Genomic DNA, 103,610 nt, shown 5'->3' on the forward strand with positions numbered 1-103,610 from the left:
AGGCTAAGAGGACTGGGTTCTAAGAGTCTGGTGTTTATATCTGCTACTTTTCTCCTCTACTATGCCACAGCTCTGCCTGTTTCCCGTCTGGCCCCCATCTCAGCACCAAGGATGGGAAAATCCTTCTGACTCTCCCTCCTTGGGATGATTCTTCATCTCTTCCCTCCATTTCTGGGGAGTTGAATTGTCCCACAGCCCTCTGCAATTCATTCAAGGGGATCTCTCCATAAATACATCTCAGGTTGTTCAGAGAAGCTGTGGCTGCCCCATCCCTGGAATGTCCAGGGCCAGGTTGGACAGGGCTTGGAGCAACCTGGGCTAGTGGAAGATGTGAAATGAGATGAGATTTAAAGTTCTGTCCAACCTAAAGCAGTCTGGGATGCTGTGTTCCACATCTGGAGCCTTGCCATCACAGGGCAAGCGTGGCAGGGCAGGGTGGGATCAGTGCTGGCAGTCCTGGCAGCTCAGGCACAGGAGGGGACACTGCCTGTGTGTGCCCTGAAATGGAGGAAGCCATGAGAGGAAAGGCTGGGCTGAGTTCTCAGCATCAGCTGTGCTCTTCCCAGAGCTGAAAGAACAAGAAAAAGGAATTGTGTGTTGCAAAACCATTGGAGTTTGCAAGGACACAGCCGACTGACCCAGCCTGGCCAGGCTTTGCCCAGGGGGAGCCCCGTGACCAAGCAGAACCCAAACCCCTGGGTTCTCAGATGTCAGCTTTCCACAACCTTTCTTCCATGGAAAACATGAGATTTTTGACAGAGAGGAGCCCAAAGGAACCAGATCTCAGGCAGACAATCCCTGGTTCCTGGGCCAGTGAAACAATGGGAGCTCTTCAGGAAGCAGAGCCGAGCCTGTGCTGATGTTTTTGGGCTGCCAGTGTTTCAAAGAGGGGTTTGGGACCCTGGTCCTTGGCCAGCAGGGAGGTGGCATCTGTGGCTCAGAGAAGAAGCCAAACCCTGATGAATGCTGCTGTTCAGTGGTGGATGTGATTAGGTGACCCTCCCGTGCAGTGATCCAGCCAAGGCTGGCAGCCCCACCTGGGGCAGGTGCAGGCTCAGCCCAAACCCAGGCTGGGCATGTTTTGGAGAGGGAACAGTCCAGGATCCCCTCAGCCTCTCCAAACCCAGCTGCACCAGCAGCAGCTTGACCCCCACACCACTCACAGGGGTTACAAAGATGAGCCCAAAAGAAAACCTGAAGCACAGATCCCACTTTTTAATGGACAAGGGGGCTCAGGGATGCCAGAGAAGACCATGCCCCACTCTGACCCCTCACCCTTGTGCCATCTTTTCCTTGATGTCACTCAGTTCCCTGTCTCATCTTCCCTGATGCTTCAAATTTTGTAATTCATGGCTAAAATCCCAGCATGTGCCAACACCAGGGTCATTGGAGCAGCAGGTCATGTCTGTAGGAGAAAGCAACATCTTTTATTAATATTTCTAACCAAAACATCACATCTCCTCCTCAGCCTCATCTTGCTAAAGGCATGCACAAAAATTCTCCTAAGTCTTCCCAGCTGAGTTTCTAGGGAAGCTTCTGGCACACTTATAGTAATTTCTTTGATTGGTTAATTATTTTGATATTCAAGCTGCCTTTGGCATGGTCAGAACTGATCATGGGTCTTCAAAGGCTGGGCTGGGCTGCAGAGCATCTCCTACACCCTGAGCTGCAGAAATGTGCACATGTGAAGTCTTGGCTGGGGTATTAGACAGAAAATATTGTTGGAATATCAGCTAGAAACTAGTGGGGTTTGCCACTGCACCCTGGGGCAAGGTGGTCAAGAAGATAAGGTCACACACAGGGGATGCTCATTTACAAAAAGTGATCAAAGGAGGATTTTTGGGTAATCAAGTGCAACTTTTATCTCTGTGAAGGAAAACTTGAGCCCACGTGTACCCTCTGGAGCAGAATTTCAAGGAAGAGAAACTCCCTGCATACTTTTGGATGCCTCATTTACTGAGAGAGGGCTGAATCACAGCTTTTGACTAATCCCAGTGAGGAATCCAGCTTTCTCCAGAAAAACTCACCATGGCACAGCTTGTGCTACTTCCCCTCCTCTGGACCAAGCCACAGTCGATGTTTCCCCGGAGATCTGAAAACTGAGACACTTTCCTAAAACCCTTGCCTGGTGGATATCATCCAAGTTTCAGTTTCCAAGGCCTCAAAAATATGTGCTCAGGAAGCAACACAGCCCCATGCCAGTGGTGCAAACATAACCAAAGGCAACCTAAGGCAAGGTGTCCAGTAATTCCCCAGGTTCTTTTCTGCTGACAGGGGTGAGTGGCAAAAGAAAACAACTTACATTTGAGAAGTGGATTATTTACAGGGTCCTTTCACCCTCCTGGCTTTCAGCTCAGGACCTGGAATGGCTTTCAGGGCTTTCCACTTCCCAGGTATGACCCAGGTTGAGCCTCAGCACAGTTGCCACCAAGTTGCTTTCTAAGCCAGGGAAAAAACCAATCCCTTCAGAGCTGCTTGTGGTAACTTCTGACTTCCTCTTCTTTTGTCTCCTCACTCCCTGGGTTGCTGCCTTCTATTTTTCTTTAATATAAAATATTGTTAAGGATGTTAAAGCAGAGCAGCCCAGCCCAGGGAGTGGAGCAGCCTGTGCCAGGGGTGGGTGCCCTGTGCCACAGGACAGGGGTGATTTCCCTGCAGGAAGGGTTGACTGCCTCCAGCTGCTTGGGAAGCACGAGCCCTGCAGCAGAGCAGACAGGATTTCCAGCCTGGAGAACAATTGCCACCAGGATGTGTTGCTAAGGTCACAAGTGGAAGCAGCAATGATTTCCATGCCAAGACTCTCCAGAGAGCTTTATCCAGGCTCCAAAGATAAATGAGGCTTTGCAAGACAGACAGAAGGAAGCTGGACCTAGACCATTCCTGCAAGCAGAAACAATGGATGCTCAGCATTCCCCAGACCAGTGAGCACCACAGGAACCACTCTGGATACCTGTGGATTCGGGGAGGAAGGATCAGTCCATAGGAGCCACAGGGTGTTGTTCCCACAACATATTCACAGCACCTCTTTCCCTCATGAGGAAAGCAGCAGAGCTGGGTTGACCAAAGCCAAAGGTGACGTGGGCATGGCTTCCAAGGAGCATCCTGAAATGTTCCCTTGAGGCAGGACAGTAATGTCCAAAGCTGGCAATCCAGACAGGGGTGAGCAGCTTCTTTAATGACATAGACTGAAGGGAGGGACAGATCCACACCTCTCCCTAGGCCTTGAGACAAGGATGAGGGGAGAGCAGCTGTCACCCAGCAGATCCAACTCCCCATGGCAGTGGTCCCAGCCAGCCCTGTGGGACTAGGAGGGCAGGCCAGATGTTTCCAGAGCACACACAGCCCCTCAGCATGAGTGGGGAAGGGAATCCAGCAGCGATTCCCAGCAAGCTGGACACCCAGGGTGGCGTTTTCCTGCAGCAGTGGTGGTGCCCAGCCAGGCAGAGCGGGCTGTGAGTCAGCTCAGCAGCAGCGTCCCTTGGCACTGCACCTTGTCCTTCTCCAGCTCCTCCTCCTCCCCGCTGTGGTTTCAGCCTGATGTTTTCCTGCTAAGCCCACGTGTGTGGAGACTTGCCCATCCTTCCCCAAAGCCCCCTGAGCCATGGCATTGACGTCAGCAGGGCTGCAGCTGTCAGACAATGGGGATTGAGGCTTGGCAGGCGGCGCCCAGCGCCCGTGCCTCCCCGGCAGGTGAGCAACATTCCCTGCCCAGCAGGAACAGGCACATTGCAGCAACCAGCTGCTGCACCTGGACACCCTGATGGCCAGTCTGATCCCTGCCAGGGGATGGGCCGTGCCCCAGGGTGGCACCAGCAGGGTGCACCAGGGCCAGTCCCAACCCACAGCAGGAGCCTGGGCAACAGGGAATGTCTAGGGCATGGCCAGGCTGGCACCAGCTTGAGGGAGCAGCTGGAAAGACTCCTGGAAAACAGGAAGGGAGCTGCTGCTAGTCATCATGCTTGACCACCCCATCACCCTGGCTGTGCATGCCAGCCTTCCATTCCCGCTGCAGGCACTGCCAGCAGGGCTGCCAGGACCTGTCTGCTGCCAAATTAAAGAACTGGAAACACCACGGTCACCCAGCACTGCCAGTGTAAGCCAGCTCCCAGACTGGGCTCAACAAAGCCAGAGAAGAGACAGAAACATCCTTGTGAGCAGAGCAGAGCCTGAGCCACCAGCAGGGCACCAGTCTCTCTGCCAGCTTCACTCCTCACCAAAGCAGCAGAGCCAGGAGGGCACCTGAGGTCAGAGAAACACCATCTACAACACCCAGAGACAGGAACCCACAAGGATGTGACAGCCCCAGCACAAGCCACAAACCCTGTGGGGCTCATGCCCTGCTTTCTGGGAAGATCTCCCAGCTTGGTGTGCCCCTGCTCCAGCTGCAGGATCCTGCAAACACGGCTCACCCAGGGGGGACAGACAGCACTGCCTGGGACAGCACACCCATGGACATGGCCAGTGCCCAGGTCCTCTCCACACCAGGCTGGGAATGCCAGACCCCAGGCACCAGGCTCCTGGAACTCAGCCTGCCCTGTTGGTGAGGTCCTGCCTCTGTCCAGGACATCAGGAGATGCTCCCTCTCCCAGGCTCCAAGGACCAGGTCAGGCTCAGTCCTGTGTTTGCTGGAGTCCCAGCTCTACAGCCCAGCCAGGCTTCAGAGCAGAAGAGAGCACAGATTTCTCCTCCTGAGTGGTCCCTGCTGTGGTGGGATTCAAGGGTCCCTGTGTGCTGCCCCCTCTCATGCCCTTCCCACCAGCCCTCCTGGCAAAGCTCACCTTCCACCCACCCCTACTGAGGGCCTGTGGCCGGATGGGAGGGGAACAGATGGCCTGCTTGAGTCCTTCCCATTTGTTCTCCCTCAAGACACTCTCAAAGGAAAACCCTGGGAGTCTTTGTTCTATTCTGGTCCAATGAGGACATCCAGCACGGCTCACTAAGGGGGGGATGTGCTGGAGGAAAAGGCTCCAGGAGAAAGATCTGACCAGAGGGGCCCAGGGCTGACAAGAAACTTTAAAACTTTAAATATTCACATCACCTCCACAAAGAAGATTCCCTCCAGGAGCTGGGATGGCAAGAGGGATGAACAGTGCCATGATTTAACATTAGCCATGATTCTCTTTCTGCAGAAACAGCACCAGGCTGCTGGACACCACTGACTGGAGGGGACAAGAGCAGAGGAACAGAGCACTGGGAAGAGCAGCAGCTCCCACCAACAGGCTGAGAGAGATGGGAGTGTTCACCTGGAGAAGGAAAGGTTTGGGGAGACCTTACTGCAGCCTTTTGGTTCTTACAGGGACTTAGAGAATGAATTTTTACACAAGAAAATAGTGATAAAGGGAAAGGGTTTTAAACTGTAAAAGAGGAGAGATTTAGATTGGATAGTGGAGAAAAATTGTTCCCTGTGAGTGAGGTGAGAGCCTGGCACAGGATGTCCAGAGGAGCTGTGTCTGCCCCATCCCTGGGAGTGTCCAAGGCCAACCTGGGGCAGTGTAAGGTGTCCCTGCCCCTGGCAGGGGCTGGAATGAGGTGGGCTTAAGGGTCCCAACCCAAAGCTAACAATTCTGAGCTTCTACAAAAAGCCCAGGGTGAGATTTTTCACAGAAAGCTGCACTGAACACCTCACCCTACAAGGCACCCTGCAAATAACAGCCACAGTACCCACAGAGCCACGGTGTGACACCAGCTCTGCCCTTCTGGCTGGGCTCTGGGTCCCTCACAAGATCCTCCCAGACCATTTTCCAGCAGCACCTCTGCTGCTGAGGCCCTTTTCCTGCCCCCATGGCTCCCTGGATGGAGATCCCTCACTGTGAGGGCACAGTCCAGGCAGGAACACTGACCCATCCTGCCCCAGCAAACAGCTGCCTCCAGCCCAGGGCGTGGTGGGGACAGGTGGCAGGCAGCCACCCCACCCTGGCACTGTGGCACTCAGCTCTGACATTTGCTGCTCCTCAGCTCTCCCTGCATATCCTCAGTGGGATCTGAATTTCTCCCAGGTCCAACTCCCTGCTCACACTAGGAGGATTGGTCTGGATGAACTTTACAACCCAAAGCATTCCATAATTCCCTCGTGTGTTCCTCACTGGATTTGTGATCTTCAAAATATTCAAGTGTTTTGGTCTCATCCAAGTTTTCCTCCATCTTCCAGGCTGAAGTTTTCCTCCACCAAATTTTCCTCCATCTTCCAGGCTGAATTTTACTCCATCAAGTTTTCCTCCATCTTTCAGTCTGAAGTTTTCCTCCATCAAGTTTTCCTCCATCTTCCAGACTGCAGTTATTCTCCAGCTGAAGTTTTTCTCCACCAAGTTTTCCTCCACCTAATTTTCCTCCCTCTTCCAGGCTGAATTTTTCCTCCCTCAAGTTTTCATCTATCTTCCAGGCTGGAGTTTTTCTCCAGCTAAAGTTTTCCTCCACCAAGTTTTCCTCTCTTTCCAGGTTGAAGTTTTCCTCCACCAACTTTTCCTACATCTTCCAGGCTGAAGTTTTCCTCCACCAAGATTTCCTCCATCTTCCAAGCTGAAGTTTTCCTCCACCAAGATTTCCTCCATCTTCCAAGCTGAAGTTTTCCTCCAGCTGAAGTTTTCCTCCACCAAGATTTCCTCCATCTTCCAGCTGAAGTTTTCCTCCACCAAGATTTCCTCCATCTTCCAGCTGAAGTTTTCCTCCACCAAGTTTTCCTCCCTCTTCCAGGCTGCAGCTTTCCTGCTGGCCCCAGGAGATGGCTGTTTCAGCCCTGCTCAGTGCATCCCACCACCACCTCCCCTGCAGCACCTGCACAGAGCCCCAAGTCTTTTCCGGGCACTCCTCCTCTTCCACGGCAGAGCTTTCCAGGAAAAAGCTTAACTGAAAATCTGCAGCAGCATGGACTTTGGCCAGAAAGAAAGCAACAAACAAACATAAAAATACCACCCAGGCCCATCAGCACTTCCACTAAATGCCAGGGCTGGAGGGAAGAGGAAGGACTGGGGTTTGTTTTCGTTCTCACGGGGTTGTGCAAGCGCCGCTGCCCCACGTGCGGCCGAGCCCACGCCAGCCTCTATCTCTGTCAGCAAACAAAGCAGCAGCACACTCCATGGGGAGGATGCTGCACAGCCTGGCCTCATCCTGGAGCACACAGAGCCACCCTGCTGACGTGGGCCCAGCCTGGAGCCAGGGCTGCCAGCAGGGCACGGCCTCTCGCGGCTCTGTGGCACCCGGGAGGAGCCCAGCTCCCACCTTTGTGCAGGTGACACCTGCCTGCTCTTCCCAGCCCTTTGTGACTGTCCTTTGTGCTGCTGGGCTGGAGGAGCCCTCTGCACGATGGGGGAGCATCCTTACTGCCTGCTCCCAACAGGCATGGGATCCTCTTTGATCCCAAGCCCAACCATCAGCCAGCACCAGAGAGCTCACCACTAACCCACGGCCTCAAATGCCACATCCACACGTTTTGGGAACACTTCCACCACTTCCCTGGGCAGCCCTTTCTGTGAAGAAATATTTAATAATATCTACTCTGCTATCTCCTTATGGAACAGCCCTGGACACAGCAGCAAGGGCAGGTGACACAGTACTGTGCTGGAATCCTGGGGGACATTCAGGAAGCAAAGCCAGCTCCCTCCTGGGGATTCCACACCTTGCTGGGTCACAGGGTAATGCAGACATGTTTTGCTTTGGGTTCTGACATTTCTGAGAGCTTAGAAAAGGTGCCTTAGAAACCTGCCAGCTCTCTTGACCCTTGTTGCCACTGTTGGCTCAGGTGCTGCTGTGCAGGTGCTGCTTTGTTTGCCCAGGGAATGTGGAGGAGCCTGAATGTCCCCCAGGATTCCAGCACAGCACTGGGACACTTTCCCTTTTCCATAAGAAGATAGTAGAGTAGATATTGTGAAATATTTCTTCACAGAAAGGGCTGCCCAGGGAAATGGTGGAGTCCCCATCCCTGGAAGTGTTCCCAAAATGTGTGGATGTGGCACTTGAGGCCGTGGGTTAGTGCTGGCTGATGGCTGGGCTTGGGACATTCAGGCTGAGCTGGGAGCATTGCTCCTGCTTCCCTGCCCGAGCCCATCAGCCACCTGCCTTTGTTTGGACAAGCCAAGGAATGAGGCTCTCAGGCTGGAGTGTGCCACCCATAGGGACAGCTTGGCACAAGCTGCCACGGGGAAGCACGTTTTGAACACGTCAGGCAAGTCATGAGCCTTTGGTGGCATCAAACCCTCTGCAGTGGAACCAGGATGGAACCCAGCAGTGCAAAACTACCCAAGGACTTGAGCATTCCCTCCCCAATGTGCTGCCAAAGGGCTAGGGAAATTTTGGATCTCTTTGGAGCAGGAGAGCCCACACACACAAATTGGGTTACAGCTCATTTGACAACTTTGCATGACTCAATTACAGTGGAATTTACCCTAAAGATCCATGGAGAAGGAAATCCTGGGGTGGGTGGGATGGCCACAGCCACATTTACAGAGGATTCATGGGGGCAGAGGGAAGAGAGGCTGCTTTGCACCACATCCCAGCAGGACTCACCCATGGGGGCTGCACATTCCAGGTCCTCCTGTGCCCTGTGCTGGGAGGAAGGGAGTCCCTGCCAGCCTTTTTAGTATCATTTACCTTTAGGGACCACCTGGAGCAGCCCCTGCCAGCAGTGCCAGGGCACGTGGGCTTTACTCTCCAAGAGCATTCTGTGCTCACCTCACTGCAGGTAGAGGCAGAACAAGCCTGAAGCATCCTAGGGATGGAATTTCCCAAAAGAGGAGCTCCATGTAGGTCCTGACAGCAGAACTCCCCTGGAGGGAGAGCCCCAGGACCAGCCAGCCCCTCCCAGGACACATTCTCCTTATCCTTACAACTACCATCCAAGCAAAGAGACTTGGGGAAGCTTCTGTGATTTCTGAGCTGCCCTTTGCAGCTCCTGGGAAGGTTGTGGAGGCCTGCAACAAGAGACACAGCAGCTGAGCAAAGTGAGTGACTTGTCTTAATGTCATGGAATGGTTTGGGTTGGAAAGGACCTTACAGCCCATCCAGTCCCACCCCTGCCATGGCAGGGACACCTTCCACTAGCCCAGGTTGCTCTAAGATCTGTTCAACCTGGCCTTGGACATTCCAGGGATCCAGGGGCACCCACAGCTTCTCTGGGAACCCAGGGCCTCACTTCCCTCTCAGGTATCTTTCTAACATTTAATCTAAATCTCTTTCAGTTTGAAGCCTTGCCCTGTTGCTCTATCCCTTGCCCAAAATTCTTCTCTGGCTTTCAGATACTGAAAGACCACAATCACCTTCTCCACTCCAGGCTGAACAATCCCAGCTCTCCCAGCCTTTCCTCCCAGCAGAGCTGCTCCATCCTCTGCTCATCCTGGTGCCTCCTCTGGCTCCACATCCTTCCTGTGCTGGGCCCCAGGGCTGGGGCAGCTCTGCAGGTGGGGTCTCACCTGAGTGGGGCAGAATCCCAATCCCTTTCCTGATGCCCACACTGGGACCAGCCCAGCTCAGGGGGGGTTCTGGGCTGCACAGGGAAAGAATGAAAACTTGAGACTGGGAAATTAAAAACAAACTCTGAGTAATTAATTGACACTTAGAGCTGCTTCCTCCACCAAATGGCCTCCCAGATTACTGTATTTTTGCAGTCAAACACAAACAATTTCCTTCTTTCCTGTGCTGGGGGTGTCCAAGCTCCGGGTGATGCTCAAGGGTTGATGTTACTGGCATCTGCACCATGCATGAAGGAAAACAGTTTTCCTCCAACATGGAAAAACCCCCAAAACTGATTAAATCTTTTTTATACAATGACATTCATTAAGGTATTTTCCCTATTAGAGCCCATTTGTTTTCCAGGCTTTGGTTCTTCAGGGCTGGGAACTTGCTGCAGCACCTCAATGACCTGTTTACATAAGGGTGGGACTTCAGACCCTGACATTTTTAAGGGAGCAAATTAAAGCAATGCTAAAAAAGGCCCATTTGGCAGTTTCCTGCTGTTTTCTGTGGCTCTGACATCCAAACTTTGGTGGCTGCCAGAGGCAGCAGCAGCAGCTCACCAAACCTGGGCTCTGGCCCTGCAGCCACCTCACCCCACAGGGACAGGAAAACCAGAAACCCTCAGGTTTTCAATCCCAAGGACCTGCCCAGCATGAGTATCAGGTGAAAGAAGCCCAAATGAACTTTGGAAGTGGTACAAAATGTTGCTCCTGGCTGAGGAATGTACATGGGAGGGACAACAAGCTCCACATGGGGGTCTGACCACCAAGGTCCTTGGAACCACGACTTTGCCGCCAGCAGCGAAGGGAAGGAGAGTTTCTGCTCCAGGGAACTGGAGGAAAACACAAACCTGTCGCCAATTACTGTCAGATGAACTCTGTCAGGACACAGGAAGGAGATAAAAAGAAGTGGCAGCACTCAAGCTTCCTGCAAATCCAGAGCATCTCATCAAGGACTTGCTAGGAGGAAATATATTCGTGGGAGTGGCGGCTGCTTAGTGTGCTCTCCCACCCACCTCTCCTTCCTATGGCTCCCAATTTCCCCCCTGGGATTTGACATCTATTGAGCAGACACGTTGAGAAATAGGATATTAATTCCCAAAACACCAGAGTTTCAAACTGCTCTGGTCCAAATCAGGCAGATTTTGGGAGGGGATAATGGTGAGAGATTCCTGTGTTGCAGTGATCATGGATCCAGGCAGTCTGGTCCCACACTCAGAAGCACCGCCCGACAATACATGTAAAAACTGCTTTAATTAACTTAATTTTTTCCTTAAAGCTCATAGATTTCAAGATTAGAGACACACACCCAGCATGGCTCAGGCTACCCAAAGGAACAAAGGAGCTTTGAGAGAATTATGTGTTTCTGTAGACTCAGAGACAATATCCACAAGTCCCTTCTTGCAGCCAAACCCTGTGTGTACATCTTAGGGCATTAGGCTTTTCATATTAAAGTCTTTTTTCCTTTGTTTGGGAGTCATGCTGAAGCTTTCCAGTATGGATAATTGTCCACAGTGTGGGGCACTCCTCATTACACATGGGAAAAGGACAAACCTAACATCTGGGTCAGGAGCTGCATTAACTTTAATTTATCCCTAAAGACTTACTGGAATTCCAATGCTCCATGACAACATCACTTGCTCCTCAGCTAGGAACTAAATGTGAGATGCTGTGTGGAATGGATCAGAGAGGGGAAAAGAGGACAAATTTCATTGCAGTGATAGGTAAAATCCAGAGTTTACCCACACCAGGAATTGTTTGTGGCCCCTTGGCCCTTTCTGGAAGAAATGTTTTCCTAATATCCAACCTAAACATCCCCCAGTGCAACCTGAGGCCATTTCCACTTGTTCCCTGGAGCAGAGACCAAACTGCCCCAGCCCCACTCTCCAATGAGGGAGTTGGGACAGAGTAAGAAGGTCTCCCCTGAGCCTTCTTTTCTCCAGGCTGAGCCCCTCCAGCTGCTCCTCATCAGGCTTTTGCTCCAAAAATTACTTGGATTCTAAATTTTACCATCCAAGGGAACGGGATTGTATCTGGTAAGGTCAGAACAAGGAGCAGAACACTGGGGTTCAGGAGGAGAAGTGGCCCCAGCCCTGGTGACCACACATCTTCACCCTGCAAGGGTGGTTGGGTCTGTCCCAGGAAGTCCTCCTGTTTCTTGGAAGCAGCATTCCTGTTGCTCCCAGGTACAGCTTTCTGGCTGAGAGTCTTTGGAGGATGCATCCCAAAAGCCAAGACTCAGACATTCCTCAGTGCTGGCACCACAGCAGGACTGGGGAGCAGCCAACACCATCCCAGGGCACCGGCACCGAGGATCCAGCCGGGATCCCCCGGGGCACAACAACTCCTGCAGACACCCAAACCCAGCTCTGACGTGGGATCCTGTTTACACAAAAGCTGAGCAGAGCTGGAACTCAGAGCTCTTCCCAGAATCCACGTCCTTTGTTCTATCCCAACGGTGCCAAAACAAAGCTCGGAATGGTCTCTGCAGGTAGGATGTGACGTGGGAGAAGGAAGGACTGACACTGCATCACCTGAAGCTTCACTTGTCTTCCAAAAGCATTTCTGGGATTTCTGCTGGATGCTGGCACTGAAAACACCTTTTTTATGGAGATGGCTCTGACTCCCACAGGAATTGATGGAATCACCCAGGCTACAATGGGCATTTGGGCTCCACAGCTCAGCTGCCAGCACCATCCTGCAAACTTTTCAGTGGGTTTTCACCATCCCTTCATGGTTTTGTAAGTGCTCAAGGCCAGTGGTCTCCTCAGCCCCCAGTAAACCACTCCTTTGCTTCAGAAGTAAAATCTGGTAGTTAATCTAATGGCACCCTATGGAAGGGGCCCCTGGAGATGCAGCACAGGTTTTCCACTCTTCAGAGAAGCTGCCAGCAACTCCCTCTTCCCATGTTTCATTTCCCCTGTGCTATTTCCAGTTAACTGACAGTGGAAAAGCCCTCCAGGATCATTGAGTCCAACCCCACTCAAGCACTGCCAAGGCCACCTCTAATGATGTCCCCAAGTGCCACATCCACACAGCTTTTAAATCCCTCCAGGGACAAGAATTCCACTACTACCCTGAGTAGCCTGTTCTAATGTCTCACCACCTTTTTGGTGAAGAAATTTTCCCTAGTATCCAATCTAAACCTCCCTTGGCCTTGCTTCCCCACCATTTCTTGATAAAGAAATCCTTCAGCAAGGTAGCCTCAGCCACCATTTTTTTCAAGATTAAATACTAATTTAGTTGTGGGATTTTTTGTGTGTTTTTGTTCTTCACTGGGGTTTTTTCCTGTATTTCAACCCCTTTGTTCTTTTCCTTTCCTATCAGCAGGACTGCAGATCCAGCTCCAGTTTGGTCACTGGTACAGAGCAGCTCTCCACTAATTCCATGCCTGGTCCTGTGCATCAGCCAGGGTTCTTTCTGAGGTGTGTCCCATCCAGCTGCTCCATGAAACACTGTTTATATACAAAAGGAGATGCTCCAAACATGACAGTTACCCAACACAGAGCCTGAAGCCTCCTGCCAAGCCACCATAGCTGCTCTCCCCTGGTATTTGACCCTCTCCCTGCTTGGCTCATGCTTTTGTCATACCTATAGTATCAATATCCTCATTCCACAGCAGCTTCTTGTCTCCCCACCTCCTAAGACTTTGACATGTCTGCAAAGACAAGTTTAGTTGCTCCACTTCCCTATTCCTTCAAGCCTCTTCCATCAAACCCTATTTCCACTGTCCTTCAGCACTTCCTAGAGAGCTGTTCCCAACCTCTGTCCCATTTGATCACCCAGATAGGCAATGCATTTACTTTTCCTTGTGGAGCATGAATCACCCCCAGCATGGCACTTTCCCTCCATGGAATCCCAGAATGTCACGAGCTGGATGGGACATTAAAGCTCACCCTGTTCCAGTCCCTGCTATAGGCAGGGACACCTTCCACTATCCTAGGGTGCTCCAAGCTCTGTCCAACTGGACTGGAACATTTCCAGGGATGGGGCAGCCACAGCTTCTCTGGGCAACTGTCCCAGGCCCAACCAGAGTGGGCAAGGGGCTTCACAGCAGTGTGCGAGGTGAGTGAATGCCTGGAATGAGGTGGGACACAAAGGGCCTGGGCTGAGCAGCCTCAGCTCCAGGTAAGCTTGAAAACAGCTTTTCTGTGTTGGCTGCAGCACTTGATTTGCATCCTGCACAGGCTATCACATTTCAGGCACATCCAGAAGAGATTCTGACTGGCTCTCATCCCAGTTTTGCAGCAGAAATGCACTCAACACTCACAGCTTCAGCTTCCAGCCTTCTCCAAGCCTATTCCAGAGGCTGAAGCATCACAAATATATTGGAGCCACCTCCCCTAACTTCCATCCTTAGAGCACTTGGCTTTCACAGGGCAGAGACCTGCACAGAACTGGGATTTCAAACCCATTCCAACAGTGAAAATGCCTCGTTTGAAGGTTTGGACAGCTCCAAGATCAAGCCTCAAGTGCCAGCCTCTGCTCTGGGTCTCTCCCACATCAGGACATGTCCCAGACATCTTGTCATCTCCAGGGTGACGTGAGCAGAACCACACTGATCCTTCTCTCACCAGCTGGTTCCAGTCTGATCCCATGAGCCAAATTCCTTGGGCTGGGGGACTCCTTGGAGCCCAGCCAGTGCCAGGGTTTCTAGTTGCTTGCTCTGTGTTTTGGCTCCACAATGGATGCAAGGCAAGGGTTCCTGGATCCCAGAGGGTTTCTCCCAGCCATAAGCCAGCTCACCAGGTCCAAAGCTATGGGATGTTTCCTAAACATCCTATTTAAGAAACCCAGGTGGAAGCTGAGAGTATGGTGCTGCAGAAAGGAGGCAGAGGAGGAGACAGGTTGATGATCCAGCCTGACACTAGAAATGCACAGAAGCTGTATATAGATCAAAAACACACTTGGGGATGTTATTTTGTTTGTCTAATTCTTGGATTTCTTGGTGGAAGAATGTTTTCATTGGAAGCTTCTGGAAAGCCACCATGTCTGACAGTAGGACATCAAGCTCAGCATGTGAGAACATGCTAAGCTCTGTTGAATCCAACACTCAGTGCCAAACCAGGCCAAAAATGGACCCAAAACACTCCCCAAATGTTCCAGCCAAACTTGCCTCCTGCTCAGAGCTGCTGCACAGCAACACAAGCCCCTTCTCAGCAGCACTTAGATGTTGCTCCAAGCAAGACCCAGCCTGAGGTCAGGACAGGCACAGCACACTCCCTGCAGGAACTGGGTGAGCCATCAGGAATAAAGCACATTCCCTCCACCCCAAAATACTCCCTCTCTGCAATGCCACTTCCATCTGATATTTGCAAGGCACTCCCAGAGCAAAGATAGGTTCTCCACATCCTCACCCAGGAGGAAGCAGCAATTACCAGGAGCATCACTGCCTGGAGCCCACAGATGGCTGCAGGAATGTCCTTATCTGGCTGGAAGAACCTGGATGTGCCAGGGCATTAAGTGCCTCACTCCCCCAGCAGCAGCTCCACAGATTCCAGCTGCCAGGCTGGCTCCTTATCAGCATTCTGTGGCCCCAGTGGAGCGACCTGGATCCCTCACACCAGTTCTCAGAGCTGTTTTGTGTATATTAAACACATTTCTTTGATTTCTTTCAATGGCTCCTCACTAGAAGTCCTGTGCTGAGATCAAATGGCATCTTGTGATAATACAATGGCACCAGCAGGAATTCAACTGAGAGACAGGGATTTCTCAAGCTGACTTACCACAGCCTGGAGCACTCAAAATCCATGGGTCATTTGCACGTGCTGTGCTGAAAAAACACCTGATGTGAGGCACAAAACACTCCAAGGCTGGGGCTTCCCAATGGATTGCATGGATGTGCCAGGTGAGAGTTTTAACACTGGCATTTGGATTGGTCACCTTTTCTCCTTATTTTAATCTTCCTTTTCTTCGAGATGATTCCCATCCATCAGCTACCACAAAAAAATGTTTAAACTCAATGCCCTGACAGGAATTCCACCATTTTGGCAGTACTTCCATTTGCCTCTGACAAGCACCAGCTGATCTTTCCACAGTGTAGTTTAGAGCACACAACACAGACAGAATAGCCTAAAGGTTTCTCAGATCCCGGCACAAAGGCTGTTGAACACTCTGGAGTGCTGATTCCAAGTGTTAAACTCCAGGGAAGAAAATAATTAAATAAAACAAGGTCACTTCCTCATCCCCACCTTTTTTTTTGCCATGTCAACCTCCCCCCTTTGCTGCAAATCTGACACAGCTACAGTGGGAAACAAAGGACTTTAGGCTGAACAAGGAAAGTGTTTTGATCCTCCAAGGTGTCTTGAGTTACATGGAAAAACCACAGAGCAGCCATTCTCAGTGCTGTTTTCCAGGTGCTCTTTATCTCCCTGAACACTTCCACAGCTCTCAACCCATCACTCATGAAGCCCTGTCTGCTCTTAGCCTTCTCCTCTCTCCATGGTGTGATCCTTCTCATCACTCCCCCACATGAATCCACCCAAGAACTCTGCCCTCTGTCCTCAAAGGGAATCCCATCCTACCCTGTCCTTCAGCTGGCTTACCACCTAAACCACCAACTTAATGCTCAACACCTTCCTTTTACTCCTTCATGCCTCATTTTTACTTCTGGTATTACCTTCCCATGAAAAAAACAAACCTGGGAGACAAAAATCTTCCTCATTTCCTCTTTCCTGTAACCACAGCTTTTTGTTCTTCATCTCCCCAGGGTCACACTGAGAGACTTCATGTACTTTAAGACTAAAAGTTACCAACAATTTTCTCGTTCCAGGAAGTCTGTCTTTCCAATCAACAAATTCCTGCAAGGAATCTACTCAAGGTAGCTCTGCTATCAGCAGAATGTCTGTCATAGAATCACTGAACCATTATGGGGGAAAAGACCTCCAAGATCATTGAGTCCAACCTTTGACCACAGCCCACCATGCCCAACAAACTGTATCATGAAGCACCACATCCACTTGTTTTCTTAACACTCCACCACTGCCCTGGGTGGAGCAGGTGGCAGCCTCATCTCTGTAGATGAACCCTGATTAAACAACAGCAAATTTCCAAAATGAAGAGTTGTATCTGTACCCTAACCTAGGCTGAACCACTTCCCTGTCTCTGTGGATGAAGCAGGGGAGAAGCAGCCCAAGGAAGGGAAAGCTGACACATTTCCCACTCCCACAGCCTGGAGTGGAGCAGGCTCAGCTGCAGCACATCCCTGAGCCACATCAGCCCACCGTGATGACATGTCACCTGTGACACCCCTGGGGTGTGAGCAGACCTTGCACAATGCACATCCTGTGTGACTGTGACTCTGCCCTAGGCACACACAACAGGTGGATCATTTTCACCCTGGGCTGTTCTCCAACCTCACTTTTAAAGCTGTGATCTCCACAGATCCCGCTGGAACACCAACCTGGATGTCAGGAACTGCCACTGCTGACTTCAACACCCACGTCACCATCAAGTCCTGCCACTGGGACCAGTTCCCCAAGTCAGAATGGAGAGACCACACACCCAAGGCCCTGCTGCTGTCCCCACACTCAGCCACTCCAAACTCAACCAAACAAAACCAGTTCCAATTCTGTCAGGCAAGCACAGCCCATCACAACACGCCCAAACTTGAGCCAGCAGGAAAATTTCCTTCCAGGATAAAGCAAGGCTTGGGTCAGTGGCCACAGGGAACAAACCTTGGAGTACAGACAGGAAAGCTCTGCTGTTTTGAGGGACACAGATCACAAAAAGGCTTTGTCTCATGTGACACTAATTACAAAGGGTTAACTTTCTTTAGCAAGGTTCACAACTCTGGAAAGAACAGAAGGTGCACATCTGGATGACCCAGCCAAATCCAGCTGCTTGTACTTGCACAGCAGTCTCCTAAAAGGCTCCAATGGCTCCAGAGCCTGTCAGGGCAATGTCCAATCCCTGCAGTTGCACAAACACTCCTGGCAGATGGTGAAAGACAAAAAACTTCTCATGTCCCACGTTGCGCTGAAGCACAGCTCTCCTAGTGGGGCCACCAGGCAGAGAGTGCAGCTTACAGCTCACCAGAAGAACTGGGAGCTATGCTGCAATTAACTTTGTTACATATAGAAAAAGCCTGAATAGATCACACATTTTGCTGAAAAAACAGGTTCAGTCCTCTCAAGCAATGTTGAACTCAAAACAACCAGGGGTGGAATGGATCTCTGGGTTAAGGAAAGCAGTAGGATAATACCTGAAGTCTCAGGGACCAGTTCCACAAAGAGGCAGGTAATCCACCTTCCCTTCCTGCCAACTCCAACCTAACCACCACCAACCTGCACAATCCACACACAGGGCAAGGTGAGGGACCAAGCTTTCACATTAGGTGTAATAGAAAAACATTCTTTACTCTGCAAGTGTCTTTACAAATATATATTTATATATTTAAGCCCATTTCAGGCCATAATAGCCCATAAAAAACAACCAGTACCTTTTTGAACAAGAGAACCTGCAGGGCAGAAGCCTGAGGCGACAGACTCCCACACAGAGGCTGCTCTGGTGCTTCTCTGAAGGCCTTTAGTTAGCACATAAAACCATCTCAAAAATCCTTTGATGTGAAAGGAGGGGCACCATTCTTACCCCACCTTCACCACTCTCTGTATGAGGTAAACTGGGATCACTTTTACATCATCGCTTTAGAAAGGTGATGTTGTATCCTGAAGACCAGCTTTTCCAAAGAACATTTTTGAATGGGTTAAAAAGGCAAGATGTGTGGATCCAACCATAATGTGCTGTTGTCTCAAAATAGAAGAAGTTGATACTAAAAAGCTATTCCAGATACATACAAGTACAAACACTAGAGCTGGTCAGAAAGATTCAGTTTCAACATTTTTTTAAAAAGCAGGGAAACTTTTCTGCAGTGTGGCTTTTCATTTCCCCTCTCCTCACTTTTCTACCAGTTCCACAAACCCTTCTGAAAAAAACCATATGTCTGTTGTCAGAGTGCAAAGTCCATCCAAATCTCGTGTTTCAGTTCACTATCTCTACACTTCACAAATCCTGATGGCAAACCAAAAGGTCTCAATTTAACTTAGCAAAAGTGATATCTAGAAAATATTCAACACCAAGAGGTCTTACAAAAAAACTTGAGACTACTAAGGCATTCTAAGGCACAGTGTTTTGGAAGAAGTGCTTTCTCCCTGTAGTGTTGCTTTATACACATCACGTGTGCGAGTCCGAGGGATGCATGGAGCTCCTGATTCTGGGATGCCATGGCTTCTCCCAGGCAGGGAATTCCAGCTGCTGCTGCTGTTCAGACATAGGCTCCCAATGCTGCGTGAAATTCAGTGAGACATTGCACCAGCTGCTGAAACTTGGGTCTCTCCTCAGGATCTAGGGCCCAACAGCAGGCCATCACAGCAAACCTGAAACACAGAGGCACAGGGAGCACAGGGGAATGTCAGCCAGGAAACCACAGCCCCAGCCTGAAAGGCAGAACAACATTTGTCACTGGGAAACTGCCTGAGCAACCAGAGACAGACAAGGAGCTCTGCATCTTATGGCTCATAATGCTGAACAGCTCCTTCCAAGGATGGACACCTGGAATGATGAGCAAAGGGGCTGTCACCTGAAGTCCTGGCTTGATTTAGGATATAATCCATGGCAATCCAGGAACGGGCTGTTATTACCTAGTTCAACAGAAATTGTTCAACTGCTATAAAAGCACGGAATGCTTTGGGAGGGACCTTGAAGATTATCCAGTCCCACTCCCTGCCAGAGGCAGGGACACTTTCTACTAGCCCAGGCTGCTCCAAGGCCTGTCCAGTCTGTCCTTGGACAGGGCAGCCACAGCTTCTCTGCCTCACCACCCTCACAGGGAGGAATTCCGTCCCAATATCCCATGTGACCCTGCTCTCTGGCAGTGGGAAGCCATTCCCCCTTGTCCTGTCACTATACCCCTTCACCCAAGTCCCTCCCAGCTCTCTTGGAGCCTGTTTAGGCACTGGAAGAGGCTATAAAGTCTCCCTGGAGCCTTCTCTGGTCCAGGCTGAACACTCCCAGACTGCCTCCAGAGCAGAAGGGTTCCAGCCATCAGAATATCTCCATGACCTTCTCCGGACTTGCTCCATCAGCTCCACATCCCTCTGGTGCTGGGGACCCCCGATTCAGAGGCAGTGCTCCATGAGCAATGTTTACCCCAGGGTTTGTCTGCCAGGCACAACAAACAGGCAGGGAAAGGCACCCCTGGCTCTCTCTTTGGGCAGCCTGGCTTACCACACCACCCACAAGGCAGCAGCTCTGTCCCTCCCCAGCAGAGGCACTCACAGTTCGTCGGGGCAGTTGATGGGCTGAGCTATTCGATAGCCATCCTTTAAATAAGCTGCCATCTCAAAGGGGTCGATGTCCACGTAGGGGGTCTGGCCCAGGGTCATCAGCTCCCACAGTGTCACCCCAAAGGCCCACTGCAAAGGAACAGTGCAGCATTAACATCACATGCTGAGCACCCAGAGCTCCTCCAGCCAGGGCACAAAATCAGCTCTGAGGCATGTTACACACAGTAAGAAAGCTTTACATAAGTGCTTTATATAACCACATTCAACATGTTGTGAACAGGCTAATTAAAAATCACAGAACTGGTGGTAAATTGCCCAGAGCAGCTGTGGCTGCCCCATCCCTTGCAAATGTCCATGGTCCAGGGGCTTGGAGCAGCCAGTGGGAGGTGTCCCTGCCCATGGCAGTGAGTAGGATCCAGATGGTCTTAAGGTGCCTCCCAACCCAAACCAACCTGTGACTCTCTGAAGCTTAAAATATTACTGGACTAAGACATCAGTGCTAAAAATCATGCATTTTTTAACATAACACTTAAATCTAACCAATACTGAACACTGAATTATTGTCTACTATAAAACTGTTACTTAGGTTATTTTACACTTTACTACTTCAAAATGCCTCAAAAAAGTCTGTGAAATTCAAAGGATCAGAAAGGCAAACTGAATGAAATTATAACTTTTTGATTCCAAATCATCTGTATATTTGGAGAGTATGCTCAGGAACAGGACTCACAAAAAAAAAGAGATTTCATCTCAGTAAACCTGACAGCTGGATCAGCATTCAACACATGCAGTCGGTAACCTTTGCCAGAAGGAGCTTAAAGTGATGAAAAATCCATCAATTAATCCATGCACAAACTGAGTACAAGGAAAATGATTTATCTGCTATCCAGAGACCCGGGAGACCAGAGATGGGGCTGATACTGCACGTTCATGACTCACTACTCAAGTTATACATCATCATTCATTAAGAAGGGGCAGAATCCTGCAAGGCTCACACAATTCTTGTTTTAATCAAAAGAAATCCCACCACTGCCTTGACCCAAGCCTTAGAAAGAGATATTTTCAGGTGGGAAGGGCAGAGGTGCAGATGTGGCCCTGCCCCAAACGGCCACCAAAGGAAATAAAGCCCCTTTTTACCTGCAATGGAGAGGAGTGCTGAGGGATAAGGGATGGTCATAAAGATGAGAATGATTCAAGCACAAACACTCTGGGAATACAGCTATTCTAATTCTATAGGTAGCTGCACAAAAATGGCACGAAGAGATGCAGAGCTTCATGTTCAGCAGCAGGGAAACCACAGGATTAAGATTCAGAGGAATGGTGGTTTGTTTGCCTGCACTCTGGCTGACTGATAGAGCTGTTGGCAGGGGAGCAACACTTTATTGGGAAAGTTTCAAGCCAGCGAACACATCTGAAAGAGAGTCATCCAAAAAGCAAGCCTGGAACATGTCCCATGGCATCTCTGCAGACACACTGTTTGTACCACACTTCATCACCCCTTCCCTGTTACATGCAATGGATCACTGGGCTTGTTCCTACCAAACCCACAAAAACATCTGACATCAGCTTTTTTGTGAAAGGAGTCCAGGTAGATGCAAAGCTGATATTTAGGGTACATGGTGTTTTCTACACCCAGAAGAACAGTTCACTTTTGAACTCTACAAAAATCAGATGGCCATGTGGCTGCAGTTAGAACTGGGTGTTAGAAGGTGGGTGGCATTTATCCCTAAGCAATGAAAAAAGGACTTCTGGGTTAAAATGAGTTGAAAGTGATGCTGAATTGCACTGGAGTTTTCAAATAATGGTTACAATACTGCTATTTACTCATCCCAATAAAATTCTGCATCTCACTGCCACTGTTACATAAGCTTTGATTTCTCAGTCCTCATAAGCAGCAAATGCTTTCACGTTCCAGATTTCTTTAAAAAAGTAAAAATAAAAAAACCCACCATTTGATTGAGTTAATTTAGCTCTCTAAAAACATGCTTTTACAGGCAACTTCCCTTTCCTCTTCTGTCTTCAAGTTTGGTACAACACAAACCTCCATGTGTTTTTTAATGAATACACAGGTGGAGTAAAACTGGCACCTTCCCTTCCTTCTTTTTCTTGTTGTTTACATGGCTGCAGCACTAGCACAGAGACCATGAAGGGAAAAAAACAACCAGAACTTCTCAAAAGTTTCCCACACTGGCACAGGCCACTGTCCTGGATAGGATGCATCTGAGGGAACAAGCTGAGGTCACTGTAACACTGCTGTGATCTCTGAAAGGTCACCACAATTGGGAGAGGTTCCTGACCACTGGAATGAAGGAATCCTCTGGAAGAGCTGGGCCAGAGAGTCAAACACCAGCTCCTGCTAATGTTAGGGAGCTTGTTATCCTGGAACTCACTCCCATCTGGATGGAGCACAGGGATGTCTGGGGACAGCCAGAGTTGATTTATGAAGGGAAGCTGTGCCTGACCAGATCTTTGCTGAGCACACAGAGCACAGGGTGAGTAATGTATGTCCACCTTGACTTCCAGAGCGTGTTCAGGAACTGCCCAGGCTCCCCGGGGAATGGGCACGGCCCCAGGGCTGCCAGAGCTCCAGGAACATTTGGACAGAATGGGATTGTTGGGGTATCCTGTGCAGGGCCAGGAGTTGGACTGCATGATCCTTGTGGGTCCCTTCCAACCTGGGATACTTTATGAAAAGCAGACTAGTCCCAGTGCAGCTCTCTGAATGTGACTGTGTTCCCTGTCAGCACTACCACGGGAACAGGGAGCAAGGGGCACTTTTGCTGTGCATGAAGAGTCTGACTGACCCCTGAACCATCTGCCATGAGCAGCTGATACAGGAGTGGGAGATGCTGCTCTGAACGAGTCACTGTTACCCATCCAGTGCCATGATCCCCTGCCTCCAGCTCTGGGGTGCCCAGCATCAGAAGGATGTTGGAGCTGCTGGACTGAGTCCAGAAGAGGCCACAGAAATGCTCCAAGGGCTGCAGCCCCTCTGCTCTGGAGCCCAGCTGGGAGTGCTCACCTGGAGAAGAGAAGGCTCCAGGGAGACACCACAGCTCCTTCCAGTGCCTAAAGGGGCTCCAGGAGAGCTGGAGAGGGACTATGGACAAGGGATGCAAGGACAGGGCAAGGAGGAATGGTTTCCCACTGCCAGAGGGCAGCTTAGAAGGGATGTTGGGAAGAAATTGCTCCCTCTGAGGTGGTGAAGCCCTGGCACAGTGTGTCCAGCAGCAGCTGTGGCTGCCCCATTCCTAGAAGTGTTCCAGGCCAGGTTGCACAGGGCTTGGAGCAACCTGGGACAGTGGAAGGTGTCCCTGTTCACAGCAGGGGGTGAAATGAAATGGGCTTTAATGTCCCTCCCAACCCAAACCATTCTCGGATTCTGTGACTCTCCAACAGCTGAAAAAAGAAAAATATCAACAAAACACATTTCCAAAACATAAGGAGGGAGGGAAAAACAAGCCTCACCACATCACTAGCACTGGAGAAGTCATTGTTGACCAGGCTCTCCAGGGCCATCCAGCGCACGGGCCGGTTCTCGTTGTCCCCCAGGCAGTGGTAGTCCATGGGGAACAGGTCCCGCGACAGCGCGTTGTCCGTGATCTTCACCTGCAGCGCCTCGTCGATGCTGCGCACAGACACGGGGTGCTCACAGCCAGCACACAGCTCTGCCCAGCCCACATCACACCCAACTAACCCACAGCCCAAACACTGGCACTCTCCTGCATCAAGACACACTCACTCTGTCATTAGCAAATATGGGGAACAGGTCCCGTGACAGTGCGCTGCCCGTGATCTTCACCTGCAGCGCCTCGTCGATGCTGCACAGACACAGCACCGCTCACAGCCAGCACACAGCTCTGCCCAGCCCACATCACACCCAACTAACCCACAGCTCAAGCACTGGCACTCTCCTGCATCAAGACACACTCACTGTGTCATTAGCAAATATGGGGAACAGGTCCCGTGACAGTGCGCTGCCCGTGATCTTCACCTGCAGCGCCTCGTCGATGCTGCACAGACACAGCGCCGCTCACAACCAACAGCCAGCAAACAGCAACAGCTCTGCTCAGCCCACATCACACCCAACTAACCCACAGCTCAAGCACTGGCACTCTCCTGCATCAAGACACACTCACTCTGTCATTAGCAAATATTATCACAGCACCAATTTATACTGTGCCAGCTGATAACGGCACTAGAAAAAATCAGCAGGCTTGATTAAATAAAACCAAACATTTACAGGTGTAAAAAAATACTGTTAAAGCAAACAAGTAACTGTCTCAAGTTACTCCTGCTCTTTTGGAGATCCCCTATCAGAGCAATTAGACACCTTGCAGCTCTGAGGCAATGATGAGGCAACAATCTAAGCAAAGAAAGAGCCAGTAATATCTTTAAGCACCAGTAGTCTTTGTGGTCCAAAAGTGTGTGTCCAATCAAGCCATCTGCTGCAAAACTGTTTATTCCCTCCAAAAGAGATATTGATGCTTGTCAAAATAGGGTACTAAGGGAAAGTTACTTTAATCAAGAAAAGATGACTCAAAACAGTACAGAGAAACTGCCCCTCTGGGATGTGATTCAAACTCTTTGAACTTAAAACTGTGTGTAATAAAATTTAGTGTTCTGATAAACAGCTGACTTCAGAATATGGCAAAGATGTTGGCTTCAACATTGTATGACAAAAATAGAGAAGGAACATTGAGTTGAGAATATGGTAACAAATTGTCTTTTGTAGTCATCTCATCTTGCCAATTATTTCTTTATTTTGATGAGAAAAATGAAATATAAATGCTCTGTGTGTTTCCCTCTTTACTATCTCAGATACCTTTTTATTTATTTTATTTCTATGCCCTTTCAGGCCAGTTCATTATCCTCAAAATTTACACGCCAGGAAATTTCCTATCTAGTAAATTTTAAGAGTTCAGAGAAATTCCTAGAAAACCCATTTGAAACCAAATTCAATCCAAAGGGCAATTCCCCAGTGATTAGAGAGCCCTGACTTGTGTAATGCTCACGTCCATTGTAATTGACCATGGGCACATGAGACCAAAAGCATTTCCTCCCTTAAACCTGCCAAGATCACTGGAATCCTGGCTCCCTTCCCAAAATTAGGACATGGGTCTAATGCACTTCCCAGCCTTTCACCACCCAGAGCAAACCTGGGGAACAAAGAGGGAACAAAGTTCTTCAGGGGATCTTGGTACTAGAACCTCTTTCTCTTTCCAAACATAAAGCTCCAGGTGATGTCCCTGATGTTTGTGATCTCTGTCTCCTCTGGTTTCACTTCCTCCTCAGTGTGCTCACCAGTGACAGAAATTAGGAATCTGTCAGGAACCCCATCACACTGAGCATCCTTACAGGCACAAGAGCAGAGATGGTGGTCACTGAGTGACTGGGTTCCCAGGAGACCACCAAACACCTCCATCTCTACATTTAGGAGTGTATTCCAGCCTGAAGATGGTCTCAAACCCCTCTCTGGCATTCCTGCCATTCCAGAGCACATTTGTATCTATCCATCACTTGCCAACTAAGAAATCTACCAATGAACAAAGTCTTTAACTCCATTTTTAAGGAGAAAAAAAATGAAGAAAACTAACTTCAAACAAAAATCTATCCATCGAAAAACTGTCAAAGACATTCCAGGTTTTTATTAAAGTTGAAGGGAAGCTTTAATTCTTTTCAAGCCTTTGAAAAAGTGTTAGGCAAACCCAGCTGAGGCATTTCCAGAGAGAATGTTTTGCATCCTTTAGAACTATGATTGCTGGTAAACCTTACTTTAGAGAAAAACAACTTCACTGACTACACCAGTGACCCCAAACCTGCATTTTGAAGGGGAGCTCAGGCTGAGAGCAGGGAGCTGCAGCTGCAGAGGGGGCAGTACTTACACACAGTTCCTGGCAGCCAGGTCTTTGTGGATGACCTCCCTTCTGGCCAGGTAGCTCATCCCACAGGCGATCTGGATGGCCATATGCACCAGATCCTGCTGGGAAATCGCCTGCAAGAGCCCAGAGCAGCAGCCATCAGCTCCTGCAGGGTCACTGGGTTTGCTGTGTCCTGTCCTTCCCTTCCCTTCCCTTCCCTTCCCTTCCCTTCCCTTCCCTTCCCTTCCCTTCCCTTCCCTTCCCTTCCCTTCCCTTCCCTTCCCTTCCCTTCCCTTCCCTTCCCTTCCCTTCCCTTCCCTTCCCTTCCCTTCCCTTCCCTTCCCTTCCCTTCCCTTCCCCCTTCCCCCTTCCCCCTTCCCCCTTCCCCCTTCCCCCTTCCCCCTTTTCCCTTTTCCCTTTTCCCTTTTCCCTTTTCCCTTTTCCCTTTTCCCTTTTCCCTTTTCCCTTTTCCCTTTTCCCTTTTCCCTTTTCCCTTCCCACACCTTCCCACACCCTCCCACATCTTCCCCACCCATGGACACTCATGATGGTGCCTTACTCTAAATTTTCACTTCTTTTTTTGAAATGCCAAGGGAAAATACTTTCATCTTGCAAGTGCCTCACTCTTTGTACCTACTTTTTCTTTGATTGGAAGTGGACATAGGCAAAAATGGTCCATTTCACCCCTCTTCCCACACCTTTTTCAATTTGTTTCCCTGGAAACCAGCTCATTTCCAGGCAGCAGCACAGTCAAAATCCTTGCTGCCCTCCATAATCAGTATCAAAGGCTGTTGCTTCAGCTCCTTTTGCAACCTCACAGTCCCACTATAATTAAAATCTTGCATGTATTTATAGCTTGTAATACTAAAAGTAGTATCAGTAAATCTGAAATTTCTAGATACATAACTTTCCTTAACTTAATCCACAATTTTCTCTATTTGTTGATATAATTTTAGGATGCATTGATTGAGCTCCTACCCTAAAGAGAGCTGACTCAGCTTCCTGCCCTCTGAACACCAGGAATGCTTTCCTGGTGGGAATCAAGGCAAACACTTGCTGGGGAGCCACCTCTGCAGTTCTCCTGCCATCACACTGAACAGAAGAATGCCACAACCATTCCTCTGGTGGCACAAACTCAGGTGCCAGAGCAAATGGGGATTTAATGGGCACAAAATCCCATTAAACATGCCCAAGGGTACCTGAGGATTGTTGGCCTCCACCAGTTTGCACTGTCTCAGGAAGAGTTTCAGGTTCCCCCAGTTCATGTAGGGCAGCAGCACCATTGGTTTCTCTCCCTCCTCTATACAGACATGAGTGATAGGCAGCAGATTCCTGGAAGACAAAGAAATTCCTAATGTTATGGCACTGAAATTTGATAAAAATACTTTTGATACTTACTCCTGAAAAGTATTCCTGTGGCTGCCCCCTCCCTGGAAATGTCCCAGGCCAGGCTGGATGGGGCTTGAAGCACCCTGGGATAGTGGAAGGTGTGCCTGCCCAGGGCAGAGATGAGCTCTAAGGTCCCTTCCCACCCAAACCACCCTGGCATTCCATGATTCTACAGAAGTGTTGCTGAATTCCCAAACACAGAGCTCCCTCTCCCCAGGGAGCTTTAGCCCAGGTACTTCCACCTCACAGTGACATGGATTTGTCACCAGCCCTGCCTGCCCTACCTGTGGTGAAGCCCTCTGAGTTTACAGCTTTCTGTCAGCATCATTGTCACCTGCACCTCCGAGGCTTGATCTGGAGGGAAAAGAAACCACACATCAACTTTGGAAACAAATCAACATATTAATTAAAATTCAGTCCAGCTTTTCAAGTCACTTGAGGTCATTTCAGCACGAACAGAACTTGTTTGCCTCCTTTCTTAAAATGGCACTTAGAAAAAGCCCTGAAGTTCAAGGCCAAGTTCTGAGGCTCATTTCTGCTTAAAGGAGTGGGGTAAAGCCCAGAAAGGAAATCAAGCACATTCCAGGTGCTGACAGGCTATGGTTCTGCACTTCCTGGCAGCTTCTGGGCAGGCACAAGCTGGCTGCACAGGGCAGTGTGGTCCCATCCTGCACAGGACTGGTGCCCATGGAAGCAGTGGGATGTGCCAAGTGCTTCCCAAGCACGAATGCACTCCAAGGACACTGCTTTGCTGCTAAGTTTCCACTCCAGGTACAGCTGTGTTTACTGCCACATGGCTGGAGACTGTTTATGCCTAGATTTACTTATTTCCTTGCTCTCTGCTTGACACACTTGACTCTTGGTAACCTTAGAACTGTTTGCTGTTCTCTCCCCCACCTTTAGAAATGAATAAATAAATGAAACCACCGCTGTCAGCTGAAATTCAGGCACCTGTGATAACTCCAGTAACCCACAGCAATCAAAGCATCTGCTGGGCAGAAGCACAAGTGGTGCCTGGAACCCCTTTCCCACCACTATTTTTTGTGTATTTGAGTTTCTTTCCCCCTTTGGTGGCAAGAGCCTCCAGGGAAGCTTAAGGAGACGTCAATGAGAGCTCTCCCAATTTCACCCTCCTCACACCTGGGAGCATTTTCTGTGTCTCCCTCATGCTGGGACTAGTTCTGCAAGGAGCTGGCACAGGAGAGACCAGCACAGCCCAAGGAGCTCTCCTTGCTGCATTAGGGGGAATTTACATGTTGTGGATGAGTCAAAGCCAAGGTTTTATTGCCCTGGGAGGAAGGACAGGCAAAAAAATCATCTGCTCTCTTCCCTCTTCCAAGCTCTGATCCTGCTCCCTGACACCCTTTCCTAAGTGAGCCTGAGCCCGGCAAAAGAAAATGTGACTCTGGCTGAGTGAAGAGTGGAGAAGCTCAGAAGTGCCACTAAATTAGTGACAATTATGGCTATATTATGGGATGCATCAGCCAGCTTTTGGGTCCATCACTACAAGGACATTGAGGGGCTGGAGCTTGTCCAGGGAAGAGAATGGAGCTGGGGAAGGGGCTGGAGCACCAGGAGAGGCTGAGGGAGCTGGAAAGGGGCTCAGCCTGGAGAAAAGGAGGCTCAGGGGGAACCTTGTGGCTCTGCACAACTCCCTGACAGGAGGGGACAGCTGGGGGGGTCAGGCTCTGCTCCAGGGAACAGGGACAGGATGAGAGGAAACAGCTTTGAGTTGCATCAGGCGAGGTTTAAGCTGGATATTGGGGAATATTTATTGACAGAAAGGATGGTCACTGGAACAGGCTGCCTGGGGCAGTGATAGAAGATTAAAATCTGTGTGAATGTGGCACTTGAGGACATAGGTCAGTGGTGGCCTGGGCAGTGCTGGGGGAATGGCTGGACTCAATGGTCTTGGAGGGTTTTTCCAACACGAACAAATCTATGATTCCCTCCTATTTGATAACAAATCTGTGTGTGGGGATGGTATGAACATGGTCTTAAGAGTGCAGAGACACTGAAGCCATGGCCAGCTGAAGTCTCTGGTCTGCACTCCAACAGAAGCATGAGAAAGAGAAAATCCTACCCCTCTGGGCTGGACACTTGATGAATTTGATTATCTTTTAGACAGTTGCAAAAGGCTTGGAAAGAGTAAAGGAAAACCAAGATCCTATGTTAAAACGAAGTTACACAGCCCTGAATGACTGAATCAGACAGTTCTAAAAGCCAGCATAAAAAATGGAGGTGGTAAAGCAGATTCTGAGAAGTCAGAGGAGCAGGTTACCTGTACAGAGCTTCAGGTGTAAAAGCAGTAATTACAGGGTCCAAAGACCTCAACCTCTTCTCAACCCAGCAAATGATGAAGGCAGGAAAGAGATTCCTGGGTGTGAGTTTAAGCTGATTAATTCCTCACACATTCTCTGGCCCTGTGCTTGCTGAACTGGTTTGCTTTTAATTATAAGAGCCACCAAGCAATAATTTGAAGCTTTAAATCAGAGACTGTTTAAAAGTGGATTTAAAATCAACAGAACAAGTCAGGCTGGTTTGGCCAATGCACCCATTCATCTCCTCTTGGTGACTCTTCTGCTGATGCCTTTCCCTTTCCAGCACTCAGGGAAGTTTCCAGCAGGTCACTGTGAGGTTCTGTTGTTTTTCTCTGCACGTTACAGTGGTTGAGCACCCAAAAGGATGATTGACTCCAAGGCAAGTATATACGGAAACTGAAATCTTATCTTGTGGAACAGTCCCACCATCTATATTGTGTTTGCTTATCAATATTATTTCCTTGTTTTCTGCCTGGAAAAAAACTTACCCAGCACCAACAAATTCAACAGACTCAGAACAAACAATAGTGTTCAAGGCTAATCCTCCCCTAGTTGAGATCAGTGCCAATTTGGAACCCCCACACAATTTGATTATTGTGGGTTTGCACTAGATATAATTCAAAACACAATATCAATCACCACTTGTCGGAGTGATTCTTGTCAAAAGGGGGAAAAGAACACCAAAATACTGCCACTGCAACAGTCCCCACTGCAATCAGGCTTCCTTTTAAGGCCATTTTCATCAGTTACAAAGGAAAAAGTTCAGTTAAACAAACTATCACATTCAGTAGACTATAACCACTTTTGGGCAACCAACATGCACATCCTAGAGATTTCATCCTGGGCCAATGTACAATCCCAAATTCCCCAAACTGTGTCAATCCCTGAGTGCTACACATAAGCACACACACTTTGTTTTCTTCTCAGAGCTGTTTGTGCAGCCACTCAAACCAGGGGAAGGATCCTGTCAAACCCAGGGGATGCCCAGGGGGTTTTGCAGCTCCTTTTGTCTGCCCTGCATCCATGAAGATGTTGGATACCAGCACAGCCACACACACAGCTACAGAGGGGAGAGCGGGGGAAAGCCTCCCACAAAGCCAGAAACCTCTGAAATTACAACAGCTACTTGGAGACACAACTGAGGAGGTCACATCTCCCATTTATTAAATTTGGGCACCAGGAACAGCCTGAATTTGAGTGCTCCAGGGCAAGGCAACAAGAGCTCAACTTCCTTAAAGCCCTGAAAGAAGCTAAACTGAGATATCTGTGATTAAGAACATGTCAGTGCTCAGCCATGAATGGAGTTGCAGTTGGATAGTCATGAGGAGCAGCCGGGTTTCCATAAGGTGATCATGCACCAACAGCTGAGAAACCAAAGAGCAGCAACTTCAGGTGAGTTCAGAGGAAGATTTAACACTCAGAAATATTCCAGGTGCTCAGTGAGATACAACTTTCAGAAGGTGCTTAAAACCAAGACTGAGATAGATGTAAATGCATTTCAGAAAGGAAGATGCTCTCCAAGCCCTGGTTTTACCCAAAAGCCTGGCTGTGAAAGCCTGCCCTGAGGCCCAGGACAAGAATAAGGCAGGATTCCAAGCTCTGATGCAGGTTTATCTCCTGATATCACAGGATTTGTATGCAGCCAGGCACAATGGGGCTCCAGGCACTGTTGATTTTACAGAAGAGGCTGATCCCTCTGTGCTGGAATGTGCTGGGACCCTGCCTTGTTCATGGGGAGAAAAAAACACCTATTCCATTTTTACCAACTTCTCAAAATCCAGCTGCAAAAATGTATTTTAAAATCTTTTTTCATTATCATTCATGGATCACATGAATCATCAGGTGAAAAGATCTTGGGGAAGTTCTGTGATGACACTAAATTGAAGGAAATTGCCTGCTCTGAGACCAGACACTCATCAGCTGCAGGGCACCAGGCTCTGCTTCACCAGGAGAAGTCACTCCATACCCCAAAGGACATAGCAGAGATGAAAAGCAGCAATTATCTGGATATTGCAGTGAGGAACTGATTAGCTGAATGCTTCCATGAGTCACTTTTTAAGTCAGACCTCCCAGAACCTCAAAACAGCAAAGCACAGCTTAAGAAGGATCACAGAATCCTTTAGATTTGAAAAGCCCTCCAAGATCATAAAGCCCAGTTGCTGCCAAAGCCACTCCTCACCCATGTCCCCAAGTGCCACATCCACACTGGGGACTCCACCACTGCCCTGGGCAGATGTGCCAGGGCTGGACAGCCCTTTCTGGGAAGAAATTTTCCCTGATATCCAACCTAAACTTCCCCTGGGGCAACTTGAGGCAATTTCTTCTTGTCCTGTCCCTTGTTCTCTGGGAGAACAGACTGACACTCAACTCCCTCTCAGACAGCACCACAATTTAAAACACTTCTGATTGCAGAATAGTCATTGAAATCTCTTCAGAAGACAAAGCAGATCCATGTAACCACAAGTTTCAAAACTGAACTGAGTCACATTTGAAGCCTCTCACAGCCTGCTGCAGGCAGTAACAGCAGAGTCTCTCAGCACTCCTTCAGAAGCAGCTCTGCAAATGCTACATTCAGGAGGTCCAAGGCTTCTAATGAATATTTCCAACAGCAATATTTAAGATTATTTACCTTTTCTCATCTTTGGACCATCTGCAATGGCTTGTTCCCCTGTGAATTTCCTCCTGTTTCATACTGCAAGGTAATACTCCCCCACATCACAACACTTGCACAGCCCATTTTCTACACACCTGCCTGTTTTCATAGGCTTCAACTATCCTTATTATTTTTCAGCCCTGTGGGCTTTGCCAAATATCCAGCTCCAGTTACTGAAGGGTGACAGGCACACAGGCAGGCACAGTGGTCACAGAGGGTGGCCACAGGAATTGAGAGTGCAGGACTAGAGCAGCTCCAGGTGATAAATGCTCCCAGTATCAACACATCCTTGTTAATTGCTGCTGCTGCTTCTGCAAGGCAATTAATTAGGTAAAACTGCTCCCAAGGCAGAATTCCACCCCAGTTCAAAGAGAATGCATGCCTGAGTATTGCTTTAACCCTTCTACACAAGTCTTTGGAAGAAATTCAAGCCTGTGCTCACATCTGTTGCACAGGACATTTTTAATGCTCCTAGCAGGTAACTTTCACAACTTTCCTTCACCAGAAGGATGCTAAAGGAATGCAAGGAGTCATGATCCAACCTGCTTTTTCATAAGCAGGAAGGAAAGTACATATAAAAAAAAATATTTCAGCTTTAAAATTTCCAGAGGCCCCAGGAGTCAGGTAGGGCCAAGTGGAGCATCTGATGCTTCCTCCTGCCACAGACTGAGCACAGGACACCTTGCTCCTGGGCGGTGTTCAGGTCATCACTTCCACACATCAACATCTCCTGCTTTCCAAGGCAGCCCTGCATCCTACAGAATTCCAGTCTCCTGTGCAGGTAAGACATGCACTCCACAGCAGGAGGAAGTTACAGCACAGGACACCACACTTACCACACTCTGCTAGCATTTCCAGAGAGCAGGATTTCTCTTCCAATCCTGGTATCCAGGCATCAAGTATCAACCACATGAGTTTATTTTGCAAAGCAAGGCAGCTCACACTGACAAATCCAAGCTTAATTTTAATAAATCCTGGGAGTGAGCTGACATGACACTGCTAAAATAGGGAATGCTATTCTGGTTTTCCTACATTACAAATACACATGACAGCTTTAAACCACAGAAAAGGGCAGAGAAAAGCAGGATTTGGGGACAGTCTGATTTCCCTGTGTAACAATAACACCAGAATCCAAGAAGCAGCAGCAAAGAGGAGGAAGTAAAAGACTTTTGGCTCAATAATCCATTTAACTCAAAATGAACCTGAAAGTGTTAAGTAAGTGCAAAGTGAAACTGGGAAAGTGAGACATGACTGATGTCATGGTCCAAAGGTCAAGGAGCAGCACATAATAAAACTGATGTACAAGTAGACATTTTAACTGTATGTAAATTAAAGTGTCCTGCAGGTGACTATTTTTTTCAGCACATGGAATAATAAATCTTAAAATGATGCAATACAATACTTTGGAAATTATCCCCTCAGTATTTTCTGCAGCATATTGTACTGCTTTATGTATCTCATGGTATTTTTTTAAAGAGCTGGGATTAAATGACAAATTGAGTGCATTTTCAGGCTGATATTCAGAAATTTGCTACTTATCCCCAATTCTTTAAATTCAAGTATCTTCCTTTATAAAGATACTGAAGAATTCAGCTCAGATGAGCAGTAACTCTTGATTTTTTTTCCTTTGGGATAAACTATATTCTTCAGAAACAGGATCCTGCACTCTTATTTTGGGAGGTGAAATACTTTGAACAGTTAATTCAAATACTGTATGTTTAAGGTATGAACTTAAACTTAGAACTATTTTCACAAGACTCTGCTTTTAAGAATGAACTGCCCAGAATAGCAAATTCCATCAATTTAAACGTGACCCCTTCAGAACAACTGTGGATGTTCCAAGTTCTGGCATCTGTTTAGTGTGAACAAGAAACCTTTACCTTGGTTAACACAGAGCTGCTTGTCCACACTTAAATCCCCTAGCTGTGCATACTGCTTTCTCCTGCTTGGCATGGCCTGAATTCTAAGGATTTCTATTCCTACACTTCCCAATTGCATGATGTCCTAAAGGATCACCAATCTTACAATCATGAATGGTTTGGGTTGGGAGGGATATTAAAATCCATCTTGCTCCACCTCCTGCCATGGGTAGGGACACTTTCCACTAGATCATGATGCTCCAAGCCCTGTCCAACATTTCCAGGGATGAGGCATCTCTTCTTAAACAGATTAGCAATAAATTTATCTTAATAGTAAAATGTCAGAGATAGCCAAGAATGCTGAAAGTCTTTTAGTGACCTAAGATGACAGAACTCAAAGGTTTATTAAAAGTTGGTAGAACAATGAAGTTTAAAGAGCTGACCTTTGTCAACACTAGCCTTGTTTCCAGTGCTTTCCACGGGTACTTTGTTTCCAAACACTCCTTCCTTGTACATCAGAAAAATGTTAAGTGGTTAGAACATGAAATGGGAGCAGCAGGGTTATCTTGAACAGCACACTGGGTTGTTTTTACTGAAAGTGTACCTTGGCCAGAACATCCTAAATGAGTCAGGGCCCTGCACAGCTCACCCTCACTTCATATGTTCCTGGAATAACACAATTCTATTTGTTTCGTTAAGAATTTTCTCCTTCACAGGAAAAGCACCATTAAACAATGTGTTCTTTAAATCAACGGTGAAACCTGTGTGTTTTCTTCCTCCTCTGACATCAGATGATTTAAAAGATTCCCCAGAAAGGCTGAAGGGATCTGTTAAACCCCAACAAGAGATGCAATGCCAGCTTGGGGAAACATGCCATCAGAGACACTTCCAAAACTGAGAGGGATTGGAAGCCTCTGACTGGAAAGTGAAGCATTTCACCCTCATAAGCACAATTTATCTGTAAAACAAAAAACACAACAAAGAAAGCAAATGCCAGCTAAAAGTCTCTCATCTTTCTAACAATGAACTTATTCAGGTTGTGTTGATCCAAAGATTCCAAAGTCCCAAATATTCTAGATAACACATCCTTGTTCTTACTGGCAATGACACACATCCTCAAACTTCACCAGTGTCTGTTTGAAGACAGAACAAAAGTGAATTCTCCACTGAAATGTCTAAGTATGAAAATAACTGACTTTGAGCACCTTGCCCAGCAAATGAACACAGTGGAAGTGTGAAGTGCAAAGACAACACAACCACTGTATGACCAACATGAAGGATATAGGACAGTCTGAACAACCTTTTCCCCAGAGCTTGGGATCTTGGTAGTCTGAAGTTATTAGAGCTTCCAGAAAGCCAAGAGGGATCCATTTTCCTTTTAAGCTCTCCTTGGCACAAGGCACTGCACGTATCAGAAGGCTCAGACACCCAGACACAGATGATACAGCATTAAAAAAAATCTTATAAACTCATTTATTTCATGAACCTGCATGTAGAAACTTTGTCACTGCCACAGGCATGTTACAACTTTTTCCCTGGAGTGAACTGAAGCTTCATGAAAGAAAAAACTCTTTTAAGGATCAGAAGTGAAAGCCAAAGATGAATCCTCCTTCAGCCAGTCTTTTTAAGAGATGTGACATTGAGACTTCAAGAGAAGCATCAATTTAAGAGCTAAGTAATCACTGAATCACTTCAAAAGTACTTCAGTAACTTCATGAAGTGTTCAAATGAAAGACCCCAAATTCTGTAGCGGATGAGAAACCAGTCAGATCATGCTGAACAAGCACACTCCAACCTATACAGCCCCTGCACTGATACTGCTTAATCAGGCTCAAACTTGCTGTTTGACAGTCTGACCTAATAGTTCTACCCCAGCTTGAGCCAACAGGGAATACAGAATATTCCAGGAAACACTCTGGATGGGCTCTTCCACCTCTCAGGCAGGTCCAGGCTATCTCAGCTTTCATGTGTTACTGACTCCTTTAGGAGCAGATCAATTCAGAAGGGGAAAAGCACAAAGTTCAGAGAAATCCAGAGATCCTGTTTTCACTGAGCACTCTCCTGGTTTACAGCAATGCTCTGCATCCCCTAAAACATTGGGGAAGGAAAGTGGGAAGGGCTGCTGCAGATACTGCAGTCAACTACCAGTGCTTTTGATCCTTTAGGGGCAACTATCAACCATGAGGAAAGAACATGGGGAATTCTGGGATTCTAGGACTCTTTTGAAAGTCCAGGTTTAAAGCCATAACAACTCCCCTAATGTCAGAATAGTATCTTCAGTTTCTCAAGCTTTGATCCTGCTGAGAAAAAAAGAGATGTTTTTTCTCTCAAGGAGTTTATTCTTCCTCATGGCACCGACTAAAAGAATCTCAGTTCACATTTTCCAAAGATCTGGGATACTCCACTCACCTTCCCCATTGTTTCCTGGCATTTGGGGCATCACTGCCTTTATTTTATCACTTTCAGAGTGCACCTCTGGGTAAAACAAAACAGTTCTGGAGTAGCTCATACTTTTGGGAAGGGATAATTTAACTCCACAGACAAAGCCTTTATTCCTTGTCTATTTTCCATGACCTCAGGCTTTACTGCCTTCAGCAAAGAGATACTTAAGTCATTTTAATGGTTCTCATACCCATCAAGCTTTTATGGTCCTGCCCTGCTCCTGCTTGTGCCAGGAAACAGCAGTGTGTGTGGCCACAGAATGACTGAGATCAGGGAAAAACTCTGGTTACATGAGAATTTTTGCAGTTTTTTCTTCCAACCAAATCAAATTCCCAAGTTATTACATGTCCCAGTTGCACACATAGCAATCACAGCCAGGGTGTGAAAATGAAGCTGTGTAATATCAGCACTGCTGCTGTGAGGAGAGGGGATATTATAGGTTTTTTTATCTTGAAAACTTCTGCTGCCCAAGCTCAAGTATCAGCAAAACCTACTCTCCACTTTTTAGATACAGATCCTTTTTAATGCTGGGAAATTCCCTACAGTGATCCTATGAATGCCATGCTCCAGTTCACTGCAGCGAATCCTTCCTGCAAAGGGAGAATTGTGGATTTAGGAGTGCATTGTAAGTCCCATTTTGGGAAAGCAATTCAATAAGAGGTCATGGGAGGCAGCTAAATTAAGATCACTTTTGATAAATGTTGTTGTGTTGTTTAATCCAATGCTATAAAAAGTAGCTCGCGTGCCAAGGGCTAGGTTTTTGAGAACTATATTAAATAAGAGCCAAGAAAAAAAAAAAAGACAGAACTGTTTGGCAGGGAAAGGGAGCAGAAGAAGGCAGAACTCAGAAAACATTCCCAAAATACTGGAAAGGATATTTTTTGGTTTTTAAATAAGAGAAGCCAGGCTGGGAAAGCTAGGGATGTTCCCCTGGACTAGAGAAGCCTCCAGGGGAACTCAGAGCCCCTTCCAGTGCCTAAAGAAGCTCTAGGAGAACTGGAGAGGGACTTGGGACACGGGATGGAGGGACAGGGCAAGCTTTAAGCTGCCAGAGGGCAGGGTTAGATAGGACATTGGGAAAAAATTCTTCCCTGTGAGGGTGGAGAGGCCCTGGCACAGGTTGCCCAGAGAAGCTGTGGCTGCTCCATCCTTGGAAGTGTTCCAGGCCAGGCTGGACAGAGAGTGGAGCAACCTGGAACAGTAGAAAATGTCCCTGCCCCTGGCAGGGAGTGAAGCTTTGAGGTTCTCCCCCAACCCAAACCATTCCACGATTTGTTCTATGATTCTATGTCATGTGAGAGAAAAGAGCACCACAAGCATCTGATTGTGTCAGACACAGACCAAGGTGGCTGCCTCCTTTAAACAACATGTTTTTCTTAAAGGTGGCAGAGAATAAATGGGTAGCAGAAAGATTCTGCAGCAGAATTCAGCAGCTTCACTATTTCCCAACCAGTATTTTCAAAAATTAATAGCCAGGCAAAAAAACAAACAAACAAAAAAAGACAGAATGAGTTGAAATTCTTATAGACACTTATTTTTTTGCAAGAAAGAATTAAAGAAATTGTCAAATGAAAAACCAAAGGCAGCAAGACACCCAACTGAAATGACAAAAAGTGATAAAACAACCACTATACTGGGAATTTGGCAAAATTCTTGTGAGCTACCAGAGAATTTGTGATGATTGCAGAGGAAGGGATAGAGGTAGGATACATGTAACATAGGGATACATGTAGGATACTTGTAATATACACAGAGGATACATGTGACAGACCTGTAGGACATTTGCAATATTCTCATCTACACCTACCTTGTTCCTTAAGTCTACCTATCCCCATTTTAATCAATCCAACTAGATATTTCCTGAACACAGGTGCTGTACTTGGATAAATTCAGTTTGAAATAACAACTCTCATGTTTCAGTTGCAAAGCTTAAGGAGGGCAGAAACCATGCCTTGTCTTTTGGACAGCCATTCATTTGTAAAAGATTTTTAAGATGCATTTCAGGTGTTTTTCAGCAATTTGCAGGGGACGAGGCTGTGACTGGGGAGACAATGACATGCTGGGGAAAAAAACAGTGTAGTTTTTACTCAGAAGAATAATAAACAGAAGTATTCAAGGGTGATGACTGAAGGCACTGGTGGAGAACACATTTTTCTTCCATATAAGAGTGCTGTTCTCTGTGGCTGAAGGAAGCATCCAAATTGCTTTTGCTTGTCATCCTTTGTGTATTTTGGGGAGAAGGGGGTTGTTGTAAAACCAGGTCTGGCACCCTCTGGCCTGCAACACAGTTCAAACACCTGCACACAAACCTGCTCCTTTATGCAAACATACCTTTAACAGTTTTGACAAAAACTTGTTTCTCTTTACTGGGGTCTTTTTCTTCTATTAGAATTCCGTGGAAAATGCGCCCAAACGTGCCTAGGAACAGAACATCCAATCAGTAATGTGTGGTTAAGAAACACTGATAACATTAGGGGTATCTTAAGCAAACAGTACCTTTCACAGCAGAAAGTGAGGAATGCCTGCAGTTAGAGGGTCTCTAAACCCTAAAAAGTCACCAAGAGAGAACCCAGGGGGATTCACAACTACAGCAAGTAAATGCTGAAGTTTTACATAAATAAAACTTAAGGGGACAAGCATGAGAGTGAACTAGTGATAGCAGAAGAGCCCAGTGAAATTAAATAGCAATATGATGAAGGTTTATTTGTGGCACTTCAGTCAACTCCCTTTTTTTTTTTTTTTTTTTTTTAATATTCACAAGGAAACTGCAGTTCTGGCCAGCCAGCACACGTGGAACACTGAAATAGCCAGCATCACACTATTCACAAGTTTCACCTCACTGGAAGGTGCTGGGTTTGTCTGGAGGTCTTTCAGCCTCTCCAGAATTATTGCATTCACAAGATGTCACTGATGTGACTCCAGGAAGAGGAGCTACTCTGAGGAGCTGGGCTCAGAACAACTGGTAACACACAAAAAATTAATTGGTTTTTACTGCTCAGCATGGCAACATTTTTCTGCAAGGTCTGCATCAGATTCACACAGTCCATTCCAGCATTACAGCCTCTTCCCAGGGACTTCTCCTGCCTGACTAGGCTGAAAGATCTTCAACAGTATGAAATACAGATCTTGTTTGTTTCTAAACACCTCAAACAGCGGCAGTGCAACATTTCTGTCACCCACTCTGGGGCAGCAAGGAAACCCTGCAGGACAAGGAGTCTTCAAACTGCAATCTCACTAAGCAGCAGCTGAACTCAGGAGACTCTCAGGCAACCACAACACCATGAATTACTTAACAGCAACTAAAATCCTCTTGTCTTGGTTCTTGAAGACTTCCAGAAAGCGCCTAAATATGTATTTCTAAAATGATAAAGCAGGTGAAGCTATGGAAACTACATGAAGTTTATCATTAATGTGTGGCCAAGATCTGTCAAAAAGTTCCATAAATGAATTTACTTTATCCCCTTCTTCCCCTCTGAAGCTCTTTTGTTCAATGGCAGAAACACCACTATAATCCTGAACTAAAACTGGCCAGGTCCTTAAAGTCCTTTGACATGTGGATGTGGCACTTGGGGACATGGGTGACACTGACAGTGCTGGGGGAGTGTTTGGACTCGATGACCTTAAAGGGCTTCTCTAACCTTAATGACTTTGCGATTAACTTTGGAAGGTTCTGACTCAAATTAACAGCTGGAGGCTAAGGTCTCAGGATTAACTGGGTCCAAACTGCATTCAACAGCTCTTTATGCCTCATCTGGCAGAGCAGGGCAGCTCTGTCACCAAACATCTGAAGCATTGCTGGGGCACTGAATCACTTTTAGTCATAGATGACACCCAACATCCCAGCTCCAGGCAGCCCAGAGGAACACAAAGCACATCCCACATGCCAAGGAAGGTTTTTGCAGAGCCACACTGGAAGGGAGCACAGAGATGCCTCCTCAGAGGTTCAAAAAGCACACATTGAATGAGAATGGGAACATTCTCCACTGCTGCTCAGACTAACACCAAGTATTCTGCATCCAAAGGATCATTATCTCCAATCTCCAGCTTTGGGAAGTTTGATTTCTCAGGGAACAGAGACTTGAAATCGCAGCAGTAAAGGTGAATCACAAAGAAAACTAAATATTTAAGCCTATTTTTCAAATTCAGTATCAACAAGAATCAATTCATGTTGTGCATGAACACTTTCAAAGTGCACATTAAACAAAGAGAGAACAATTCAGGATATGGGTGAACCTTGTGGGTCCTTCCAAATCAGGATATTCCATGAAAACAACCAGGTAATCTCTGAATCTTTTAGATCAGGGCTGTAAATGTTGCATCTGCAGATTAGATTTCCAAATCAAAGTTATCAAACTGAGACACCAAATTCAGACAACTGAAGTTTTTCTGGGCTTTGGGTTGGTTTTGCTTTGATTTTAATGTGGCTAAGAGCAGCTCTCCTGTAGGAACTCCCAAAAGTGAGTTATCTCAGCACTGAGAGCCCTGACTGATTACCTCTCCTCAGCCACTCTTCATTTCAGGGAGCAGGTTATTAAGCCAGACAAGCTGAATAATTTACTGAGCATGCCTGGTTGCTCCTCCAGCCTAATGAATTCTGGAAGCTTTCCCCACCCCCCACACCCCAAAAGCAAACATAACTCATCATTCCTCCCCTCCACTGAAGCTGTGAAGATCAGAAACGTCATCTGTGAATGATTTCATAAAAACCTGTAAATAAATATCTCTCTATTTGTATTTATGTATCTACACCATGTTGGAGGAATGAAGTGTCTGAGTACTGTAAATACCTTCCTGGAGCACGTCTTTGAGGGTGATCCTCTCCCTGGAGATGGCTATGTCCTTCACTTTAGCTTTGGCCTCCATGAGAGTGACACTTTTCAGATCATTCTTCTCTATCCTTAATGTGGGATAACCTGAGGAGCCAGCAGAGCCAAACAATCCAACATAAATACCCTTGGAATGAGAACAGGCACAGGGCTTCAGCTCTGACCACCTACAGTCCCACACACAAGGGAGCAGCATGATCTCAAATATATTATATATTCATTTTAAAAAGAAGATAGTATTTAGCAATGAAAAAACCAAGAATTATCATCTGCAGGGAAAGAAATCACACAGGAGTTCTCTGTAGTGTCACACAAACAACTTTTATTATTAACTCCAAGTGAAGGAAACTCCTGTACTGAAGGTGATCAACACTGCACTGCCCTCAGGAGGAGGAAACAGACTGTTGGAAAACTTGGAGCTGGGAAGGTGCCTTACCCCAGCAGGACATTAACAAACTACCAGTGCCCTCTTCTGGCACTTCCAGACATTGGGATACACAAGCAGAGTCAGAAAGACTGGAATACTTTTGTACATATATTATTAGAGAAATCTTGATAATTACTCTGATAATACTTTCTTCAAAATTTAAACATTACTGAAAACAAAATCATGCAACTGTGGAATTACAAAGGTCACTCTTGCTTTTTTTACACTTTTTCTCTTCTCCTAATTTTCACCATTTCCAGTACTACTGGGGGTGTCCCAAAGTAGGTAAGAGGCTGTGAAGCAAGGGCTCCCTCCAGCAAACAGGTGCCACTTGGGCTCAGTGGCCACCACACTGGGCAGGTGAGGGTTGAACCATCACCCTGGGACAACATTCCAGCAACTGGAATTCAGCCAGATTAACCCCAGTCATTTGGAAAGCCAAACAAAAAACCTGAGGTTGACAGGACATCAACAGCTCAACCTGAGCTGGGATAAGACACTGAGGGGCTGGAGCATGTCCAGAGAAGGGGAAGGGGCTGGAGCACCAGCAGAGGCTGAGGGAGCTGGAAAGGGGCTCAGCCTGGAGAAAAGGAGGCTCAGGGGAACCTTGTGGCTCTGCACAACTCCCTGACAGGAGGGGACAGCTGGGGGGTTGAGCTCTGCTCCCAGGGAACGGGGAAGGATGAGGGGAAACAGCCTCAAGTTGTGCTGGGAGGGTTTAGATTGGGCATGAAGGAAAATTCCATTTTCCAAAGTGTTGTCCAGCCCTGGCACAGCTGCCCAGCTGGTGGAGTCCCCACCCCTGGAGGGAGTTAAAACCTGTGTGGCACTTGGGGACATGGCCTTGGCAGTGCTGGGGAACAGCTGATCTTGATCACCTGGAAGGGTTTTTCCAACCTAAATGATTCTGTGATTATAAGAGACAGAAAATAAAAAGGCTGGGGAGGGACTCAGGTGACAAGAGAGAAACCAGCTCTAGAATCATTTGCAGGATAAGGTCTCTTTCAAACTCTGTGAAAATGATTTTTTTTTTTAATATTCCGTATGTTAATTTTTTACAAGCCTGTTTATAAATACTTAATACCTAATATATTTTAAAAGCAGCTCTTTGCAAGGAAAAGATGAACTCAGATGACAAGTTTTCTGTTTTTTTTTTTTTTTTTTTTTTTTTTTTTAGGGAGATACAGTGCAATTTAGAATTGAACCAAATCTCTCCCAGAGGTGCAGCTCAACCTGAGGTAAACATCTGCTTCCACACATGGGGAGGAAAACAGGGAGAACACAGGAGGGCTGAGAGTAATAAAGACCTTTCTGCTGTGCTCCCTCATGATGGGACAGTCACTATCACCAAGTGCCATCAGAGGACAATGGGAGTGACTTTGGGGGTCTTCCTAGTTGCTTTAAAAAACTCCATGTGTGTCCCTGTGCTGGCCACCTTCCCTCCAGGTGGAACAGTCCCTTCCCTGGAGCAGTGCTGGATGGGATAGCCCTCCACCAGACAACAATTCGAGGATTAAAAATTCCACAGGCAATGAATATATTCATTAACTACAGAATTAACTCAGAACACAGCTGAGAGCACTTGGTCTGCTCAACCTGGAGGAGACTCAGAGAGCTGATCCCAGTCTGCAGCTGTTCCCAAGGGGAGCAGCTCTGATCTCTGTGCTCTGTGACCTGGGACAGGACCCCAAGGAATGGCTGGAGCTGTGTCAGGGGAGTTTAGGTTTGATATCAGGGAAAAGTTCTCCCCCCAGAGGCTGCTGGGGCACTGCCCAGGCTCCCCCCAGGGAATGGTCTCAGCCCCAGGGCTGCCAGAGCTCCAGGACAGTTTGGACAACACTCTCAGGGATGCACAGGGTGGGATTGTTGGGGTGTCTGTGCAGGACCAGGGGTTGGACTGGATGATCCCTGTGGGTCCCTCCCAGCTGGGATATTCTGTGATTCTGTGGTATCAGTTACCAGATCAGTATCTAAACTGCTGCCACCCTTCCTTTCCACTCACTGCTCTCTTCAGCTATTTTACATGCTTTCAAGCAAAGCTGTAAGCAACAGGAGATGACAAGAATAACACAACCACCAAGATTCATGCAAATGGCATCACCTGCTTTGGTAACTGATCCCAGGGCTGGGTGGATACATCCTGTTCTCTCTCCTCTGCTTGGACTGCACAAGGCAGGCTCTACAGTGTTAAAACACAGATTCTTCACAGCTATTGTGAAGTCTGGCTGGCTGACTGCTCTGGGTGCAGGGAGAACAACCCAAGGGACAAACACAGTCTCATGCTCATATGACCATCACATGTTCCCAAACTGACTCCTGACTATGGCATGGATAAAACACACATTGTGTGAATTCAAGAGGCATAGTGCCAGAGCCAGAGAGTTATTCCTGTTGTTGTCTTGCACTTGCACGAAGCATGGCAGGAGGGTCTGTGCTTAGATTAACACTTACTGGTTACTGGAGTGGCATTGTTGGGCGTGTCAGCTCGCAGGTACTGCGTGGTCTGCGTGGAGGGCTGCGACAGCCCCTGAGAGCTGCTGCTGTCACTGATGCTGTGGGGAAACAAAAACACAGCTCAACACCACTGCTTGCCACTCCAACACATTCCAAATCAATGTGTACAGGTCAAAAACAGGAGATTTTCCAGGCAAGACTTTAAAAGAGCTGAGTTTTTGAACTCTCTCACACATGAAAATGTATTTCAAGTAACTCAAAAGTCTTGGCTCTAAGCAAGTTTGTTTTCCAGAACCTGTTCTATTTTCTAGTACTTCTTCCCACTTTTGAATATTCCAAGTGACAAAATATTCCTTGCCAGAATCACCCTGTCATACTAAAAACAACCACTATACTCCAGAGAAGATTTGCACACATTTCTCTCATGGCACTTATGTCCCAACTCAGACAAGGGCTGTATTTTACAGCCCAAACTGCTCTACCCTACTTTGTCACTCCCCTCTCTAAGGGTACCTATTGCCCCTTCCAGCACCACCTAAAATGTGCTTTTTGAGATGCTTTCTTTGGGCAGAAGAACCAGGGGTCCACAGAGTATCCATGAAACAGGTAAACCACAGCCTAAACCAAAGCAGGCTGATTTCTGTCTTATTTTCAGTCAAAACCCAACAAAAAACAGGCTGTTGCAGCTGTAACGGACCAAAAATCTGTTAGCAAGGCCAAAAGCTTTGCTGATGTTTTCCCCCTCCAAACACACACAAATATCTCCCACTTTCATCCAGCTTCAAAGCCTCTCCACTGCTGACTGTATTGGAAAGACAAAGAGGAAACTGGTTTGGGACACAGCCTCTGTTCTGCCAAACAATCAACATTTAAGGTTTCTTGGGCTGCAGCTGAGCACTGACCAAGCAGTGCCAGCCACCCACTATCAGACATGGTTGGTGATGTCCTCCTTTGAAGCCAGGCTTCCTTTCAAAAGGAAAGAAATCCAAGTCCACTCTTCCTCATCACACGACTAGCATGGATACACCCACTGAACTTTTTCTTTGGAACAGAATCTACTGAATCTCACAATATGAACTTACTCATTTATAGCTGGCCTCAATCTCTCCCTGGAACCTTTTTTTTTTTTTTTCTTACAGCTATTCCCACATTCCCTGTCTTCCAGGTGCAGGGTTCCAGCACAGCATTTAGCATGAGCCTAAAAGCCACAGATGCTGGTCTAGCTCCTCCCCTTTAACTTCCTTCAGAGTTTTTGAATGAATATTCTTTGGTGCTGGCAACTTATTGCTTATTTGAACTGTTCCCACTATTGCATCCACGAGCTGCTTCAGTATGATCCACTCTGCAGCGAGCTCTCCAGGAAGGAGAGTCTTGGCATGGTCACCACATCAAACACCAAGGCATAACTTGCATTTCCTTTTCTTGCTCTGGCTGGAAACTCCTTTTGTAACCTGATCACCCACTAGGCCTGGATTCCTTTGGCTGGAGGCAAGTGTGAGGAAGGAATCATTCTTTTAATGCCTTATTGCAAGTTTGAAAAACTCCTTTTTGGGTTGGCTTCATTCTGGTTTTTAGGTTTAACTCTCTTCCTTGAGCTTCCTCACTTGCATATTCTGTCAGCTATTTGAATGATGCCCTCTTGCTTTAATGACTCCCATTATCCTGCTGTTAAACCATGCCAGCTTTCCTTGGCACTTTTCCAGTGCCTTTGCTCCAAGGTTTCCAGCATTTGCTGTGGACTTCCAATACAATGTTCCTAAATAATCCATGTGCAGCCTGTAAACTTGGCTGCCTGGCTTGAGTTTCCAGTTAACAACCCTCCTCAGTTTTATTTAGTTCTGGGGGTTGAAATTAAGAGCACCAGTGGGTTTTCCAGGCTCTGTTGCTCCTGGGAGGTCGTTAACCCTAATGATACTGTCATTCCATTCAGGAACCTTTTACAGAAATAGTCTGAGATTATTATCCACAACCAAATCAGAAATTCTTGCTTCCCTCAGTGAGTTTCTTAAAAACAAACCCCACAGCTCCTGATTTTCAGGCTTCTGTTGCACCTTTGCTCTGGTACTGCCTGAGCAACAGCTTTTACACAGAAGCACAGCTACAGCTCTGCCAGGTCAGGCACCTTCAGGCTCAAAAAACAAGTCATCACATGATGCTTGAAGAGCTAAACCCCAGGAGCTGCACAAACTTCATAATATCACACAATGGTCTGGGTTGGAAGAGCTCCTGAAGATTATCTCATTTCAATCCTCTTCCATGGACAGGGAAACTCCCCTGAATTTATCAGTAGTATATATGGTGATTCAGAGAAAATTATTAACACCTGCAAACCACAGAGGACTAACATTAGATGGATTTTAGCTTCATCTCCACAGAAAGTCAGTTGATTTTTTTTGATTTTTACTTTGTATCTCCATAGAAATTCAGAGCAATGGAGTAGATGGAAAAATATCTGATCACACTGCTGGGCTGGACACCTATAAACCTCACAGATGACACTATCCCACACTATAAATGTAATGTTTTTCCTTTCTGAATTAAAGCAAGTTTCACATCCTTTATCACCTTCAGCTGATTAAAACCCCTCCATCAGATAACCAGGCATAAAGGAAGTGAGAGAGGCTGACAATTTAGCTGGTTACAATCAATTGAGAAATTACAACTGCTCAAGACATAGTGGCATCACTAAAGCCACATGGGCTGGGGACACCAGGGGAGGGAATGGCAGGGAGAAAATGGAAAGGAACAGATGAATGGATGAAGAGCAGGATGAAAAGATAAAGCTACTCCATGAGGCTGCAGGCAGCACAGAAGCAGTTCAAGACATCCTTTAGTTCAAGATATCCTTTCACAGGGGTGGCCACCCACAGGCCGACTGTTTTCCAAAGGATCCAGTTTCACACTGCCTGCTCCTGAACAGTTGCATCTGATGCAGGCTCAGTCCACCTGCTTTTCCAGCCTCCCTTCTCCTCAGTGTTTAATCCCCACTCCAATGCCCTTGGACTCATGTTACAAGTGCCTTTTCCATGCGTGTGCTATGGTTTTTCTGGATTGGAAATATGTTTGGGAGAGCCCAACACTGCCAGTTTTATGACCAAGTAATGCTCAGACTGTACCCTGAGGCCAAACTGAATACTGGAAAATCAATCAAAGTAGGGAAAACTGAAATTCAGTTTCCTGCAGGTGTCAGTAAAACCCAAATGTTTCCATCCAATCATGTATCATGGAACAGTCTGGGTAGGAAGAGACATTAAAGCCCATCCAGTCCCACGCCCTGCCATGGGCAGGGACACCTTCCTCTATCCCAGATTGCTCCAAGCCCTGTCCAACCTGGCCTGGAACAGGGATGGGGCAGCCACAGCTTCTCTGAGAACCCTGTGCCAGGGCCTCCCCATCCTCCCAGGGAAGAATTTCTTCTCAATATCCTATCTAAGGTAAAATAAAGGTAAAAACTCTCTGGTCAGTGGGAAGCCATTCCCTCTTGCCTTGGCATCCCAGGTCCTTGTCCAGGAGCCCCTTCAGACACTGAAAGGGGCTCTAAGGTCTCCCAGGAGCCTTCTCTTCTCCAGTATGAACACCCCAGCTCTCCCAGCTTGCCTTTCCAGTGCACCCAAGTCAATTTTTCCTTCGATCCTGACAATCCCTGCAGATCTGATTCTGTCTGAATCTTCCCACTCCACACAAATATTCTGGCAAAACCTGAACAACCCTGCCACTTCATAAACAGCAGAGTACCTGCAACTGCTGCCTTTCTGCAGCCCAGCTCTCACCACAGCCCCCACACAGGCAGTATCTGCTACAGCTTGCCATCGAGAGTAGAAACTGCAAACTACCACAGAGTGCTCATTTTGAGACTAAACTCCCACAAATCTGAGTAAATATGTCCCAAAACCACACTGGAAAAGCTTGAACACATACCTGTCATCCAACTCTATCCTCTTCATGCTGTGGAGGTGCAAGACAGCCAGGATTATTGCCACCAGGAATATCACAGCACAGCACACTCCCACACTGATATAGAACACCCGGGTCGAAGTGGTGGGAGCTGCATTTACAGGGTCAACTGCAAGAGATGTGGAAAGTTACTAAACCCTTCTCAAAAAGGAGAAAAACCAACAAAAAACCTCAAACAATACCCCCAAGAAATAACATTTTGTTAGTTTGTTATGACAATACAAGCAGAGGGGCTGGAGGCAGGGAGAGGCAGCAGCCTCAGCCATCCCAAATGCTCAAAAAGTCATCCTGGAGAACAACCACTCTGGAACAAACAGTGAGCACTGAGCACTCTCTCCCACTGCTTTCCAACAGCATTTTGGCAAAAAAACACTCCCATTTTGGGTAATATGGAACCACAGTCAGCCAATGACATTTCCATCCAGAAGGGGAGGAAACTACCTCATTCTATTCCTTCAGTAGTGATAAATTAAAACAGCCAACCTGGCAGGTCTTAAGAAAATAGATCAGAGTCATGTAGAGAAACCAGAGCCCCTAAGATGTAATACAAAATTTCTTACAAGACTTGGAATAGGGTTTTTTCCTCCTCACCAGGTAGAACAATTAATTACCAAAAAAACACTGCAATAATATAGGACAGACTACGTAGGGACTCTTTTCACAGAGAAAGCTGTGGAATCAAAGTACATATGAAGTTTTGCAGGTTTTACACCCCAAATTGTACATTCAGGATTACTTACAGATAGCCTTGCTGCTGTTTTTATCAGCTGTTGGAGATTTGAGTTCTGGTTCAAGCTCTAAAGAGATGAGAGAAAGCCATTAAATTTGGAGTGTATTTATTATTGCATCCCTTCACATCATCTCAGGTATGGAAAAATAGATCTGCTTTTCCAAAGAGAAGCACTGACTCAAGGAACACATTAATCCCTCCATTTCCATTTAAATACCTAACCAGAGCTAAAATCACACTGAAACACCCAGGTCAGGTAGTTCACCACTGACACACATGTCCAGGGAGGCAAAGCTTGAGCCCACTGAATCCATGTAAAACTCTGCAGCTTGTCAAAGGTCCAAAACAGCAGAAAGAAGAGGTGCAGAGAATGTCTTTGCTAAGGTACTTAACAAACTCCTCACAGAATCAGTTCCCATAGGAGAGAAAATCATTGCTGGGATGCTCAGTCAAGACTACCCTGATCTTTTGGAGGAAATCCTGGCTCCAGTCTAATGTTGCTCATTCTAGGAAGGGGTCAGAGATGCAAACACAGGCACTGTGCCTTCTCAGCTGATGCCAGTCAGAAGTCAAAGAGTTAAAAGAGAAGGATGGAAGAGGTGATGTCTATTTAAGTCCTTATAAATATGCAGGTGCAGGCAGGAGGACAATACTCAGCTCATGAGTGGTAGCAGTCCTTTAGAATGGGGGTGAATCTTCAGTAAGCTTACTCTGAGTCTGGTTATTAAGAGGAGCAGTGCAAGCCTGGGGAATGCAGGAGATGCCTCCAGATGAACCCCTCTGAGGATCTGCAGGCAGCTGAGGGAATCCCATGGACTTCTGCACTGTCCCACTTGCACATCCCCCTTCCTGCTCTCAGTTGTGTCCAACCCAGCACAGCCCCTTCCCACTCCTTGGTAAACCAGTGCAGCTCAGGAAAAAGTAATCCAAGGAAGGGAAAAATCAAAGAGTTTTTCTTTTTTTATCCCTTTTCTGAACTTGAGGAGGAATTACCAGGAATATAGTGAGCAAAACCACTAGCAAGCTCCTCTGTATTCCTAACTCACATATTAAATTCAATCAGAAACCACTGTATGGTCTACACTAATCAACACACACCAAACAAAACCAGTTTTTCATTTTTATGAACCTGCAGAAACAAGATATTTGTAAGGAGCACTTCTGATGGTTCAGGCAGTGGCTCTGTCTCACCCTCAGAGAACTGTGTGGTGCTTATTGAAAGCTCCATCACACACCTACAGCTCAGTAAACTGTGAATGGATCAGCAGGGCTGGCTTCCCTACCTGGAGTATTTGAAAAAACACCCAAGAAAACATGAAATAAAGTAAAAATATCAACATTATCAACCAGATCTCCATTAACTAGAAGATACACACTTTGAATTAAGAATGGTCTTCCTGAAGCCTCAATGCAAGGAACATGAATATCCCAACAAGACATGGTTGGCTTTTCCACCCACACCTTTCCTAGGCTCATCCTTAGATATTTATATTCAAGAAAAGTGATAAACTCATTTTGGAAAGATAGCTACTGTCCTCAAAGGCTTCAGGTAAGAGCAGAGGCAGGAGGAGCATGCAAAGAGAGGGAAGTGTCCATCCCCAAATACTGCCTAGGAGTGGGACACCACAGGTATTTTTAAGGAGGGCACAGCTCTTGGGATTCTCCAAAATATTTTTCTTCTGATGCCTATGAAAATACTAGAAAATCCTAGAAAGCAACAACAGTAAACAGGAACAATCCAAGAATAAATTATGCTTGCAGATTCCCAAGTGGTAACACAGAAGAGTCAATTTAGAATTTCCAGAATCTGGATTATCTCCCAAGATCATTTTGTACTTCACATCTAACAGACTATTACCTCCTACACTCACTAAGTAACCAGTTTTATCACCATTCATAAAGTAGATTTTCTTGGTAATTCTTAGAACAATTTGAATTCTCAGAATGTTGCAGTTTTTTCTTTCCAAACAGAGAGAAAATGCTTTTTGTTGTGTATGTATAAAAAGGTCAGTCAGTGCAACAGAACTCTTGGGGAAATTGTTCACTCACAAGCTTCTGCTTTAACCAAAAATCCCCATTCCTGTCTGAAAGGAAGAATTTTACCTGTTTCCTCTGATCCTCCCCAAAATTCATTCTGTTACTCCTGTCCTGGTTCATCCACCATCCCACTCCCTTTTCCTATCACACTTCAACAGTAAACACTTCTCAATATCTGAAACTGAATCTCTTACTTTTGTAGCACATTTTCCTCCGTTTGAAATTTAAAACTGTGATGTTTTTTGAGGAATTGATAGTTAAGTTGAGCTGCATCAATATTGTGACGTCGGAGTCGAGTCTGCCGGTGCAGGAGAGTTCGACACGGAACACTGTGAATACAACACAGGAGTTACAGTGGCACATTCTCAGATTCTCAGATTAATCAGTAAGATTATGTTTATGAAGTACATTATAAACATCATAAATGATCACATTATAAAGAACCTGATACCAAGAAATGCTATTTTAGTCTTCAGGCCTCATCGCTTCAGCTATTAGATCATATGGATTTTAAATTAATTTCTGTCAATTTTATTAAGTGTTCACAGACTTCTAAAACTGCATTTGTGGCTAAATGACCATTATTTATCCATGAGCTGGATGGGGGTGGGGAGTTTACCTGAGAGGGTGCGAGGAACTTCTCCTTGTAGAGAAATGTTGGCCTGGGGCACAGCCATAGCCATGGGATCATGGACCTGAAATCCCAGTTTATACTCAACCTGTAACAAAAGTTGGGAGAGAGAAAACACATCAAAAATCTGTCTAGGAGTATAAAGAAAGGCAACATCCCTTTTCATAATTCTTCTTGAAAATAAAAACCCATACATTATTTGGTAATTTTAGATGTCCATATTCCAAGTTTCTTATTTGACATTTTAATATCACGACTTTTGTGACAGTTCAAATTAAGAAAGCCAAAACAGAAGCTACTCTTGAAATCATGCCTTAAAATCTGGAGCAGAATTCAGACTGCTTGTATCAAAAAAAAATTCCCCCACAGACCTCACTCAATGATACTTTTAAACTTATTTGTTCAAAAGTCAGTTTGTTAAAGCTGCTAGTATTCAAAAAATTCCCCCTCCCACAGTCAGTTTTCCAAACAAAATTGCTTAGAAATAGTTTATTCAACTATAGTCAAGATTTTGTTTCCACTTAAGAAGCTGACTCTGCAAACATGCATTCAAAAAAAGTACAGGACCTACTCTAAGTCATAATCTCCTCTTGGAAATTCATCCTACCCCTACACTTAATTTGTTTGACCTTGTCCCAGTAGTTAGCCTTTTTCTCCCTTTCTAAAACATAATATGGTTCATTTCTGTTATCAATTTATTTTTCAGTCAAGATGCCAAGGGAAAAGACATAACCCTGTTTCTTAGCTCCTCTAAGCTGCACTACACCAAGTTAGAATGGAAGATGCTGAGGGATGGAATCACAGGGATGGGAAGCAGGGCTACACAAACTCCAAAATTCCTCAGAATTCACACTCAGGCCCCAGGAAACACAGGGCAGGGCCAGCAATGCAGGGAGCCTCAGCTGAAGCTGTGAGAAGGGAGCTCCTACTCAAATGACAAGTGACTGAGCTGTGACTGTGCATGTGGAATATGGGAGCAGAGCTGGCTGGCTCAACCCAACTTCACTGCACTCAAGTCACTCCTCACTGAAGTCACTCCTCTTAACAAGTTACACCTCAAAGGGAAGAACAATTTCAGGAGGAATTCTCAGGATCTGCACTGGTGAAGTTGTTTAATGCTACTGCTCCTACTGCAGCCTTTCCTACTTAAGGGCAGAAGAACAACCATCACTCAAGTTTAAAAAAAACAGAATGAACATCTGGCAGAGACTAAACAGATCATTTCATATATGAAAATAAATTGTTAAGTAACTGGAAATGCTTCAGAATGTAAGAGCATACACAATCTCTCTGACAGCTGCTGCTGCATGCTCCAGGCACGGTGATTAAGTGACATAAAAACCCTTCCCATTTAATCAGAGCTCAGTAATAACATACTGGATGCTGCTTTTATAGGCTCTCCCTGTCTCCAAGCATATGTTTCTAGAAATCTCTACAACAATTGCTCTACATATGATTTCCAGAGGCTTCAGTCCATGGCTGCCCTTTTGTGTGTCCAATGCACCAAGGAAAGAGATTCCACAGCTAGAGGCTTGTATGCATACACAGACTTTGCCAGGAGCAAGAAGTATAAAATACTTTGAAATAAATGCTTCAACTTTCTAAAATAAGGAACAGCTTGGATGTGTGCCATCTTAACTTACTGCCTGCAGCCATAAAAATATGTATTTTGCACCTTGCATATGCTAATTTTTGTGAAGAAAAAAGCCATTAAATGATTGCAGTGAGTATTCACCAAGCAGAAGAGCTCATGTCTCAAGTACCCAGAGCAGAAGTCATGCCTGCTCACCTTGGATTTGGCATGCCAGGTGAAGTGGAGATTGTTGGTCTCGCTGGGTATCAGGAGATTGAAGGACAAGGCATAGTGATTAACCACATCATTCCTCACATAAGACAACTCTGCATCCAGACCTGTAAGAAAAGAAAGAAGAGTAAGAGAGGGAAAAGCAGGACCAAACAACTTTCAGGACCACCAGCTCCACTTATATCTGCATGTTTCATCAAACACTTCCCCCATCCATAAATTCTGAGGCAGGTTTGGAGACCAAGGCTCACAGCTGTCAGCTCTGACAGAGTGCTCCAAAGCCTTACAGAGCAACCACTTCAGAGAGCTGCCATAGCCTAAGGAACAGGTAAAAGCTGGAATATCATGGAAGGAAACATGACTTTTCATAGACACATCCAGGAAAGTCATTACAGGCTCTCCTGAACATCCCTTATTCTGCTTCTGGGAATCACAGCTCATTTTATTTACAACTGTGCTCACTCAAACCAAACTGCTCTGGATTATCAGTTGGTTATCACAGGCAATTCCTTCTGGAACAGTTCATTTCCTGAGCCTAGGCACCTAGGCAGTATGGAATTAGCTTCAAGGTAATCAGATCACAGAATGGTTTAGGTGGGAAGGGACCTTAAAGCCCATTAGTACCACCCCTGCCATGGGCAGGGACACCTTCCCCTATCCCAGGGTGCTCCAAACCCCATCCAACCTGGCTTTGGACACTTGCAGGGATGGGACAGCCACAGCTTCTCTGGGCACCCTGTGCCAGGCCTAACCACCCTCACAGGAACACTTTCTTCCTAGTATCTAATACAAATATCTCTTCTATAGTTTAAAGCCTTTCCCTCTTGTCCTATCACTGTCTGCACGAGTAAAAAATGACTCTCCCTCATAGAGAGTGAGAGGTGACATCTGTACACCAGCAAAAAACCAAAAATTTTGTATCTACCCTTTGCTCTCTGAACATTTAGATATACCTAAAGACCTGAAAGCCCCACAGAACAGTTCATTTCAGGGCACTGAGGTGCATTTCCCTACATAAGACACAGCCTCTGATACTATGAACACTGCAGCTGCTGTTATTTTTTGTGGCACGTGATCCAAGGTCATGCTGAACACAGGATGGGGCACTGCAGCTTGCCCTGGGTGTCAATAGCAATTAGTGGTAGGGTAGGCACTGCTTCCCTGCAGGGGTAAAATTAATCCCAGCTCCATATCCTCAGGGCAAAACCACCCTGGATTTGCAGTCAGTACCACCTGGCCTTGTCCCATAACAGCTCCTCCTCCAGTGCTCCCAATTAAATTCTATCAAGGCTCTTGGACATGGCAGGAGAGCAATGGGGTAAATTAGATACTGAATATTCCACACTGAGAGAACAGAATTCTAATCAGTCACAGTACAAATGGGAAGGGAGATAGAGGATTCTCAGATGCCTCCTCATGGCCTTCCAGGACCTTAAAGGGGCTTTTAAAAAACAGGAAGACATTTTTCAAAGTGAGACAGTGACAAGACAAGGGGAGTGGTTCTAAACTAAAAGAGGAGAGACTTAGAGGAGATATTAGGAAGAAACTCTTCCCTGAGAGGATGGTGGGGCTCTGGCACAGTTGCCCAGAGAAGCTGTGGCTGTCCCTGAATCCCTGTAAGTGTCCAAGGCCAGGCTGGACAGGGTTTGGAGCAGCCTGGGACAGTAAGGTGTCCCTGCCCCTGGCAGGGGTGGAACTGGATGGGTTTTATCCAACCTAAACTATTCTGTGATTCCATGAATTATTTTTTGTTTTATGGCTAGAAAGTCAAGAATGTTGGAGAGGTTTTGACTTCAAGATGACAGCATTTAAGGCATCCTGAAATCATTTCAAGAATCCAGGAAAACATGAAAGGCTGGGTTTGTTAAGAAATTAAGGAAAAAATAAATCCATGCTAACCATTGAACTGTGCAGATAAGCTGCACTTGAAGAAAGGGAACATCAGCTCAAGAGAAGTAATTCCTCCTGTTTAGTGCAAAAACTGGGTACAGATCAGTACAAAGTGACATTTTCTCTTATTTCAGAACTTGATTTAATCCATCTTGTTTCTACAAGATACAAAAATACAGTCAAGATGTTCCTCTTCATTCCTGTTGCTGTTAACCACTTTTATTCCCTGCTGGCTCATCAGGGTCCCAAAACTTAACCCAAACCCCACAGTTTAATCACAGATACTGGGAGTGGCAAGGGGGAGAACACTAAAGACAGGATGCATGAAAGGAATCAAGATAATGGAGTAATCCCAGGGAGAAATGATCTCACAAGAGATGTTGAGCAGAAAGAGATGCAGGTGCTGCTCTAAGTGCTGAATGTAAACAGCCTGAGACAGTATCTAAAAGAGAAGTTCAATACTCTTTGTACACACAGTCCTTATTTCCACTTAAAAATAAATGGGAAATGCAAAAACATATCCACAAGCAAAACAAGGAGGAGGGGGAAGCCCACACAGCCCCAGTAGCAAAATAAAATTTTGAGAACAGATAAAAGCAACAGCAAACTTCAAAAATCCATGTCCAGATCATTTTTACATGTGTACATGTTTATACATGAAACCCAAATTGGAGTTAGCAAACACAGGAGGAGTGTGGAGAAGAGCTCACAACTATCAGACACTTGGCATTAGATCCAATCAAGATGGGAAAGTCTGAAGGCAGAATCTTCATTCAAACGAATTCCATTAAGTACAAATAATTTTAAAATTAGGGAAACAAAAGGATTAACAATGTGAAACAATGCAATTGGAACATGGAAGCTGCCTCTGGAATAAAGAAAAACTTCTCTTGTTGATAAATGGTCCCAGCAAGCAGAAGTTCACAGAAACAGTTCAGAATTTCAGAATGATGATCCTTGATTTAATAGAAACTTTGTAGAGAAACTGGTCATTGTAATCAAATGGGTACACAGCAATAAAATTGCCTGTTGCAAAAGCCCAGCTTCATAAAGGTTATAAAAAATGCAATCCTGACTGAAGCTGTCAGAAGTATCTTGATGTGCAATTATCACCTAAAGGTGTACAAGACCAAATTATCCTACAGAAGATCACACCCCTAAGCTTTCACTGTGGTACAGTGAGTAATTTCATTTTATAGGACACTAATGTTTTGTGCCTCTACTGCCAGAAAAAGCTCCACACTAATAAGAGACACTAATTATGAATGTCACAAGCAAAATATAAGAGCTGTATGATAATCAATGTTGTGTTGTGTCACTTCAAAATATTATGCTTCAAGACCTGCATAGAAAAATGATTTCAGAGGTTTTGTACTACAGCTCTGAATTCCTAAAAAAGACAGAAGGTTGTCCAAAGCAGCTGTGGCTGCCCCATCTCTGGAAGTGTCTAAGGCCAGGTTGGATGGGGCTTGGAGCACCCTGGGTTAGTGGAACTTGTCCCAGCCCCTGGCAGAGGGTAGGACTGGATGGGCTTTAAGGGCCCTTCCAACCCAAACCTTTCCATGATTCTGTGACTAAACTCACAGGCAGTATCTCTCAATTCTTCCCACTAGATATTTTGTCTCCTAGGAATCTGGGTCAATGTTTTCTCCAAGCCTGGAAACATTTTAAGCTTATCAACAATTAAAACATTTCCTCTTCAGCACATCTTTTCCCATCAGTGAACTACAGATAAAATTCCATTTCCCATGCACAGCTACAAACCAGAGTCCTTCCCAGACAAGCAAGCTCCCATCTCCCCACCTCCAATCCAGGACAGATCTGCTTCCAGACCATCCTTCCATTCCTAATTTTTCATCCCCTTACTCAATCCTGAATTCCCCAAGCACTCTGTATAATTTATCTCAATCAGGCCAGCAAAACACACACAAAACTTTGCAGCTGAACCTGTGAGAAAAAGCCCAGCCTGTGTTGCAGGCAGGCAGGCAAGTGTATTCTGTGGCCACAGGGGAGCTGATCCCAATCCCAGGGGCTGCACCACATTCCAGCCCTAAGGGAAGGCACAGCCAGCTCAGGAATCACCCAGGGCACTGCAGAGAACAGTCTTCTTCCTTCTTCATGGTTCCAAGTAGTAATTTTTTGTTAGATATTTAGTACTGCACTACAAGTCACAGAAGTTTAGTTATAGGTCAAAAGTATAAATAATATAGGTGTTAGTTCTTTATTAGATTGTTTAGCTTTAAAAAACCTTCTAACTAGCTAAATTCAGCTAGTAGCTAAAAGTGTTGCAAAACACTCTGCCCTAGAGATAAAATGTAATAAACAACCAAGTCCAAATGAGAAAATTTGTCTCCTTCGTGTTTTTAATCCTAACTCTAAATAAAAACAAAAGCAAAAAATAAAAAAACAAGCTAGTACAGTTAACCCATTTCCAAGAGTGCAGCAGCACTTGGATGGAGCTTACACTAAAACAGTCCTGTGACTTCATCAGATACTGTAAGGTTTTCCCAAAGCAAGCTTTGGACATAGAAAAATGGCATCAAATGAAACAGGTCACTGCCAACATACAGCCTCAACTTTTCACTTTCTTAGTATAAATCTCTTTCACAAGATGCACCAGCTGAGGTAGCAGGTCGCAGAGGAAAAGAGAAACAAGTTCTAGTTTCTCAGTTGTTTCAGATTTCAAGAATGCTCAGTCAACTACCAAACCTAGGAAAATGTCATTCTGCAAGATGCCAGGCTCCTCTGAAGGTGCTCAATTCTTCCTTTGCACTAAGTAGGCAAATCCAAGATGGAGTTAAAGTTTTGTATCCTAAATGGAATAAGGAGAAAACAGGTGGCTCTAGGAGGAAAACACAGCTGCAATACAAACAGCTACAGGAAATGGGAAGCTCCTCCATCATTTTCTAGGCAAAGTGGCAAAACATAAAGAAAGGGGTGGAGAGCCTTACAAAGAAATAGCAGAAAATGCAGAGAAGGAAAAGCAGCTCCTGTTGGTTTAAGCAGGATATTGGTGATCAGTGCTGACCAGTTTGAAAAGCTGGGCTGCAGCTTTGCTTTGGCAAAGCTCCCTAAACAAGTCCATATGCAGACAAGGCACAGCACAGGAGGATCTGGTTTCTCCTTACTTGGACTTAACCTACTCCAAGACACATGAAATCAGTTCAGAGCAATGCTCTGCTGGATATTGAGGCAAAACCACCACCCCTTACCCAGACAACCTCTAAATCTCATTACTAACTTCCCCATCTTTGTACCTTGGGCACAGACTTGAAAGAATAAATTAAAGTTGAAGGCAAACAAAAAGGTAAATTTAAGCAGCAGCACAGGGAAAGTCTGTCATTCTTTGCACTGTTTAACATAACAAAGCATCTGAAGAAGCTCAGAAAGGAAGGGGAGAGGCCAACTTTCATTCCCAGATGCCAAGGATGCTGGGCAGCCCTTGTGTTCTTGACAAAATTGAATCATGTCAGTCTAGCAGCCTAACAAAACACTTCTTTTCAAATGTCTTAGTGCAAATGAAGTCTAGCTTCAACTCTTTTTCTTTTTTTTTTTTTATTTTAAGCACAATATACAAAAGAACCATGGGAAAACTGAATTTTATTTTTATGAAGCAATCTACCCTGCAACATGCACCAGTATGTTCTTCTTAAAGATGACAGCAGTGTTTAGGAGTCTCTTACCTAGGTTACACTTCATTACTGAATCACTTCAAATCTCCATAACATAACTCTGGCAGCTTTTGTCTTAAATGGGGAGATCCAAAATGAGTGTGCAATGCCAGAGTTTCCTGTTAGACTAAGGCTAGAATATTGCAAAAAGCAGCATTTCATTAAAAGCAGTCTGGTAACAATAGCTGACAATTTTCTGTCCAGTGGCTCCCCAGCAGAGAAATGACTGAAATTGGGGGTTGTTTTCTAAATGCTCTAGCCTGTAATTTAGAAGAGTTTCTTCATCCAGCAGCTGAGAAATCTCTGCAGTGTGACATCAAACCACCACAGCCCACCTAGTGCAGAGCCACTCCTGATCCTGACTCACAGCCACTGAAGCCAACTAATAGGGAAGATTTACTCAGTTCAGTGAGTTATGGTCTTTATATAAATATTTTATTTGTTCTATTATGTACTCCAGAGAATGAGGCCTCTGCTCCTGAGCAGTTCATCTGGGTTAGTCCTCTGGCCAGACCAGAAGTTTCCAAGCCAAGATGAACACTCATGTGAGAGAGTACAAATCTCAGGGCTCAACACCCCTCCAACATCACCTCCCTCCAAAGCCTGCTCATCCCATCCCATAAACACTCTGGATTCTCCCACCATTGGACAATTTACCTTGCTGAAGAAATACAGCTTCTTTTCACTTCCATTTTTCTTTCATGTAAAGTGCACCCTAAGTCTGAGACACTGACTTGAAATGCTAAATTTTGCTTTTTTTGCAGCAGCAGGTTCTACAAATGTCTATTGGAAAATATAGCCCAAACACAAGGAAATCTGACTGCAGAATTAAAAATCAGCTTTTGACTACTGAGTTTGAATGTACTTAATTAATTCAACAATCAGTTTGCCCAGGGCTGAAACTACAGCTGGGAGTTCAAAGATACAAGGAAAAAAAATGCAAACTGATCCACATGGATCGATTTAGTTTAGAAAATAGCAAACTGTTGGGAATGCAATACTAAACCTCTGAAACTACAGACACACAAAAATTTACTTACATCATATTTGTGCATATCCAGTGTATACAACAACCAAGTGAACTTTGCTTTAATAAAACAAGTAACTGACCACAGTCTTCCACCTGCATTTTTACTAAAGCCTTCCTTCTGTCTGCCAGTTACAAGTAGTTGCTCAGGATATTGGGCTAAAATACTTGTTTTTAAACACCTTACACGTTGGGAGTCTGTGGAAAAGATGATTGATGAAAAATAAAACAGAGCAAAACCAAGTGAAACCTTCAGCAATGTGGAGACAATGAAGAAGCAGCTTTTCTAACAGAGGCACCAGGGACTGCCAAGGGCAGCACAAACCCAGCAATACTCACAGCTCTGCAAGCTCACCCAACCCCAAGCAGCAGCAGCAGCAGAGGTGCATGGGCTGTGGATGTTTGTTACCTGTGCAGAGTTAACTTCTCATGAGCTGGAGGGGGAATACAACGTGCAAGGTATTCAATTTGAGGAAATACCCAACATAACTTCAAGGCAATTAATGCACCCTTGAAAACCGACCAAGACTCCCTGGCAGGAAATCTTAGCAGGAAGCTTCCCAACATCCAGCAAACAGGAGAAAAACTCTTAGCTGAGAGCTCTTATTAAGTCCTTGTGAATCTTCACAGGCAGTTCACCCTCAATTCACCTCATTGATACTGTTAAATACAATTAGCAAATTCAACACCCCAGGCAAATGGGGTTTTTTCCACTGAAATGCCTTTCAGAAAGTCAGAGGGAAGACTTCACTCCCAAAGGAAGAAGCTCCCCCAGGAGATGCCACCTGCTGAAGTACAATCAATATTTAACTCATTCATACTAAACAGAAGATATTTATTGTTCCTAGGACCCACCTGCTTACCCTTTATTTGTTTCTGAATAGCAACAACTACATTTCAACCACATGCTTGTTTTTCTCTCCTTCACCTACAGAAAAAAAATCTCCACTTTTCTGCTAGGTAGGATATAAAGATTCCTGTAAAAAACAGTTAATTATTCTTAATGGGGGGGAAAGAACCCAAACCAAAACTGTATATCTCACCTCAGAGTTAAATGCAAGTGAACTCTGCTCCTGAGAGCACCTTTCTAAATGAAATTTGGCCATTTCAAGAAAATAAGAAAACCTAGAAAACTCACCAAAACCAGCAGCCACGTTGCTGTTAATAGGCAGGCAGGATGGTGCACATGAGTCATCTGAAGTGCTGATTCCAAAGGAAAAATGCAGTACAGATGTACAAAATGGATACTTAAAGGCAGAGGAAAATTAGTGACAAGGACCTACACAGAGGGCAAGGAGAAATGGGACAAGTGGGAATAGGAATGGCACAGGTACAGGGTTGGAAGCAACTGAAAGGAAACTCTGTAATACAAAGAAATAAATCTAACTTTAGGGAAAAATACAAAAAGTTTATTCTTAGGCGTACTTATGAAATAAAAAATTAACTTGATAGCTATGGCAAATCTCATCATTACTGTGACTTGAAGTTTGATGCTCCTTTTGAATTAAAATGAGCAAACACTGAGTATAGAAAACCAAAAAGCTCCCTCCTCATGAACTGCAGCTGCTAAGAGCACAGCCCTCAAAATAAAACAGCCTCTGATCAAATGCTCAGTAGTGCCCCAAAGCTTTGGAAGGGAGCTGCTGCCATCTTCCCTGCTAAAACACCACCACCTCACACAGGTATGTCAGGTGTCATTGGGGCTCGTGAATAAAGTGTGGCTGTGGTGTTCCAGTGTCACCTACCCAGAGAAGTTGTGCCAGTTTATTTTTATTTCATTTAGTTACAGCAGTGCACCCACATATTGATTTAGTTATCCCTGTAGACAACACCCTAAGTCACATCCAGAACTGAGCCAGTGCCATGGCTATTCCAGTAAAGAGCACCCGACAGAGTATGAATAAATTTAATATTAATTAGGAAGAATAGACACACCCCTCCCCCTCAGTGCTTCAGATCTCTCAGCCTTGAAGTCCATACTTGTGGTTCTGTGCCCAACAGGATTGCTGAAGAGATAATGGCCTGTCCACATCTTTTGAGATGCTTTGAACACTTTCATCAGAGTAACACATGGTTAACACAAAATCAAGCTCTAAACAAAGCCACAGGTATTACTGTGGCCATCTCTAAACCTACAGAGCTTAGTATTTCTTTTCTTTTCTTAGGAATTACTCTGCAAGGCCATCAATTAATTTCAGAAAAGGCCCAAAGAGACTGGAGAGAATAACCATCATTAGTTTACCAGCCTGCTCCAGCTTTCCAAGCCTCCCAAGCAGCAGCAGCTCCCATGCCTGTGTTCCTACTCTGCTCTTTCCCAAGCAGCGTGCTGAAATCAATATACTGGTTAATTTAATTACAGCTATTCAACACCCAGTAAGTGGCAGGGAAATTCTAAAGCACCACATTAGTTTCATGCTGTTGCTTCTGCTCCCAGCTCTCGGGAGCAGTCAGTGCAAATATGTGAGTTATCCGCTTGAGAGAAGGACAAAGGCAGCGGTGGAAGAGGAATAATGTGTTTGAAGCCTCTGCCATCGCGCCCTTTGTGCCACCACAAGGCGTTTGCAGAGAGTGTTAGCATTCATCCCCACATGGGAGCTGCTGGTGCTGCTGCCATTCTGGGGAAAAAAGGGAAAAGAGCTCAATTCACAAGGCACAGCTCATTAAATGCACTTCAGCCTGTACTCCCTGCTCTCATGGCTGAGACCTCGAGTATGATTCAATTTTGCACGCTGAAGCAGAGAGGAGTAACTCTGACTTAACACCCAGCCACTGCAAGGAAAGCAGGAGCCTCCGTGCTATTCCAGTCTGGATAGTTTCAGGTAGGAATGAGTCATCATTCATTTCACTAGGGCTCAGCACAACCCTGAATCAACACATTTGGAATCTGGCTCATTAATTCAGCTTTCCCAGTATCCAAACACAACCCTGAATAGCAGAAGGGGAGGAGAAAAACTTCATCCTTTAAAATACCCAGAGTGTACAGTACAGCTGCCTCCACAGCTCCCACTCCCAGGAAAGCACCACCCTGGGATTTTTCATGCCTGTGAACATGATCCCTATCTCCTGATTTCCTTCCCTCTGCGCAGGTGGTGTTTAGGAGCAGTTTCGGTCCCTGCCTTCCTCCCAGTATCCTGAGCCTTTCTTGCTGGCTTTTCTCATAAATTCAGGGAGCTGTGACTCCATTTCCTCTCTTTTGCCCCCATTCTGTCTGTGCACTGGAGGGAGAAAGAGGCCAAACAATCAGCAGTGATAAATAGGACGCTGCCAAACCGAATGCAGGTGTAAAGTCACAGGACTGCGGAATGCAGCTTTGGGAATTTTCCCCCTCACCACCACCAGGACAACCTTCAATCTCAGAGGTCAGGTTTCTTCCAAGTCCCTGACACACAAATGCTACAAGAGCCACAAACATTCATCACTAGACAGACCTTGGCCTCTGGGGAGCTGGAATGGCTGTTTCCTCCCAGGCCTGAGCACAGACAGAGCTCTGCCCGTCCAGTCCCACCCGAACACCAATTTGCAGAAGGAAAGAGCCTTCTCCAGGCAGGATTCACAGACAGAGCCCCCAGCAGTGTAAATCCCAGCACATCAGCTAAAAAGGTAAAGCAGGATTCAGAAATCAACCACCCACCTCAGCAATGCTGAGCAGATCAACACATGCAAGGACATCACAGAATACGGTTTCAAAGCATTCCTAATCCAGGCCAGAGGCTGCCTCCTCTAGGAGGAAGGTCTTCCACTGGCTATTTCAAGCTTCTAGAAGCTTATTCTTCTGTATGGTCTGCAACCATTATGTTGCAGTGGATGATACCATTTTGCACATCTCCAAAGAAATGGCAGTGTACTGCTATTAGAACTGTGGAGGTTGTAAAGCTAAAGGGGAGGGAGCAGAATGGAAAGGGACAGAGGAACCCCAGCTGCAGCTTGCTCACAGAAGCCTTAATATGGATGCAAACCATGGCACTGGGTCAATCAGATCAACAGGCACCCAGGCACAATGGGAGGCTCCAGAAGGAGCCTGCTGCAGGGAACTTGTCACAACTTGCTGCTCCTGCACAGCCCCAAACACCTGCCTGTTCCCAGCCCCAGTGCTCCAGAGCAGGCTGGGTAACACCCACCCACAATCCCAAACCCACCTGCACACCCATCATGGACTGTCAGTGGGCTAAAAGGCTTTACAGAGCCAGGTAACAGAATTATTATCCTAAAAACAGCACTTGCACTTCACTGGATAAATCAGAACATTGTCAGCAGTTCAGTTTTGTTTCAGAGTGTGGTGTCTGTCAGGATTGAAAGCACACTTTCCACCCAGGTGTGAACCTATGTAAATCTTCCCTTTCTACTCATGCATGAAGTGGGGTTTTGTACTCCTGCAAAGACAGGCATGTGGACCACAGCAAAAATACAGCATTGCTAAAAGCTTCAGAGCCAAGCACTTAAAAGCTATGAAATGAAGATTTCAGAACACATATACAAGAGATCATGACCATGAACTGTAACTCATGTACCACACACATCTGCTTCTATCCCTGGGGTACTCAAACAACTGCTCCTTGGGGGACATCTCTTTCACCCTCCTGCATCCTTAGAGGTTCTCTGCTGCAATTTTTCCAGTACCTGTGAGTTTCCCAGCTCTTGGGTGCTGCTAACAACCCCCACTCAGACCACAGCACTGGCTAGCTCATGGTGCTCCAGGCTGTGATGCTGTCCAAGACAGGCTGAGTGGGATTTTAACAAAGCCCTGAAGCTTTTCAAGAATCACAAATACACACTTTCAGCTCCCTTTCACAACAACCAGGCAACAAAGGAACAAGAGGATTTCCAGCCACTACAGACACAGTGCAAGTACCATAAAGCACTTCTGATGGGAGCTCCTGTGGCCAACTCCCCAAAACAGTGACATCAACAAAGCTGTTTCACAGTATAAAATGAAAACAATTAAGATCATCTGATGCAATAGCATGATGTTAAAACTCCACTTCTAGCATACAAAGTTGCATTTGGCCTGTAACTTCCCAGGACACTACTCAGCCCTGGTGAAGGCACACCTGGAGCACTGGGCTTCCCAAGAGAAGAGCCACAGAACTACAAGAGAGGGCTCAGTGAAGGACCAAAAGAGGATTAAAGGAACTGCAACACCTCTAGCACTGAGAAGACACTGAGAAAGCTGGAGCTGTTCAGCCTGGAGAAGAGCTGGCTCAAGGGGAATATTTATATATATTGATGAGATCCAAGATGTGTGCAGAGAGGATGGAAGCAGGTCCTTCCCACCAGTGCCCAGTGACTAGATCCAAAAAACAGGCACAAGCTGAAACACATGAATGTCTGCTTGAACAGCAAAAAGATTTCATACAGTGAGGGTGACTGAGCACTGGCTGCCCACACAGGTGGTGAAGTCTCCATCCCCTGAGAGGTTCAAAAGCTCCTGGATGTGGTGCTGGACAAGCAGCTCTGGGTGGCCCAGCTTGAGCAGGGGGTGGGACCAGATGACCTCCAGAGGTCCCTGCCAACCTCAACCACCCTGTGAGTCAGCAGCACAATTTAAAAACCAAACAAACAACCCTCTGCTGTCATAGATTTTGCATCGATGTTGCATCTTCCAGCCAGACAACTCATTTTAGTAAATTGCAGAATGGCTTTTAATGAAATTCAAGAACACGTAAGTACAAGTCACATAAGTGAAATTAATTTAACTCTGTAACTGAGTGAGTGCAAATATAAAACTAACAACAGACAGCATTCAGTGATTGCTCAGAATAAACTAGGCCAGAGAACACTAAATTTGGAAACTCAATGTAAACATTGTAGGACTTCTGACTTTAAAATTCCCCTACAAGTCTAATTTAGCCCCCGTATAGATGCATTATGATAGCCCTTAGTTACACAATAATGTGGTGGAATTTTCCCCCCATGGGACCAAAATCTCAGTTAACATCCAGACCAGACTCCTAAAAAGACCCAGAGCCATGTGACAGGAGTTCTATCCACAAGACCAATTTCACAGCTGAAAGGCACGTAGTGTCCAAAAAAACCCCTGCAGGGACAGAAAGGGTTGTCCTCACTGCTTAAGCACCTCATTGCCTTCAATGCCAGGAGAACTGCAAAAGCCAAGTTTTCACAGGCAGCTATTGATTCTGGTGCTCAGAATCAGAGGGTAGAACCTGAGGTTCCTGTAAGGCTGAGCTCAGAACTGCTGGGAGCTCACAATCAAGGGATACACCAGGAATGCACAAAGTGCCAAATAACACCCTGTATTCAAACAGACTAGATCTGATCCTTAATTATTAAAGTGAGCTATCTAATAATAATAAATATTTTCCACCTTATTCTCTAAACCTTAGATTGCTACCTGCAAAACAGGGATATAGCAGCCTTCACATCCCAGGATCCTTTGAAAAGCAGAACAATGGAGCATTTCAACATGAGGCAAACACCACATTCTGATTTCATGAGAAAACTGGAATGAAAGTCACTAAATCAAGCAGAGACCTCACTAACTTCACACCACCTGTGTGTTCAGCAACACAAGGCAGTCACTGGAAAAAGTGATAGGATCAGGTGTTCTCACACCTGTACAGTCACCACGTAAGACTAACAGAACTTTCTTCAGGTCTAAGCACAGGCCCAAAAACATTCTCCAGATGAGCCAGCTCCAAAAAGCTACAGATCCTGGTGTCCAGAGAGTTCACAGACACCCCTAAAATGGTTGTGGTGCTCTGGATGTCTCTCCCCAAAAAGCAGCACTTCCCTTCCTCCTCCCCAGCTCCTCACCACTGCTCTCACCCTGACACCCCTGGCTCCTGCTGCCATCACTGGAGCCACCTCAGGCAAGTCCCCCCAGCTAACTCCTTCCTACTCCATCCCCTCTATTGCTGAATCCTGCCTGGTGCAAGCGGAATCCAACACATTCAATCTATGTGAAAGCCACAGATTATTCTTCCCAAAGGTTTGTAGTCTGGATAGCTGGGAATATTTTCCATGGGAATGGCAATACTACTGACAGAGACACCATATGCCTGCCATACAGCAAGTCCTGCTTTCAGACCCTGAGAACTCTGCAGTGCTTCGAAATAAAAATCCACCTCACACAACAAGACAAGCCAGTTTCCTCTAGTTTTCTTCTACATAAAAGTCCTGAAGACGACAGAACAATTCCTCCAAAGGCAGACACATGGTCAGAATTGCACAGCCCGACAGTGGAAATCTGGCATGAGCATACAGGAAAGGAGCAGGCAGTTTTCACTGTAAATCACCCTATCTGTCCTTCCTCCATGCCACAAAGAACAGCAGCCACAAATAATCTGCAACAAGTTCCTATTTCACTTACAAGAGCCACAACTTGATTAAAACACAGCCCATGGTTCTGCAAGACATCAAACCCTGGGTTTGGGGAAAGCAGCAGCAGCAGCCACTCCACTGAACCGTGTCAGCCTGGCTGATGGAGAGACCATGTGGGGATACAGCCCCACAGAGCTCCCACCACACCCTGGGGATGCTCCAGCTCTGCATCGCTGCCTGTGACTGATTCAGCTGCCACGTGTGTGCTCACATTTATTCCTAATCAAATTTGTCAACTGAAGATGTATAGAGGTGATATTTAGAAGCATGAAAACAGCACGGGCTGTAGTAACTCCTGCAATACTTGGGTTTATGAGCACTTCAGAAAGTCAGAGAGTTTCTGTTCGAGACAAGAGTTTGTTTAGAGACAAAAGGTGAAAGAATCCAGTTTCTATTAGCAGCTTCACTGAACTTAACACTTCACTTCACAACAACCTCTTTTTCCTATCCCCCCCTCGTGACTGACTATCCCAGCATCTGCAGAACCACAGCTTTTCTCAGGGAAATTCCAGAAGCTGAACCCCCTCGCTGCTCTTTGCAAGTTCCCACATCAGCATGAATCCTTAAACCATGAACTTGTAAACCCCAATCAGACACTACAAAATGGAACATATGACAAACTGGGTTTGTTTTCAGAATTGTGAAGACCTGGAACAAAACTGTCTGTCCCTCTGGATTCTCTTCTGCCAGAAGAATACATGAAGTTATTGGTAAATTGGCCTGTGCCTAAATGCCTCCTTAAACTACACCTCACCTACAGCAAAAAGCTCGTGTAAAATCTGCCCAATTTAGACCTTGGAAGTTTAGTTTGCAACAGATTTCCAGTGATCTGAACTCCACTAACTGAAGCAAGTCCCAGTTTACCTCCACATTAGATTCCAATTTATCCAAGTCTCTGGGGTCACAGAGGCAGAAGAGATTATTCATGTCAGATACTTAAAGTGATATAAACCAGCTACAGACAGCTGAGTAGTAAGTGCCTTTGGCCATGTAGTAATAGACACCCATAAGTGAGGCTACAGGAAGAAAATTCAGCTCAAAAAATAATAACAGCACATCTTGCCTCCTCAGTTTCTACTTCATGATGAATAATTATGCCAGTGGGTCACAGAAGCCTGAACTAATCCAACTAACAGAGATTTCAGGGACTAGCCAGGGGAGGGCTCAAACCTTACCATTCAGTACTCCCAAGATTAACCACTTACTTAGAATCCCAGCTCACCAGCAAGCCAGACATTTTCACCCTCTATCTGTACTGGAGCATCTGGCAGTAAGCACGTGCCACACACAAATGACAACAGCAGAAGAACACTGATCACCAGGGCAAACCATGAGGGAAAAATGTTTACAGTGTTGTTCAGTCCCCAGATCCCCTGACTTGGGTCAGCTGGGTGCTCACAGAGTGCAAATTAACTGGAGATATTTTTATTTTGTCCATTTGACGTAAATAAAGTCTTGCACTGCCAGTTTTCCAGCTTGCAGAGATACAGGGCACTTGGGAAAAACAAATCACTGGGGACACCAACAGATGTGTTTTGAGACTCCAGCCACCAACTCTAAACAAGAGCCTATGTAAGCCAAAGCCTACAGAAAACAAATCTTTGTTTAAGTCAGCCTCTCCAAGCACAGAACTCCTGTGAAAGCCTTCCACAGCGGGCCAGATGGGGGACTTCAGGAACTGCCTCCAAGTCCTTGCGCAGCAATTGTCAGCCTGCCTAGAAATTAAGATTCCTTTCACACACACACACCCAATTATTGCCAGGTCTCCTCTCTGCCCTCGGCATGTCGCTTGCCTGGCTAATTAAATCATGGGCCTGAGCTCACCTCTTGCAGGGCATACCCTGCTCCCACAGGACACTATCCCCGGTTGTTCCAATCTGGGGAGCCCCTCCCCATAAGGGTGAAGCTCTGTGCTCTTTTCTTCCCCTAACCACACACACACAATGCAGCAGAGAGCCCTTTGATTCATCCATTCTCACCGTGACCCCAGTCCTACAAAACCCACCCATCCCCATCCCCTCCTGAGCTCCAGGTCCTTCATCCCTTTCCATCCTCCTCTGCACCCCCAAATCTGCGTCCTTTGCACAGTCTCCTGGACCCCACAGCAGTCCCCTGGTGCTGCTGGCACCCACCATCCCCACCCCAGTGCCTCATCCCCAATCTCCCGAGCCCCAGGTCCTTCATCCCTGCTCACAACCGCTCCCACAGAACCCACACAAATCTCCGGACTCACCCATTCCCAACCCAGATCCACAGACCCCTATCTTCTCATGAACTGGACGTGCTTCATCTCCACTCTCAGCCCTCTCCACACTCCCCTGCACCCGAGATCTGCTTCCCTCCCAACATTCCCACAGAAACCCTCAATTCCCTCCTGGACCCCACCGCCATCTCCGGTCCTGCTGACGCCCACCACTCCCAGCTCCGTCCCACAGCCCCCCAAACTTCCACCCCGGCCCACAGGACTCCTCTCAGCGGCTCCGGACTGCCCCCACCTCAGCCGCACCACCTCAGCCTCGCACAGCGCCGGGCCCCGTGTCGCCGCCGGGCACACTCACCGATCAGCTGCCGCACCTCCTCCTCGCTCAGGTAGATGCTGAGGCTGGGCCCGGGGCCGCCGGGGGGCCAGTCCGGGACGTGCGGGCCGGGGCCGGGCTGGCCCTGCACGCCGGCGGGCAGCAGCACCAGCAGCAGCGGCAGCAGCAGGAGGAGATGGCGGCGCGGGCCCCGCACCCGCCGGCCCCGCCGCGGCCCCGCGCCCGCCTCCCCCGCCGCCTCCCGGGGCCGGCCCCGCCGCCCCCCGCCGGGCTGCCGGCGCCGCGGCACCATCGCTCCGCGGGGACGGAGGGACGGACGCAGGGCCGGGGGGAAGCGGGCGGGACCCCCCGCCCCGCCGGACCCTCGCACGGCGCGGCCGCCGCCAGGCCCCGCCCCGCGCACGCGCCGCTCCCGCCGCCGCGGGCGCCCCCTGAGCGCGGGCGGCAGGGGCGGGATCCCCCTCACGGCTCTTCCCGCCTCTTCCCGCATCCCGCCCGCCGCCGGGAGGAAGAGGAGGAGGGAGAGCATCCCCGCTGCCTGCCTAGGGCCCGTCACGGAATGACAAAATCACTGAGGTCGCAGAAACTTCCAAGACCGTCATGTCCAACCTGTGCCCGATCCCCACCTTGTCACCAGCCCGGAGCTCTGAGTGACACGTCCAGGCCTTCCTTGGACACCTCCGGGGATAGGGACTCCAGACCTCCCTGGGCAGCCCCTTCCAGTGCCTGGCCACCCTTTCCATGGAGAAATCCCACCTGATGTCCAATCTCAACCTCCCCTGGCACAGCCTGAGGCCGTTCCCTTTCATCCTGTCCCGTTTCCCTGGGAGCAGAACCCAATCTCTTGGCTGTCCCCTCCTGTCCCTGTGCAGAGTCGGAAGGTTCCTCCTGAGCCTCCTTTTCTCCAGGCTGAGCCCCTTTCCAGCTCCCTCAGCCTCTCCTGGTGCTCCAGCCCCTTTTCCAGCTCTGTTCCCTTTTCTGGACGTGCTCCAGCCCCTCAATGTCCTTCCCGTGAGGGCCAGAACTGGACACAGCACTGGAGGGCTGCACAGTGCCCAGTCACTGCCCTGGTCCTGCTGGGCACATTGGCCTCTTGCCCACACCTGGGCTCATGCCTAGCCACTGTTGACCAGCATCTCCAAAGCCTTGTCCAGGTCGTTTATGGCATCTGACCCATCCTGGAGGTAACCCACTGAATCACCTCATGCTCACCCTGAGCCCCTGCACATCCCCATGCTCCTGCTTAGCTGTCATTGCCTCCATCCCCAAACCCAGCCATCCATCCAGGATGGGCCAGGGTCACGGCTGGAGATGCTCTGCCAAAATATCCCCAAAAAAAGATAACCCCAGAATGACAGAGGAGAGAAAATACAGTGCTCCTAAGCTGAGATAAAAACAGGGAAAGACTACTCAGCAATTACTGTCATGGGCAAAACAGACTCAGTTTGAGGAAATGTATGGAATTTGTCAGATCAGTAGGATAATGAGAAGTCTGTTTTGGAGCCAGCCAGCATCAGCTCTGTTAGACACAGGGGAAGCTTCTGGCAGCTTCTCAAATAAACCACTCCTATAGCTCCCCCACTACCCAAAACCCAGCACACTGCTCAGAAGCTTTCCCAACTGGAAATACTGCTGGAATACCAGTGTTTTGGTTTAAGAGAATTTCCTTTTTTGGTAATTTTTTTTAAACAAAAAAATAAGGTTTTTTAAAATGCACTGTTTATAAGTATATAAAACATACTGCTCTTATATTTAATGTTTTAATCTGCTTTTTTATCTTACAGTCTTTTCAGAGCTGAGAAGCAGCAGCATTTCGTTTCACTGTAACAAAGGGCCTTTGGCCCACAGAGCATGAGGATTTCAGCTCCAGCCAAGCCATTGCTGCCTGTAACAATCCTGAAGCAAAATCCAAACTGTAAACACATCTCCTGTTCTGTTACAGTATGGAATGCCAGCAGCAGGGCTGCTTGACAGCCGATATATTTTAAAAGAATGCAGTAATAATCAAGTCCAACGATGCAAACAACATTAAATTCCAGTGTGAGGCTTTGAATCTCCTATACAAACATTCCTGACCTTTTCCCAAAATCCTCTGCTGTGCAGAATTTCAAAAGTAAGGATTTCTGTGGCAGTCTGGTGCAAAACCCTTTTTCAAGGTGTCCACCTTTCCCCTGAAACACAAAACCTCTGTTCCAATTGGCTTAGGAAACGGATTGTGTTTTTTTGAGCTGGCTACTGACCTAAGCACACCTCGTTCCTCACTCATCTGGGCTGAAGAGCCACCTGCATTGTCACCTTCCTACCTGCTGTCACAGCTGGCTGCTCTCCAGCTCCTCTGGAATCCTCAGGGCAGTGACAGCTTTGCTCTTAGCAAATCCATCACTGGGAGCTGCCTGCTTGGTAGAGATTTTCAGCAGAAGCATCACAATATTCACTTAGGACCATTAAAGCCCTTCATGTCTTTGAATTCTGCGCTCCCTCCTGACCTGCTGGGAGGAATTTTTTCCTGTGGGACACCATGACAGGAGGATACTGCAGGCTAATTGGTCACAGTGGGGTTTAATCACTGAGTCTTTCAGCTCATAATCATAAAGTGTGTAGGAAGTTCTGCTCTTCTAATCACTGAGGTGAAAGAGAAATTGTTTGCACTTCTCCCCACGATATCCATCACTAACTTAAACAGCGTGGGGCTTAAAAAAGTAAAATATCAAACTGGAATGGAGCTGGAAATCACATGCAGGTCTGTAGTTGGGGGATGTGGCCCAGGCTGCACAGTGCTGGTTGCTGAGAGAGCCCTCCACACCACAGCCTCTCCACAGGCCATTTCCTCAGCCTGGAAAGCCGGCGCCTCGCCATGTGTGTTTATTTGCCCTGCAGATGTAGCCTGAATCCCAGACTCCGCGTGGCTTCTGATGCACCTCGCTCAGGGACAGACAGACAGACAATGTGTGGGTGTCTGATGTGATCAAAACCAAGACTGAGGCTCACCAGCCAGAGACCAAGCAAGATTTTGATGCCCTTTTCTGGTGACACTAGCAGGCAGATTGTGTGGGAAGACACTGCCAAAGCCACCCGAGTGCTGGCATGAATTCATCACTTAGAGAGACCCCTGCATCACTCACAACAAGCGTGAAGGAGCAGCAGAAATTGCTGCTGCTCTCTGAAGGCTGGATGAGCCCAGAGAGGTAAAAAATATGGTGTAGGCACCAGACAACTCTTTTTATCCAAGAGTTTGTCAAGGAGTTGGGAGAAGAGACAAAAAGCCACAGACACTCCTCAGCTGTAACACCCTGTGTAACACCCACAGGAGCCCCAACATGGGAGTCCATTTTTCATTTTCCACTGCACCCCATTTCCCCCAAACTTATTTCTGGGCTGTTCTCCTTCACGAGGACTAAGGGGACAATATTCACACAGCCACCATGGATAACAAACATGACTTTAACCTTAACCTCAGCCACCCCTGCCTTGGGCACAAGGACACAATATTCAGCACAAATGTGACGTTCAGCAGAAGGGCCCGTACGGGGTTATTTCCCTGCATTGCTTTTCAGTGAGTATGTAACTGTGCCTCCTGGAAGCCACTGGCTGATTTTAACAAAAGGTCACCAAAACCACATAAACCAAACACAAATAAACACATTCTTGGGCTGCAGCTGCCAGCCTGTGCACGGCTGCTCACGGGGCTGCAGGCCTGGCTGGGCCCCTCTTGCCCATGAAGCCAATTGCTTGCTGGGCTCTGATGTTGTAATTAAAATGCAGGCTGCAAGGATAATTGGGGGTATTATAAGCCAAATGAAGGTTTCACGGATGTCAAGAAACATCTCATTGGAAAAAGGTGAAAAATGCAACTCACAGGCCAGCTCAAACACTGAAGATCTTGTGTTGATTTTTTTTGGCTGCACAGACTATTTTTGGCAGGATCGAGTTCACGGTCTTTCAAAACCATTCTGGGGCAGATTGTATTGCAAGAGGATACACAAAGTCTGTCCGTGGCAAGCTGCTAGCAATAGCTGTGAACTCACAGCACTCAGATGGAACAGTTTTGCTTGGATAGACACTGGGATGCCTCACTGCGTGTGCTCCCAGCCCGACTGTATCAGCCCTTCCCACCGCCTGGCCCCGAGAGGCACGGAAGAGCTGGGATTCATTTCTGCATGTAAAACAAACCTGGGAAAGCAAATAGCTGACAATTAATGGCACTGATAGGAATTTGATACGTGAGGGCCTCATGGAAGACACACAATACAGAGGTGCTGGAAGATGGGAGACAGGGCTTTGGGAATGACTGCTCCGTGTCCAGACTCGCTCACACACGCTGCTGTGATGGGGGTGGCTTTTCCCACCTCCTCTTTATGACTGCAAGTGACTGTGCAGCATTCCCTGGAGAGGAGAGCTGGCCCCTTCACACAGACTCAGGAATGAAGTCCTGCTGCCTCTTCCAATCAGTCTTCCAACATTTTTCCCTTCAAACAGCTTCTCTCCTTTATGAGTACCAGGTGACTTCAGTGCTTGGATGGCTTCCAACACAACTGCACCTTGGTTCCATGGCCCGGGAATCTTCAGCTCATCGTTTGCACAAGGACCTCTGCCCACAGAAATGCTCTGGGGCTTTTGCTCATGGGTGGGCATTAGAAATGGGCAAAAGGGCCTTCAGATTTAGGAAAAGATGGCACAGCTGAGCTTGTGAAGCAGCAGGCTTCCCAAGCTATTTAGTATTGATTGACCTCTTTATTATTTACTATTTCCCTTTATTTAGTATTTATTTACTCCTTTCCATGGGCAAGGATTCATCCATACACCTCTGAGTAGGGATAAACCCAGTCATTTGCTCTGCTTCACTTCCTGCTATTTCCTGAGGGGTTTCCCACTTCTGTCTTTCACAGAGCACAGTGCCCCAGGATTTCCAGTTCTCCTTGCTCATCAGGGTGGAACAAACAGGCAGCCTGCTGCTCGTTTTCTCCCACATCTCTGAATTTGCCATGCCTTTACCCAAAGCATGAGGAGAACTGAGAATGAGGGAATGGACAACATATTGAGTAATATATAAATAGACAGATGGCTTCACTCAAATCAGCACTGACCCGTGGAGTCTTCCAGGGGAGGGAAGAGCTGAAATTTTTTTTAAAGTTTAAAATGTACAAACCTTCTCACAAACTCTTTCTGTCCCATTACATCAACTATAAACAGGCATCACAGGGAAAGCTGTTTCTGGAATAGCATTGAGGCAAGGATAAAATCCTTCAGACTTCCAACCTGCTCCCCTTTGGCCCAGACTTCTATTTTTCCTTTATTTATTTCCTAATTGTGCACGCAGGTCCATAAAGCTGCCCTGGAGAAGGAAGGGCTGGCTGCTCCATTGCTGCAGTCAGACTGCTCAGGCTGGGATATACAGAGAGGAAGTCACTCACACAGCAGCAGAGGGAAATGTGTGTACAAGTTCCTGGAAATGAAGCATTTAATGGAAAAAACATCCTGGGAACATGAAGCTGCCTGGAGCTGCTGTGGCATTAAGCAAGGGAGGCTGGGGGAGAGCAGGGCCTCGGAATATGGTTTCAGCATGTGGTTGGGAAGGCACATGCCATTCCTGTGTTTGCCTTATAAGGGGAGTGTGCGTGCCATGATATTGCTAAATATGAAATGAATCGTGTTTGGGGGCTGGCTGTCTCACCTCTCCCCTCCCCAGGACACCAGGGGCTTGCTGGCTGACGTGTGTGTCATTGGGAGGGTCTTCCTTGCCAGTGGATGCCAAGATTTGGGGCCATGGATGTTGCACAACAAGGATTACAATGCTGTTGCAATGTGTTCTGCACTCAATCAGAGCTTGATGCACAGGTGAGAGTTGGTATCAGGATAGAAAATTACAAATCAAACCATTTTCAATGGAAAAAATGAGGGAAAATTGGGTGAGTATCTGTCAGAGGGAGAAGAGAAGGAAAGCAAGCACCTAAACCTGCAAATGATCCTTCAAAATTTGTCTCCAGTGGTTTTATTATGTCTCTGCTCAAACAACAGACCTTTCATTGTGGTTCAGCACTTGACTCCAAACACAGCACCCATCCTCAGAGAGCTCAGTCTTCTCCATGACTTCCCCTTTTCCCTTGGGAAGCCAACAGAGCAGCAGTTATAAACTGATGTGGTTGTGTTTTACAGGTCACTTATGCAAGTGTTTCCCTGTGCTCTGGCAGTTGGAGCTGGTTTATGGTTTACCACGGTTTTTCAGAGCCCACACACAATACAGGAATGGAGGTAATTAATTGTAGGAGTCACTGTATCCCATCCCTCTTTTACAAAAGCACAATTGGAGCATTTGCCCAGGAAGTGGAAGATATTTATGTGACTTTCTTTCTGTGAAAGTATGAAAATGCCCATTTTCATTGGGATAAATGAGAAGCAGAAAGAAGTACTGAGCAAATCCCACACCCTCTACAGAAGAGGTTGTGGAGCCCCTGGATCCATCAAAACTGGGAGCAGGAAAGAGCAGGACTCTCCCACTCCTCTCAGTGCTTAGATTGCTCTGGGCAGCAGCAAGCCTGAATTTCTTCAGTTTGCAGAGATCTAACCCTTGTCTCCCATTTTCTGTGCAAGTGGCATTACAATTCTTGGAATGTCACTAGCACCAGCCAGCAAAGGGGCTGGGAAGAGCAAACCCTGGTACCTTTCTCTCTTCCCAGCACAATGCTGTTACACGCTGAGCACACTTGGATGCTTTTATTGAAGGCAAATATATTTTACTTCTGAAAAAAACAGATTCCTCTGGCTGATATATTCTCATATGGATAAAAATAGATGGATTTTAATCATGCTTACATTGCAGATCCCACAAGCCAACTATTTTAATAGATTCAGAGTCCTTTTCTTTAGGCTTGGAACAGGCTCAACACCAATAAACCAAAAGACTTAGCAGGATGTTTTTGCCTCATTAAAATGCTTTGTGCCTTTGGCTCTATTCTGTTCTTTCAGAGCTGGTGTGTTTTCATAGATCCTCATCTTGAAATTGTGGGAAGAGTCAGGAAAAAGGCTTTGGAAAGGCAACCTGTCCTCCTCCCATCCAGCCATTCCTGGGTGATTTCAGAATCCTGGCCAGACCATTTGTTCTCCAGCAGCTTCTATCACATGAAGCCCTATATACCCAAAATGCAATGAAAACTTCTTTCAAAAAATCAGAAAAATAAAATTTAAAAAATATTAGTGCTTCTTGTAAAACCTACAGTATTCCCATGTTGATTTCTGTGCTAGGAAATCCTTTATAGCCCCAGAGACAATGAGAAGGGATCCTGGAAGCAGGAACTTGCACAGGCCAGGTCTTGCCCTAGTTTGGATGACAGCTGCAGGATCCTCACACATTTTCACCAGCTGATTAAAGTTTTGTCTCCATTGTGGCAAAAATCTTCAGGCATGTTCTTGTTTGCAATCACTGTGCTCAGCTCTTTTGTTTGCATGAGTAAAAGAAGCTGCATTTCCTTGGGTTTTCCTTGTGAAGCGGAAGCCTGACCTTGAACCACTTCCACGGGTCTTATTTCAGCATTTTCTTGACCTGTGGGTGACAGGGCTGAACACTGATGGGTCACAGCAATTAATTCCATCCCCTGTTTCCTAATGGAGGCATCTCCTTGTGGGGCAGGGTGAGGGTTAGGTCAGCTGGAAAGGAACTTTCTGCTGCTTGATATCTCTTGAACACCATGAAAAGCAAAAGGCAGGTTTTGGAAACCCATGCACAGGCATTTTTATGGGGTGAAAGCTGTATGGACAGTTTATAAACGTGCATTTCACTTTCAAAATTGCTTTTAGGTTGGTGATATTTGCCAGTGCTCATAATCCCTCCTGGACAGGGCAGCAGGTTGCCTATCCTTCATTTCTAAATTTTTAATCCCCGGGATTTGCGGGGCTGCAGGGGCGGCTCAGGCCGCCAGGGGTCGCTGGCGGCGCGGGAGAGGAAAGGAAAGCATAAAGGAAAAGGAAAAGGAAAAGGAAAGGAAAGGGAAAAGGAAAGGAAAGGGAAAAGGAAAGGAAAGGAAAGGAAAGGAAAGGAAAGGAAAGGAAAGGAAAGGAAAGGAAAGGAAAGGAAAGGAAAGGAAAGGAAAGGAAAGGAAAGGAAAGGAAAGGAAAGGAAAGGAAAGGAAAGGAAAGGAAAGGAAAGGAAAGGAAAGGAAAGGAAAGGAAAGGAAAGGAAAGGAAAGGAAAGGAAAGGAAAGGAAAGGAAAGGAAAGGAAAGGAAAGGAAAGGAAAGGAAAGGAAAGGAAAGGAAAGGAAAGGAAAGGAAAGGAAAGGAAAGGAAAGGAAAGGAAAGGAAAGGAAAGGAAAGGAAAGGAAGGGAAGGGAAGGGAAGGGAAGGGAAGGGAAGGGAAGGAAAGGAAAGGAAAGTTTCAGGGAAGGGAAGGGAAGGGAAGGGAAGGGAAGGGAAGGGAAGGGAAGGGAAGGGAAGGGAAGGGAAGGGAAGGGAAGGGAAGGGAAGGGAAGGGAAGGGAAGGGAAGGGAAGGGAAGGGAAGGGAAGGGAAGGGAAGGGAAGGGAAGGGAAGGGAAGGGAAGGGAAGGAAAGGAAAGGAAAGGAAAGGAAAGGAAAGGAAAGGAAAGGAAAGGAAAGGAAAGGAAAGGAAAGGAAAGGAAAGGAAAGGAAAGGAAAGGAAAGGAAAGGAAAGGAAAGGAAAGGAAAGGAGAGAGGGAGAGGAGAGGGAAAGGGCCTTGCCCTTTTTTGCCTCATTAAAATGCTTTGTGCCTTTGGCTTTATTCTGTTCTTTCAGAGCTGGTGTGTTTTCATAGATCCTCAGGTTGAAATTGTGGGAAGAGTCAGGAAAAAGGCTTTGGAAAGGCAACCTGTCCTCCTCCCATCCAGCCATTCCTGGGTGATTTCAGAATCCTGGCCAGACCATTTGTTCTCCAGCAGCTTCCATCACATGTAGCCCTGTATACTCAAAATTCAATGAAAACTTCTTTCAAAAAATAAAAAAATAATCCAAAACATTTTTAAATGCTTCTTATAAAAACCTATGCCATTCCCATGTTGATTTCCTGTCCTCTTCCCATCCAGCCATTCCTGAGTTATTTCAGAATCCTGAAATCACCTCACTGCACCTTCCAGAGCTAAAGGGGCTCTGGGAGAGCTGTAGAGGAACCTGGGACAAGGGTCTGGAGTGGTAAGGTGAGAGGCAATGGTTTCCCATTGCCAAAGGGCGGTGTTAGATGGGATCTTGGGAAGAAATTCTTCCCTGTGAGGGTGGACAGGCCCTGGCACAGGTTGCCCAAGGAAGCTGTGGCTGTTCCATCCTTGGAAATGTTCCAGGTCAGGGTGAACAGGGCTTGGAGCAACCTGGGATTGTGGAAGGTGTACCTGTTCATGGCAGGGGGTGAAAATAGATGATCTTTAAGGTCCCTTCCCATCCAAACCTGCTTCTCTGATTTTATCCCTTGGGAAATTGCTCTTGTTCACGTCCAGCTCCAGACCAGCTGTTGCATGTGGTCAGACAGCCCTGGCACTCCTGGCAGGGAGCAGAGACCATGGCACCATCGCTCCTTATCGTGTAATTAACAGTGGGAATCCCAGGAGACAATAAACACTGCTGCAGATCCAGATTCCTCCAGGAGATATGGGAGCCAAAGGTGCCAGATCATTGCAGGGTTTTAAATCCAGCTGGATTCTGGCATGCCTGTGGCTCCCCTGCAAACTCCAATTGGTACCACAAGGACACACGAGCCAGACTTGCATCACTCTGGCCAGAGTGGGAACTCTGATGCTGTGCAGTGCCTCTGCACGAGAAAGGGATGCTTTTCCAGAGTGCCACAGACATGAAGCACAGGGAGCAATCCATGTGCCAAAATCTACTCATGAAAAACTGCCCACAGAGTGACTTTAATACCCAGTGCACCCATAGCAACAAATCCCTGCAGGACCAGGGGAGCCAGGCTCCCTTCCTGCCTGCAGGTGTGCATCTCACCCTCGCTCAGGCTCAGCTTGCTGCTCAGCTCAGCTCCATTCCCACGCTGCAGCCAGTCCTTGCTCAGCCCCTCCAAGGATTTGATCCTATAACTTAGGAGTTTGCATCCCACACTGCTGGTTGCCAGCCCTGCACTGGGTCCTCTCTCAGGATCCATCCTGCCAGCAGCTCATCCGGAGCCAGCAGGGATGTTTTGCTTCCAGCCCCTCTCAAGCGCTCCTGGAACCCAGGACCAGCTTTAAACAAGGTTCCCGAGTAGCTCACGGTGCTGCAGAGCCCCAGCTGGTGCCAGGAGTCATGGTTTAAATAACACACAGTAAATATTGGAACAGCCTGAGCTGTGGAGAACTCCTCAGACACCAGTTTCTAAGGATGATCTAATACATTTCTTGGACTCGCTCGTCCTTCTCATTACTCTCCTGCATTCTTCCCCCTCCTATTTTTCCTCCCTCCCATTGAAATGTTTTGGTTTTCTTCTTTTTTTTTTTTTTTTTTTCGCTGCTTGAGCCTCTGAAATATGCAGCCATGGCAACAGGCTGGAGGAGCGAATTCCCCTGGTCCGCCTGCATGTCCTTGGGGTCTGGTGGGGAGCGAGGGGGTGAATTCCAGCCATTCCCTCTCGCCGGGAGCAGTGTTTAGTAAACACAGGGCAGCGCACATGTGCTCACCCCTGCCCGGCTCTGCCAGCTCGGCAAAGGCTGTGCTGCGGGCTGAGCACGATGAGGGGCTCTCCCCTCATCCCCCCGGAGCAGCACCCTCTCCCTGTCACCTTCTGGGCTGGCATTCTTTGGGAGCAGCATCGGGGAGGAATGCAAGCCCCTGGCGTCGGGACAGGAGCTGACATTCCCGGCCCTGGGCTGAAGAATGTGGACATAGTGTCCGCTCCAAACTCCAGCGCTGGAGTTCATTCACCCTGGAGGAGGGGGACGCTGGGATCCGAGCAGGACTCACAATCCAGGAGTGATGGGCTCCCCTGCCACCTCCAAGGATCCGTTTCATGCCCTGGCATCTGGGGACTCTTCGTCCTTGTTTTGGTGGCTCCATGGCCTCTGCCCCTCAATCTGCAGCTGCGTCAGCTTTTTTCCTGGAAAAGCTGGGAGAACATGAGGATGCTGCTGGCTGAGGAGTCGGGTTCAAGGCAGCAGGCAGCTCTAGCTTTGGAGAAGCCAAACCCATCCTTGGTGAGGCACTGGAAGGGAAGGAGACCAGAAATCAGGGACCAGCACCCCAGTTTGGTGGGTGTTACTTAAAAACTAGAAAAGGCAGTGCAGGCTGAAGGTATTAAGCAAAGCCAACTTGTTTTAGTGCCTGTAACACGGCAGGAACCAGGAGTGAGTGTGAATTCAAGCCCCAGGCCCATAGCTGGCTTTCAGCTGATCTTTCCAGGGCAAACACGGCTGGCTAATTCCCCCTGCCCCTCCGACACGCCCGAGGGCTATTTATACACTTTACAATGTTACACAGCTTGGGTTACTGCATGGCATCCAGTCTGTTTGGAGCAGGGTCCCATGAGCCAGAGTTTTGCGTTAATGCAGTTCTCACCAGTTCCTAGGTTTGAAGCTGGATGCAGGGGGTTACTCACCATTTGCTCCTGCTGGATTGTGTGGGGCTCTGTGGATTAAAATAGCAAAACTTCAGCACTAACAGCAGAAAGATCCCCACTGATTGACCACCCTGTTACATCAGCATTTCAACACACCAGGAAATGCTGCTCATTCCACAGGTTTGGAGGATGGTAAAGCCCTGGGATCGCAGCAAAGCTGAGAGAGTTGGGGGTTTTGAAAGAATCTGTGGAATTTTTGCACGGAACCTGAAATCAAGGGGAGAACTTCCCCCAGCCCATGGGTAACTGTTTGAGAACAGGATAAAATAAAAGAAGGAATCACAAAATCTGCTCGTGGGGAGGGGGTGAGTGCAGCAGCATTCCCAACCTGCTGTGCCAGGAATGGGGGCTCAGCAGCAACCTGATGGTACAGGACCACAGGCTGACCCGGCAGCATTCCCACACCTCCCTACCTGCCCAGCCTCTGGAAAGGCTCCAGGTGTTGCACAAGAGCAAAGCAGCAGCAGTTTGTTGCAGAACCTGCAGGAAGAGGCAGCTCTTGCCTCGGCACGTTGGAGCCAGCCAGCACTTTCTGGCCATGCTCTGAAAGTCGGGTTTGGGGAGCACTCGGGGTTACTGGGCAAATCCTTGTCTGCAGGAGGGAGGATTGAATCCCAGAGGGGTTTGGGTTGGAGAGGAGCTTAAAGAGCATCTCATTCCACCCCCTGCCCTGGGCAGGGACATCTTCCACTATCCCAGGTTGCTCCAAGCTCCATCCAACCTGCCTGGAACACTTCCAGGAATGGAGCAGCCACAGCTTCTCTGGGGAACCTGTGCCACGGCCTCACCACACACCCAGGGAAGAATTTTTTCCCAATATCCCACCTAACACTGCCCTCTGTCAGAAGGAAACCATTCCTCCATGTCCTTGTCCAAAGTCCCTTTTCAGCCCTCTTGGAGCCCCTTTAGAAGGATGCAGTTGGGTAACCCCAAAGCTCTGTCTCTTCCAGAGGTCACCTTAGAATTCTCCTGCTTTGTCATTCCAGGATTTTGTTCTCTGGGCTGTGAGTGAGATATGACAAGTAGGAGACATGCACAGCCATGCCTGCAGCACATAACTGTGTGTGTGAAGGCATCCAGAAGCATCCACAGCACTACAGGAGCCTGTCTGCTCAGGATTCCATCCCTCACCCCGAGGATCCCTGGTGCTGAAGCCAGGAGAGGTTGGGAGCTGGAAATGTTCCAGCTTTGGGGCAGTTTTCAGTGCTCTCCCACCTGGCAGGGCACCAGCCTCCAAGGGGCATGGGAGTGGAGATGGACCATGGACTGGAGATGGTCTTTGGGCCACGGGAGTGGGGTGGTTTGGTGGAGCATGAAGAGCATGTGGTTTGGAAGGGCTGGGACTGGTTGTCCTGCCTGGGAGCAGGCAGAGGCGAGGGGGGTGATGTGATGGGATGTCATGACAGTCTTGCCTCACCACAGAATGACACTTTCTCCAAGCTCTCTCCAAGCCTCCCCAGCCAGCCCATGGTGCAGCAGTCTCCAGGGAGATGTCCATTCCCATTCACTCCTGTTCCCCTGACCACAGAGCCTTGAGCTCTGCTGCAGCCATGGCACACATCCCTCTTTTCCATGGGTTTTCTCCTCCCTTACAGCTGTTTTGGACCTTGCAAAGCTAGAGTGGATTTTCCTGCACTGCCTGCCCAGCTTCCCTCACACTCTCCTGGATGCAGCTCCATGGCTGGGCAGGGAATCACTGCCAGCAAATGCCTGGCATAGAAGAGGAGGACAGCAGGGATTACACCCTGCAAGCAGCCGTAAACAAGAGAGCAGAGTGCAAAAAAATTCCTGGGATTTGCAATCCAGTCTTGCTGATTTGCCAGTGTGGGGTGCTGGGTGATGCTGAGCATTCCTCCCCACTGATCCATGGGCATTCCCAAACTGTGATGGCTCCAGGCACTGCCCAGCCTTGCAGCCAGCTGAACGTGGGGAAGGAAAGCAAGGCTGCTGATTAAACAGACACAAAGCTGAGGGAAATGGGGACAATAAAGGATGGAAGAGGAAGGAGCAAGGACCAAAATATTGGGGCTTTTGGGCAGACAGGCTGTGTTTGGGCTACATGGAGCCTCTGAGTGCTGGGGACACATTTAACTCTGCAGGGACACAACCCAAAATAGCTGCCACGGGGTAACCATGTCTCCATGGGGCTCTATTCTGGGATGGAGCCACTCTTGGTCTGGGCTTGGGGCAGCAGCTCAGGAATAGCTGGTGAGCCCTGCTGTGCTTAGAAACAACCACCAGCATCTTCCCTGCTTGTATGCATCCAGCATTCCTCAGGGAGGGCCAGGGAGAGGGACCAGCCTGCCAGGTTTCCATCTGATTTCATTTTCTTAGAATTTCCTCTTATGGTTCTTTTTTTTTTTTTTTTTTCCTCTTTGGGGCAGCTGGAAAAAATAATATTTTGGTTGCCTTGGAAACACGCTCCTAAACTTTTGGTGGATCCAAGACATGCCTGGAGTTCCAGGATGGCCAGTCAGAGTTGGGGGGGCTTGCCCTCCCTTCCCAAAAGTGGCAGGAGCTGCTCTCCAGTGGCTCTGGACACACGTGGCCCTGACCCACCCTCTGTCCTGACCCCTGTTTACTCGGCAAATACAACATTGCTTACAAATTCCTGGGACATGCCATGGGATCTCTAGGCTGGGTAGTGTTACTTCATGCTGGACCCTATGCAAGAGGGAAAAAAAATAACAGGATAGCACTTTAAGGCTGTAAAAATGCGGGTGGGAATATTTTCCAGCCTGTGTCATTTTCCATCGAGGCCAAAATTCACATTCTGCCTTTCTCTGTTTGTGTTTTGCTGCCTGAAACTTGGATTTTTTTTTATTTTTTTTTTTTTTTTATTCTGCAGCTTTCTAGAATGAAAAATTAGGAAATTCAAGGAAAGTGATTCTCCCCCCTACCATGTTTCAAGGAAACTTTGTGCATATACAATTTCCAGTGTCAGGAGTTAAAACTTTCCTTTGGCCTGAAGCCAAATGTTTTCCCGAAAATTCAGTATTTCTGTGATTTTCTGGGAAAGTGGCATATGGGCCCCTTCTCTTTCATTAACCAACACACGTTCTTAAATTCTTGTTTATTCGGAAGAATTTCAGCTCCAAAGTGGGGAGGAGAGGAAAGGAAAAAGCACAATGAAATATTTCCCCTGCAGTGGGCATAGAGACCAAACAACCAATTTTTCCTGGAAGGAAGAAGACAAGTTTTTTTCATTAAAAAAAAAAAAAAAAAAAAAAAAAAAAAAAAAAAAAAAACTAATAAAAAACCAAGGCAGTACTCCTGTATGGGAAAAGACTTGAAACTGGAATTTTCCTTGAAGTGGCCTGAGCAGTATTAGTGTGCAATGGCTCTGTGCTGGGAGAGAGAGACCTGGGAAATGAGGCTGGGTGGGTTTTAAAGGCTTTCCCTGCCTGGAGTGATGGCTCCAGCCATCTCCTTCTCCTGCAGCTGGATGTTGTTTCCCCCTCCAGCCAAGGAAGTGCCCTTTCCAAGCCCCTTTGCTTCCAAATGAGCTTCTGATGAGCACAATTTTTGTCCATCCAGTTAATTAATCCCTGGTTCCCTCCAGATATTATTCCAGAGCATGTTGCAGCACCCTGGGGTGGGACATGGCCCATCACCCCAGTGACTTGCCCTTTGCTCCATGCTGGATCCACCCTGTGTGCCAGGACCTGCCACAAACCTCTCAAATTTTCCTGCTGCTGCCAAACTCAGCAAGCAACCAAAAAAAAAAAACCCATCAGATCTAGCAGGATGTTCCTTTTCCTTTCCTTTCCTTTCCTTTCCTTTCCTTTCCTTTCCTTTCCTTTCCTTTCCTTTCCTTTCCTTTCCTTTCCTTTCCTTTCCTTTCCTTTCCTTTCCTTTCCTTTCCTTTCCTTTCCTTTCCTTCCCTTCCCTTCCCTTCCCTTCCCTTCCCTTCCCTTCCCTTCCCTTCCCTTCCCTTCCCTTCCCTTCCCTTCCCTTCCCTTCCCTTCCCTTCCCTTCCCTTCCCTTCCCTTCCCTTCCCTTCCCTTCCCTTCCCTTCCCTTCCCTTCCCTTCCCTTCCCTTCCCTTCCCTTCCCTTCCCTTCCCTTCCCTTCCCTTCCCTTCCCTTCCCTTCCCTTCCCTTCCCTTCCCTTCCCTTCCCTTCCCTTCCCTTCCCTTCCCTTCCCTTCCCTTCCCTTCCCTTCCCTTCCCTTCCCTTCCCTTCCCTTCCCTTCCCTTCCCTTCCCTTCCCTTCCCTTCCCTTCCCTTCCCTTCCCTTCCCTTCCCTTCCCTTTCCTTTCCTTTCCTTTCCTTTCCTTTCCTTTCCTTTCCTTTCCTTTCCTTTCCTTTCCTTTCCTTTCCTTTCCTTTCCTTTCCTTTCCTTTCCTTTCCTTTCCTTTCCTTTCCTTTCCTTTCCTTTCCTTTCCTTTCCTTTCCTTCCTCACACCTTCCCACACCTTCCCTTCTTTCCGAGGGAGGATGAGGAGGCAGGAAAGGGAAGGAAGGAGTCTCAGACGTGTCAGGGGAGCTGTGGAGGGAACCAGGGAATTCCTGCTGCCTGCAGGGGCTGCTTGGTCAGGCTGTTCTCCTGTCCCTCCATTCCCAGCTGCCCACATCATTCCTGGACACGCCTTCCAGCTCTTGGGGTGCAAAGTGAGGAGCACAGGCAGCATCCCATGTTCCTGCCCCAAATATCCATGTGAGCTGCACCCACTGGAGCCCCCTCAGAGCCTCCAGCATCCCCAGCACCTCAGTGATCCCCAGAACCACAAGGATTCCCAGCATCTTTGAATGTCCCAAACCTTCTCGAGCATCCCCAGCATCTCCAGCACCTTCAGCATCCCCAGCCTCCTTGGGCATCCCCAGTGCCTCAATCTTCCTGATGCTTCCAACATCCCCAGAACCTCCAGAACCCCCAGTGCCTCTAGAATCCCCAGCACCTCCAGCATTCCCATCTCCTCCAGAATCACCAGCACCTCCAGCATCTCCAGCTCCTCCAGCATCCCCAACACCTCCAGCATCCCCAGCACCTCCAGCATCCCCAACACCTCCAGCATCTCCAGCTCCTCCAGCATCCCCAACACCTCCAGCATCCCCAGCTCCTCCAGCATTCCCAACACCTCCAGCATCCCCAGCACCTCCAGCATCCCCAGCTCCTCCAGCATCCCCAACACCTCCAGCATCTCCAACACCTCCAGCATCTCCAACACCTCCAGCATCCCCAACAACTCCAGCATCCCCAACACCTCCAGCATCTCCAGCTCCTCCAGCATCCCCAACACCTCCAGCATCCCCAACATCTCCAGCTCCTCCAGCATTCCCAACACCTCCAGCATTCCCAACACCTCCAGCATCTCCAGCTCCTCCAGCATCCCCAACACCTCCAGCATCTCCAACACCTCCAGCATCCCCAGCACCTCCAGCATCTCCAACACCTCCAGCATCCCCAGCACCTCCAGCATCTCCAACACCTCCAGCATCCCCAGCTCCTCCAGCATTCCCAACACCTCCAGCATCCCCAGCACCTCCAGCATCTCCAGCTCCTCCAGCATCCCCAACACCTCCAGCATCCCCAACACCTCCAGCATCCCCAGCACCTCCAGCATCTCCAACACCTCCAGCATCCCCAGCTCCTCCAGCATCCCCAGCCTCCTCTGGCATCCCTAACACCTCCTGGAGCATCCCTAGCTCCTCATCCAAGGGAGATGAGCAAGATGCCCAGCAGGGCGGATCCTGCCCACCAGTTCCGCGCCACCGCCGGGCTCAGCCCCGAATTCTGGCCACGGGGATCAGCGGGAGCGGCAGGCGGAGCACGGCCGGGAGCGGGTGCGAGCACAGACAGCCAGGGAGCTCATCCTCCTGGTTTTTCAAGGTCACAGAGGTGGTGGGAAGGAAAGAAAAGAGAGCGAGGAAGGAAAAAAAAAAAAAAAGTTGACTCAGAAACCGCAGGGAATTTTTTGCCTTTTTAGAATACTGAGAAGAGAAAAAATAGCCACAGTTATTCAAAGCATCCAGGATAATAACAGGCTGTTTACTGTTTGCATGCAAAGATGGCAGGCAGGCAGCACAGCGCAGGGAAGAGGAATGAGGAATTCGCCGCGCTCGCACCGCGGGTCCGACCGCTTCTGCTGAGCCCAGCAGCGCCCGGGTGGTGATCCCGGCTGGGAGAGCAGGAGCTGGGCAGCCCCACATGGCACCTGGACAGTCCCCACCCTCCCCAAGGCACCTGCAGGAAGGGGTTCAGGTGGCCCTGGCGCTGGGGAGGACGGGGAGGGAGCTCCCAACCTGGAACTTGCTCCAAGGCTGAGTGGATGGAGCATCCCGGAGGGTGTCATGGCCAACCCCTAAATAACAACCCCCATCCTGCCATCCCATCCTGGGCATCTCCAGCCACCCCCTCGCAGGGGCGTGGGAAGCCGGGGGGAGAGGATGCAAGGATTGAGGACACAGGATACAGGGATCGAAGACAGAGGGGTGCAGGGTCAAGGGAATGCAAAACTCAAGACATGCTGGTGTTCTGAAGGGAGAGGACACCTTGGGGTGGCTCATTCTGCAATGGAATGCAAACCTCGATGAAAGGAATTCGGGGAGGGAGCGTTGACCCCCTGGCAGAAGAAAGCCCGGGGGACACCCCATAACGAGCTCTGGACACAGAGAGGAGCCTGGAGCCTTGGGGGGACTCGGGGAAAGGGGTGGGATGCGAGAGGGAGGGCGGGGGAAGGGAAGGGCTCGGCAGGACCAGCGGGGAGAGCTTCATTCCTGCCGGTCCGACGAGCAAGCCGGGACTTGAGGCGAGAGAAAGCGCCCGGTTTGCCTGACTGGTTTGCTGGGAAGGGCTGCAGGGCTGGCCCGCAGCCTCGCCAGACCTCCCCCACCAGGATCGGCATTATCTGGAACGGGGGGGTGAAATTCCCTTTCTCCCAAATTCCCTTTCTCCCAAGCTCCCCTGAGGATTTTTTTGGTTTTTTTTAAACAGTTTTTCATAGGAAGGAGAGTGTGATGAGCTTGTCTTTCCCCATTCAGCTCCAGCATTCAGCAAGTGGGAAAGGAGTGGGGATGCATGAGGAGATGAGGAGTGCTCACAGGGGACAATGACAAAATTCATGGATGCTCCAAGGACCAAGTTCCAATATCTCCAAAGAGAAATGAGGAAAAGCAGGAGCCAAGGCTGCAGAGAGGCTGCTGTGCTGTGGCACCGAGGGAATGAGGTGCTCCTGACTGGGAATGGGGCTTGGTGAACAGCCAGGGAACCCCAAGGAGATCCTTGGCCTTGTCCCAGCCCACTGTGACCACAGAGGGACCAGAACTCCCCAGACACCCTGGAGCAGCAGAGCCATCTCCCTGTCACCCACAAGAGCTGCTGCCCCAGGACAGGGCACCCACCCAAAGCCACCAAGGTGACACTGGTGGTGGCGCTTGGAGCAGAGCCTGCTGGCCCTTCCCCATGTCTCCAGGGATGTGGATGTGCACGGGAAGAGTCACATCCAGGTGCCAGCACAGCCAGCAGCTCTGCAGGCATCTGCAGCACCCCTTCCAGGGCATGGGAGCCCAGGGATGTGGGAACTGAGGATCCAGGGATGCAGGGATACAGGGATGTAGAGACTAAGGACACAGAAACAGGACACAGGGATGCAGGGACTCAAGGATGTCAGGATCAAGGATGCAGAGATCACAGGGATGGAAGGAAGAGGTTTGGCTCCCATGTGGTATTTGACACGGACATGGGATAGAGGACAATGGGTTCAGGCAGTGCTGATGGTGAAATCTAGGGAGATGGTGTGGGAAGGGCAGACGGAAATGCCATGAGGACAGAGAGGTGATAACACACCCCCAGAGCCATGGGGGTGCAACTTCTTGGCCTTCCATGGCCAAAGTGTGCAGCTCCTTTGGGATGGTGCTCTGGCTCAGCAGCATCCCTACCAAAGCACATGGCTCCTTGAAAAGTGAATCCTCTCCTTACAGCCCAATTCCTGTACCCACAGGTGGGCTTTTTTGTACTTTTTTGTACTTTTTTCTGACTGCCAGAAAAGACTGAGAGCCCTGTGGGGGGAGGATCAATGGGCAAAGCTCTCAACAGGAGCCCATTCCCTGAATCCCTGGTGCCAGAGAGCTGCCTGCAAGCAGCCAGACCTGCAGGCAGGGCACTCTGCATCTGGACTGGGGTAAATACAGCGTGGGGTGTGAGAGCTGTGGTATGCCAGGAATGCTGCTGGCCTTCCCAGCCTCTGGAGCAGCAGGAGCTGGGGAAGCAGGGCAGGTACAGCCCTGGCTGGAGGCTGCCAGCATCACCCAGACATATTCCCAGCTCCCTGTGAGCTTCCACCCTGGTCTTCACATCCCTGGACCTGTTTCAGGGTCCTCTTCAGCCTTCTGCATGGGCAGAGCAGATTTCCCTGTTTGTAGCATCCAGGAGAAGCCATAGGTGCAAGGAGGATCCCAGCTCCAACTTCTCATTGCTCCAAGACTCCCTAAGCTGCTCCTCAGGGAGCACAGACAGAAAGACCCAAATATCCTTTTTTTTTTTTAGCCGTACTTCTTCCACATTCCTGAGTGGGGAGGTTGGGACTCAGCTGGAATTCACCACCAAGACCAGTGATCCTCAATGGAATCCTAAGGTGTCCTGCCCAGGGAAGGGATGGAATCACCATCCTTGCAAGTGTTGAAAACCATGCAGATGTGGTACTTGGGGACATGGTTTAGTGGTGGCTTTGGCAGTGCTGGGTTAACAGTCAGACTTGATGGTCTTTAAGTGCTTTTCCAACTTAAATGATTCCATGATTCTGTGATTCCATGGAAGAGCTGGCAGCAGAACTGGTTTTTGATGCCATAGCTCCACATAATCCACTGCAGAGCACAAGAGCCCCTGGTCCCCAGGGGCAGTGGGATAACAAAGATGAGCTCCCAGTTAATGCCAAGGGGTGGCACAAAGGGAAAGCCTTGGCCTGGCTGGAGATGGCAGAGTCCCCAGGGATGTTCCTTGGGGAGCATTAACACCACAGTTATCTGAAAATAAAAATCTTCTGGTCTTCTGGAAGATGAAGGAGCCAGGCAGAGTGAGAAGGGCTGGGAGATGGCTGACAAAGCCAAGGAGAGCTTGGGGACCAGGTCCATCCATGCTGGAAGATATCAGGGAGTCCCTGTGGCAGGAAAGGAAGGGGTTTTGTGAGGAAGAGAAGGATCCCATCAGGATGCAGTTATGGGATGCAGAGATCAAGGACAGCAGGGGGCAAGGATTGAGGACAGAGATGCAGGGTCACGAGGATGCAGGAATGCCAGAGCAGGAAGGAAGCTACATCAACACTTTCAGGCAACTCCTTTTCCCCCAGGAAGGTGAGGGGAATGGGATCCCAATGGGATTTTGGGGAATGCAGAAATGCTCTTGAGCATTTTTTCCCTCTCCCATGCAGCTACACCCCAAATCTCTGCCCTTGGTTAGCTGGGAAGAACACGTGAACCAGAGGGTCAGCACTCCCAGACCCTCTTCCCCTGGTGGCACCTCCATCTCTCCACCTTACATGGAAAAAAGAGTCCATGGATCGATATTTGGAATTTTTTTATTAAAATATTGTTATACCAAGTGGAATGCTACAGCAATCTCGGTATAGGGCGGCGTAACGAAACAGCCAGGTTTATGTTTAAATACTTAAAGATAACTTAAAACGCACAAACGAGAACTTGTCGTCTTTGGCAGGAAAAAAAAAAGTTCACAGCACGAAAAAAATACTTAAAAAGAAATACCAATATTAATATAAAATATATTAAGTCATGGGGTTTGGGGTTTTTTTTTTCCTCTTTCATAATTTTTTGTTTCTTTTCCATTTTGTAAACAATGCACGAGAACCGAACGCATTTTTTACGTGTCTGGGGAGAGAAAAATAAAAAATGCAGTTGGCCAGCAAATGCACACGTTGAAAGGGGAAAGAAATAAAGAAAAATATATATATTTACATGAAGGGCAAGGATGGGAAGCTCTGAGGAGTGGGATGTTGGTGCTGGCTACAGGCAGAAGCCAGCTGCCAGTAGCCAGGGGATGCAGCCAGGAGAAGGGAGGCACATCCATCAGCATCCTCAGAGCCTTTCACCTCCGCTTTTCCTCCACCTTGCATCCCCTCCATTGTCATTTTTGTTTCACTGTCACCCCATCACAAAGCCCTTGTGATGAAAAACCTCAAGGCAGGATGCAGGTGGTGGGAGTTTGGTGCTCCTGGTGCTTGGCTTGGCCGTGTGGAGCCACAGGGGATCCTCCCAGCTCTGCCCTCGTGCAGAGACCTCAGCTCGTGGGTACAGTTTGAGCGATCAGAGAGGGATTTTCCAGTTGGAAGCCAAGCACTTGGGTGGGTGCAGATGGCCAAGACCCAAAGGTGGGAGCTGGGATGGGGATGGAGCTGGGATGGAGCCGGGATGGGGATGGAGCCACCGTGGAGTCCCCGGGCTCCAGCGCGCCCTGCGCAGCCGGGGACCTGTGCGGGGACAGTGACCCTCCCCAGCCCAGAGTCACTGCTGAGACCAGCCAGGGGGCACTGCTGAGCTCCTGGCTCAGTCCCTCCTTCCTAGAGGCTTCTCCATCCCGACATGCTGGCAGGAAGGGTGGAGGGGCCACTGTGCAGCCCTTAAATCAGGATCTCCACCATGTCCGACAGGTCCGGGGCTCTGGCAGTGGCCGAGCTCTCTGCAGAGAAAGAAGGGAATTACAGAGAATTGCACCTACCCAACACAACTGGGGCCTTAAAAATGCCTTAAAAAATTGCTGGTGCTTGTGCAAGGCCCATCCCACCTCCCTGCCCCGTGCCATCGGGGGGGACTCACCCTGCACTGCGGTGCCCTCGCCCTGCCCGCTGCTCCCGTCCGTCTGCGTGCTGCCGTCCTTGCTGCCGTGCTTCGAGTGGGATGGCAAGGGAAGGGTGCTGGACACTGCTGTCCCTTCAGTGGTGGCTTTGCCTGCTGGAGGAGACTCTGTTAGGGATTCAAGTTTTCAAGGCCAGGTTGGATAGGGCCTGAAGCAACCTGGTCTAGCGGAAGGTGTCCCTGCCCATGGCAGAGGGCGGAACAAGATGAGCTTAAAGGTCCCTTCCAACCCAAACCATTCTGGGATTCTGTGATTGCTGGCTGGTCCTGGAGGAATCACCCCTCCCCAAACTCTCTGACTCCAAAACCACAGGGGAAAATTGCAAGCAGGTCCCCACAGCCAAGTAAGGTAGGGAGTGGGCAGATGGTCCCTATTTACCTGTGCTGCCACGGGAGCTGCCCTCGGATGCCCGGTCACTCTGGCCAGCCCCTGGCCAGCTTGGGGCTGCAGAGGCAGCAAAGATGGAGGGCACAGACTTGGCCGGCCTCAGGGAGCCCTGAAGGGCTTTGCTGGGGTCCCTCCGCGAGCGCTGCTGCAGGACCTTGATGACAGCATCCTTCTCCAAGATTTGGGCATGAAGGGCTTTTAACCTGGAGAGGAGGAAAGGCAGAAGCTAAAAGAGGAGCTGGATGGGTAGAGGAGGATCCAGGCATCGCCCAACCAGACCCCAGAAAATTTTGCTGGAAGCCAAATGCCTCTGGCGAGGCGGCACTACCTGTTCTCCATCTCCTGGTGCTTGTGGCTGGCCAGGAGCAGGTCCTCGTTGAAGCTGCTGTTGGGGGAGTGCCGCGGGGAGTGGCTGATGAGGGTGGTGTCGCGCTGCGCGGCCGCCGTGGCCGCAGCGTCCATGGCGAACTGGCGCATGGTGCACTCCTCCAGGTACTTCTGCTCCCACTTGGTCATGTCAGCCTCCAGCGCCAGGATCTTCTCCTCCCTCTCCCTCAGCTGCTCCGACAGCGTGTGCGCGCTCAGCTCCGGCGTCCCCGCGCTGGCGGTGCCCGCCTGCCTCTGCAGCAGCCAGAAACACGGTGAGAACCAGGCGGCGCCGGCAGGGCGCGGCACCCCCGCGGCTCGCCGGCACCCACCTGCTGAGCCCGCAGCATCTTCAGCTCCTGCTCCAGGCGGGTGCGGAGCCGCAGCTCCAGCTGCTCCCGCTTCTCGCAGGCGGCCTGGAGCTGCCCCAGCGCTGCCTGCAGCCGCTCCACCTTCTCCACGTAGGCTCGCTTCTTGCGGAGCTCGGCCTCCGCCTTGGCCGCCCGCGCCTGGGCGCTGCCCAGCGCCTGCTCCAGCAGCTCTGCCCGCCGCCGCTGGTCCTCGTTGGCGCTGCGCAGCAGGGACATCTCCCGCTCCATCTTCTCCTTCTCCTGCTGGTGCTCGTAGCCTGCCAGGGAACCCCACAAATATCAGGCATTTGGCTTCCACAAGGCTGGTTCGTGACACCCCTTCCTCCTGGTTTTCTATGAAATGGGGGTCAGGGGCATTCCAGGCGCTTGGGCAGATGGCCAAAAGCCTCCACGTGCCACATTCCAGCCTAAATTTTAGCTCGGGAAGGGTGAAACCTGCCTGGTGTGAATCCAGCCACTTTAGGGGAAGGGGATGGAATTCTTCCTACTAACACCATATCTGTTAAAATTTAAGTACATTTTCCCCCAAAAAAAGCCCAGGCTAGCACGGCTGAGAAGTGCAGGAGGGAGGAGGGAGAGAACGGCCGGGCTGGCGTGGGGCGGGAGTGCGGGCTCGGTGCTGGAAGAGCGGCAGGAATGTGGGGAATGCGGGTCACGCCGCCGGCCGGCCGCCGGGATTAATGGCTCGAGTCCAGCGCCAAGAGCTGCTCCATCCTCCCTGGGGAAGGGCGAGAGCTGCTGCCCGACACCCGCCTCCTCCTCCAGCCCAGCTCCCACGGGGAGCCGGGCAGGGATGGGTGTCCCCCGGGACTTACTCTGTGCCAGGAGTTTGGCCACGCTGCCCTGGTTGCTCTCCTGGTTTTCCTGGCTCTTGCTGGCCAGCTGCTTGTTCGCCGATTCCAGCCGCTCTGGTCCAAAACAATCAAACCCAATTAAGATTTAAATACAAGATTTTGGCTGGAGGAGGTGGGGAAAGCTGGGTTTCCCATAGGGGACACAGAGCACCCGCAGGGATGGGGACACAGAGGGTGCCTCACCTTTCAGGTCTCTGTTGAAATCCTGGAGCCGTCGCATCTCACAATCTCTCTTGTTCCTCATGGCTTTCTCCAAGGCTTCCCGCTTGGAAGACGCCTTGACGAGGTTTTCGTAATCCTCCGAGATGCGCTGGATCTCGCTCTCCAGCTGGGGTGGAGGAAGGGACAATCCAGGGTTAGACATTCATGGAATGAGGAAAGGAAAGGGAGATGCCGGGCAAAGCTCAGCTGGGGTGCTCAGCTCAACCTGAGCTGCCAGAGGTGCTCAGTGCACCCCGAGTTCACCCCCAGCACATGTTTTGGGGGAGGAAAACTGATTTTTTCAGTCTTTTTTCTTAGGGAAGAGTATCTCCGCATATTTTGGCCCAGCCGCGGGGAACAGCCACCCCTTGTACACGGGCACACAAAGGGCTTTCTGTGGCGGCTGGGATGGAGGGAGAGGGTCACTGGAGAATGGGCTCCTTCTCCCCAGTCCCGGCTGCCGCGCCGCAGCTGCTCCGAGGGGAACGGAGCGAGGAGGAGAAGGGATTAAATCGCTAAAGGGGGTGAATTTTCACAGCAGCTGCTCAAGCATCCCCCTCGGGCAGGGCGGACACGGGGCTGCCACCATCCCCTCACCTTCTGGATGCGGCTGGCCTTCTCGGCACAGCTCTCCAGCTCCCGCCGCAGCTTCTCGTTGTCCCGCTGCAGCCGCTCGTTGTCCCGCAGGACGGCGTCCGCCCGGGCCAGGCGGCTGCCGGCTGACACCGCCTGCGCGCTCACCAGCGCCTCCACGCCGGGGCCCAGGGCGCCCGGACACAGCGGCAGGAACGCGGCCGGCACCGGCGCGGGCAGCACCCTGCGGGAGCCAGGAGAGCGGGTCAAGCTTTGGCAACTCCAGCGTCCCATCGAGAGTGCCGCCCAGCCACCTCGAAGGAGGTGGAAGTGCCTATCCTGCTTTTAGAACTCTCTAACCACTCTCTAACCAGCGGGTCTGGATGGGTTCCCAACCCCCCCAAGCCCCTCTCTTCCTGGGAGTGCTGCACCTTGGAAAACAGCATTTTCCTTATTTTCTGGGCAAAGCAAGGGCTCCTCACTGCAGCCTCCTCACTGCCAAACACTGCCTACATGTCATTGTTATATTTGGCTGCCCCTTGTGCCAAGCTCACCATCCCTGGAATGCCCCGGGCAGGGCGGCTGTGCTCGGCCCGGCCCCGCCGCGCTCCCCCCGGGCCGCCCGCCAAGCGCCTGCATTCCTGCGGGATGATATAGGAGCAAGGAAGGATAAATACATCTTCCTCGCAGCTCCCCTTCCCCTCTTTGTTCCCTGGAAGGAGAAGGTTTTCCTGCTGGAGATGCTATCGCTCTCTGCCTGGATAGATCAGCAGGGCTGGGAGCGGTGTGTCCTTCCACTGAGCAACCGATTCCTTTCTTCCCATGATTTTCCACACTGGAAGAGGTTGTTTCCAGTCCTCCTCAAATTCCAGGCAATGCCTGGAGCCCCAGATGTCCACCTCACAGTCACCCTGGGGCTTTGCCAGAGGCACTGAGCTGCCAAAGGGACCACAGACCACCTGGCACCAGCCCAGGCTCTGCTCAGCAGCAATTCCAAGTTACAGGGACATTCCCAGCTCAGGATTATGGCATGGGTTTCTGTGGAGCAGGGAGCATATTTGTCTTCCACCCTGCCCCATACCTATTCCACATTTAGCTGTTTCCTGGGCTGCTTCCAGTTCCTAGATTATCCCCTAAATTAACCCTAGATTCCTCCTGGTGCATAGGGAGGGGGCAGGGTCTGCTGTGTGAATGGGATTTTCATCACTGGCTGGAAAAGCCCGGCCCTGCTGGGGGAACTAGGGACAGGAGCAGCAGCTCTGGGCCCCCACTGCCCTTCACATCCTGCAAGACTCCAAGCATCCATCCTGGACGTTTCTGGGAGGCATCCAAAAGCAGAGCCCACTTTACCTGATGTCAGGATGCTGAAATCCAGGACCTTCCCGCGAGCAGGGTCGGGGCTCCGCCAGGTAAGCCTCCTGGTTGGGGATGACGTAGGGGTACTCGGGGGGCGGCCCCCGCGGCTCCGTGCCCTCGGGGTGCTGCTGCTGCCCGCGCAGGGGGACCAGCTGCCGGGAGAGCTGCGGGAAGCTGTGCGAGGCGCTGATGGGGCTCTGCGCTTTGGCGCCGTTCCTCTCCAGCGACATCCGCATCAGCCGCTCGCTCAGCGACCGCACGTGGCCGTGCTTCAGGTCCTTGAGCCCCTCGTCGGGGCGCCGGGCCCCGCTGTCAGCCCGGAGCCCCCCGCCCGCCGCCCGCTGCGAGGCGAGCAGCTGCGAGTGCGCCTTCGCCTCCTCGTAGGTGGGGAGCTCGTCGCCCTTGGGCGGGCAGAGCCGATAGACGCTGTTCTCCAGGTAGACGTGGTCGGAGTGATGCTCCTGGCCCTGCGGCTCCTGCCGCGTGGATTGCTGCACCATCTGGCTCTCCTCGGGGCTGAGGCTCTCCAGCGAGGAGCGGGGGCTGCCGGCCCCGCCGCCGCGCAGAGCCTGCTGCTGGATGGCCAGCAGAGTGCGGTTCTCCGTGAGGTTCCCATAGCGCAGCTGCTCCTGGATCAGCCGGTGCAGCACCGTCCCGTTCGAGTCCTCCGCCGTCCTCATGTCCGTCCGTGCCGGCGGCAGAGCCACGTTCCCACCCTGGAAGGGCGTCCCGGGGGAGCTCAGCAGCGCCTGGCCACGCCGAGACACCTGCGAGAGGGGAAAGCGGAGTTGTTGGGATCAGTCGGGCAGGACGGTGCCCCGGATGGCAGGATCCTGATGGACACGGGATCGTTTGCCAGGAATCCGGCCGGGACGTGCCGGAGCGGTGGGAGCCGGTGGCGGCAGTGGGGTGGCCGAGCACCGGCACTCTCAGCCCTCCCGGGGCAGGGGCTCCACCTGGGGCTGGCGCTGGCCAGGGAGTGGGGGATGAAGCGGCCCCACGGGACCGGGCACAGAGCCACTTGGAGATGGATGGGACCCCCTACCCCATCCACGGCACCCTGGAATTGCAGAGGTGTCCCAGTCCCGGTGAGGGTCCCGGGATTTTTCCGAGGAGGGTTCTCAGTCCCAGGGGGTGGATCCGGCATAGAAGAGGGTCTTTTCCCCGGGAGGAACCGAGTCCCGGTCCCAGGGAGAAGGGTCCCGGTTCCGGGTGGCGTCCTTTTCCCATGGAGGGAACCCAGTCCCGGCTGGGGTTTTCCCTGGGCCGGGGAGGGGGGTCCTATCCTGGTCGAAGAGTCCCAGTTCCAGGGGGGTGTCCCAGTCCTGGCCAGGAGAATCTCGGTCCAGGGGGGTCCCGATCCCTGCTGGGGGGTTCCCGGTGCCGGGGCAGCGTCCTTTCCCCGAGGGGCACCCCCGTGCCAGGGGGGGCTCCCAGTGCCCGTCGGGGGTCCCGATCCCCACCGGGGGCGTCCCAGCGCTCGGGGGTTCCCTGTGCCGGGGGGGTGAGGAGGCCAGTACCGGGGGATTCCCGGTGCTGGGGGGTCCCGGTGGCGGTCGGGGGGTCCCGGTGTTGGGGAGTTCGCGGTGCCGGGGGGTCCGGACGGCAGAACTCACCGGGGCATGGCGGAGCGGAGCGGTGCTGCGGCGGCTCTGAGCGTCCCGGGGCGGCGGGGGCCGGGCCGGGCTGTGCTATGCCCGGAATGCGGGGCCGGTCCCGCCCCGCTCCGCCCCGGGGCCGCGGCAGCGCAGGAGCGCGGCCGGCAGCGGGAGCGGCAGCTGCGGGCAGGGGGGGCGGCTCTGCCCGCCAGCTGTCCCGGGCCGTAAATCTGCCCCAGCCTTTGTCTGCGGGGCCGGGGCAGCCCCCAGCCTGCCGGCCCCATCTGCTCTGCCCCCGCCGGCCCCCCCGCCTCGCATTCCCCCTCTTCGCATCTCCCCGCCTCGCATTCTCCGACCTAGCATCCCCCTTCCTCGTGTGCCTCTCCTTACATCCTCCTCACATCCCCCTCCTCACACCCCCCCCCTCATACCCCTTTCCTCTCATTCCCCATCTCACATTCCTCCTCAGTCTTCCTCCTCACATCCCCCCTCTTCACATCCCCTCCCTCATGTCCCCCTCTTGGTATTTCACATCCCCCATCTCGCATCCCCCCTCCTCACCTTCCCCCTCTTCACATCTCTCTCCTTGCATTCCTCCCTCTTGCATCAGCTCCTTGTGTCCTCCATCCTCACATCCCCTCTTTCACATCCCCCTGCCTGGGGATGCCAGCTCCCTGTGGATGCAGTAATCGGCACCTTTGGCTGTTCCCTGCTGCTCTCCCAGTCTCAGTTTCCCCATTTGGGCTCTGTCCCCCTCTCCCTGGGGGGATACAGGGATGGTTGAAGCCAAACTCCCCCTTCAAAGCACCCGGCTCATCTCTGGGGGGACACTGGGCACCCCCAGCCCCAAAGCAGTGAAACAGCAGTGAAACAGCAGCCCTGTCAGCCCCGGGTGCCCCAGGCTGTCGCTGCAGAGTCCAGAGGCCCCGAGACAGCAGATGGCCAGAGGGGAGGCGGCGGGGAGAGGCAGGTGCAGGGGAAAATTACTTATTAGCTCCGGGACATTAAGCTCCCATTCTTTTGAGAGAACTCAGCATCTTCTGACTGGCACAGAGCCAGGAGGCTGATCTGGGGAGGGGGACATGGGGGTCTCCAGCCTTGTCTCCTTGTTTTTCTGCTCCATCACACTCTGGTATCACCCCTGGGGCACCCAAGGTGCAAGCACAGCTCGCTGCCTCTAAGTTATCTCCCAAAAAACGGGGGAAAAATAAATCTCCAACGTGTAGCAGGTACCAGATTCAAAGGCAGGAGAGCATGGAAAGAAAATGCAGGGAGATGGAGTCAGTGCCCAGCATCACTGGGCATCATGGATGGATGGATGGATGGATGGATGGATGGACAGGTTGGACAGAGCTTGGAGCAACTTGGTCCTGTGGAAGATATCCCTGCCCCAGGCAGAGGGTGGAACAAAATGAGCTTTAAGATCCTTTTTAACCCAAACCAGTCTGTGATTCTGTGATTGGGTGGATGGATGGATGGATGGATGGATGGATGGATGGATGGATGGATGGATGATGCACCACTCCAATGCACCAAGCCCAGCACCAGCATCTCTGACAGAACCCAGCTGTGGCTCTGCCCTGTTCTTTCCCAGGTGAATGGAGCCACTGGAGCTCCAAGGGAGCCAGCCCAGCTCCCCCAGCAGCCAGGGTTCCTCTCCTGGCTCGTCCCCTCAGCCTTATCTTTGCCTGTGTCATTCTGCTTCCCTTCCTATCTTAACACCACTTTATTTCTGGCAGCAGGAAACCCCTCCTGGGCTGATAACACCCCTTTGGAAAGTGATCTGAAGAGTTTCCTCTCCTTCTTTCTAATGCTGGAGGTAAGAAACCCTCAACCTTTCCGTTTTCCCCAGGAGAAGGTGAAATAGCAGCTGGACCTGTGGGCTGGCTGGGGGCACCTCTGGCTGCCTGCACGGAGCTTGTTCCCAGCTGGAGCATCCAGGGGGATGGTGCAGGGACTCGGGGACCTGGCTGGAGCAGGGCAGCGCAGGTAGCGTGTCCCAGGCTCCGTGGGGTGACACACGGCTCCGCAATGCCAGCCCCTCCCACTGACCTCAGCCCAGCCTTATCGCCGAGGCGTTGGAGCGAGGAGAGGGAGCCAAGAAAATGCTCGTGGGATGAGATCACCTCGGCTGTCTTCAGGCTCCCAAAATGCCTCAGCCCTCAGCCTGCTGAGCCTGGAAAACTGGGGCACTGTGGGCAGAGGAAGGTGCCTGGGATGGAGAGGAGGTTTGCAGCCTCAGCACATCTGCCAGTGATGGTGACAGTGGGGACAGCGTCCCGTGGCCATGCTGAACCCCTCAAACCTCTCCGTGGCAATCTTCCTGATAAAGCTTCCTCCAGGTACCTGCTTCTGTCCCAGGCTCTGCATTCTGAGTGCAGCCAGGTGGGAAGGAGAGATGGAGTTCAAGGCGTTGCACAAGTGATGTTTCCCAGTGCCAGGAGCTGCATCCCCGTGGGCAGGGAGCCAAGGCACCACCCCAGCCCTCCCCCTGCTCCCAGCATCCTGCCCAAAGGGATCCTCTCCTCCTGGAGATACCCCCTCAACTGCCAGCCCTGAGGCCAGCTCCTCTCCCCTGTCCTCTCTCTGAAATCTGCATCATTTTGGGGTGTCCCAGCTCTGATCCCCCACCCCCCATCCCCTGGGAATGTGTGGCCTGCTGTGCAACAGGGTGAATTCCATTCCCAAAAATCCAACAGGGAAGTGTGACTGGGGAGGGCATGGGTGGGATTGGGATGCTCCTGGCTGTGCCAGATCCCCTCAGTCCTGTTGCTGCTTTGTGAGCTGGTGGCTGATATGGCCCTTCCTCAGTGGAGGAAGGAATGGAAAGATCCCTTCCCACCCAGGGAAAAACACCAGGAACCTTGGTGGGGACACAGCTGGAGCAGTGGGGGGACCAGGACTGATCCCATCCCAAAGAGGCTGATGGGGACATCCCCAAGACATGAATCCAGCACCATTCCCATTGCTCTGGGGGCAGCCAGCTCCTCCATGCCTGAGGTGTCTGTCCTAGAGTCAGACCCCTGAGACCCCCCTTGTTCCAGGGAGATGCTGGATCTGTCCCAGGAAGGGATCACAGAAAGTTGGAGTGCTCCTGCTCCACCCTCCTCCCACCTTCTCCTGGGCTCTCTCCTCTCCTACAGCTGATCTACAGATCCCATATGGATAGCCCAGGGCACATCCCAGTCCCAGGAACTCCTGCCACATTTCTTCATCCATCAAACACTCAGGGAGGTGATGCCAAGGCACCTTCACAAAGCCCCTTCATAGGAATTCTGAGAGGGGAAAAATGTGGCTGAAAACAGGGCCAGGACCCTCCTCTTTCTCATCTTCCCTGCATTTTAATCTCCCTGAGTCATTTCCATTCCTGGATGTTAAATTGTTCTTTTCTGCTTTCCTTTATTTCCCCGTTTCCTGCAAGGGGCTTGTTCCAGACCTGCCAGCACCAGTGCAGGGAGCTGCCAAGGAGGGACAGCAGGGACAAAGAGATCCCAGGAGCCACCAGCCCCAGGGGACACAGCTCCACATTTCCATAGCAAAGCCCCTCACTGTTGTTTTGCCACCTTTGAGGAATTTTCTCTTTTTCCTGAGAAATTCAAAGCGCTGGGTGTGATTTCCTGCCCACCTGGCAGGGAACCTCCCATGGCTCTGGAAAAGGGGGGCTCCACCCCCTGCCCCAGAGCTCAGTGGGGATGAGGGGTGACACAGGGACACAGGGCAAGTGTCACAGGCAGGTGGCCACCAGCAGCACCTCCTCACTGGCCACGCTTGCCCCCTGGACTCTGGAGCACATCCAGGTGGATGGATGGGTCTGTGCCCCTCCCCAGGACTGTGGGGGGGATCTGCACCCCAATTTGGAGCCACCAAAAGGAGGGGGCAGAACCCAGAAGGGCAGGGGGGGACACCAGACACCCTGGTCCCCATTTCTCTGTGGGGATGAAAATAAGCACAAACACCTGGATCCCTAAGGAATTTCACAAAAAACCTGACAGGGCAGGATCTGCTCAGCCTCACACTCCCAAACACAGAATAATGAGAACTGTGCTGCTTCACCCACCTGCTGCCTGCTCCCTTGGGCTCCTACCAGTGCTGGGTGTTCCAGACACTCTGTTGTGATGAATTAAAGGTGGCCAGGAGTGGGACAGAGTGGGACAGAGCAGTTCTGGCAGGAACACCTTCCTACACTACAGGGACACTATCCCAGGTTGCTCCAAGCCCTGTCCAGCCTGGCCTGCAACACTTCCAGGGATGGGGCAGCCACAGCTTCCCTGGACACCCCATGCCAATGTTTTAACACCCTTATTCTAAAAAACTTCCTGCTGTATCTCACAATTTCCTCTAAAATGCTGAGAACTGACCTCTCCCATGGCAAGTTTCCACCAGGCTCCCACACTGAAGGTCTCCTTGCTTACAGCCACAATTTTGGGGCTGGCCCTAGGGCTGGCAGCCTGCAGCTCTGCCAGCTTTTTTCCCAAGCTGAAACCCTTCTGGGATCATGGGGACATGGGGACAGGCCCATGTGGCCTGCACAGCACCAGTTCAGGACCCCACAGCCAGCTCCAGGCAAGCTCAGGGTCAGAACAGCAGCAGCTGGATTAGTTGGGACAAATCAGAGCCCTTTGGCCAAGATGCTGGAGCTGGTTTGGTGTTCCAGAGGTCAGAGCTAACTTGGAACCCCTGTGCCACATCCAGGCAGAACCTGTGACACCTGGAAGCCTCCAAGGAGAACATGAAGAACACAAGGTGGTTCTTCTCTGCAGGGTCCCTTGTCCTCTGTCCATCTCCTGGAGAATCCCTGCATGGGATGAACCTCTCCCTTCCCATCCCAGCCAAGGTGGGAATGTTTGATGGGTCAAATCTTCCAATTCCCAGCCCAGCCATGGTGGGAAGGTTTGGCTGGGACAAATCTCCCAATTCCCATCTCAGCCAAGGTGGGAATGTTTGGTTGGGACAAATCTCTCAATTCCCAGTCCAGTCAAGGTGGGAAGGTTTGGTTGGAATTATTCTCCCAATTCCCAGCCCAGACAAGGTGGGAAGATTTGGTTGGGAGAAATCTCCCAATTCCCAGCCCAGCCAAGGTGGGAAGGTTTGGTTGGAATTATTCTCCCAATTCCCAGCCCAGCCAAGGTGGGAAGGTTTGGTTGGGACAAATCTCCCAATTCCTAACCCAGCCAAGGTGGGAAGGTTTGGTTGGGACAAATCTCTCAATTCCCAGTCCAGTCAAGGTGAGAAGGTTTGGTTGGAATTATTCTCCCAGTTCCCAGCCCAGCCAAGGTGGGAATGTTTGGCTGGGACAAATCTCCCAATTCCCAGCCCAGCCAAGGTGGGAAGGTTAGGTTGGAATTATTCTCCCAATTCCCAGCCCAGCCAAGGTGGGAAGGTTTGGTTGGAATTATTCTCCCAATTCCCATCCCAGCCAAGGTGGGAAGGTTTGGTTGGAATTATTCTCCCAATTCCCAGCCCAGCCAAGGTGGGAAGGTTTGGTTGGAATTATTCTCCCAATTCCCAGCCCAGCCAAGGTGGGAAGGTTTGGTTGGAATTATTCTCCCAATTCCCAGCCCAGCCAAGGTGGGAAGGTTAGGTTGGAATTATTCTCCCAATTCCCAGCCCAGCCAAGGTGGGAAGGTCTGTTTGGCCGGCGGGTGAATCCCTCCAGGCAGAGCTGTGTGTTTTATCCCGATGATACAATAGAAAATGCCTCCCAAGTCCCAGCCCTCTGGAGCATTTCCTTAGCTCTCTGGAATTTCCGTTTTTCCCTTCCTCTCCCAGGCTCTTACCGAAAGCCGATGTCACCGCTGGGCTCTGGAGAGCAGCCAGCTCCCGGGGACCCTTCCCAGCTCTCCCACCACCGTGCTGGGGATTTGCAAGAAGCAAATCCTGGAGGGTGTCAGCCCCGTCGTGCCCCTTGATTAATCACCAAAGGCCACTCTGCCAATCAAGGAAAGATTTACAAGGCAGGCAGGAAGCTCTTGTTTTTACAGGAGTGC

The 103,610-nt window shown here is 49.1% G+C and overlaps 2 protein-coding genes across 4 annotated transcripts; both read right to left on the minus strand.

Moving 5' to 3' along the window:
• Nucleotides 1-17,810: 17,810 nt before the first annotated feature.
• Nucleotides 17,811-69,965, minus strand: RYK (receptor like tyrosine kinase). Its single transcript, XM_056499069.1, has 15 exons — nucleotides 69,599-69,965; nucleotides 53,100-53,221; nucleotides 51,299-51,398; nucleotides 50,874-51,008; nucleotides 48,653-48,709; nucleotides 47,877-48,021; nucleotides 43,956-44,056; nucleotides 41,039-41,164; nucleotides 38,583-38,669; nucleotides 27,261-27,330; nucleotides 26,787-26,919; nucleotides 25,612-25,721; nucleotides 23,195-23,354; nucleotides 19,719-19,855; nucleotides 17,811-18,817 (listed from the first exon to the last, which is right to left on the minus strand). The coding sequence occupies exons 1-15, from the start codon at nucleotides 69,867-69,869 to the stop codon at nucleotides 18,706-18,708; spliced, it is 1,866 nt and encodes a 621-aa protein (XP_056355044.1). The 5' UTR covers nucleotides 69,870-69,965; the 3' UTR covers nucleotides 17,811-18,705.
• Nucleotides 69,966-90,607: 20,642 nt separating this feature from the next.
• On the minus strand, nucleotides 90,608-97,730 carry AMOTL2 (angiomotin like 2). 3 transcript variants are annotated; one of them, XM_056499127.1, is made up of 10 exons: nucleotides 97,642-97,730; nucleotides 96,020-96,792; nucleotides 94,694-94,913; nucleotides 94,079-94,223; nucleotides 93,857-93,949; nucleotides 93,003-93,298; nucleotides 92,633-92,925; nucleotides 92,296-92,507; nucleotides 91,878-92,009; nucleotides 90,608-91,740 (listed from the first exon to the last, which is right to left on the minus strand). In XM_056499127.1, the coding sequence occupies exons 2-10, from the start codon at nucleotides 96,703-96,705 to the stop codon at nucleotides 91,682-91,684; spliced, it is 2,136 nt and encodes a 711-aa protein (XP_056355102.1). In that variant the 5' UTR covers nucleotides 96,706-96,792; nucleotides 97,642-97,730; the 3' UTR covers nucleotides 90,608-91,681. The 3 variants fall into 3 exon arrangements, with proteins under 3 accessions (XP_056355102.1, XP_056355101.1, XP_056355100.1); XM_056499126.1 differs by having other exon boundaries at nucleotides 91,878-92,012; XM_056499125.1 differs by having other exon boundaries at nucleotides 91,878-92,024.
• Between the last annotated feature and the right edge of the window lie 5,880 nt (nucleotides 97,731-103,610).

The sequence above is a fragment of the Oenanthe melanoleuca genome, chromosome 9 (genome assembly GCF_029582105.1).
Source record: "Oenanthe melanoleuca isolate GR-GAL-2019-014 chromosome 9, OMel1.0, whole genome shotgun sequence".
NCBI lineage: Eukaryota > Metazoa > Chordata > Aves > Passeriformes > Muscicapidae > Oenanthe > Oenanthe melanoleuca.

What these genes read in the sequence shown, in the direction of transcription:
- RYK (XM_056499069.1), bottom strand. Translation starts at nt 69,869, where the DNA reads ATGGTGCCGCGGCGCCGGCAGCCCGGCGGGGGGCGGCGGGGCCGGCCC. An exon ending in AGGATAGAGTTGGATGACAG is followed by an intron (nt 44,057 to 47,876) that starts GTATGTGTTCAA and finishes GTTTCCCCACAG; the next exon opens with CATCAGTGACAGCAGCAGCT. An exon ending in CAAAGACGTGCTCCAGGAAG is followed by an intron (nt 38,670 to 41,038) that starts GTATTTACAGTA and finishes TTCTGTTCCTAG; the next exon opens with GCACGTTTGGGCGCATTTTC.
- AMOTL2 (XM_056499125.1), bottom strand. Translation starts at nt 96,705, where the DNA reads ATGAGGACGGCGGAGGACTCGAACGGGACGGTGCTGCACCGGCTGATC. An exon ending in TTTCAGCATCCTGACATCAG is followed by an intron (nt 94,914 to 96,019) that starts GTAAAGTGGGCT and finishes TGGCTCCCGCAG; the next exon opens with GGTGCTGCCCGCGCCGGTGC. An exon ending in CACCAGGAGATGGAGAACAG is followed by an intron (nt 92,508 to 92,632) that starts GTAGTGCCGCCT and finishes CCTCCTCTCCAG; the next exon opens with GTTAAAAGCCCTTCATGCCC.